The sequence below is a fragment of the Mustelus asterias genome, chromosome 6 (genome assembly GCF_964213995.1).
Source record: "Mustelus asterias chromosome 6, sMusAst1.hap1.1, whole genome shotgun sequence".
Lineage (NCBI taxonomy): Eukaryota > Metazoa > Chordata > Chondrichthyes > Carcharhiniformes > Triakidae > Mustelus > Mustelus asterias.
Window position 1 is genome coordinate 10,277,442 of NC_135806.1, and position 144,179 is coordinate 10,421,620.

The following is a 144,179-nucleotide window of genomic DNA, read 5'->3' on the forward strand; positions in this document are numbered from 1 at the left end:
ATTCAACTTTATTGTCATTGTATAGTGCATAAATACAAATACAACGAAAAGTGAGTTTGCAGGCTCCCAAGGTACAAAGAAGGAAGCAAGTGCAAGTAGTTATTATAAACTCGTGCAATAGTCATTAAGTGTATACATACATATTGCACAATACCCATCACCTGGGGATATGTTAAAGGATGGAGTTCAGCTGGGTAACAGCTCCGGGGAAGAAGCTGTTTCTGAGCCTGGTCGTACGGGCTCGAATGCATCTGTAGCACCTCCCAGATGGCAGGGGTTGTGGAGGGGGGGGGGGGGGGAAGGGGGGGCAAACAGTCTGTGGCTGGGATGGGTGGGATCTCTGGTGATGCTAAGAGATCTTTGCAGACAGTATTTGTGATAAATGTTCTGGATGGTTGGTAGCTGGGTGCCAATGATGTATTGGGCAGTTTTGAGTACCCGCTGCAGAGCTTTCCGGTCAGAAATGGAGCGACTGCCGTACTGCACCGTAACGCAGTTCGACAAGATGCTCTCTACTGTTTGAGAGAAGCTGGGGACAGATTGGCTCCTCTTTAGCCTCCTCAGGAAGTATAGGCGCTGCTGAACTTTCGTCACTCGGGAGGAGGAGCTGACGGACCATGAGAGGTCCTCCATGATGTAGACACCCAGGAATTTGAAGCTGCAGACCCTTCCCACCTCTACCCCTTTGATGTAAATGTGTCTGCTGCCTCTGGACCTCCTGAAGCCCACAATGAGTTCTTTGGTCTCCTTAGTGTTGAGGGCCTGGTTGTTTCCAGCACTCCACATCACCAGATGTTGGACCACTGGATGTTACATCTTTGGGCCTAGTCTGCAGGGAGCGGTCGGAGGGCGGAGCTGAGCGTAACTGTGAGTATAAAACTAACTTACCGGCGAAAGTGATTGGCGGTTGCAGGTCACATTTGCATAATTGCAGTCACTGTGACCTGAAGATGGTTTGTGGAGGAGCTGCTGTGAAGGGGCAGTTAAACCCCAAACACTACTTTAATGTTTCCCTCCCTCCCTCCTCCTCGAACCAAAAAACAAATGTTGGCAGGAGGACCACAAGCAAGGGAGAGGTGAGTTGCAATATATTTTATCCGTATAAGGGCAAAATGGCAGCTAGGGCAGTGGTATGCTTCTCTTGCCAGATGTGGGCAATTAGGGAGCAATCTAGTCTCCCTGACAACTTTGTCTGCAGGAAGTGTGTCCAGTTGCAGCTACTCACAGACCGCATTGTTCGGTTGGAGCAGCAGGTGGATACACTGCGGAGCATACAGGAGGCAGAGTGTGATAGACACTAGTTACAGGGAGGTTGTCACACCACAGGTTCAGACAGGTAGATGGGTGACCGCCAGGAGAGGCAGGCAGGTGGTGCAGGAGTCTCCTGCGGCTATTCCCCTTTCAAACAGGTATATCGTTTTGGATGCTGTTGAGGGGGATAGCCTGTCAGGGGGAGATACCAGCAGCAGCCAGGCCTGTGGCACCACAGCTGGTTCTGCTGTGGGAAAGGGTCGGGCAAAGAGCAAGCGAGCAGTAGTAATAGGGGACTCGCTAGTTAGAGGCACAGACAGGCGTTTCTGTGGCTGCAATCGAGACTCCAGGATGGTGTGTTGCCTCCCTGGTGCCAGGGTCAAGGACGTCTCTGAGCAATTGCAGGACATTCTTAAGGGGGAGGGTGAGCAGCCAGAGGTCGTTGTACATATTGGTACCAACGGCATAGGTGGGAAAAGGGATGAGGTCCTGAAATGTGAATATAGAGAGTTGGGCAGAAGGCTAACGTGCAGGACCTCGAAGGTAGTAATTTCAGGACTACTACCGGTATCACATGCTAGTGAGAGTATGAATAGGAGGATTAGGCAGATGAATGCCTGGTTTGAGAGCTGGTGCAGGGGGCAGGGATTTAGATTTTTGGATCATTGGGAACTTTTCTGGGGAAGGGCTGACCTGCTCAAGAGGGATGGGTTACATTTGAACTGGAGGGGGACTAACATCCTGGCCGGGAGATTTGCTCGAGCCACTTGGAAGGGTTTAAACTAGTTTGGCAGGGGGTGGGATCCAAAGCAGTCGGGAGACAGAAGAGAAGTTTGAGGACAGCACGGAAATTAAAGAGAGCACATTAGTTAGTAAAGGCAGTGTCAGTAATCCTAGTACCAGAGAGATCAGACAGAAGCAAGACAGAGTGCAAGGGAAGTCCAGATTAAACTGCATTTATTTCAATGCAAGAGGCCTGACGGGCAAGGCAGATGAACTCAGGGCATGGATGGATAGGTGGGACTGGGATATTATAGCAATTACTGAAACATGGCTAAGGGAGGGACAGGACTGGCAGCTTAATGTTCCAGGTACAGATGCTATAGGAAAGATAGAACAGGAGGTAAGAGAGGAGGGGGAGTTGCACTTTTGATTAGGGAAAGCATCATGGCCGTACTGAGAGGGGATATATCCGAGGGTTCGGCCACTGAGTCTATATGGGTAGAACTGAGAAATAAGAAGGGGGAAATCACTTTGATAGGGTTGTACTATAGGCCCCCAAATAGTCGGCGGGAAATTGAGTTGCAAATATGTGAGGAGATTACAGATAGCTCCAAGAAAAATAGGGTGGTAATAGTCGGAGATTTTAATTTTCCCAACATTGACTGGGACAGCCATAGTATTAGAGGGTTGGATGGAGAGAAATTTGTTGAGTGTATTCAGGAGGAATTTCTCATTCAGTATGTGGATGGCCCGACTAGAGAGGGGGCAAAACCTGACCTCCTCTCGGGAAATAAGGAAGGGCAGGTGACAGAAGTGTTAGTGAGGGATCACTTTGGGACCAGTGACCATAATTCTATTGGTTTTAAGATAGCTATGGAGAACGATAGGTCTGTCCCAAAAGTTAATATTCTAAATTGGGGCAAGGCCAATTTTGATGGTGTCAGGCAGGAATTTTCAAAAGTTAATTGGGGGAGTCTGTGGGAAGGCAAAGGGACGTCTGGTAAGTGGCATGCTTTCAAAAGTATGTTAATCTGTGTTCAGGGTAAACACATTCCTCTTAGAGTGAAGGGCAAGGCTGGTTGAAGTAGGGAACCCTGGATGTCTCGGGATATTGAGGCCCTGGTCAAGAAGAAGAAAGAGGCACATGATGTGCATAGGCAGCTGGGATCAAGTGGATCTCTTGAAGAGTATAGGGGGTATAATCATAGAAAGAAATCATAGGAACCCTACAGCACAGAAAGAGGCCATTCGGCCCATCGAGTCTGCACCGACCACAATCCCACCCAGGCCCCACCCCCATACATATTTTACCCACTAATCCCTCTAACCTACGCATCTCAGGACACTAAGGGCAATTTTAGCATGGCCAATCAACCTAACCCGCACATCTTTGGACTGTGGGAGGAAACTGGAGCACCCGGAGGAAACCCACACAGACACGGGGAGAATGTGCAAACTCCACACAGACAGTGACCCAAGCCGGGAATCGAACCCAGGTCCCTGGAGCTGTGAAGCAGCAGTGCTAACCACTGTGCTACCGTGCCGCCTGTGTAGGAGTAGAGTTAAGAGAGAAATCAGGAGGGCAAAAAGGGGACACAAAATTGTTTTGGCAGATAAGGCAAAGGAGAATCCAAAGAGCTTCTACAAATACATAAAGGGCAAAAGAGTAACAAGGGAGAGAGTAGGGCCTCTTAAGGATCAAAAAGCTCATCTATGTGCGGATCCACAAGAGATGGGTGAGATCCTAAATGAATATTTCTCATCGGTATTTACTATCGAGAAAAGCATGGATGTTAGGGAACTTGGGGAATTAAATATTGATGTCTTGAGGAGTGTACATATTACAGAGAAGGAGGTTTTGGAAGTCTTAAAGCGCATCAAGGTAGATAAATCTGCGGGACCTGATGAGGTATATCCCAGGACGTTGTGGGAGGCTAGGGAGGAAATTACGGGTCCCCTAGCCGAGATATTTGAATCATCGATAGTCACGGGTGAGGTGCCTGAAGATTGGAGAGTGGCAAATGTTGTGCCTTTGTTTAAAAGGGACTGCGGGGAAAAGCCTGGGAACTACAGGCCAGTGAGCCTCACATCTGTGGTGGGTAAATTGTTGCAAGGTATTTTGAGAGACAGGATCTACAGGCATTTAGAGACGCAAGGACTGATTAGGGACAGTCAGCATAGCTTTGTGAGTGGAAAATCATGTCTCACAAATTTGATTGAGTTTTTTGAAGGGGTAACCAAGAAGGTAGATGAGGGTTGTGCAGTTGATGTTGTCTACATGGACTTGAGCAAAGCCTTTGACAAGATACCGCATGGTAAGTTGTTGCATAAGGTTAAATTTCATGGGATCCAGGGTGAGGTATCTAAATGGATACAAAATTGTCTTCTTGACAGAAGCCAGAGGGTGGTTGTAGAGGGTTGTTTTTCAAACTCGAGGCCTGTGACCAGCAGTGTGCCTTAGGGATCAGTGCTGGGCCCACTGGTATTTGTCATTTATATTAATGATTTGGATGGGAATATAGGGGGCATGGTTAGTAAGTTTGCAGATGACACTAGGATTGGTGGCATGGTAGGCAGTGAGGAAGGTTATCTCCAATTGCAGTGGGATCTTGATCAATTGGGCCAGTGGGCTGACGAATGGCAGATGGAGTTTAATTTAGACAAATGCGAGGTAATGCATTTTGGTACACTGAACCAGGGCAGGACTTACTCAGTTAATGGTAGGGTGTTGGGGAGAGTTACAGAACAAAGAGATATAGGGGTACATGATCATAGCTCCTTGAAAGTGGAGTTACAGGTGGACAGAGTGGTGAAGAAGACATTCGGTATGCTTGGTTTCATCGGTCAGAACAATGAATACAGGAGTTGGGATGTCTTGTTGAAGTTGTACAAGACATTGGTAAGGCCACACTTGGAATACTGTATGCAATTCTGGTCACCCTATTATAGGAAGGATATTATTAAACTAGAAAGAGTGCAGAAAAGATTTACTCGGATGCTACCTAGGGACTTGATGTGTTGAGTTATAAGGAGAGGCTGAATAGACTGGGACTTTTTTCTCTGGAGCGTTGGAGACTGAGGGGTGACCTTATAGAGGTCTATAAAATAATGAGGGGCATAGACAAGGTAGATAGTCAATATCTTTTCCCAAAGGTAGGAGAGTCTAAAACTGGAGGGCATAGGTTTAAGGTGAGAGGGGAGAGATACAAAAGTGTCCAGAGGAGCAATTTTTTCACACAGAGGGTGGTGAGTGTCTGGAACAAGCTGCCAGAGGGAGTAGTAGAGGCGGGAACAATTTTATCTTTTAAAAAGCATTTAGATAGTTACATGGGTATGATGGGTATAGAGGGATATGGGCCAAATGTGGGCAATTGGGATTAGTTTAGGGGTTTTAAAAAAAAGGGCGGCATGGACAAGTTGGGCCGAAGGGCCTATTTCCTCTATGACTCTATGACTCTATGACCATCCAACTACCCACACTGACCCCCTCTTCCACCCAACTCCAGCAACTTCCTGACTACCCAATTACCCTTCGGCCCAACTACTAGTTCCCAGCCAGACCTAATCACCCTCAATCACCTAACCCCCTCCCCATCCCTTCGACCTGACCTGACCCAGCCAAACTCCATCCTAACCCAATCCCATATCAGCCATAGTGGAATGGTGGAGTGGACTCAATGGGCCGAATGGTCTAATTCTATATCCTACATCTTATGAACTTATGAACACCCCATCCACCACTTTAAACGTTCACTCCCTCTGCCACAATAACCGCCGTGTGTATTATACATAGATGCACTGCAGCAATTCTCCAAGGCTTCTCTGTCAACACCTTCCAAACCGCGACCTCAACCACCTAGAAGGACAGGGGTAGCGGAAACCTGGGAACACAGCCACTTGCAAAGTACTCCTCCCAACCAGACCTGACTACCCCTCCTGACCACCTGGCTTGATCTGACTACACAATGAGCCACCTACCCACCTACCTATCTCACCCACCTCTCCTCCCCTACAACCTACCAACATACCTATCTCACCCACATTCCCACCTCAAACACCTACCAACCTCACCCATCTCATCAACCTATCCACCTCACCTACCCTACAAACCTACCCACCTCATCCACTCATTCACCCACCAACCTCCCCAGTAAGTGGGCTACTCACTTGCTTATCTGCACCTCTTCACCCACCTACTCTACCTACCCACCCCCTACTCACTCACCTACCCAGTTGCTCACTCACCCATTCATTCACTCAACAATTAATTTGCATTAAGCCTGGACTTTCAAACGTACCATACAACAACTAGTGCTGTGTTGACTTGAATCTACTCTGCTCTGACAAAGTTCCCCAAGGGACAGTATGCTGTGCATCTCTGTAAAAGCCTGGATCAGAATACCCCAGAGGAAATGCACAGGAGGGTCAACTTGGGGGAATTTTCAAGCATAAGGCACAAGTCAGGAGTGTGTTGGAATATTCTCCCTTTGCCTGGATGAGTGCAGCTCCTACAACACTCAAGAAGCTCAACACCATCCATGAAAAAGCAACCTCGCTTGATTAGCTACCCCAAAGTATGGTGGATGTTGGGACAGTGAGTAAATTTAAGGAGGAGTTAGACAGATTGTTAATTGGTAATGGGTCTAATGGTTTTGGGAAGAAGGGAGGAAAATGGGGATGAGGAGCGTATCAGCCATAATGGAATGGCGGAGCGTACTCGATGGGCCGAATGGTCCAATTCTATATCCTATACTTTATGAACACCCCATTCACCACTTTAAACATTCATTCCCTCTGCCACAGCAATGGCCATATGTACCATATACAGATGCACTGCAGCAACTCTCCAAGGCTTCTCTGACACCATCTTCCGGACCCGCGACCTCTCCCACCTAGAAGGACAGGGGTAGCGGACACATGGGAACACAGCCACCTGCAAAGTTCCCCTCCAGGTTAGTCACCATCCTGATTTGGAAATACATTGCCGTTCCATCACCGTCGTTGGGTCAAAATCGTGGAGCACCCCTCCCTAACAGCACTGTGCGTGTACCTATACCACATGGACTGCAGCGGTTCAAGGCGGCGGCTTGCCATCACCTTCTCAAGGGGCGATTAGGATGGCAATAAATGCTGGCCTAGCCAGCGATGCCCACATCCCCTGGAATATTAATGCTACAAAATGGAATGTAGCTGTGTGCTGAGCCTAGGGACAATACACAGTCATCACAATACAACACCAGCTGCTTTGGCCTTTTTTGAGGACCAATAGTAATTGTTTATGCAACATGCTAACTGCAGGATACCCAGATAATGTTCCAGGTTGATGGATATACGGAAAGTAATCCTCAATGGCATAAGCAGTATAGCTGGAAGGGTTAAAGTGGTAGAAGGTCAAAAGTAAAATATATGGTTGGTCATTACAAGGCTTACCATTTGTTAGAAAATAACAGTATAGCAGTCAGCAAAGGTCATTCTTTAGTAGTAGTGAGCAACCCCTGCAGCCTGTCATATTTTCCAGGTGACATTTTGTTTCCAACTCAATTTTTTCCCAACAATTTAACACAAGTTACTGTGAAGCAGAAGGTCGTGCACATCCTGCAGAGAAAAGTTTAAATGCATCCATCGGAGAGATGTCTCCAGTCCTCTCTGAGGATGACTACAGGCCCATTCCTCTGCTCTGCACCATGGTCAAATGCATTGGGCATTGCAGAAGGTCCCGCCAACCGTGATACCTGAGAATCTTCCACTGAGGGAAAAGGAAGACATCTCAGAAGCGCTGGTGTGGAAGGTTGCATTGTCAGAAAAGTCCGGGATGGCGAAACCTGGAGAATGGAAAGGGGCGGCACGGTAGCTAGCACTGTTGCCTCACAGCGCCAGGGACCCAGATTCAATTCCAGCCTCGGGTCACCGTCTGTGTGGAGTTTGCACGTTCTTCCCGTGTCTGCGTGGGTTTCCTCCGGGTGCTCCGGTTTCCTCCCACAGTCCAAAGATGTGTAGGTTAGGTGCATTGGCCATGCTACATTGACCCTCGGGAACAGGGCCTGGGTGGGATTGTGGTCAGGGCAGACTCAGTGGGCCGAATGGCCTCCTTCTGCACTGTAGGGATTCTGCGATTCTGTGAAAGGAGTCCTTTCAGAAAACAGAGCAAGAGGAAGTGCAGCCTCGGTAGCAATGGATGTCCGTGGGTCTGTAGTGAATGTTAGTTGAGAGCCTATCCCCAGAAATGGAGACAGGGAAGTCCAGAAAGGGAAAACTAAGACTGAGTGAAGGTGAAAGAATAGGGTGGAAATTGGAATTTGGAACGACATGTAGCCTTTAAACAGTGTTGCTGATGTTTCCTCATTTACTGTCAGTACTGAACATGGTGAGTCAAGTGCTGGGGAAGCGCAATTTCAAAAGAGCCTCCAACAAAATATTTCAATACTCTGATGCCTACAATCAACCCCAATCTAATGTGCTGGAGTGCACTTCTGTCGTGGGACCCACATGCCTGCCCGCCATTTTGAATAATTCGTTGCCAAATAGCATCCAGACTTCGAGCCATTTCTTTTAAATCAAAGTTTATTTAGTGTCACTCGTAGGCTTACATTAACACTGCAATGAAGTTACTGTGAAAATCCCCTAGTTGCCACACTCCAGCACCTGTTCGGGTACACTGAGGGTTAATTTAGCAAGGCCAATCCACTTAACCCGCACATCTTTGGACTGTAGGAGGAAACCAGAGCACCCGGAGGAAACCCACACAGACATGGGGAGAACGTGCAGACACGGGGAGAACGTGTGGACTCCGCACAGACAGTGACCCAAGCTGGGAATCGAACCCGGGTCCCTGGCGCTGTGAGGCAGCAGTGCTAACCACTGTGCCACCAAGAAGGCCCTGAGCGATGATCAGAGAATGTGCAAATGCCTTAGGAAAGCAACTTTTCTGCTCATTTTACATGCCGGCTGTTTCGAGTCTTCTCCGTGACCTGGAATTGCTCTCTTTCAAGCGGTTAAATTGGTTACTTTTGTTTTGTGCTGCCGAGCTTGACTTACCTCAGGCGGGCACAATCATGTTTGCAATTTTGGCAGAGAAAACACCATAATTGCATTGGTGGCGTTCAGCCTCAGCATAATGGGGAGTGTCGGAGCATTTGATCGATTGTGGGCCTTGACAACAAAAATAAATAAAGCAACTGTGAATGCCTGTTCCCGATGTCGGGACGTTGGCGACAAGGTGGCACATGCACGCCTGTCACACGTTGTAGTGAAGTTTCCGTTTGAGGTGGGATTCCCAAACTCATCACGGAGATCACAAGGAAACAAGTACTGACTGAACAAGACCTGAGCTGAAAGAAAGTTCTCAGTTTCATGCGGAAAAAGGAGAACATGGCAGAACCATACCTTGACCAAGTTAAACTAAGACATTTTTATTGATTTACCGACAGGTTCTTCAAGCACGTTTGATTTGATTTGATTTATTATTGTCACATGTATTAGCATACAGTGAAAAGTATTGTTTCTTGCAGGCTATACAGACAAAGCATACCGTTCATAGAGAAGGAAAGAAGAGAGTGCAGAATGTAGTGTTACAGTCATAGCTCGGGTGTAGAGAAAGATCAACGTAACACAAGGTAAGTCCATTCAATAGTCTGATGGCAGCAGGGAGGAAGCATAGAAGTCATAGAATTCCTACAGTGCAGAAGGAGGCCATTCGGCCCATCGAGTCAGCACCAAGCACAATCCCACCCAGGCCCAATTCCTGTAACCCCATGTATTTACTCTGCTAATCACCTGACACTAGGGTCAATTTAGCATGGCCAATCAACCTAACCTGCACATCTTTGGACTGTGGGAGGAAACCGGAGCACCCAGAGGAAACCCACGCAGACATGTGGAGAACGTGCAAAATCCACGCAGACAGTGACCCGAGGCCAGAATTGAACCCGGGTCCCTGGTGCTGTAAGGTAGCAGTGCAAACCACCATGCCGCCACTTAAGCAGTTCTTGAGTTGATTGATATGGGACCTCAGACTTTTGTATCTTTTTCCCAATGGAAGAAGGTGGAAGAGAGAATGCCCGGAGTGCGTGGGATCCTTAATTTTGCTGGTCGCTTTGCCGAGGCAGCGGGAAGTTTAGACAGAATCAATGGATGGGAGGTTGGTTTGTGTGATGGATTGGGCTACATTCACGACCTTTTCTAGTTCCTTGCGGTCTTGGGCAGAGCAGGAGCCATACCAAGCTGTGATACAGCCAGAAAGAATGCCTTCTGTGGTGCATCTGTAAAAGTTGGTGAGAGTCAATGCATGGCCAGCTCCATGATGTGCAAGAAAACACATTAAAGTTTCCAAAATCTGGTCCAGTTACAACGTGCAAATCTCTGCTGAGAAATTGTTCATCCATTCAAAATTCAGGTGCCATCAAAGATGTTGAAGAACCTAAAAGACAATGAAGGGCCATTGTTGAGAGAAATTGCTGGATAAAAGTGGGAACTATTGGGGCACAGATATTACGGCCAATGGACACAAAGCGAAATTCAGGACCAGAATTTTCCGGCCATTCACGCCCCGCTTCCGCTGTAAGCGAGGGAGGAGAATTTGGCGCTCAGTCAAATCTCCGTTTGCTACAGCTGGACCAGATAATCTGGCCGATGTGAACAACTAGAAAATTCCACCCCAGATTAGACACTGGAGCAGGAGTTTCAGTCTTTTCAGAAACTAAACTCTGAAGCCAGATTTTCTCCAGCCAACAAACATACGTCCATGGTCCAGGACATATTCAGCTGAAGGTCAAGGCATAGTTGACTGCTGAACTCAAATACAAAGGAAGATAAATCACAGAAACTTTTGATCCCTGACTAAATGTTCACTGTTAAGTTGAATTGCTTGCACAGATCTCCAACTCAGCTACAAAGTTGATGAATTAGGAAGCCGAGAAAAGTCACAGAATTCAGTGTAGAATTGCCCGAATAGGTCAGAGGTCTGGCGAAGCTGAAACAGCTGATCGGCTATCAAGTCACATTGGGACCAGATGTAAAACCATTGTGCTAATTCCACACCCACCTTGCCACAATGTGAAGTAAGAAACTGAGTCAATGCTGCATCAGGGCTGCACCCAGCTGACCTGGTGCCAAACCCACAAGTTGATGTTCAGATATGGTTCCAGTATTGAAGCTAAATGGCTCTGTGCTGACCCTACCCAGTTAAGCAAAGCAATGGAAAAGGGAGATCCACCCAATGGCATCCATAGCCAAGAGTCTGGCAAAGATATCACAAAGTACCATTATTTCAAAGCTGGATGCAAACACTAGCTTCTGACAGATACTGATGAAAAGGATAAAATGGGAACTATTGGGGCACAGACATTATGGTCAATGGACACAAAACATGATGAGGACTCCGAACTACTGATCGTGAATGTAGCCCAATCCATCACACAAACCAGCCTCCCATTCCATTGTCTCCGTCTACATTTCCTGCTGCCTCAGAAAAGCAGCATAATCAAGGACCCCACGCACTTCGGATATATTCTCTTCTACCTTCTTCCGTCGGGAAAAAGATACAAAAGTCTGAGATCACATACTAACCAACGCAAGAACAGCATCTTTCCTGCTGCTGTCAGATTTTTGAATCGACCTACTTTATATTAAGCTGGTCTTTCTCTACACCCTAGCTCGGACTGTAACACTGCATTCTGCACCTTCTCCTTTCTTTCTCTATGAATGGTATGTTTTGTCTGCATAGCTCGCAAGAAACAATACTTTTCACTGTATCCCATTACATCCATCACACCCTTTGGGAGATCCTGCTTAAATTGCCTACTCTGGGGAATCACACCAGCTCCCGCTATTTTTTAAGAGGACAATGACATGCATTTTGGAGGGATTAGGAGGAGGTCACCTGCCACGTGGATGGTATCCTGCTCCAGGGCCCCACCTCACTGGAATGCCGTACAAGAGTGAGAGCCGTGTTGCCCTACTTGGAAGAAGCAGGACTTAGGTCCAACAATAAGTGTGAGTTCTCGCAGCCAACTCTTATTTCTTTTGTGGGGGCATTGTTCACACACCAGGCATCACGGCTGTTCCCATAAAGACAAGGCAATCAATGATTTTCCAATGGTGTGGACCTTCAATGCTTCATGGAGATGGTCAATCAAGTGGGAAAGTTCCTACCTTATCTGATACATGTGAATGAGCCACAATGATAATTGCTCAGGCAAGACCAAGCATGGCGTTGGTGAGAAAATCCACAAACGTCTTTGCAAATAGATGTTTATTTCACCGGACACGTCAGCACACCATGTCCTGAACCTGCCCATATTAGTTGCTGTGGAGACTTCAACGACCAGGCCAGGAGTTTTCAAATCCAGAATGATGGAATTTTTAGCCTATTATCATAGAATCATAGAATCCCTACAGTGCAGAAGGAGGCCATTCAGCCCAGCGAGCCTGCACTGACTCTCTGACAGAGCATCGTATCCCGGTCCTCTCCTCCCTATGCCCACACCCTGCACATTTACCCTGCTACTCCCCCTAACCTACACATCTTGGGACACTAAAGGGCAATTTAGTACGGTCAATCCACTTAATCTGCACATCTTCGAACTGTGGAAGGAAGCCGGTGAATCCGGAGGAAACCCATGCAGACACGGGGAGTGTATCTTCAGAACGAACTCTTCAAAATGCAGCTAATGAAAATACAACAAAACTTACTCCAACTTATAAATCAAAGAAAGTGTTTAATAAAGAAACTTCATTACTCCAAACTTGGGGCCTCATCCTGGGCTACTCCAAGCTCCCCACAATTCTACATAGTTCCTTATTTATAGTGAATCAGCTGGTCAGCTGACTATTACATCACTCTAATTGGTTCCATGTTTTACTGGGTCAGCTGACCCTAACATCTTGTTCACATTGGTCACATTACATCCAATCAAAGTTGTCACCAGTTACATTCTAACAGGAAGAACGTGCAAACTCCACACAGACTGTCACCCAAGCCTGGAATTGAACCCAGGTTCCTGATGCTATGAGGCAGCAGTGCTAACCACTGTGCCGCCATTATACTATGCAAAATGATATAAAAGCAAAATACTGCAGATGCTGGAATCTGAAACAGAAACGGAAAATGCTGGAAAATCTCAGCAGCGTCTGTGGGGAGGGAATAGAGTAAGAGTTTTAACAACACCAGGTTAAAGTCCAACAGGTTTATTTGGTAGCAAATACCATTAGCCTTCGGAGCACTGCTCCTTCGTCAGATGGAGTGGAAATGTTTCCACTCCATCTGACGAAGGAGCAGCGCTCCGAAAGCTAATGGTATTTGCTACCAAATAAACCTGTTGGACTTTAACCTGGTGTTGTTAAAACTCTTACTGTGTTTACCCCAGTCCAACGCCGGCATCTCCACATCAGGGAGGGGATAGAGCCAACGTTTCAAGTCTAAATGATACTTTGTCAGAGCTATGCATCATGGTTATTGACTGAAATGGAATAAAGATATGCTGCAATTGATAAAGAGGCACTGGGAGCCACATGGGCCTATGAGAAATCAGCCGACTATATCTGAGATCTGTTCACCATTGAGATGGAGCAGGAGCCTTGGTCACCATTTTAAATAGCAAATGACTCACAAAGATGCCACCTAAAGTCCAGAGCTTTTGACTGAGACTCACGAAACTCAATGCCAGAACCATTCAAAAGGTATAAACTTTAATGAAAAAGGTAACTCAAGGGCCATGTGAATTCACTTGAATGGACTATCTGTGCATGTATCTTTTTAAAGTTCTGTGAATAGATAAACAGCACAAAGTCTGTGAGTTGTGTTGTCGAAATCTTTGGTTCTTTTCATTCATCTGGGAATTGATCATTTTGTCTCTGGACATGTGCTTGAGTAAAGAACTGGATTGCGGTTCTGATGCTTGGAGGTGATACAATCAATCTAGAACTCATTTAAAACAACATCCACAGCACTGGCTGTAACATTGATCACCTCCAAGCATGCTGGTTTTTGAACTCTTGGTCGTCAATGTTATTGCTTGGCTGTGTTAAGAAAACAATTACCCTCCAGGCAAGACTTGAACCGTTCAACATGTATACCTCGCTCATGTTGGCATATCCTCCACAGGTTGTTCCACTCTATGGCCAGAAACTTACCACCGTTTGCGTCGGCAGGATTTTCCCATCCCGCTGCAGTGAACGGAGATTTGGTTGGTCGCTAGATTCTCCGACTTCGCTGCAGCGGGAGTGTGGCATGAACGGCAGGTAAGAACATGCCTTTCAAATAGATCGTGGTTGATCTAAATCTTGTGCCTGACTACCTGGCATGGGTCTGTAACTCTTACATTCCTTGTCCAACAAACTCATCAATGACACAGCGCCAGGAACCCGGGTTCAATTCCAGCCTAGGGTGACTGTCTGTGTGGAGTTTGTGCATTCTCCTCGTGTCTGCGTGGGTTTCCTCCGGGTGCCCCAGTTTTCTCCCACAGTCCAAAGATGTGCAGGTTAGGTGGATTGGCCGTGTTAAATTGACCCTTAGTGTCCCAAGATGTGTAGGTTAGTGGGATTAGTGGGGTAAATGTGCAGGATTATGGGCATAGGACGAACAGATTCTCCCCTGCTGCCATCAGACTTTTAAATGGACCTACCTTGCACGAAGTTGATCTTTCTCTACACACCAGCTGTGACTGTAACATCATAGCTTGGTATGCGTCTGCTCTATCCAGGACCACAAGAAACTACAAAGGGCCATGAGTGAAGGCCAACCCATCACTCAAAACAGCCGCCCATTCATTGACATTGCCTACACTTCCTGCTGCCTCGGACATACTCTCTTCCACCTTCTTCCATCGAGAAAAAGATACAAAAGTCTGAGGTTGCACCAACCGACTCAAAAACTGCTTCTTCCCTGCTGCCATCAGACTTTTGAATGGACCTACCTTGCATTAAGTTGATTTTTCTCTACACCCTAGCTATGACTGTAACACGACATTGTGCACTCTCTTGTTTCCATCTCTATGAATGGTATGCTTTGTCTGTATCGCGTGCAAGAAACAATACTTTTCACTGTATACTAATACATGTGAAAATAATAAATCAAATCAAATCATCTGTTAACTTTTTTCATGTGCAGCTCTTTCTGATAGGACTGAGAACCTCCCTTATTTTCCTTCATTATTAAGGGTCCGTTGAGAAAAGGCCCTTATGGCTGAAACCCCTTCCTGTTTGAGTTGGGTGGAGGGAGGTGCAGAGGGCTTCATCTGTGGGTGGGATTCAACACCAGGGCGGAGCCATAAAACACAGTGAGCCATTCAAAACGCCATTGGCTTCAGCAGGAATGGAATATCCCGTGGGCAGGAGGGGCCGTAACCCCCATCCTGCATTTCCTAACCGGGACTGAGGGACTGCTGCATTGTTGGAAGTGTTACCTTTCAGATGAAATGCTGAACTGAGGCCCCATCCACCTACTTGGGTGGATGCAAAAGATCCCATGACACTATTTCAAAGGAGAGCAGGTGAGTTATCCCCAATGTCTTGACCAATGTTTATCCCTCAGTCAACATCACAAAAACAACAGATTATGGGTCACATTGTTGCGTGTGGGAGTTCCCAATTCCAATTCTCTGCCTGCACCTCATGGGGCACTAAGGCAGCCTTCCATCTCTTTCCATAGCCTGTAATTCCCAGAACAGGCCACTAGTCTGTCGCCAGTGGCTTATAGCTTGAGGGCCATCACTCCATACCAAACATGGCTAACCAGGAATCTCTCCCACTCTTACCACCGCCATTGGTGTGTTTGGAAGGATTTGCAGGTTGACACCTAACCAGTTTGGCCATGTTATGAATGCACCTTTCTTGACCATCAAGTCCTGGGCCGGAATTCTCCCCAAAAAATTCGAAGTGTCGAATTTGCGTGAAAACTGGAGTAATTCACGCTGTTTTTTTCAGTGGGAGTTCAGAGAAGAATCTCTCACTCTCTGTGCACTGCAGAGGCCACCAGCGCGAATGTCATTAAAAACTAGGGGGGGGGGCCTATCGTGCTGGAGAGGCCGGCAGCATAGCGCTGAGTGGGCCACTACGCATGCGCCAATCTGTCAGCGCTGAGATCGGCGCATGCACAGTGGCCCCACACTGATGGCCTCCTGACTGCTGGCCAGCTTGTTCGCTGGCCAGCCCCATGACCCCCACAATGCTGGCCCTCCACCCCCTATAGCCAGATCGTTTGGCCCCCCCTTGACCATTCCTGGGCCCCGCCCCGCCCCGAGCCCTCCACTCCTGGCCTGCCCCGATCTCCAGGTGCATCCCCGAATTCTCCACCCCCACAGCCCTGAGCCCCCCCCCCCCCCGCCTTCTCAGTGTCGACCCCCTCCACCCAGGCTAATCCTCCCTCCCCAGTCTGGCTAACCCCCTCCCCCCCCCGCCCACCCCATCTCCAGGTCTCCCCTCCCAATTCTCCACTCTCACAGTCCTGACCTTCCCCTCGCAGTGTCAACCCCCCACCCCGGCTAACCCCACTCTCCCAGCCCGCCCCGATCGCTGCCCCCCCTCTTTCCCTCACCAATCCCTATGCAGAGTGGCAGCGAGAACCCCAACCCCACTGATCGCCCCCTAGGGCCCAGCCCCATATGCCCCACCCCCTTGGCACTGGTCCATGCCTGATGGGTAGTGCACCCTGGGCATTGGCACTTTACCCCTTGGGCAGTGCCAGAGGGCACAGGCTGGCACTGCCAGGGTGCCATCCCAGGGGGCACCCCCCTGCCGCCCAACAGTCTGGAGGGCCCCGATTGCCCCCCCTTCACTCAAGTGGAGTCTGGCCGCTAGTCCCCCATTAGTGGGGAGGTACTCTAAATCCCATTGGAGTGAACCACTCTGGCGGGGTGGGACATGTTAGCCGGCTGAGAGAATTCAGTCCCGGGCCTGCTAATCACATTTAAATTCTATTCAAATGACCATTTGCGGCGTTTGCCGATTTCCGGTGCGGATCTGATGCCGCTGGAAATCAGGCGCTGGGAGACGCTAGTGGTGCGCAACTGTGCGCACGAACCCTGCGAATCGGCTGACTTGAGAACCTCCCGACGGGAGAATCGCGGTCCTGGTGTGGAACTCGCACCCGGAGCATGATGCGCGACAATCAAGCACGAGGTACAAGGCTTCAGCGATTGAAGGCTTTTATTGACAAACAATGGAACTATCTAACACGAGTACACCAATCCAGACTGGAGGGGTCCCGCCTGAGCAGAGAGTCTTATACCTCTCCCCAGGAGGCGGGGCCCGACCGGGATGTGCCATAACAACATCCACCACAGGTATATTAATCCCACAGTGTAAACACCCTAACCCAACAACATTATGACAATCCCCACAGTGGCAACACCCTAACCCAACAGTAACATTGGAATAACCCCACAGTGGTAACCAACGATGGTTTACCACATTCACCCCTCCTTTAAAAACAAAGGCCGGAGGGGTGCGAAAACAGATCACATATATACAAAATTCACAAGTCCAGACGGTCTGGAGGACCGCACCGTCGCTGTGATCTCCTCAACACCGGTTGCGACACCGGAGCAGGTGCTTGCGGTGGCGTTCTCTCCAAAACAGCGTCCGGCTGTCCCCTCGAGGACTCCCGGGCCGGTTGACCCTGGTGAGGCGGTGGTGCAGGGGATCCTGGAACCTTCTGTGGTGGCGCCGATCTCCGAGTCTCAGGCAAGCTGTACATGGGAGTATAACTGTTATGCACTGGTCCCGGTGCTGACCGCGCCACGTCTGGGGAAGAAAGAAGTGAAAGGGGGTTCGTGACAGGGGGTATAGGAGCGACAGGAGTTGCTACGTCACCTGCGGGCGCCAGGTCTCGAATCGAGACCGTGTCCTCTCGCCCGTCAGGATATGCCACATAGGCATACCGAGGGTTGGCGTGGAGGAGTTGGACCGGTTCGACCAAGGGGTCGGACTTGCGGGCCCTCACATGTCGCCGCAGAAGGACGGGTCCTGGGTACGTCAACGAGGCTGGTAAGGAGATCCCCGAGGATGACTTCCAAGGGAATGAGAACATCCTCTCGTGGGGAGTAGCATTGGTTGCCGTACACAGGAGGGAGCGAATGGAATGAAGCGCATTTGGAAGGACCTCCTGCCAACGGGAGACTGGAAGGCCCCTGGACTTCAGCGCCAATAGGACAGCCTTCCAGACTGTAGCATTCTCCCTCTCCACCTGTCCGTTACCCCTAGGGTTGTAGCTCGTGGTTCTACTAGAGGCAATCCCGTATGAGAGCAGGAATTGCCTCAAGTCGTTACTCATGAACGACGAGCCCCTGTCGCTATGAATGTAGCAGGGGTACCCGAACAGGGTAAAAAGCTCACTGAATGCCTTGATGACGGTGGCAGTCGACGTGTCCGCACAGGGGACAACAAACGGGAACTGGGAGTATTCATCTATGATATTGAGAAAGTACACGTTCCGGTCCGTTGAGGGAAGGGGGCCCTTAAAATCCACACTCAGCCTCTCGAAGGGGCGAGTGGCCTTGACCAATTGTGCCCGGTCCGGTCGATAAGAGTGCGGTTTGCATTCCGCGCAAATCCGACAGCTTCTCGTTACTGACCTGACATCCTCCACCGAGTAGGGCAGGTTGCGGGCTTTTATGAAGTGGTAGAGTCGAGTGACTCCAGGATGGCACAGGTCATTGTGGAGGGCCTTCAAGCGGTCCTCCTGCATGATAGCGCATGTTCCGCGCGAGAGGGCATCCGAGGGCTCATTGAACTTCCCTGGACGATACATAATATCGTAATTATAGGTGGAGAGCTCAATTCTTCACCGCAAGATCTTATCATTCTTGATCTTGCCCCTCTGCGTATTACTGAACATAAACGCCACGGATCGTTGATCCGTGATCAGGGTGAACCGCTTCCCCGCCAGGTAATGGCGCCAGTGTCTGATGGCCTCCACAATGGCCTGAGCCTCCTTCTCCACCGCTGAATGCCGAATTTCGGGACCTTGAAGGGTGCGGGAAAAAAACGCGACGGGCCTGCCTGCCTGGTTTAGTGTGGCGGCCAGGGCGAAATCCGATGCATCACTTTCCACCTGAAAAGGGATGGATTCATCCACCGCGTGCATCGTGGCTTTCGCAATGTCGCTTTTCAAAGCCTTGAAGGCCAATTGGGCCTCCGGCGTGAGTGGGAAGGTCGTGGACTTGATGAGCGGACGGGCTTTGTCCGCGTAGTTGGGGACCCACTGCGCATAATAAGAAAAGAAGCCGAGGCATCTCCTCAGTGCTTTTGCGCTAGCGGGCAAGGGAAGTTCAGTAAGGGGGCGCATACGGTCTGGATCAGGGCCGATGACCCCGTTTTCCACCACGTATCCAAGGATAGCTAACCTGCGCGTACGGAATACACACTTCTCCCTGTTATAGGTCAGATTCAGGCGAGATGCAGTGCGCAGAAAGTTTTGGAGATTCGTGTCATGGTCCTGCTGGTCATGGCCGCAGATGGTGACGTTATCCAGGTACGGGAAGGTAGCCCGCAACCCGTTCTGGTCCACCATTCGGTCCATAGCACGCTGGAAGACCGAGACCCCATTGGTGACACCAAATGGAACCCTAAGAAACTGATATAGACGACCATCCGCCTCAAAAGCCGTGTATTGTCGGTCCTCTGGGTGGATGGGGAGTTGGTGGTAGGCAGACTTAAGGTCTATGGTGGAGATCACCCGGTACTGCGCAATCTGATTGACCATATCAGATATGCGTGGGAGAGGATACGCATCCAGCTGCGTATAACGGTTAATGGTCTGACTGTAGTCGATGACCATCCGGGGTTTGTTCCCGCTTTTAACCACCACGACCTGCGCTCTCCACGGACTAGCACTGTGCTGGGTGTATGATCCCTTCTTTGAGGAGCCGTTGAACCTCAGATCTGATAAAGATCCGGTCTTCAGCGCTGTAACGCCTACTTTTAGTAGCGATGGGCTTGCAGCCTGGTACCAGATTCTTAAATAAAGAAGGTGTGGTGATCTTTAGTGTGGAAAGATTGCATGCGGGGCGCTTTGGGCAATTTGGAGGCTGCGGCTGATTCCCTACTGCCAGTGAAGGGAGTGGCCCACCGTACTGTAGGATCATACTCTTCATGTGGACCATAAAGTTTAGTCCGAGGAGAATTGGCGCGCAAAGGTGCGGCAACACAAGGAGCCTGTATCGCTCGTAAATTGTGCCCTGCACCTCTAGGGTTACCATACAACGTCCTTGGATCGGTACAGACCGGGACCGTGATGCCATAGAAATTGTCTGTTTGGCAGGTAGAACCCGGAGTCTACACCTTTTTGCAGTGTCAGGGTGAATAAAACTCTCGGTGCTCCCACTGTCAAACAGACAATACACAGTACGACCATTTACCTTGATGTTCATCATTGAACAGTCAAGCCTGTGATGCTTTGTCTGGTCCAGAGAGATCGACGCCACCGTTGGCCCTAGGGCGTCACTGCATGCAGCCGAGGTTGATACTGAGGACCCCTGCTGGTCGCTCCTGGTTGTCGTCGACCATGATGGCCGCCCCCATGAATCGCACGTGGGTGAGGGCGCCAAGCGTAGCGACTCCTGGTGGTCATCCTCCTCCTCCGTCAGCCACGATGGCGCCGTCCTGGATTCGCACGTGGTCGGGCCTCGCGGGTACTGCGACGCCGAAGGAGATTGTCTCCGCTCTGGAGGGTCACAGGCTGCACTGCCATTCTTGGGCTTCGACCTGCAGACTTTAGCATAGTGCCCCTTTTTGCCGCACTGACTGCAGATCGCCGTTTTTGCTGGACACTGTTGCCGTGGATGCTTGGCTCCTCCGCAAAAATAGCATCGCTGGCCGCCTGGAGCTGCCGCCGTCGTCGGGTCGATATGGGAGCGCGAGCCCGTGGGGCGAGGAGGGATTTGTGCTTGCTCCTGCCACGTTGTCTCCACGTGGTCTTCGGGGTACAGAGCCAAGCTTTTCGACGCTGCCTCCAGCATCTCAGCCATCTCCATCGCTTGGGTCAAGTTGAGGTTCCCTTTCTCCAATAGCTTAAGCCGGATGTACGAGGACCCTACCCCTGCTACGAACGCATCTCGGTCGAGGTCGTACATATACTGCTCAGCCGACACAGCTTTGCAGTCGCAGCCCCTGGCAAGCTGCAAGAGCTCATTGGCGTAGTCCTCCATGGTTTCGCCCGACTGCCGACGTCGTGTAGCGAGGAGGTAACGAGCGTGAATCTCGTTGGGTGGTCTCGTGTATCGTTTCTTCAAGAGCTCGATGGCCCTCGGGTAAGTGGTGGCCGCACGAATCGCGAGATAGACCGTGTCGCTTACCCTCGCGTGGAGGACCTGGAGTTTGTCGTCGTCCGTAGTAACTGCTGCAGAGGCCGCCAGGTAGTCCTCGAAACACTTCAGTCAGTGGTCGAAGGTGTTAGAGGCACCGACCGCACGTGGGTCCAGCGTCAGACGCTCTGGTTTCAGCATTTGCTCCATACTCTCTTTACTGTCGAGAGTTTTGTGTTTGTCAATAAAATTGATGCGCGACAATCAAGCACGAGGTACAAGGCTTCAGCGATTGAAGGCTTTTATTGACAAACAATGGAACTATCTAACACGAGTACACCAATCCAGACTGGAGGGGTCCCGCCTGAGCAGAGGGTCTTATACCTCTCCCAGGAGGCGGGGCCCGACCGGGATGTGCCATAACAACATCCACCACAGGTATATTAATCCCACAGTGTAAACACCCTAACCCAACAACAACATTATAACAACCCCCCAGTGGCAACACCCTAACCCAACAGTAACATTGGAATAACCCCACAGTGGTAACCAACGATGGTTCACCACAGAGCATCTGGTTCAGAGAGAGGGACACAACCCACTGCAGTATAAGACCTATGTGGGAGCCTGCTGTGTGCAAACTGGCTGCCACTATTCCAACCTTAGAGCAGTGATTACCATTCAAAAGTACTTCATGGAATAGAAAGCGTTCTGGGGCATCTGGTAAAGAACCATTGTATAATTGCAAGGTTATCTTTTTCCTTTAACCTTGCTGTTTTAACTACGTCAGGTAAAGTGGGTGTTTGATCTTAGAAATCTGACCTACTGCAATTCGGATAGAATTTCACAGGGTTTTGTGACAATTAAAGTCCTACAGAATATTCTTTGCTTCCCAGTAGGGCGGCACGGTAGCACAGTGGTTAGCACTGCTCCCTCACAGCGCCAGAGACTTGGGTTCGATTCCTGGCTTGGGTCACTCTCTGTGTGGAGTCTGCACATTCTCCTCGTGTCTGCGTGGGTTTCCTCCGGGTGCTCTGGTTTCCTCCCACAGTCTGAAAGACGTGCTGGTTAGGTGCATTGACCAGAACAGGCGCTGGACTGTGGCGACTAGGGGAATTTCACAGTAACTCCATTGTAATGTTAATGTAAGCCTTACTTGTGACTAATAAATAAACTTTGAACTTTAGATTGATCTTTGCAGAAACCTCAATCAAATAAATGCAGAATGCACAAATCTATACGGATACCAACGGTAATGACATTGGTGGCACAGTGGTTAGTATTGCTGCCTCACAGCACCAGGGACCCAGGTTCAATTCCCAGCCACGGGTCACTGTCTGTGTGGAGTTTGCACATTCTCCCCGTGTCTGCGTGGGTTTCCTCCGGGTGCTCCGGTTTCCTCCCACACTCCAAAGATGTGCGGGTTAGGTTGATTGACCATGTTAAATTGCCCCTTAGTGGCAGGAGGATTAGCAGGGTAAATGTATGGGATTACGGGAATAGGGCCTGGGTGGGATAGTCGTCGGTACTGACTCGATGGGCTGAACGGCCTCCTTTTGTACTGTGGGGATTCTATGATTCTATGAAAAAAGGCAGAATGTACAAACCTATACAGATACTAACAATCACATTTTTCACAGAATGCTTTATGAATACTTGCCCCATCAGGAGATTTGCTGCTGCCTCATCGTCTGTGGGTTGATTTAAGAGCAAGTTGGATTACCCACCCTCCTTCAGAGAAATAAAAGGATAAAAATGAGTTTGAAGAAAAGGTCCTTAAGGATTACAAAACTGAGATATTCACTCTGTGGGTAAATGGACTCAATGAGATAGAGGTTTAAACTGAAATCAAATACAAGAATACATCGACAATGTAATTACCTGAAGCATGTCATTTATCCGACAGATTGCAGTCAACAATTCACTTAATTGCTTTCTTTCACACAAATATTTTAATTAACAATTTGGATCTCATAAATAGTGTAGGAAGAAGAGTATGAGGGAAGGTCTGTGATAGAGAGGGAGAGCAGGAAATTTATTTTGTTATTTAATCCCCCCTTCCCTTCATTCTATCACAGACCTTCCTTTTTGTTCTTCATCCCAAAACGTATTCCGTAGAACCAGAGGAAAACTACGCAAGAGATAGAGGCCATTCAGCCCATTATGTCTGCGCTGGCCATAAATGGAAAAAAAAACAACTTCCCATTCTAATAATATCTTCTGGCACCCAGTTCATGTCTTTTCAGATTCCTGCACTTTGGGCGCAGGTCCAGGTACAACTGAAACGAGTTGGTGTTTCTGCCTCCACTACCAAACAAGGCTTTTGATTTGATTTTGATTTGATTTATTATTGTCACATGTATTAGTATACAGTGAAAAGTATTATTTCTTGTGCAGTCAAAGCATACCGTTCATAGAGATGGAAATGAGAGAGTGCAGAATATAGTGTTACAGTCATAGCTAGGGTGTAGAGAAAGATCAACTGAATGCGAGGTAGGTCCATTCAAAAGTCTGATGGCAGCACAGGGAAGAAGCTGTTCTTGATTCGGTTGGTATGTGACCTCAGACTTCTGTGTCTTCTTTCCGACGGAAGAGAGAATGTCCGGGGTGCGTGGGGTTCTTAATTACGCTGGCTGCTTTGCAGAGGCAGCGGGAAGTGTAGATAGAGTCAATGGATGGGAGGCTGGTTTGCTTGATGGATTGGGCAACATTCACGACCTTTAGTAGTTTCTTGCGGTCTTGGGCAGAACACCCCCGGAAGGTAGTAGGGGCAACATTTTAGCATCAGGTATTCTAGGTCTGGGGAGCAGAAACTCATCAGTGTTGCTACGTCCAGGTACCACGAGGTGTTGATTAGGGAGCAGACTTCACCTCCCCTAGCCTTGCCTGAGGCCGCTATACAGTCCATTCGATAGATTGAGAAGCCTTCTGGTTGTAGGGCACAGTCTGGTGAAGCAAGAATGAGCCATGTCTCCGTGAAACAGAACACACAGCAGTCCCTCAGTTCTCTTTAGAAAGTGAGTTTGGCTTTAAATTCGTCATTCCTAATGCCTACCACCCTTCTGGGTGAAGGTGTTTTTCCTCCTGTCCCCTCTAATCATTCTACATTTCTAATGTTTCTCAGTTCTAATGAAAGGTCATTGTTCTGAAACATTAACTCTTGTTTCTCTCTTCATAGATGCTGCCTGACCTTCTGAGTATGTCAGATTAGGTGGATTGGCCATGCAAATTGCCCTTGGTGTCCAAAAGTGTGTAGGTTAGGTGGATCGGTCATGATAAACGCACAGGGTTACGGGGATAGAGTGGAGGGGAGGGCCTGGGTGGAATGCTCTTACGGGGAGTCGGTGCATGTTAGAATCTAACCAATGATAACATTGGATCTGTTGTAATGTACCAATAATAACAAGTTGTAAGAGTCAGCTGACCCAGTAAACTATGTAACCAATGACAAAACGTTGTGGTGATCAGCTGACTCAGTATAAATAAGAACCTGTTGAGAATTGTTGGGGGAGCTTGGAATGGCCCAGGGTGCGGCCTCAAATGTTGGAGTAATGAAGTTTCTTGCTTCAAACTTTTTCTTTGATTTATCTGTTGGAGTAAGTTTTGTTTCATTTTATTGTCTGTAACTGCTGATGAATAGTGCAGGCTCAATGGGCTGAATGGCCTCTTTCTGCACTGTAGGGATTCTACGGTTCGATGTTCAGTGGCTTCTGTTTTAATTTCTGATTTCCTGCATCTGCGGTATTTTGCTATTGGGAACTATTTTAAACGCCTGTCTTTTGATTCCTGTCCAATAACTAGCGGGCGGGAATCATTTTATTTATAGAATTATAGAATCCCTACAGTCCAGAAGGAGGCCATTCAGGCCATTGAATCTGCATCGACCACAATCCCACTCAGGACCTATCCCCTTAACCCCATGCATTTACCCTAGCTAGTCCCCCTGACACTAAGGGGCAGTTTAGCATGGCCAATCCACCTAACCTGCACATCTTTGGACATCAGGGGCAATTTAGCATGGCCTATCAACCTAACTCGCACATCTTTGGACCGTGGGAGGAAATTGGAGTACCCAGGGGAGAATGCGCAAACTCCACACAGACCTGAAGCTGGAATTGGACCCGGGTCCCTGGCGCTGTGAGCCAGAAGTGCTAACCAATGTGCCACTTATGTTACGAATCGGAAAATATAATGGGCTTGATTTTTGTTCCTTCTGTAACAATGACGTAATATGCTTCTGCGATGTGTTTGCACCAAATCCAACATTCACCCCCACTTCGTTTGCCATGCATGTGTCTGCATATTCGGCAAGCATATGTAAAGAACATTTGCAGTTTCTGCTGGGAATGTTGCAGTTACATCTGTTGACACATTCAACCCTAGCCAAGTGTGATCAGCAGAGGGCAAAATCATTCAACATTGAATTAGATCTCGGTGTCAGCGATATTTCAAGATGCGCAACATGCCCGAGCGGGAAACCTCTCCAGGTCATTCTCTCCCCTCGATAACAGCATGCTATACTTCTTAATCAAACAAAGAGACCACAATAGGTCAGCTTTTGATGAAGTGCAATCTGGCTCGTTCGCACGCACACCTGGAGGTGTTTGCAGTATTAGTGAAACACATCTCAGAGGAAGATGCATAAAAATGAGATTGAAACGATATTAAAGAAGGTACAAAAGTGAACTGTGCCGCCATAGCTCGAGGGGAAATGCACAGCAGTGGAGGACTTGAAGTCTAACACAAAGTGACAGGCAACAAAAATACAGTTTCATGGATCACTGCGAGGCTACTTAAGGCAGATAAAGCCAATATCTGCAAGAAATTACTGTTTGGGGACTAGTTATTATCTCCTGTGGGTGTAAAGTGAGCCTTATAGGAGACACTGAAAAAAGTCAAAGCTCCCTTCCAGGTCACATAGGATGAGGAAGGGTGTACGACATGCTCTCGGCACCGTCATCAGTAGACCGGGGCAAAATGATCATTGCCAATGTTCTGAAACTGGCTAAGGAAATTAGAAGATGAGCAAGGAAATGCCTACCTTGCATTTCATTTGTTTACCAGTGGCATGGTGGCACAATAGTGAGCACTGCTGCCTCACCACGCCAGGGACCTGGGTTCAATTCCCGGCTTGGGTCACTGTCTGTGCGGAGTTTGCACATTCTCCCTGTGTCAGCGTGGGTTTCCTCCCACGCTCCAAAGATGCGCGGGTTAGGTTGATTGGCCGTGCTAAATTGCCCTTTAGTGTGAGGGGGACTAGCGAGAGTAAATATGTGGGGCTACGGGTAGAAGGCCTGATGGAATTATTGTCGGTGCAGGCTCGATGGGCTGAATGGCCTCCTCCTGGACTGTAGGGATTCCATAATTCTATGAGTCATTAGCAGGCTGGAGACCCAATTCAATGGGAGCACGGTGGCACAGTGGTTAGCACTGCTGCCTCACAGTGCCAGGAACCCAGGTTCGATTCTGGCCTCGGGTCACTGCCTGTGCGGAGTTTGCACATACTCCCTGTGTCTGCGTGGATTTCCCCCCGGGGCTCCGGTTTCCTCCCACAGTCACAAGGATGTGCAGGTTAGTTGGACTGGCCACGCTAAATTACCCCTTAAGTGTCCAAAGATGTGTAGGTTGGTTGGATTAGCCATGGCAAATGTGTTGGGTTACGGGTATGGGACGGGGTGGATGGCCTGAGTAAGATACTCTGTCAGAGAGTCAGTGCAGACTTGATGGGCTGAATGGCCTTCTTCTGTACTGTAGGGATTCTATAATTCTTTCAAAAAGTTCTATAATGCCCTCCTGCCATTCACCTGCCTCCCCAGTAGGAATGGACTTTGGTGCTAGTTATGACCAGCGTGAATCTGGCACATTGGACCCCCAATGGGGTCAAAGAGGTGAGTGCAGTGCCCATGTGCCACCCTGACACTGCCAAGCTTCTGATGGAGGGTCCCCCAACGGTCTTGGGTATTTTGGTGGGCTCAGGTTGGGGACAAGGGGTTGACGTTGGCAACTCTCCCATGGGATGGGGGTCTAGTGGCAAGACTGCCCCTTCTAGTCTTGGGAAACTTGAACACCACTCTTGGCATGGTCATTTCAGGCATCTCTCTGATCAATCTGGTCTGTGGGTTGTGAAAACTTTGAAGTGGCCTGGTCACTTTAATCTCCCCTCACATCTGGCAGGCTCCCAAGTCCTAGCAGTAGTCCATTCTGAAGAAGGGATTCCTCTTTCTCTCTGTCAGGAGCTGGAGGTGTGGGAAGACCTCTTTCAAGTCCTCTGACTGACAGGAGAAATCATTTTCACTGCTGGGGGAAGGTCCCTTCTCCAAGCTGCTCACTCGGCCCCATCTCAGAACCTTTCTAGAAAGCACAAATGGTTGGAAATCCTTTCAATCTCTTTGCTTTTCTTTGAAAACCTTTGTTTTCATTCAACTTCATAGACATTGATTTATAGGTTTATGGTTTTTGCACATCATGCAGTGTTTATCTTTTCCTTCATGGTTGAATTACCTCCCTTTATTCCTCAGCATAATGTTTACACACAAGAGGAATTGAGAGCACTTAGCTGCTTTTGAAGTTGCCTGCAGCTGTGAACCAGAACCTTGGGCTTACAGCTGCATGGAGATTAAGATGACTAGTCCATTTCATGGGCACTGCACTTACCTCTTTGATTCCTCCCCCACCCCGTGCGCCGCACCCCCCCCCCCCCCCCCCCCACAACCCCCTCCCCTGGAGTACAGGTGCCAGGCCAGGGTGTCACTGCCAGGGTACCAGAGGCCTGTGAAATGCCAGCACGTGGAGTCCTGAAGGGAGTCATGAAGGGGCTCCTGAAGGGGGGGTCCATCTCGGAGTGTCTCCCCTTGTGGGGGGTGCCATTGAGGCCTCTGGCTGGTCATCCTCATGCCTGCATGGTGTTAGATTCATAGAGTCATAGAGGTTTACAGCACGGAAAAAGGCCCTTAGACCCAACTTATCCATACTGCCCAGTTTTTACCATTAAGCTAGCCCCAGTTGCCTGCGTTTGGCCCAAATCCATCTGTACCAATCTTATCCATGAAACTGTCTAAATGCTTTTTAAAAGAAAAAGTTGTACCTGCCTCTCCTACTACCTCTGGCAGCTTGTTCCAGACACTCAGCGCCCTCTGTGTGAAGAAATTTCCCCTCTGGACCCTTTTGTATCTCTCCCCTCTCACTTTAAACTTATGCCCTCTAGTTTTAGACTCCCCTACATTTGGGAAAAGATGCTGACTATCTACCTTATCTATGTCCCTCATTATTTTACAGACCACTATAAGATCACCCCTAAGTCTCGTACATTCCAGGGGAAAAAAAGTCCCAGTCCATCCAACCTCTCCTTATAACTCAAACCATCAAGTCCCATCAAGTGTTGGGAGGGAGGAAGGGACGGCGGGAGTGGGGGTGGACAGGGGGACGGGGGGGAGAATGCTCCTCTGTGATGAGGGGAGAGGGGGCAGCCTGGCAACCAGTGTGGAGATTGGAGTGCCTTTTAAATAGGGCGCCCTGATGTCTGATCACCCGGGCTGGCGGGGATGTTTCACATTCAGCGTAAATTGAAATGGTTAAAAGTTGGTGAATCCTACCTCCGAATCGCTGTTAACACCAGTGGGAAACACTCCCATTTTCCTTCAGGGGTGGACACTTGGATTCAAAACAGGTGAATCACAGCCTTAACCAATGAGCTTGAAGAATTGTAAATGAACAAGAGAGACTCTGTGCCAGGGAATGTTGGATGAAATAATTAACTCAATATAAAATCAGGCACACAAAGTGAAATAAAAGGAAGGAATTAAAGATAAAAATTAAGAGAGACTGAGAGAGAGAGAGAGGGATACTTCGGTACAAGAGATTTAACAAGATTTTTAAAAAGTACACTTAATTTTAAAAAACTCTCAGTTGAAAATTAAAATTTGAGACTCCATATTTCTTAAAATTAATTTTCAGTGCCAGAGAGGAAGCTTGGCAGTAATTAAAACCTATCACCGTGTTAACAGTAGAAAGGTCAAGAGCTTCAAGTTTTTAGGTGTCTAGATCACCAACAACCAGTCCTGATCCCCCCATGCTCACACCATAGTTAAGAAAGCCCACCAACGCCTCTACTTTCTCAGACGACTAAGGAAATTTGGCATGTCAGCTACGACTCTCACCAACCTCTACAGATGCACCATAGAAAGCATTCTTTCTCGTTTTATCACAGCTTGGTATGGCTGCTGCTCTGCCCAAGACCGCAAGGAACTACAAAAGGTCGTGAATGCAGCCCAATCCAACACGCAAGCCAGTCTCTCATTCATTGACTCTGTCTACACTTCCCACTGCCTCAGCAAAGCAGCCAGCATAATTAAGGACCCCACGCACCCCGGACATTCTCTCTTCCACCTTCTTCCGTCGAGAAAAGGTTACAAAAGTCTGAGGTCACGTACCAACCGACTCAAGAACAGCTTCTTCCCTGCTGCTGTCAGACTTTTGAATGGATTTACCTTGCATTGAGTTGATCTTTCTCTATACCCTAGCTACGACTGTAACACTACATCCTGCACTCTCTCATTTCCTTCTCTATGAACGGTATGCTTTGTCTGTATAGCGCGCAAGAAACAATACTTTTCACTGTATGTTAATATATGTGACAATAATAAATCAAATCGAATCAAATCAAATCAAAAACAAGGAACTTACACTGGAATGGACAAGTCGTACCTTTCGCTGCTGAGTCTACTATGGAGCTATCAGGTAAATATAGCAACATGAAGCTGCTCCCTGTATTTCAAAGATGGATCTGTCAGTCAGATATCATCACTCTTCATCTTCTGAAAGAACAACCTCCTGATTTTGCCTTTCATCTCTAGTCCCTTGACGTTGCTGTCTGAATGTCACTTTAATGATGATGAGTATGTTAGCTCCACCATTAACTCTACTGCAAATTATCACCCCATTGCCAGCTGACGTACATTGACATGTCAATTTTAAAGTTCTCATGCTTGTTTCGAGATCCTTCCGTGGCTGCTTTCCCTATCCCTGTGACATTTTCCAGCCCTACAGGCTTGCAGGATCTCTGCGTCCCCCAATTCTGCCATCTTGCACACCCCCAATTTTAATCCCCCCCTCTCCTGTTATATTATTTTGTGGGGAATTGTTATCACAATAGCTTTACTGTATGTTCGGGGAATTTTCTGGGGGGGCTTTCCTCTGGGGGGTCCTGCATTGAGCCGAATTCAGCTGATACAAAACTTGCGAGAGACAGTATACAGTTTAAGATGTTCTTTATTTGACCAAAACGCATTGGGGGAGAGATGCTGGATAGATTCCAACTTCTCTCTAAGATTACATCACATGAAATTACATCGGCGCGGTGGCACAGTGGTTAGCACTGCTGCCTCACAGCGCCAGGGACCCGGATTCGATTCCCTGCTTGGGTCACTGTATGTGTGGAGTCTGCACATTCTCCCCATGTCTGCGTGGGTTTCCTCCGGGTATTCTGGTTTCCTCCCACATTCTGAAAGATGTGCTGGTTAGGTGCATTGACCCGAAAAGGCGCCAGACTGTGGTGACTAGGGGATTTTCACAGTAACTTCATTGCAGTGTTAATGTAAGCCTTACTTGTGACTAATAAATAAACTTTACTTTACATGAACACATCTGATATGCTATTTTCTGAGATTTCCCACCCAATCTGTCACACAAACTGGATGGTCCAATTACATTAATACACACTATTTACCTTGGCCAATAGCCTTCTACCCCTTAGCATAATTAGGAACTCATTGGTTAACTGGACTTGGACATCTTTCTCCCGCTGCTTAGCAACATTACCTACGCATGTCCGACAGGTTCAAGATTCACTCTCGCCACCTGCATACTATGAGAACTAAAAGGGAGTCATTGTGTCAACAAGCTATAAGTTATCAGGCCGAGAGTGAGGAGCAGAATGCTCCTATTCATTTTAATTAGCAATTGAAATCTTCTGTTTATCCCATAATCTTAGTACCTTACAGCTACAAGGTCTTCCAAAGCCTTTCACTGAATAAGTTTTATACTTCATTGTTCCAGATGCGGCCTGTCTGATTCTGCTTTTTCCCAATATACCTTTAGGGCAAACTGCCCTTAGCCAAAATTTACAAGACATTTAAAACTACATTTTAAAATTACAATTTTTGTTAAAAATTCACTACTATCGGGGCAACATGGTGGCACAGTAAATGGCACTGCTGCCTCACAGCACCAGACACCTGGGTTCGATTCCCGGCTTGGGTCACTGTCTGTGCGGAGTTTGCACGTTCTCCTTGTGTCTGCATGGGTTTCCTCCGGGTGCTCTGGTTTCCTCCTACAGTCCAAAGACATGCTGGTTAGGTGCATTGGCCATGCTAAATTCTCCCTCAGTGTCCCTGAACAGACACCGGAGTGTGGCAACTCGGGGATTTTCACAGTACTTTCATTGCAGTGTGAATGTAAGCCAACTTGTGACTAATAAATAAACTTTACTTTGCTTTACTTATATTATGTTTAATAGGCAATATCTTTGTATAATATATGTAGGAAGCACATGATGATCCCTTTGGTGTATATATAAGGCACATTATGGTATTTATTTTGGACTAGTCTACTTTGTTTTAAAAGCCCCTCAATAAGCAAGGTTTTAACAGCCCCTGCTACATCATATGATTAGTGCCTAACTGCTGTACTAAGACACAGCAAGTAGTAGATAGAATACCTGGTGCATTGTTCAGCTGGCTCGGAATGAAAAAAGCTATTTGCTGCACATCTACAATTATACTGAGAAAGACTGGGACAGAAGACAGAGGGTGAAACAGAAAACAATGAGGTAATGAAGCTTTGCTGTGCTATAGTTACACAGGCCATCTGGGATAGCGGAGTCTGAGACACTGACTGAAATATATTGGCAGTTTTACTCCATCCAGTTTTTAGATTGAGCAACAGTGGAGCACTATTTAAAACACTGAGTCCAACTGGGGTGGGAATTCCAGGGGAATTCCAGGGGATCCGACATTGTTCTCCACTGATTTCAACGGGTGTAAAATTAATTGGCTGATAAAATAGCATTTTATGCAATCACATTAAGTTCCCAACAAGCAGGCTCAGTTCAAAGTCCCCCAGCGGTCTTCCTTTGGATTTACGCATGCAAGAAGCACAAATCCCAAGTTAGATACAGATGTGGAAGGCAACTCATGCTACCGTGGTTCACCCATTTACAAAGGAGCCATTACCTCTTCACTAGTCTGTTTTGCCAGTTTGTTGCTTTATTTAATTTTTGAATTACCAGACAGCAATGCAGGGAAACGTTAGTTTCTAAAGACTGCAACAGATTTATTTACAGTGTTTTTAAATATCCCTACATGCTTGCGCTCGCATTTATCCCAGCTCAGCTTTCAGGTCTTTCTGGTCACATTAGCTCTGAATCAATGCCCAGACATAACAAATCAAGCACAGTGAGCATAGATTAGTTACCTGACTAACATAATTGAACTCAGAGCAATCAAACGATTCGCCACAAAACTCACCGCATATTCATTTTTTTTTTCAAATGATTACTGACCTATTTACCAACCAAAATCCTCTGCCAACATGTTCCTGTCTTTATCAATGGTGACCAAAGTAAAAATAGTCAAGAGCTTCAAGTTCTTGGGTGTCTAGATCACCAACAACCTGTCCTGGTCCCCCCATGCCGACACTATAGTTAAGAAAGCCCACTAATGCCTCTACTTTCTCAGAAGACTAAGGAAATTTGGCATGTCCACTACAACTCTCACCCACTTTTACAGATGCACCATAGAAAACATTCTTTCTGGTTGTGTCACAGCTTGGTATGGCTCCTGCTCTGCCCAAGACCGCAAGAAACCACAAAGGGTTGTGAATGTAGCCCAATCCATCACTCATACCACCCTCCCATCCATTGACTCTGTCTACGCTTCCCGTTGTCTGGGAAAAGCAGCCAGCATAATCAAGGACCCCATGGACCCCAGACATACTCTCTTCTACCTTCTTCCATCGGGAAAAAGATACAAAATTCTAAGGTCACATAGCAACCGACTCAAGAACAGTTTCTTCCCTGTTGCCATCAGACTTTTGAATGGATCTGCCTCACACTAAGCTGATCTTTCTCTACACCCTAGCTATGACTATAATACTACATTCTGCACCTTCTCCATGAACAGTATGCTTTGTCTGTATAGCATGCACGAAACAATGCTTTTCACTGTATGCTAATGCATGTGATAATAAATCAAATCAATCCTTGATAACATGCACGAAGTTCATTCTGATATCAGTCCAAAACATTTTTTGCGGCTGGGCTTCCTTATCTAGATCACGGTTTCATCTGAAATTTTAGCCTGACCTTTTCTGTCCCACTGACTATTTCATAAACCTTTACTGAGTTTTATGTTAAGGCTGTAAAGGCTAATTTACTCAAGTATTCCTGTCATGTTGGTGACCTGGGTCAGTTCTCTCTGAACTGTATCCAGAGCTCGGATCCTGGTGAGCAGGGAGAGTGCTCAAATTCTTGTGTGATCACAGCACTAAATCATTTGAATGTGAATTTTCATAACTGTGGAAAACATCCCACTTGAGTCTACATTCACACAAACACTTCCCATCAGCGTCATGCTGTTGCCCCTTTCCAGCATCCGGGTGTTTAAATTAATTTAATTTGATTTGATTTATTATTGTCACATGTATTGGAATATAGTGAAAAGTATTGCTTCTTGCACACTATACAGACAAAGGATACTGTTCATAGAGTACATAGGGGAGAAGGAAAGAAGAGGGTGCAGAATAAAATGTTGCAGTTACTGATAGGGTGTAGAGAAAGATCAGCTTAATATATGATATTTGATTTGATTTATTATTGTCTCATGTATTAACATACAGTGTATTATACCCCACCCAGAGTGGGGTATAATACCCCACCCAGAGTGGGGTATAAAGGTGATGGTCCTTCCTCCTTGCCTCAGTTCAGACCAGGTCAGCTACAAGGGTGTGCTCCTGTTCTCAGTGAATAAAAGCCTATTAGTTTTCCCTCACTCTCAGAAGTCTCAGCGTTGTAATTGATAGTGCATCACCGGGGTGTGTGGGGTCCTTAATGTGCGGGTTAGGTTGATTGGCCATGCTAAATTACCCATAGTGTCAGGGGGATTGGGAGGGTAAAACTGTGGGGTTGCGTGGGATTGTTGTCGGTGCAGGCCCGATGGGCCAGATGGCCTCCTTCTGAACTGTTGATTCTCTCATCTATGATCTATGAATCTTTTGGCTGAGCGTCAAATTCTCCACTCTCATTGGCAGCAGGGGAGAGGGGAACGAGGTTGGAGAATCCTGCCCTTAATATTTAAGAGGGAGTTTAGAAGATGTTCATTGAATCTTAGAAACTGTGGTTTCAATAGCCCCATGACGGATATGCCAGTCATAAATCTTCAACGAGAGCTGTAATGCCACCTATCCGCTCTTTCCCTGTTCCCTTCTGCATTCTTACTTTTTAAATATTTTAAAGCAGGACGTAACCGATTTTCAGCGCTTAATCTTTGAAGTTTGGACAAGCTTTGTCAATAATCCAGAAATAACGTGAAGATCATCGTTTTAACTATGGACAATTTTTAATGCAAAGGGAATAATGTATATCTCTTGTGAAACATCGCTTGCCCTAATGGGAGAATTGGTTTTGCAAATCAGAATATTGAACTCACATTTCCTTTCAACACAACAGTGCAATTGGCCATCTGGGTTTTGTGATCTATTTCTCTTCTGCACTAGATAAGCTTTTGCACACAGTTAAAGCTTAACGAGAGACAAATACAAAAATGTGTGGTGAAAATTTAATTGCAATCATTAATGTCGACTCAGTTGGGTCGATCCTGACAGTCAACATGAATAATAATGGCTCAGATAGGCGAAAAGATGCTCATGGGGGATCTCTCAGAGTGGATGTCAGTGATAATGATAAAGACTGGGCTTAAAGAGGATGGAACAGGGAAGGCCACCAGATAGATGACCTTGAAAAGAGACCTGTAATTTTTCAAACCATGCTGCAGACTGTTGAACAAATATTAGTCAATTTCCCATGGTATTGCAGACATAGTAGGGCAGAGAGTATGGTTTCTTTCTATCAGCGTTGGAATAAGTAACACACCGGTTTGGAGACATTCATTCATAGAATCATAGATTCTTACAGTGCAAAAGGAGGCCATTTGGCCCATCGAGACTGCACCAACAACAATCCCACCCAGGCCTTATCCCCTCTTCTATCCCCCACATATTTACCCTGCTAATCCCCCTGACACTAAGGGGCAACTTTAGCATGGCCAATCCACCTAATCCGCACGTAATCATAGAATCCCTACAGTGCAGAAGGAGGCCATTGGGCCCATTGAGTCTGCACCAAGCACAAACCCACCCAGGCCCTATCCCCATAACCCCACGTCTTTGGGGTGTGGGAGGAAACCTGAGCACCCGGAGGAAACACACGCCAACACAAGGTTCAAGCCCTCCCCCCCTTTCAAAGAATTGAACCTATGGTCTAGGCTGACACTTCATGACAATGCTGAGGGGGTGATGCACTCTTGTAGATGCTGACGTTCCCACCATCAAGGTCTTCCGGGGCCGCCACCAGTGCCTCCCCACCACCTCCCCACCCCCCCCTGCCCCCCCCCACCCCCTCCCCCCACTCCTGCCACCCCACTTCCTGCCTCTGCCGCGAGTTCCCCAGTGGCAGAGGGCGAAAACAATAAGAAAACCTATTGACTGTGGCAGGACTGGAGGATCCTTCAGTTGGTGAATTGTGGGTCACCTCTGCTGCCTGAAAACACGCCATGAGGGGTTGAAAATCCTGCTGTTCTCTTTTGGATGAGACCTTAGAATCCCACCTTTCCCTCTGAATTGGATGGTAAAGATCCCATGGCATGATTTGTTCTTAAAGTTAATATTTATCCTCCCTACCAAAATCACTGAAATACTGATACCACATCACAGTGTGCGGAATCTTGCTGTGCACAGATTGGCTACCATGTTTCCTACATTACAATGGGAGCTACAATTCTAAAATAATCCATTGCCTCTGAAGTGCTTTGAGATGTCCTACAGTTTTGAAAGGCTCTATATAAATGCAAGTTCTTTCTCTTCCTTCCCTCTGATGTCAGTGGAATGCTATTCCTCTCCACCTCTCCTCCACTGTTTCTGTTGTGATGACACAGTGCCTTTAAGAAATGTATTTGTGTCATGTCCCTTGCAAAGGGGTTTTGTTTAGAAGTTTGTTCTATTTACCCAGTGCTGCTTTGTCTTCAACCGGCAGCCTACATGCTGAACATGCATAATTGATCCTAATCTTTGGGTGTTTGTTTTAATCTGGACTAATGCAGTTTTGTTGTTTTAGTGTTTTCCTCTGGGGTTTTCAGAGTAGGGTTTGATTAGGTTAACTAACAGGAAAATCATGTGACTGCACGAAGCTAGGCTTACAGAGAGAAACAAGCAGCCACTTGCTGTTTTGAATCTTTATAGATCAGTAGCTTTCTCTCTCTCTCTCTCTGGAGATTAGAGTCTGGGACCTGCCAGTAAATAGATCTCTCTCTGATGATCCGCTGTTTGAAGATAGATCTTTCTCTGGAGGCTGTTGTCTGGAAGTCAGAGGACAGGTATTTTTCTGTATCTCTGTTCAGAGGCTGGAAGCCTAACACCCCACGAAAGCCAGTGTGTTTTTGTTAACTGATTCTGAAGAGGAGTTTACGTCTGTGGGGATATTGCTTAAATTGGAACTATAGAGATAGCTAGCATTTGAGAGTTGTACCTTGTCATGTTTAAATATTTCAATTGGAAAAGGTAGGCTAATTTCTTTTGTTACATTTTAATTGTGTTGTTAAAGAAAGAAAGTTCCATGATAAAATTAGTGCGAATGTTCCTTTCTTCTGTTGAAGCTAATGGCAAATGTAATTGTCTAATTGTATGAGTACCAATATTATAACAATTACTTCCATACATTGGCTGTGAAGTGTTTTGGAGGCTTCCAGCCTTCGAACAGAGATGCAGAGAAAAGATCTGTCATCTGACTTCCAGTCAGCAGCCTCCAGAGAAAGATCTATCTTCAAATGGCAGACCATCAGGGAAAGAGATCTATTTACTGGCGGGTCCCAGACTCCAATCTCCCGAGAGAGAGAGAGAAAGAGCTGTTGTTTAAGATAAAAGCTTCCTCATTGGTCAATGGAATCACATCTGGAGCAAAACATCTTATGCTTGCACTAATGCCAGAATCAAAATAGGTTGGGGTCTCGGCTAACTTCATAATATACCTTGGAGTTTCTGATCTGGTCCGTAACATGTTCTCAAGCTCAGTTTCACAATGAGAAAGTGTGATCAGTGAATTTCCCCTCATGTATCGGTCATTCATTGTGAGAAGAATTTCTCTGGTCACTGTAAAGTCACAACCCCATGGGCAGCAGTGTGGGACATGGATTATAGAATCAGCACTATCTGCAATGCTTTCAACATGGTTCCTCAGTCACAGCCTTATCTACTTTAACATCAGCAATCAGAGTTGCTTTTTGTTTTGATAACTAAATGAAATTAAATTAAATTTGCAAGTCATTGCTCAGTGGGTGGCACTCATATCTCTGGATCTGCAGTTTTGAGTCCCACTCGAGGTGTACAGAAATCAAGACAGGCACTCTAGTGAGGGAGTGCTGCACTATCAGAGATGCCGTCTTTTGGATGAGACGCTGCTTCAAGCCTGCTCGGGCCGATGTAAAAGATTCCATGGCATTATTTCAAAGAAGAGCAGGAAAGGTATCCTCAGTTCCACTGGCCACTGTTCACCCCTTGATCAACATTATAATAAAACAGGTTCTCTGATCATTAGCACATTGCAGTTTGAGAAGCGTTTGCTGTATGCATGTGGCTGCTGCATTTCCTACCTCACTGGCTGTAGGGTCTTTTGGAATAGCTGATGCTAGAGAAAAGCGCTATATAAATGCAGACCTTTCTTTTTTATCAGTGACATGATTCTTAATGTCAGGATGGTCACTTGTATTTGCAGCTGCGACTTTGAGGGTGGCACGGTGGCACAGTGGTTAGCACTGTTGCCTCACAGCACCTCACAGGGTTCGATTCCGGCTTTGGATGACTGTCGGTGTGGAGTTTGCCCATTTTCCCAGTGTCTGGTTTCCTCCGGGTGTTTCAGTTTCCCCCCACACTCCAAAGGTGCGTCGGTTAGGTCATGTTAAATTGCCCCTTAGTGTCCCAGGAATTGTAGATTGGGGGATTAGCAGGGTAAATACGTGGGGTTACTGGAATCAGTTTTGGGTAAGATGCTCTATCGGAGAGTTGGCACAGACTTGATGGGCTGAATGGCCTACTTCTGTACTGTGGGGGTTCTTCTATGATTCTGTCTGAGCAGGAGAGAAATTGGCAAGATTATATGGAGAGCAGGAGGTGTGAGACTATTTGGATAGCTCTTTCAGAGGCAAACGCACAATGGGCTGAATGGCCTCCATCTGAGTCATTCTCGGCTCTACCCCAGTGAGAAAGGAAAGATGATTTATCCTGGAACACGCTGGGAGGCTGACACATATGTTAGAATGCTGAGAGTAGTTTAAAAAGCTTGTGGCTGGTATACATGAGCCTAGTCATCTCTAAGTGACAGGATGATGACTGTTTTGAAAGCCCTGGGGCACTTGGATATGTGTTGGCGCTTGTGGCAGGTGCAGTGTGTGACGTGATGTGTTTTGTAGTCCTCTGCTCCAGGCTGCTGTCAGCTGATTGCATCTCATGTTGGGTCTACACCATTCAGCATTCCCAGAACTCTCCTACTGTGCTTAGTCAATCACAGCAGACTGAATCTATTCGCTGCAGGAAGATGAGTCCCCAAAACACTCTCAACATTCAGCTGCCAAGTCCAAATCTCCTTGTGCAGCTACCTTCCTCTGCTCCAACGTCCTCTTGCCCCATCTGTCCTGCAGACATTGGTTCATGGCATCCGGTACTTCATTACACTGGGCATTTCTCCCGTGCCAGCCTAACTGTGAGTGTTGGCAGATTATTAGACTATTTCCTTACTCATCCACCTACAGAAACTTCTAGCTATGCCATTGGAGACACTCAGAGAAGCAATGCTATTGACTTTGCTTGTTTTCCAGTTTGGCAACACCAGGTCCAGTTACATTTCATTTTTGGTACCAAGCTCTCTCAAAGAACAGAGAAGGTGTTAATGCATTACATGCCCTACTTAGCTCTGTACCAAAACTCAGAGGGGTCTGTCACTTCTGTGGTGTGAGAGATGATGTGGAGATGCCGGCGTTGGACTGGGGTAAACACAGTAAGAAGTTTAACAACACCAGGTTAAAGTCCAACAGGTTTATTTGGTAGCAAAAGCCACACTTTTGCTACCAAATAAACCTGTTGGACTTTAACCTGGTGTTGTTAAACTTCTTACTGTGTGAGAGATTGCCACTCCTCTTATAGAATAGCACAGTTCACCCCTTGATAGGTACCACAGTGGTTAGCACTGCTGCTTCACAGCTCCAGGGACCTGGGTTCGATTCCCGGCTTGGTTCACTGTCTGTGTGGAGTTTGCACATTCTCCTCGTGTCTGCGTGGGTTTCCTCCGGGTGTTCCGGTTTCCTCTCACAGTCCAAAGATGTGCGGGTTAGGTTGATTGGCCATGCTAAGGCACGGTAGTGCAGTGGTTAGCACTGCTACTTCACAGCTCCAGGGTCCCGGGTTCGATTCCCGGCTCGGATCACTGTCTGTGTGGAGTTTGCACATTCTCCTCGTGTCTGCGTGGGTTTCCTCCCGGTGCTCCAGTTTCCTCCCACAGTCCAAAGATGTGCGGGTTAGGTTGATTGGCCAGGTTAAAAATTGCCCCTTAGAATCCTGAGATGCATAGGTTAGAGGGCTTAGCGGGTAAATATGTGGGGGTAGGGCCTGGGTGGGATTGTGGTCGGTACAGACTCGATGGGCCGAATGGCCTCCTTCTGCACTGTAGGGTTTCTATGATTTCTTAAAAATTGCCCTTAGTGTCCTGAGATGCATAGGTTAGAGGGATTAGTGGGTAAATATGTACGGATATGGGAATAGGGCCATGGGATTGTGGTCGGTGCAGACTCGATGGGCTGAATGGCCTCTTTCTGTACTGTAGGATTTCTATTGTTCTATGGTTAATAGAATCATAGAATCCCTACAGTACAGAAGGAGGCCATTCGATTCATTGAGCTTGCACCGACAACAATCCCACCCTATCCCTGTAACCCCACATATTTGCCCTGCTAATCCCCCCCCAAAACTAGAGTCAACATCACTAGGGACCTAGGTTCAATTCCGGCCTTGGGCGACTGTTTTGTGTGGAGTTTGCACATTCTCCCTCTGTCTGCGTGGTTTTCCTCCGGGTGCTCCGGTTTCCTCCCACAGTCTAGAGATGTGTGGGTTAGGTTGATTGGCCATGCTAAATTTCCCCCTAATGTCAAGGGGATTAGGAGGGTAAATATGTGGCGTTACGGGGATAGGACAGGACCTGGGTGGGATTGTGGTCAGTCCAGGCTCGATGGGCCATACGGCCTCCTTCTATGAACTATTGGTGCAGGACAGTTGGAAACATCTGGAGTTTGCAATTTAAATTGGAGTCTCAGATAGTTTCTACTGCAAGGCAACTTCCAACAGGAGTTCCAACTTCCTGCACCATCCTTCCCTGGGGACCTCCATGAGAGGTTGGGGGGAGTGGGGGGGATTTCTCCATGCATTTTTGTGGTACCTCTACTTATGATGCCCTATATTGGAAGTTAGAGTCATAGAGTCACAGAGGTTTATAGCATGGAACCAGCCCTTCAGCCCAACTTGTCCATGCTGCCATTTGTATTTTAAACCCCTAAACTAGTCCCAATTGCCCGCATTTGGCTGATATCCCTCTATACCCATCGTACCCATGTAACTGTCTAAGTGCTTTTCAAAAGCCAAAATTGTATTCGCCTCTACTACTACCTCTGGCAGCTTGTTCCAGACACTCACCACCCTCTGTGTGAAAAAAATTACCCATCTGGACCCTTTTGTATCTCTCCCCTCTCACCTTAAACCTATGCCCTCGGGTTTTAGACTCCCCTACCTTTGGGAAAAGATATTGACTATCTAGCTGATCTATGCCCCTCATTATTTTATAGACCTCTAAGGTCACCCCTCAGCCTCCTACGCTCCAGAGAAAAAAGTCCCAGTCTATCCAGCCTCTCCTTGTAACTCAAACCGTCAAGTCCCGGTAGCATCCTAGTAAATCTTTTCTGCACTCTTTCTAGTTTAATAATATCTTTTCTATAATAGGGTGACCAGAACTGTCGACAGTATTCCAAGTGTGGCCTTACCAATGTCTTGTACAACTTCAACAAGACGTCCCAACTCCTGTATTCAATGTTCTGACCAATGAAACCAAGCATACCGAATGGTTTCTTCACAACTCTGTCCACCTGTGATCACGGGTGCTCAGTTTGGGTTCCGTCAGGCTTACTCAGCTCCAGACCTCTTTCCAACCTTGGTTGAAACATGGACAAAAGAACTGAACATTAAAGATGAAGCAACAGTGACTGCCCTTGACATCAAGGCAGCATTTGAGTGAGTGTGGCATCAAGGAGCCCTCGCAAAACTGGAGTCAATGTCAATCAGAGGAAAGATCTCCGCTGGTTGGAGTCAGACTGGGCACATAGGAAAGTGGTTGTGATGGATGAAGGTAAATGTTCTCAGCTCCAGGACAGCAACGCAGGAGTTCCTCAGGATAGCTGCTCCATCAATGCTCCATCCTCCTTCAGCTGCTCCATCAATGGGCGTTCTTCCATCATAACGTCAGAAATGGGGATGTTTACTGATGACTGCGCAATATTCAGCACCATTCCTGACTCAGATATTGAAGCATTCCATGTCCAAATGCATCAAGACTTGGACAATATCCAGGCTTGGGCTGACAAGTGCCAGGCAATGACCATGTCCAACAAGAGAGGATCTAACCATCGCCCCTTGACATTCAGTGGCATTACCTTCACTGAATACCCCACTGTCAACATCCTGGGGTTACCATAGGCCAGAAACTGAACTGAACAAACAATACAAATACTGTGGCTACCAGAGCAGGTAAATGGCTAGGAATCCTGCGGTGAGTAAATCACCTCCTTAATCTCTGAAGCCTGTCCACTATCTACAAGGTGCAAGTCAAAAGTTTAATGGAATAGTGTCCACTTGTCTGGATAGGTGCAACTTCAACAACACTCAAGAAGCTCAAAACCATCCAGGAAAAACCAGCCCGCTTGATTGCGACCCCTTCTACAAACATTCAATCCCTCCATCACTGATGCACAGTGACAGCACTGTGTACCATCTCCAAGTAGCATTGCAGGATCTCACTAAGGTTTCTTAGACAGCACCTTCCAAACTCATGAGTGTTACCATATAGTAGGACAAGGGCAGTAGATACCTGGGATCTGCACCACCTAGAGGTACCCCTCCAAGTCACTCACCATCCTGACTTGGAAATATATTGCCGTTCCTTCACTGTCACTGGGTCAAAATCCTGGAATTCCCTCCCTAACAACACTGTGGGTGCACCTATACCTCAAGGAGTGAAGCGATTCAAGAAGGCAGCTCACCACCACTTTCACAAGAGCAACTAAGGATGGGCAATAAATGATGGCCTCACCAGCGACACCCGCATCATGTAAATTAATTTTTTAAAAATGCATTCATCGAATCGACAGTGCAGAAAGAAGCTATTCGGCCCATCGAGCCAGCATCGACAACAATCTCACCCAGGCCCTATCTCTGTAACCCCACATATTTACCTTCCTAGTCCCCCTGACACTAAGGGGCAATTTATCAGGGGCAATCAACTTAACCCACACATCTTTGGACTGTGGGAGGAAACCAGAGCACTTGGAGGAAACCCACACAGACATGGGGAGAACATGCAAACTCCACACAGACAGTGACCCAAGGCCGGAATTGAACCCGGGTCCCTCGCACTGTGAGGCAGCAGTACTAACCGCTGAGCCAGCATGCCGCACGATTCCTCGTCATTTACCTGCTCTGGAAGCCACAGTATTTGTATTGTTAGTCCAGTCCAGTTCTGGTTTATGGTAACCCCAGGATGTGAAGGTATATTCAGTGAAGGTAATGCCACTGAATGTCAAAGGGTGATGGTTAGATCCCCTCTTGTTGGAGATGGTCATTGGAGAAAGATTCAACAGTGGCTTTCAAAAGAGAAAATAATTACAGGTCCATTGGTTAAAGGTGGGGTTGTGGGATTAGTTAAACTGTTCTTACATTCAGATAACACTGCCAAATGGCCTCCTCCTGGCCAAATCCATTCTATGATTCCCCTTTGAAGTATCCTATTAATAATCTGACTGTGTCAATTACTGCCGATGAACCCCTTTGTTGTTGAAAATTTACTATTACTGGCGTGCAGTCTCATTCGTTCAAGACTTAATTGTTGTTGGAGACTTTAAAAAGGAACAATATTTTTTAACCTTTTCTTTCTATCTCTTTGTTCTTTCCTCTTAGTAAAATCTTTCTCTCTTTAATTCTTATAGTATTTCACAATTTTTCAATCTAATTGGTGAAGGAGACGGGGGAATTTTTCCATCCTGCCCACCACAGGAACTGTAGTGGGCGGGGTGGCCACATAGGTCTGTTGTCCTTGGGTGGGATTTTCCGGTTTTTGGGATGAGTGCGGTTGGAAAATCGCGCCCCGCTTTGGGCACAGTGGTTAGCACTGCTGCCCAAAGTTATTTTTTTCAGTCCTTCAAGGGATCTGAGCATTGCTAGCAAGGCCAGCATTTATTGCCCATCCTCCATTGCCTTTGAGAAAGTGGTGGTGAGTCACCTTCTTGAACCGCTGCAGTCCATGTGGGGCAGCTACAGCTACAGTGCTGCTCCAGAGGGAGTTCCCGGAGTTGACCCACTGACAGTGAAGGAGAGATAATATATTTCCAAGTACGGTCGATGTGTGGCTTGGAGGAGAACTTGCAGGTGGTGGTGTTCCATTTGCTGTGCTTGTCCTTCTAGATGATGAAGGTTGCGAGTTTGGGAGGTGTTGTCGAAGGAGCCTTGATGAGTTTACAGTGAATTCTGTTCACGGTACAGCCTGGCGACATAATGCACCAGTGATGAAGGGAGTGAATAACTAAAGAAGTGGATGGCCAATTAAACTTTATGTCAGATTGTGTTGAGTTTCATGAGCCTTGTTAGAGCTGCACTAAACCAGGCAAGTGGAGAGGATTCCATCACATTCCTGACTTGTGTCTTGTAGATCGTGAACAGGTTCTGCGGGGTCAGGAAGAAAATTACTCGCCATAGAATTCCCAGTCTTTGACCTGCTCTTGTAGCCACAGTATGAAGTGGCTGATCCAGTTAAGTTTTTGATCACAAGTAGGTTTACATTAACACTGCAATGAAGTTACTGTGAAAATCCCCTAGTCGCCACACTCCGGCGTCTGTTCAGGTATAGTAAGGGAGAATTTAGCATGGCCAATGCACCTAACCAGCACGTCTTTTGGACTGTGGGAGGAAACCGGAGCACCCGGAGGAAACCCATGCAGAGAACGTGCAGACTCCGCACAGACAGTGATCCAAGCCGGGAATTGAACATGGATCCCTGACGCTGTGAGGCAGCAGTACTAACCACTGTACCACCATTCAGTGATGGGAATGCTGTTGAATATCATGAGGAGGTGATTTCACTCTCTCTTGCCAGGTGTTTGCTCAGGTATTTGGCTGTTCATTTAGGTTTCCAGGCTCTGTTGCCCTCTTTGAGTGGACCAACCTTATGTTAAGCTGATCTTTCTCTACACCCAATAACACCACATTCTGCACCCTTTCCTTTCCTTCTCCCCTATGTACTCTATGTATGGTATGCTTTGTCTGTGTACCGCGCAAGAAATGATACTTTTCACTGTATCCAACACATGTGACAATAATAAATCAAATCAAAAACACTGCCCTGCTATCAACTCATGGTGGCACAGTGGTTAGCACTGCTGCTTCGCAGCGCCAGGGTCCCACGTTCAATTCCAGCTTCGGGTCACTGTCTGTGTGGAGTTTGCACTTTCTCCCCGTGTCTGCATGGGTTTCCTCTGGGTGCTCCGGTTTCCTCCCACAGTCCAAAGATGTGCAGATTAGGTTGATTGGCTATGCTAAATTGACCTTAGTGTCAGGGGGATTAGCAAGGTAAACGTGTGGGGTTACGGGAATAGGGCCTGGGCGGGGTTGTGGTCAGTACAGACTTGATGGGCCGAATGGCCTCCTTCTGTATATAGAACATAGAACATAGAACAGTACAGCACAGAACAGGCCCTTCAGCCCACGATGTTGTGCCGAGCTTTATCTGAAACCAAGATCAAGCTATCCCACTCCCTATCATCCTGGTGTGCTCCATGTGCCTATCCAATAACCGCTTAAATGTTTCTAAAGTGTCTGACTCCACTATCACTGCAGGCAGTCCATTCCACACCCCAACCACTCTCTGCGTAAAGAACCTACCTCTGATATCCGTCCTGTATCTCCCACCACGAACCCTATAGTTATGCCCCCTTGTAATAGCTCCATCCACCCGAGGAAATAGTCTTTGAACGTTCACTCTATCTATCCCCTTCATCATTTTATACACCTCTATTAAGTCTCCCCTCAGCCTCCTCCGCTCCAGAGAGAACAGCCCTAGCTCCCTCAACCTTTCCTCATATGACCTACCCTCCAAACCAGGCAGCATCCTGGTAAATCTCCTCTGCACTCTTTCCAGCGCTTCCACATCCTTCTTATAGTGAGGTGACCAGAACTGCACACAATATTCCAAATGTGGTCTCACCAAGGTCCTGTACAGTTGCAGCATAACCCCACGGCTCTTAAACTCCAACCCCCTGTTAATAAAAGCTAACACACTATAGGCCTTCTTCACAGCTCTATCCACTTGACTGGCAACCTTTAGAGATCTGTGGATATGGACCCCAAGATCTCTCTGTTCCTCCACAGTCTTCAGAACCCTACCTTTGACCCTGTAATCCACATTTAAATTAGTCCTACCAAAATGAATCACCTCACATTTATCAGGGTTAAACTCCATTTGCCATTTTTCAGCCCAGCTTTGCATCCTATCTATGTCTCTTTGCAGCCTACAACAGCCCTCCACCTCATCCACTACTCCACCAATCTTGGTGTCATCAGCAAATTTACTGATCCACCCTTCAGCCCCCTCCTCTAAGTCATTAATAAAAATCACAAAGAGCAGAGGACCAAGCACTGATCCCTGCGGCACACCGCTAGCAACCTGCCTCCAATCCGAAAATTTTCCATCGACCACCACCCTCTGTCTTCGGTCAGACAGCCAGTTACCTATCCAATCGGCCAACTTTCCCTCTATCCCACACCTCCTCACTTTCATCATAAGCCGACCATGGGGGACCTTATCAAACGCCTTACTAAAATCCATGTATATGACATCAACTGCCCTACCTTCATCAACACACTTAGTTACCTCCTCAAAAAATTCTATCAAATTTGTGAGGCACGACTTGCCCTTCACGAATCCGTGCTGACTATCTCGGATTGATCCGCATCTTTCTAAATGGTCGTAAATCCCATCCCTAAGGACCCTTTCCATCAATTTACCAACCACCGAAGTAAGACTAACCGGTCTATAATTACCAGGGTCATTTCTATTCCCTTTCTTAAACAGAGGAACAACATTCGCCATTCTCCAGTCCTCTGGCACCATCCCCGTGGACAGCGAGGACCCAAAGATCAACACCAAAGGCTCTGCAATCTCATCCCTTGCCTCCCACAGAATCCTAGGATACATTTCATCAGGCCCAGGGGACTTATCGACCTTCAGTTTATTCAAAACTGCCAAGACATCCTCCTTCCGAACATCTATTTCCTCCAGCCTATTAGCCTGTAACACCTTCTCTTCCTCAAAAACATGGCCCCTCTCCTTGGTGAACACTAAAGAAAAGTATTCATTCATCACCTCGCCTATCTCTACTGATTCCATACACAAGTTCCCACCACTGTCCTTGACCGGCCCTAACCTCACCCTGGTCATTCTTTTATTCCTCACATAAGAGTAAAAAGCCTTGGGGTTTTCCTTGATCCGACCCGCCAAGGACTTCTCATGTCCCCTCCTAGCTCTCCTAAGCCCCTTTTTCAGCTCATTCCTTGCTAACTTGTAACCCTCAATCGAGCCATCTGAACCTTGTTTCCTCATCCCTACATAAGCTTCCCTCTTCCTTTTCACAAGACATTCCACCTCTTTTGTGAACCATGGTTCCCTCACTCGGCCATTTCCTCCCTGCCTGACAGGAACATACCTATCAAGGACATCCAGTATTTGTTCCTTGAAAAAGTTCCACTTTTCATTAGTTCCTTTCTCTGACAGTTTCTGTTCCCAATTTATGCCCCCTAATTCTTGCCTAATCGCATCATAATTACCCCTCCCCCAATTGTAAACCTTGCCCTGCCGTACGGCCCTATCCCTCTCCATTGCAATAACAAAAGACACCGAATTGTGGTCACTATCTCCAAATTGCTCTCCCACAACCAAATCTAACACTTGGCCCGGTTCATTTCCCAGTACCAAATCCAATGTGGCCTCACCTCTAGTCGGCCCATCCACATATTGTGTCAGGAAACCCTCCCGCACACACTGCACAAAAACTGCCCCATCCAAACTATTTGACCTACAAAGGTTCCAATCAATATTTGGAAAGTTAAAGTCCCCCATGACAACTACCCTGTGACCCCCACACATATCCATAATCTGCTTAGCAATTTCTTCCTCCACATCTCTATTACTATTTGGGGGCCTATAGTAAACTCCTAGCAACGTGACCGCTCCTTTCCTATTTCTAACTTCAGCCCATATTACCTCAGTGTGCAGATCCCCCACAAAGTGCCTTTCCGCAGCCGTTAAACTATCCTTGATTAACAATGCCACTCCTCCACCTCTTTTACCAGCTTCCCTACACTTAGTGAAACATCTATACCCCGGAACGTCCAACAACCATTCCTGTCCTTGTTCCACCCACGTCTCCGTAATGGCCACAACATCGTAGTCCCAAGTACCAATCCACGCCCCAAGTTCATCTACCTTGTTCCGGATGCTCCTTGCATTGAAGTAGACACACTTCAACCCACCTTCCTGTCTACCAGTACCCACCCTTGACCCTGATACCTTCCCCAATACCTCACCACCCTCACTGACTTCTGGACTACAACTCCCTTTCCCAATCCCCTGACAAATTAGTTTAAACCCCCCTGAAGAGCCATAACAAATTTCCCTCCGAGGATATTGGTGCCCCTCTGGTTCAGGTGCACCCCGTCCTGTTTGTACAGGTCCCACCTTCCCCAGAACGTGTTCCAATTATCCACGTATCTGAAACCCTCCCTCCTACACCATCCCTGCAACCACATATTTAACTGCACTCTCTCCCTGTTCCTCAACTCGCTATCACGTGGTACCGGCAACGTACCAGAGATGACCACATGTTTCGTCTTGGCTCTCAGCTTCCAGCCCAGCTCCAGAAATTCCTGCTTTAAATCCCCGTCCCTTCTCTTACCTATGTCATTGGTACCAATGTGCACCACGACTTGTGACTGTTTCCCCTCCCCCTTCAGAATCTGGAAAACACGGTCTGAGACATCACGGACCTTGGCATCCGGTAGGCAACATACCATCCGTGAGTCTCTTTTGCTGCCACAGAACCTCCTATCTATCCCTCTAACTAACGAGTCCCCAATAACTATCGCCCTCCCGCTCTCCCCCTTTCCCTCCCGAGCCACAGAGACGGACACAGTGCTGGAGATCCTCTCACTGCGGCTCCCCACTGGTATGTCATCCCCCTCAACCGTATCCAAAGTGGAATACTTGTTGCTAAGGGGAACGACCACCGGGGATCCCTGCACGGACTGCTTCCTCCCAGCCCCTCTCACCGTCACCCATCTGTTTTCAATCCTCGGAGTAACTGTATTCCTAAAGCTTGTGTCTATGGCCATCTCTGCATCCCTGATGATCCTAAGTTCATCCAACTCCAGCTCCAGTTCCCTAACACGGTTTTGGAGGAGCTGCAGATGGGTGCACTTCCCACAGGTGTAATCAGTAAGGACACTGTCGTCGTCCCTCACCTCAAACATAGTGCAAGAGGAACATTGCACTGCCTGCACACCCATCCCCTCTAGATACCTTGCCAGTACCAGGTAGAAAGTGCAAAAATGAATTCAACTCACCCCTACTCGCCCTTTCAGCCTAAGCCCTGTGAGCCAAAGTCTTATAGCTCACACTCTGCTTCCCACACACTCTACTGCCCGCTCCCGACGCTGCCCGCTGTATACTGCAGCCTACCTTTTATACTTCACGCGCTTAAAAAACCCTTCCCAGACTCCTTTGCTGCCCACTTCTAGTTTTCACTTTAAACTTGAAAAACTGCTGTTAAAGTAAAGGCCAAAAGAATACACACACTAGCTGACTAATTAAATAAAAAAACAATTCAATTAATCCAATTAATCTCTCAGCAGCACTGCTGCCTTCAATCACCCCTCTCAGCTTGCTCCAGTGGATCAATGAGGGGGAACCTCCCAGGTAACTGACTTTTAAAGTTAAAATAAAAACCCTTCCCAGACTCCTTTGCTGCCCACTTCTAGTTTTCACTTTAAACTTGAAAAACTGCTGTTAAAGTAAAGGCCAAAAACATACACACACTAGCTGACTAATTAAATAAATAAACAATTCAATTAATCCAATTAATCTCTCACCAGCACTGCTGCCTTCAATCACCCCTCTCAGCTTGCTCCAGTGGATCAATGAGGGGGAACCTCCCAGGTAACTGACTTTTGAAGTTAAAATAAAAACCCTTCCCAGACTCCTTTGCTGCCCACTTCTGGTTTTCACTTGAAACTTGAAAACCTGCTGTTAAAGTAAAGGCCAAAAAAATACACACACTAGCTGACGAATTAAATAAATAAACAATTCAATTAATCCAATTAATCTCTCACCAGCACTGCTGCCTTCAATCACCCCTCTCAGCTTGCTCCAGTGGATCAATGAGGGGGAACCTCATTGAACCCTAATGTACTGTAGGGATTCTATGATTCTAACTTCAGCAATTTGACAAGCAAAGAAAATCATAAGAAGTCAAATGTGCAAACCTGACTCGGGTTGGATGCTTTATCGCTGCAAACTAAGGCCCATTTATTGTTCTCAGGCTCCTGGGCAGCCAGCTTTGGCACGCTACCAATTGCTCGACTGTGTGCCCCCTGATTGGAGGCTGGACATCTCCTACTTAGCCCCGATTGTTGCCTCCTGGGAGATCCCGTGTGGGGCCCGCTGGATCCTCGATTCCACTCCAATTGCTTCCCCATTAATAATAATTTAATTTCGCAATTGTCCATTTAATCGTCATTTCAAACTTTACAATACATCAATATTCATTGAATACATTGAAATATATATATACATATTTTCAATTATCCTTTCTTAAATATGCATCAAATTTTACATTCCAATTAATCTTAAAAGTGACAATTCCAACTCTCTTGCTTGGTTACATTCCAGGATTGATCATTGCTTGACTTCCTGTGTAACGTTTCATAAATCATAATTTCCAAATTTTACTCAGCGAACACGATTAATTATTACTTTAATATCTCACCGAGTTAGGTTCAGTAAATCATCGTGTCAATTTCTGTATTTCTTCATCACTGCGGGTCGTATTTTTCATTATTTTCTGTCATTTTCTAATTATGGCTGGGCTGACACTCGGGAATGCAAGGCAACAGAAGAATATTGTGTTCAAAATTTGCCAGAAAATGTCTATGTGTTTGTGTGTGTGTGAGCGAGAGAGAGCATCCTCCTGCATTTAATATTGCATCAATTTTCAGAGCAAGAGCTCCAGTTGACTTTTGAAGTTAACTAATTACCTCCACTTGTTACTTGTTTACTATTGGAGTAGGTTAATTACCCACACCCACGAGAAAACAAATCCAATTTCTAATACCAACATGATAGATAAAGAGCAAGAGAGGAAACCAAAAAGAGAGAGAGGGAGAGAGAGCGGCATAAATAAAAGCAAATTACTGCGGATGCTGGAATCTGAAACCAAAAGAGAAAACGCTGGAAAATCTCAGCAGGTCTGGCAGCATCTGCAGGGAGAGAAAAGAGCTGACGTTTCGATTCCAGATGACCCTTTGTCAAAGCTTTGACAAAGGATCACCTGGACTCGAAACGTCAGCTCTTTTCTCTCCTTACAGATGTGCCAGACCTTCTGAGATTTTCCAGCGTTTTCTCTTTTGGAGAGAGATCAACACTCGGGTGGGATTTGATTTGAATTGATTTGATTTATTGTCACATGTACTGGTATACAGTGAAAAGTATTGTTTTTTTTTATTGGTGGGACATGGGCATCGCTGGCTGGCCAGCATTTATTGCCCATCCCTAGTTGCCCTTGTTCAGAGGGCAGTTGAGAATCAACCACATTGCTGTGGCTCTGGAGCCACATGTAGGCCAGACAAGGTAAGGACAGGAGATTTCCTTCCCTAAAGGACATTAGTGAACCAGGAGGATTTTTTCGACAATCGACAATGATTTCGTGGCCATCGGTACATTCTTAATTTCAGATATTTCTTATTAAATTCAAAATCCACCATCTGCCGTACTGGTATTTGAACCCGGGTCCCAGAACATTAGCTGAGTTTCCGGATTAATAATCTGGTGATAATACCATTAGGCCATCGCCTCCCTCACTTGCACGCTATACAGACAAAGCATACTGTTCATAGAGAAGGAAAGGAGAGTGCAGAATGTAGTGTTACAGTTGTAGCTAGGGTGTAGAGAAAGATCAGCTTAGACTGATCAACAAGATCAACAAGATTTCCTGACCTTCCTGCTGGCAGAATCTTCCAGTTCTGTCAAAGTTGGCCGTCTCGCAGTGGGGCTGGTGAGCCATGCAAAACCCCTTGGACTTGGGTGGGACTGGAAGATCACATACCGGCTCGCCATGTCTGCCGTGGGAGAGCCAGAAATTCCTGGTCTCAGGCACCTTCTTTACTCATTCTAATTTGATAGTTTTTTTTGAAACAAAAAATCACGTTTAATGTTGAAAGCCAGGGAACCCTCTTTGAGGAAATTCAACGTTAGGAATGAGAGGCGAGGAGAACATAGAACGTAGAACATAGAAAAGCTACAGCACCAACAGGCCCTTCGGCCCACAAGTTGCACCGAACATGTCTCTACCTACTAGGCTTACCTATAACCCTCTATCTTACTAACTTCCATGAACTTATCCAAAAGTCTCTTAAAAGACCCTATCAAATCCGCCTCCACCACCACTACCGCCAGTCGATTCCACCACCCACCACCCTCTGAGTGAAAAACTTACCCCTAACATCTCCTCTGTACCTACTCTCCAGCACCCTAAACCTGTGACCTCTTGTGGCAACCATTTCAGCCCTGGGTAAAAGCCTCTGAGAATCCACTATATCAATACCTCTCAACATCTTATACCCCTCTATCAGGTCACCTCTCATCCTTCGCCTCTCCAAGGAGAAAAGACCGAGCTCTCGCAACCTATCCTCATAAGGCATGCCACCTAATCCAGGCAACATCCTTGTAAATCTCCTCTGCACCCTTTCTATGGCTTCCACATCCTTTCTGTAATGAGGCGACCAGAACTGGGCACAGTACTCCAGGTGGGCTGCAGCATTATCATAGAAGATCATAGATCATAGAATCATTGAAACCCTACAGTACAGAAAGAGGCCATTCGGCCCATCGAGTCTGCACCGACCACAATCCCACCCAGGCCCTAGCCCCATATCCCCACATATTTACCCACTAATCCCTCTAACCTACACATCCCAGGACACTAAGGGCAATTTTTAGCATGGCCAATCAACCTAACCGGCACATCTTTGGACTGTGGGAGGAAACCGGAGCACCCGGAGGAAACCCACGCAGACACGAGGAGAATGTGCAAACTCCACACAGACAGTGACCCAAGCCGGGAATTGAACCCAGGTCCCTGGAGCTGTGAAGCAGCAGTGCTAACCACTGTGCTACCGTGCCGCCGTATCTCCCGATTTCTAAACTCAATTCCTCTATTGATGAAGGCCAGTATTCCATACGCCTTCTTAACCACAGCCTCTACCTGCGATGCTGTTTTGAGTGTCCTTTGAATCCGGACCCCAAGATCCTTCTGATCTTCCACACTGCCAAGCGTCTTACCCTTAATATTATATTCTTTCATCCTATTCGACCTGCCAAAATGAACCACCACACACTTATCTGGGTTGAAGTCCATCTGCCACTTCTCCGCCCAGTCTTGCATCTTATCTATGTCTCGTTGCAACTGCTGACATCCCTCTACACTATCCACAACACCACCAACCTTTGTGTCATCAGCAAACTTGCCAACCCATCCTTCCACTTCCTCATCCAGGTCATTTATAAAAATCACAAAGAGCAAGGGTTCCAGAACAGAAGCTGGGTCATAGAATGATGACAGCACGCAAGGAAGTCACATGGCCTGATATCTCTGTGCCAGTTCTCTGTCAGACCAGCTCACCCAGTCCCACTACTCTGTCTTTTCCCCAGAGCCCAGACAATTGGACAATCATCTAATTCCCTTCTGAAAGTCATGACTGAGTCCAACTGGAATACACTCTAAGGTCGTTCATTCTAGTTCTGAACTGGTCGCTGTATTTTTAAAAAACTCACATCGCTTCTAGTTTTTCTCTCAGTCACATCAACTGGGTGAAAGCTGAGGAAGCTCCTGGCTGGTGGATACAGATTGTTGGCTTGGGGTAGTTGGGTGGGGTGGGGAGGGGTGGGGGGGGAGGCAGGGCAGGGGGGCTGCTGGAATATAGCAGGGCAGGTAAAAGGCTATTGGTAGAGTAGGGGACAGAAGAGCAAGAAAGTTGCAGGGATTCAATGGGCCGTTCAAACAGGGAGAGGTAGCAATAGAGGGAGGAGTGAGAGGATGGTAGAGAGTGGAATGGGTAGTGGAACAGGTAATGGGGTAAAGAATGTACCATTGGTCTTCCATCTTATTATCATAATGTATAGAATCCCTACAGTGCAGGAAGAGGCCACTCGGTCCATCAAACCTGCACTGACAACAATCCCACCCAGGCCCTATCCCCATAACCCCATGTACTTACCCTGCTAATCGCCTTGACATTAAGAGACAATTTATCATGGCCAATCCACCTAACTCACACATCTTTGGAGTGTGGGAGGAAATCGGAGCATCCAAAGGAAACCCACGCAGACACGGAGAGAACGTGCAAACTCCACACAGACAGCTACCCAAGCTGGGAATCGAACCTGGGTCCCTGGCGCTGTGAGGCAGCAGTGCTAACCACTGTGCCACCGTGCCACCCATTCCGGCAAGGTGATGTTGCTGATTGGGTAATGTAACGCAGATTCAAATTTGACCATCTCAGATACCAGGCAATTGAGGAATATAGGGGGGTGCTGGGTAAGTGTTAAGATGGGAGAGAGGTATCTGGTGCGGGCACAAGTAATGCTGCTCTTCCTGGTTCCAAATTAGTAATAAAAATACTTGCAACTTTCCTCTGGACCTCTCTCAGCTCCTTGGCAAAGAAAGAGCCTGAAAATATAGGCTGAACTTGCATCAAGTTCCAATGAATAGTGCAATGTCTTGAGACAAGGGTCTCGATTGAAAGAGGCTCAATTCAAAAATTGAAAAGAGGCCTGTGCTCCTCCAGGCAGCTGTCTTGGCCGCCTAAAAGTGGTCCTGCTGGACTAAGCAGGAGGCACTTTGGCAATTGATTTGATTTGATTTGATTTATTATTGTCACATGTATTAACATACAGTGAAAAGTATTGTTTCCTGCGCGCTATACAGACAAAGCATACTGTTCATTGAGAAGGAAATGAGAGGGTGCAGAATGTAGTGTTACAGTCATAGCTAGGGTGCAGAGAAAGATCAACTTAATGCAAGGTATCAAAAGTCTGACAGCAGCAGAGAAGAAGCTGTTCTTATGTCGGTTGGTACGTGGCCTCAGACTTTTGTATCTTTTTCCCGACGGAAGAAGGAAGAGAGAATATCCGAGGTGCGTGGGGTCCTTAATTATGCTGGCTGCTTCGTCGAGGCAGTGGGAAGAGTCAATGGATGGGAGGCTGGTTTGCGTGATGGATTGGGCAGCCTATCCATTAGGTCAATGAGTGTAATTACAACATTGTTAACCGATGCATGTTTTTCCTATCTGCAAAATCTCACCGTGTGTCACATTTCCATCGTACATTTCTGTCAGCATTTGCCATGTTAGAATCCCTAAAGTGCAGAAAGAGGCCATTGGCCCAATGAGCCTTTATTGACAGAACAATCCCACCCCCAGGACCCTCCACACTGTACCCCCCCCTCCCCTCCACCCCCCCCCTCCCCTCCTCCCCCCTCCCCTCCCTCCCCCCCTCCCCTCCCCTCCCCCCCTCCCCTCCCCTCCCCTCCCCCCTCCCCTCCCCCCCCTCCCCCCCCTCCCTCCCTCCCCTCCCTCCCCTCCCCTCCCCTCCCCTCCCCCCTCCCCTCCCCCTCCCCCCCCCTCCCCTCCCCTCCCCCCTCCCCTCCCTCCTCCCCTCCCTCTCCCCTCCCCTCCCCCTCCCCTCCCCCCCCACCCCTCCCCCCCCTCCCCTCCCCCCTCCCCTCCCCCCCTCCCCCCCTCCCCCCTCCCCCCCCTCCCCCCTCCCCCCCCTCCCCCCCATCCCCCCCTCCCCCCCCCTCCCCTCCCCTCCCTCCCTCCCCTCCCCTCCCCCCCTCCCCTCCCCTCCCCCCCCCTCCCCTCCCCTCCCCCCTCCCCTCCCCCTCCCTCCCCTCCCCCTCCCTCCCCTCCCCCTCCCCTCCCCCTCCCCCCCTCCCACCCCTCCCCTCCCCCCCCTCCCCCTCCCCTCCCCTCCCCTCCCCCCCTCCCCCCCTCCCCCCCTCCCCCCCCTCCCCCCTCCCCCCCTCCCCCCCATCCCCTCCCCCCCTCCCCTCCTCCCCCCCTCCCCCCTCCCCCCTCTCCCCCCCCTCCCCCCCTCCCCCCCCTCCCCCCCTCCCCCCCCTCCCCCCCCTCCCCCCCCTCCCCCCTCCCCTCCCCTCCCCTCCCCCCCCCCCCCCCCCCCCGGCGCTATGAGGCAGCAATGCTGACCACTGTGCCACCGTGCTGCCCATGTTAAATTCCTATTTTCAGTGGTGGTGTGGTCTCGTGTCTCTGTGTTGTGTTTCACAGTTTCTCTGTTTGTGCCATAACATAGGAATGGAGTGAGTCAATCAGCCTCACGAGTCTGTTCCGCGATTCAATTTGATCATGGCATATCTTTCAATGTAATTCCCATGTTGGTTCCATATCCCTTTGTCGGCAATTACACTGCTTGATTGGCTTAGGTAGACACAATAAAGACACCTAAATTTAGTACAACTCCAGCTTATTCAAATAGGCTAGCTTAATCACGATTTCTGAGAATATAGTACAGAGATGACTCAGACTCACTAATGAGATCTCGGTATTACCCTCACTGGTGAGGAAGCTGGACAGGTTTCAGTCACTTGATACAGATATCTCCTTCTTCTCAGCTCTGAGCTGAGTCCTGCTTTTGTAACGGCGGTTCCTGAGAGTATTTTTTGCGTGGGGAGCCGATGGCCTAGTGGTATTATCGCTAGACAGTTAATCCAGAAACTCAGCTAATGTTCTGGGGACCCGGGTTCAAATCCCACCACAGCACATGGTGGAATTTGAATTCAATAAAATAAATCTGGAATTATGAATGTACTGATGACCATGAAACCATTGTCGATTGTCAGGAAAACCCATCTGGTTCACTGACCCTTTAGGGAAGGAAATCTGCTGTCCTTACCTGGTCTGGCCTACATATGACTCCAGAGCCACAACAATGAGGTTGACTCTCAACTGCCCTCCAAGGGCAACTAGGGATAGGCAATAAATGCTAGCCAGTGATGCCCATGTTTAATTAACGATTTATGTTTTAAAAGATGCTCCGAGAGCCCTTCTCTTATACAGAGTCAGTGAAGTGATCAACCACAACATGCCCCGACATGCCTCGATGAGGTTTCTGCTCTGGGCTCACAAGATGTCCTTAGTTGGCACTTTCCTGCTAAACTCACACGTCCAGTTGTCATACCTACAAATGCCAGCTCAACAAATATCCATCAATCTCATGTTCCGACATCTTCAATTTGACCCCAGGTGCCAACTTCCCATTAATACTTTGGCTGGAATTTTACTGCCCCGTCCGCCACGGGAATCGGAGCGGGCGAGGGGTGGACCATGGAAATGTGCGTTGTCCTCGGGTGGGATTTTACGGTATCGGGACGAGTGAGGCAGTAAAATCCCACTCTTTGTGTGTGAAGTGCTTCCTGACAACACCCTTGAAGGACCTAGCTCTCATTTTATGGTTCTGCCCCCTTGTCCAAATTTCCCCAGTTTGTTTCCCATATTCTGATCAGTAGGTTGATGCAGTCTATAATGTTTGCCTTGTCCTCCTTTTCCCTTTGTTCATGTTACATAATATCTACAACACAGGAACAGGCCATTTGGCAAAGCAGGTCACTCCTGTTGTTAAAGCTCCACACAAGCCTCATAGAAACCCTACAGTGCAGAAGGAGGCCATTTGACCCATCGAGTCTGCACTGACAACAATATGACTCCCAGGCCCTATCCCTGTAACCCCACATATCTACCCCACTAATCCCTCTAACCTATGCATCCTGGGACACTAAGGGTCAATTTAACATGGCCAATGCACCTAACCCGCACATCTTTGGAGTGTAGGAGGAAACCGGAGCACCCGGAGGAAACCCACACAGACATGGAGTGGACGTGCAAACTCCACACAGACAGTGACCCAGGCCAGGAATCAAACCCAGGTCCCTGGAGCTGTGAAGCAGCAGGGCTAACCACTGTGCCACCGTGCCTCCCCCACTTTCTTATCTAACCCCATCAACAGAGTGTTTTCCTCTTTATTTCGGTCTTTTTCTTGTTCGCAAATCGTCAACTTGATTCTTCTACACGGCTCCCTCTGTTCGTGGAAGAAACCTCAGAGAATTCCCTCTCTAAACTTTGCAAGTGATCAAGCAAGGTAAATGAGACCACCACCTTTCAATCCATGTATCTTTACAAGGAATATATGGCACAGAGACAGGCCATTCAGCCCATCAGCTCTGTGCCGATGTTTGCGCTCCACATGACCCTCTTCACATTTTGCTTCATCAAACCCTCTGCACACCAACTTCCCTTTTTCCCTCATGATTTCCTACAGATTTTTCATCAATGCATTGATGTGGTCTCAGCTATTCCCTGCAGCTGAGAGTTCCACATTCTAACCACTTTCTGGGGAAAAATGTTTCTCCTGAATTCCTGATTGGATTAATTGATTTCTAGCTTTTAGCTGTGGTCCCTCCATCACTTGCGTCTCTTCCACACGGGGAACCATCTTCTCTATGTCGACCGGACAAATGTGAGGTAATGCATTTTGGAAGATCTAATACAGATAGAAAATATACGGTAAATGGCAGAACCCTTAAGAGTATTGATAGGCAGAGGGATCTGGGTGTACAGGTACACAGGTCACTGAAAGTGGCAATGCAGGTGGAGAAGGTAGTCAAGAAGGCATGCGTGCCTTCATCGGCTGGGGTATTGAGTTTAAAAACTGGCAAGTCATGTTGCAGCTTTATAGAACCTTAGTTAGGCCGCACTTGGAACATAGTGCTCAATTCTGGATGCCACATTACCAGAAGGATGTGGAGGCTTTGGAAAGGGTTCAGAAAAGATTTATCAGGATGTTGCCTGGTATGGAGGGCATTAGCTATGAGAGGAGGTTGGAGAAACTTGGTTTGTCCTCACTGGAACGACAGAAGTTGAGGGGCGACCTGATAGAAGTCTACAAGATTATGAGGACAGAGTGGATAGTCAGAAGTTTTTTCCCAGGGTGGAAGAGTCAATTACTAGGGGACATAGGTTTAAGATGCGAGGGGCAAGTTTTAAAAGAGATGTACGAGGCAGATTTTTTACACAGAGAGTAGTGGGTGCCTGGAACGCGTTGCCGGGGGAGGTAGTGGAAGCGGATACGATAGTGAGTTTTAAGGAGCCTCTGGACAAATACATGAATAGGATGGGAATAGAGGGATACGGTCCCCGGAAGGGTAGGGGTTTTTAGTTAAGTCAGGCAGCATGGTCGGTGCAGGCTTGGAGGGCCGAAGGGCCTGTTCCTGTGCTGTAATTTTCTTTGTTCTTTGACCGCGTCAAATCCGATCATAATAATCTGGAAGCCCTACATCCCGTTACCCGCAGCTTCCTCATTTTCCGAGAGGAAACAGCCTCAAGGTGTTCAACCTTTCCTGTTATAGTTATAACCCCTGTCATCTTTGCCAATCTTTAATTTGCCTCTCTTCCAGTGCCTCACCAACAACGTTACCTCAAAGGCACACAGCCATGCAACAATGGGGAAGTTTCCACATAGACCAAAGACAAGCCTATCACTTTAAGATACTGCGCATGCATGGCTGTGCCAAAACAATAATTAAAGAGCCCACATGATTAAATTGCATGCAACAACAGTAAGTGTGCAGGTACAGCACGCAGTAAAGAAGGCAAATGGTATGTTGGCCTTCAAAACAAGAGGATTTGAGTATAGGGATAGGGATGTTTCACTGCAATTGTACAGGGCGTTGGTGAGGCCACACCTGGAGTATTGTGTGCAGTTTTGGTGTCCTTATTTGAGGAAGGATGTCCTTGCTACAGAGGGAGTGCAACGAACGTTTACCGAGCTAATTCCTGGGATGGCAGGTCTGCCATATGAGGAGAGATTAAGTCAGTTAGGATTATATTCATTGGAGTTTAGAAAAGTGAGAGGGGATCTCATAGAAACTTATAAAATTCCAACAGGATTAGACAGGGTAGATTCAGAAAGAATGTTCCCGATGGTGGGGGAATCCAGAACTAGGGGTCATAGTTTGAGGATAAGGGGCAAACCTTTTAGGACTGAGGTGAGGAGCAATTTCTTTATCCAGAGAGTGGTGAATGTGTGGAGTAGTTGAGGAAGTAGTTGAGGCCAAAACATTGTGTGATTTCACAAGGAAATTAGGTATAGCTCTAGGGGCTAAAGGAATCAAGGGATATGGACGGGAAGGTGGGATCAAGGATATTGAATTTGATGATCAGCCATGATCTAAATGAATGCCGGAGCAGGCTCGAAGGGCCGAATAGCCTAATCCTGCTCCTAGTTTCTATGTTTCTAGTGTCCAGAATCCAGAATCCAGAATCGTGCACAGTACTCCAAGCGTGATCTAATCAAGGTTCTGTGCAAGTTTATCATAACCTCCCTACTTTTCAATTTTATCCACCTGGGAATGAATCTATCACTGGAGATGTCTACAACTCACAGTGCCAATCTAACTGTGTGCAGCGAAGCTACACCTACCGCCCACACTGTCACTGAGCTCCGCAGGTGAAGGATGCTCACCAGAGAGAAAGAAATTACAAAGAATAATGCTGTGGGTGATGCAGCAGTTCTTTAGAATAAAAAAAAGTATAGCCTAAATAATTTAATGGTAATATTTTATTAAGCATGTTATGTCTTTTTATGTACCAGATACATAATATATATATCCAATTATACTTTGTTTGAAGGAAGTGTACAAATTGATCAATTGTACCATTGTGTCAGAATAATGATAAAACGCACTGGTCCACGTTGACAATGGATGGTTGCACCAAATGTGATAGAGATTGTCGTAGATTCAAAAACATAATTTTCCATTGTGTGAATCTAACCGTAATAACCTGGATGAATCTGAAAGGACGTGTTTTATTGATTGTTCCCTCTACCTTCTCTATTGCCCTCATCTTCTGACATGAATCAATTAGATGTTTTTAAGAGTTTGAACGCAGCTGGAAGACTGTGCGACTGACTGCAAAACGGGCCTGCTCATTTCCGCATCTGACATACTGACACGCACACATCGTGCTGTAATCAGCCAGAATCCGTCGCCGGTTCCCAATTACCCTTGTCAAGGTGGTGGTGTGCTGCCACTGTCTGTAGTGCATCTATAGTACTAATAGAAAGGGGGTTTCAAGGATGACAATGTGTTTCCAGGTCAGGTTTCTTGCGGCCCAAGACTGCAAGAAACTACAGTAAATGGCAGAACCCTTAAGAGTATTGATAGGCAGAGGGATCTGTGTATGCAGGTACACAGGTCACTGAAAGTGGCAACGCAGGTGGAGAAGGCAGTCAAGAAGGCATGTAGAATGCTTGCCTTCATCAGCTGGGGCATTGAGTTTAAAAATTGGGAAGTCATGTTGCAGCTTTATGGAACCCTAGTCAGTGTTCAATTCTGGTCGCCACATTACCAGAAGGATGTTGAGGCTTTGGAGAGGGTACAGAAAAGATTTACCAGGATGTTGCCTGGTATGGAGGGCATTAACTGTAAGGAGAGGTTGGAGAAACCTGGCTTGTTCTCACCGGAATGACGGAGGTTGAGGGGAGACCTGATAGAAGTCTATGAGGTTATGAGGGGCATGGACAGAGTGGATAGTCAGAAGCTTTTTCCCAGGGTGGAAGAGTAATTAGTAGGGGCCATAGGTTTAAGGTGCGAGTTGCAAGGTTTAAAGGAGATGCACGAGGCAAGTTTTTTACACAGAGGATGGTGATGCCTGGAACCTGCTGCTGGGGGAAGTAGTGGAAGCGGATACGATAGTGACTTTTAAGGGGCGTCTTGACAAGTACATGAATAGGATGGGAATAGAGGGATATGGCCCCCGGAACGGTAGGAGGTTTTAGTTCAGTCGGGCGGCATGGTCAGTGAAGGCTTGGAGGGCTGAAGGGCCTGTTCCTGTGCTGTAAATTTCTTTGTTCTTTGATTTTTGCTCTTTGTCATGAATGTAGCCCAATCCATCACGCAAACCAGCCTCCCACCCATTGACTCTGTCTACACTTCCCGCTGCCTCAGCAAAGCAGCCAGCATAATTAAGGATCCCACGCATCCCAGACATTCTCTCTTCCACCTTCCTCCATCGGGGAAAAGATACAAAAGTCTGAGGTCACATAGCAACATAGCAAGCTTCTTCCCTGTTGCCATCAGACTTTTGAATGGATCTACCTTGCATTAAGTTGATCTTTCTCGACACCCGAGCTATGACTGTAACACTACGTTCTGCACTGTCTCCTTTCCTTCTCTATGAACAGTATGCTTTGTCTGTATAGCGTGCAAGAAACAATATTTTTCACTGTATATTAATACATGTGACAATAATAAATCAAATCAAATCAAGGATGGTGTATCACTAGGAGGGGGAAATTGGACGTGATGGAGTTCATATGTCTTTCCCAGTGGTAGATAGTGTGAGTTTAGGAGATGTTAAAGAGGAGCTTTGGCAAATAGCTGCAATGTGGTACACACTGTAGCCACATTTTGTTCGTGATTGACAGAGTGACTGCACAAGGTGGTGGATGGAATCAAGTGGACTGCTTTGTCCTTGATGGTGCCGACCATCTTGAGTGTTGTTGGAGCTGCCCTCATCGAAGCAAGAGACAATTCCATCACACTCCTCCTCTTCCTCCTTCTGCCCCAAGAGGGCGCTGGCAACCATGGACTTCCAGTGGATTGGTCCATGATTATGCTGAGGAAAGCACTGCATTGGGTTGCCGTTGCCTTCTGCAGCATGGCAGACCAGGATACTCTCTCGCTCCTACTGCCTGCCATCAGTTGATTTGAAAATATTTACAGGCTGATAATTAACCTGTTTGTCCATGTTATGAGTGCATGGACACCAAGTCCTATTTATTTACTGATTAATGTCACAAGTCGTCTTACATTAACACTGCAGTGAAGTTACTGTGAAAATCCCCTAGTTGCCACAGTCCGGCGCCTGTTCGGGCACACTGAGGGAGAATTTAGCACCTAAGCAGCACGTCTTTTGGACTGTGGGTGGAAACCGGAGCACCCGGAGGAAACCCACGCAGACACGAGGAGAACGGGCAGACTCCGTACGGACAGTGACCCAATCTAGAAATCAAACCCAGGTCCCTGGTGCTGTGAGGCAGCAGTGCTAACCACTATGTCACTGTGCCATCCTGAAGTGGGACTTGAACCCGCAGCCTCTGGCCTAGATGTAGTGATGTTATCACTGTGACATGACAATTTGTGTTCCAGTTTCCTGTAATGTGGATCAAGGTTTGATTTTTTTTTTGCACTGTCCTCTGATGACTCTTCTGCTTGTCATGAGCTACCTTATCCTAAAAACACAAATGTTCTAAATATGTCGGAAACTTCAAGAGCACATATTGTGAGACTAAACTCGCGGTGGGTGGCACAGTGGCACAGTGGTTAGCACTGCTGCCTCACAGCGTCAGGGAACCCGGGTTCAATTCCAACCTTGGATTACTGTCTGTGTGGAGTCTGCACATTCTCCCCGTGTCTGCGTGGGTTTCCTCCGGGTGCTCCGGTTTCCTCCCACAGTCCAAAGATGTGTGGGTGGGATTGATTGGCCATGCTAAGTGTCCCAAGTGTCAGGGGGTTTGGCAGGGTAAATATGTGGGGTTACGGGAATAGGGGCTGGGTGGGATTGTGGTCGGTGCAGACTCGATGTGTCGAATGGCCTCCTTCTGCACTGTAGGGATTCCATGATAAACTCTTTTAACCCCTGTCTAGCATTTATTTGAATAAATTAGCACGCTTGCCTTTATTGGTGTGAAGATGATGAAAAGAGTGCTAACAGGAGATTACAATTGGAATGGGGATCTGGTTGGATTGCAGCTATGGATGGAATGCCATCAATGAACTGTAAGGTTATTTGGATGCTGAGCATGGGCAGCAACAAATGTGGAACATTTTCTGCCAAATATTCTTGGAGCATGTACCTGGTGCAGGGAACTATTTTGGGATTGTACCTTGGCAACTCTCTTCCATTTTCCTATTTGTTTCCCACTTCTCCTGGCTACTGGAGGCAGCACTAACTCCATCAGTGACCTCCTGCCAGATTCTCTGAACCGCTGCCATTCAGATTGTGCCTGGAGCATCAAACAGGCCAGGCCTCTCCTCATTAACTTTCCCCAGGAGCACCGCGATGTCAGCACGTTCCACATCCTTCACTTCAAATGGCTGTTGCGGCTGGCTAAATAAAAGTGCCAGTTTTGTGATATTCCTCTTTGTTGGTTGTGAGCTCCGATAAGCATGCCAGGGCCTGCGACATCAAGAGCTTGCCTGCCATCCTTAATTGGATGCCCAATGCAGAGACAGCCTGAATAAGGAAGCGCCTCAAAGCCGACAGGAAAATCCAGCCACGGCATCCCGCTGAGTGAAAGATCGGAGAACTGGCCAAGGTTACCATCATTAGAAATGGCAGAATAAGGCCATCACCATCCCACTCCATCCCCATCTTTACAAATCGGCTTTGAAATTTTCAACTGACCCTCAGCCTCAACAGACCTTTGGGGGAAAGAGTCCCAGAATTCATTATCTTTTGTGTAAAATTGTACTTTCATTCCTGAAAACCTGAGCTCAAATTTTAAGATAATCCCCCCTTGTTCTGGAGCACCTCAACTCTCTATCAGAGAATCATAGAACCCCTACAGTGCAGAAGGAGGCTATTCGGCCCATTGAGTCTGCACCGTCCACAATCCCACCCAGGCCCTATTCCCACAACCCCACATATTTACCCTGCTAACCCCCCTGACATGAGGGTCAATTTTAGCATGGCCAATCAACCTAACCCGCTCACCTTTGGAGTGTGGGAGGAAACCGGAGCACCCGGAGGAGACCCACGCAGGCAAAGGGAGAACGTGCAAACTCCACACAGACAGTGACCCGAGGCCGGAATTGAACCCGGGTCCCTGATGCTGTGAGGCAGCAGTGCTGACAACTGTGCCCCCCTGTCACCAATTGATTTCACTTATTCATCTTATGACTTACTGCCACAACTACATTGCCTCTTTGTCTTCTATATTCAAGGGAGCACCAAACTTGTCTAAGAGACCTGTCCTTATAATTTAAACTGCTGTAATGGATGCCTGAAACAAAGTGACACAGTCCCTTTCCATCTCTGAATCAGCAAGTAGAGAGTTCAAGCCCCATTCATGAGATTTTGGAGGGAATCCCAGGACTTTGACCCAGCGACAGCAAAGGAATGTTGATATGTTTCCAAGTCAGGATGGTGAGTGACTTGCAGGGGAACTTGCAGGTGTTCCCATGTATCTGCTGCCCTTGTCCTTCTAGACGGAAGTGGTCACGGGTTTGCAAGGGTGTAAGGATCTTTGGTGATCTGAATTGACTGTATAGTACTTTGAGATAACACAAGGTCATAAAAGGCACTTTAAAAATGCAAATTATTCCCTGCTTTCTGCGAGATAAGATTCCTTAACATGCCATTTAGCCTCAATCTGAATGACAAGGGAAGGTTTACCAAAACAATGTCGAGACAAAATGTATTTCCAGTCATGCGATAATTGTGCAGAAAGCCGAAAGACCAATCAATTCGTAACAAATAAGACAATTCAAACTTGTTACAAGAAAAATGTATGTCTGCTGTGGGATCCTCAGTGTGGTTTGCCTCAGTTAAAAAGCTTCATTCTAAGGTATTTCTGCCGAATGTAACTAATCATGCTTTAAAGCGAACTTAAGCTAATTTTGCCACATTTTAAAACTCAGCTTGGAATTCTGGGTCCAGCTTAGATATTGGCTACATCCTTTGAAAATACAATGTTAAGCAGAAATGGTTCTTCCCATAAACAGGCTTTCTCAGGAGGTAAACAGCAGTGTTTCATGATCACGGATGTCGATTGTTTATGCAGTGAGACACAGTTTGTACCCAGCTCTTTAAAAACACAGGTAACCGAACTCATATATTGTTAATAACAACTATCTGTTCAGTTCAGTTCTGTTCAGTTGTGTTGAAGCCTGTACAAACTTTTGGATCGAGTCTGTGATGCGCGTCAATAAGCACATGGAATCAAGGCTTCGGTATTGAAGGCTTTAATAAAGTAACAAGGGAACTACTAACACGAATACACCAGTTCAGACTGAAGGGGTCCTGCCGGAGCAGGGGGTCTTATACCCTGCCACCGGAGGTGGGACCCCACTGGAATGTGCCACGATAACTCTCATAACAGGTAAACACCCGAACCCAACAACATAGTACAACCCCTACAGTAATAACACCCTAGCCCAACAGTAACATGGTAACAAACCCCAGTGGTGAACCAACGATGGTTCACCACATTCACCCCTCCTTTAAGAACAAAAGGTGGTGGGGTGGACGAAAAACAGGTCATATAAACAGACAATAACAGAAAAGTTACAGGATTCACAAGTCCACACGGTCTGGAGGACCGCACCGACGCTGCGATCTCCTCAACACCGGTTGCGAAACCGGAGCAGGTGCCGATCTCTTCAACACCGGTTGCGAAAACGGAGCAGGTGCTTGTGGTGGCGCTCTTAAAGTAACGTCTGGCTGTCCCCTCAAGGACTCCCGGGCCGGCCGGCCCTGGTGAGGTGATGGTGCAGGGGATCCTGGAACGTTTGGTGGTAGTGGTGGTGGTGATGATGATGGTGGCGCTGATCTCCGAGTCTCAGGCAAGCTGTACATGGGAGTAAAAGTGTTATGCACTGGTCCCGGTGCTGACCGCGCCACGTCTGGGGAAGTAATGAGGAGTAGTGGATTTGTGACTGGGGGAATAGGAGCGACAGGGGTTGCTACGTCCCCTGCGGGCGCCAGGTCTCTAATGGAGACAGTGTCCTCTCGCCCGTCAGGATATGCCACATAGGCATACTGAGGGTTGGCGTGGAGGAGTTGGACCGGTTCGACCAAGGGGTCGGACTTGCGATCCCTCACATGGCGCCGCAGAAGGACGGGTCCTGGGTACGTCAACCAGGCTGGCAATGAGGTCCCCGAGGACGACTTCCGAGGGAATGAGAACATCCTCTCGTGGGGAGTAGCATTGGTTGCCGTACACAGGAGGGAGCGGATAGCATGGAGCGCATTTGGAAGCACCTCCTGCCAACGGGAGACTGGAAGGCCCCTGGATTTCAGTGCCAGTAGGACAGCCTTCCAGACTGTAGCATTCTCCCTTTCCACCTGTCCGTTACCCCTAGGGTTGTAGCTCGTGGTTCTACTAGAGGCAATCCCGAATGAGAGCAGGAATTGCCTCAAGTCGTTGCTCATGAACGACGAGCCCCTGTCGCTATGAATGTAGCAGGGGTACCCGAACAGGGTAAAAAGTTCACTGAAAACCTTGATGACGGTGGCAGTTGACGTGTCCGCACAGGGGAAAACAAACGGAAACCGGGAATACTCGTCTATTATATTGAGAAAATAGACATTCCGGTCCGTTGAGGGAAGGGGGCCCTTAAAATCCACACTCAGCCTCTCAAAAGGGCGAGTGGCCTTGACCAATTGTGCCCGGTCTGGTCGATAAAAGTGTGGTTTGCATTCTGCGCAAATCCGACAGCTTCTAGTCACTGACCTGACATCCTCCACCGAGTAGGGCAGGTTGCGGGCTTTGATGAAGTGGTAGAGTCTGGTGACTCCAGGATGACACAGATCATTGTGGAGAGCCTTCAAGCGGTCCTCCTGCATGATGGCGCATGTTCCGCGCGAGAGGGCATCCGAGGGCTCATTGAGCTTCCCTGGACGATACATAATATCGTAATTATAGGTGGAGAGCTCAATTCTCCACCGCAAGATCTTATCGTTCTTGATCTTGCCCCTCTGCGTGTTACTGAACATAAACGCCACGGATCGTTGATCCGTGATCAGGGTGAACCGCTTACCTGCCAGGTAATGGCGCCAGTGTCTGATTGCCTCCACAATGGCCTGAGCCTCCTTTTCCACCGCTGAGTGCCGAATTTCTGGGCCTTGAAGGGTGCGGGAAAAGAACGCGACGGGCCTGCCTGCCTGGTTTAGTGTGGCGGCTAGGGCGAAGTCAGATGCATCACTCTCCACCTGGAAAGGGATGGATTCATCCACCGCGTGCATCGTGGCTTTCGAGATGTCGCTCTTCAAAACCTTGAAGGCCAATTGGGCCTCCGGCGTAAGTGGGAAGGTCGTGGACTTAATGAGCGGACGAGCTTTGTCCGCGTAGTTGGGGACCCACTGTGCATAATATGAAAGAAACCCGAGGCATCTCCTCAGTGCTTTCGTGCTAGCCGGCAAGGGAAGTTCAGTGAGTGGGCGCATACGGTCTGGATCAGGGCCAATGACCCCGTTTTCCACCACGTATCCGAGGATGGCTAACCTACGCGTACGGAATACGCACTTCTCCCTGTTATAGGTCAGATTCAGGCGAGATGCAGTGCGCAGAAAGTGTTGGAGATTCGTGTCGTGGTCCTGCTGGTCATGGCCGCAGATGGTGACGTTATCCAGGTACGGGAAGGTAGCCCGCAACCCGTTCTGGTCCACCATTCGGTCCATAGCACGCTGGAAGACCGAGACCCCATTGGTGACACCAAATGGAACCCTGAGGAATTGGTATAGACGACCATCCGCCTCAAAAGCCGTATATTGTCGGTCCTCTGGGCGGATGGGGAGTTGATGGTAGGCGGACTTAAGGTCTATGGTAGAAAACACTCGGTACTGCGCAATCTGATTGACCATATCAGAAATACGCGGGAGAGGATACGCATCCAGCTGCGTGTATCTATTAATGGTCTGACTATAGTCGATGACCATCCGAGGTTTGTTCCCGCTTTTGACTACCACGACCTGCGCTCTCCACGGACTAGCACTGGCCTGTATGATCCCTTCCTTGAGGAGCCGCTGAACCTCAGATCTAATAAAGATCCGGTCCTCAGCGCTGTAACGCCTACTTTTAGTAGCGATGGGCTTGCAGCCAGGTACCAGATTTTTAAAAAGGGATGGTGTCGTGATCTTCAGGGTGGATAAATTGCACGCGGGGCGCTTTGGGCAATTTGGAGGCTGCGGCTGATTCCCTACTGCCAGTGAAGGGAGTGGCCCACCGTACTGTAGGATCACACTCTTCATGTGGACCATAAAATTTAGTCCGAGGAGAATTGGCGCGCAAAGGTGAGGTAGCACAAGGAGCCTGTATTGCTCGTAAACTGTGCCCTGTACCTCAAGAGTTACCATACATCGTCCTTGGATCGGTACAGACCGGGACTGTGATGCCATGGAAATTGTCTGTTTGGCAGGGAGAACCCGGAGTCCACACCTTTTAGCAGTTTCAGGGTGTATGAAACTTTCGGTGCTCCCACTGTCAAACAGACAATTCACAGTTCTGCCACTAACCTTTACCTCCATCATAGAATGTTCCAGTCTGTAATGCCTGGTCTGATCCAGAGAGATCGACGCCACCGTTGGCCCCTGGGCGTCACTGCATGCTGCCGATGTGGATGCTGAGGACCCCTGCTGGTCGCTCCTAGTCGTCGTGGACCATGATGGCCGCCCCCATGAATCGCACGTGGGCGAGGGCGCCAAGCGCAGCGACTCCTGGTGGTCTTCCTCCTCCTCTGTCTGCCACGATGGCGCCGTCCTGAGATCGCACGTGGTCGGACCTCGTGGGTACTGCGACGCCGAAAGAGATGGTCTCCGTTCTGGAGGGTTACAAGCTGCACTGCCGTTTTTAGGTTTGGAGCTGCAGACTTTGCCGTAGTGGCCTTTTTTACCGCACTGGCTGCAGATTGCCGTTCTTGCCGGACACTGTTGCCGTGGATGCTTGGCCCCTCCACAAAAATAGCATCGCTGGCCACCTGGAGCTGCCGCCGTCGTCGAATCGGTCTGGGAGCGCGGGTTCGCGGGGCGAGGAGGGAGCAGAGCTTGCTCCAACCACGTTGACTGCACGTGGTCCTCGGGGTACAGCGCCAAGCTCTTCGACGCCGCCTCCAACCTCACGGCCATCCCCATTGCCTGGGTCAAGTTGAGTTTCCCCTTTTCTAGCAATTTAAGCCTGATGTACGAGGACCCTACCCCTGCTACGAACGCGTCTCGGGCGAGGTCGTACATATACCGCTCGACGGAGACGTCCTTACAGTCGCAACCCCTGGCAAGCTGCAGGAGCTCATTGGCATAATCCTCTATGGTTTCGCCCGACTGCCGACGTCGTGTAGCGAGGAGGTAACGAGCATGTATCTCGTTGGGTGGCATAATGTACCTATTCTTTAGGAGCTCGACGGCACCCTGGTAAGTGGGAGCTGCACGAATGGCTAGGTAAATCGTGTCGCTTACCCTCGCGTGGAGGACCTGGAGTCTATCACTGTCCGTAGTGATAGCTACCGAGGCTGCCAGGTAGTCCTCAAAGCACTTCCACCAATGGTCGAATGTGTTAGCTGCACCGACCGCACGTGGGTCCAGTGTCAGACGATCCGGTTTTAGGATCTGTTCCATACTCTCTGTTTTTTTTTCTTCTTGTTGCACAGTTGTGAGTTTTCTGTTTACTTTATTAAATTGATGCGCGTCAATAAGCACATGGAATCAAGGCTTCGGTATTGAAGGCTTTAATAAAGTAACAAGGGAACTACTAACACGAATACACCAGTTCAGACTGAAGGGGTCCTGCCGGAGCAGGGGGTCTTATACCCTGCCACCGGAGGCGGGACCCCACTGGAATGTGCCACGATAACTCTCATAACAGGTAAACACCCTAACCCAACAACATAGTACAACCCCTACAGTAATAACACCCTAGCCCAACAGTAACACGGTAACAAACCCCAGTGGTGAACCAACGATGGTTCACCACAGTCTGTATTGCCTTTCTTTCTCTCTCTCTCTTACCAGTAAATTAATATCCTTCGCTTTCTGTCAATGCTAATTTTAAATGATGCTCATTAAATGAAGTTTTATTTCTGACTAGTTGTGTCTGCGTCTATTCTAAGAGAACTATCCCTGCACTGTTATTGTGGCATGATTAATTCCGTGATACAAAATTGGTACTTTGGAGCAAATTGTTCAGGAATTACCCGAAAACAACTTACAACCAAGTGCGTAACTCTGTAAAAAAATATATATTTTTGGAGAATCCAGCACAAAGCTGAATGACTACAACAGGGACACGCACATATCACAAAACTGCAGCAATCCGACAATAACTTGACCATCAATTTCTGATCCATGTGTTGAGATAACTATCTTTCGTATAAATATAGAAGAATAATGGGTAAAAGCAAATCCATTTGAAGCTGGATGATTGAACTTTGATGACTAGGTATGGAATATAAAAGCTGTCACGAGATGCAAGCGTACTCGGTGTAAGAGTGCATCCTTCAGCTATGTATCTGTGCACTTCCGATAATTTACATACACAGTGGTATTAATTTGTAATGAACATCTGCTGGGGTTGCTCGCTCGCTAAAATGCGGTGGCTTTGGGGCAGCAAAATATTAAGATTTCAAGATGTTGAGCATTTCAATATTGAAGAGGAGGATTTCAGACCTAAATCTCTCAGAAATGAAAATGTACAGTTTCCCCGGGGGGCATTTCTGCAGCTCAGAACCCCGCTACCAACCAAGGAATGCCAGTGAATTATATATTAAATGGAACATGCAAACAAAAACAGTCCACACCAGGGATAAGAAGCCAATTAGAGAGCCATTGTTGCTGACTGTTTGTGTGTAACGGGGTTTGAATAGAATTGAAGATAAAAACCTTTTATTTGACAAAGTCACCCTCTCTGTCTTAATTCCGATAGCACATTTTCTAACTTACCAATGATGCAGACCATAGTCAAGAACCTACCAGATAAATGACATAATTACCACAACTTTTTGTTTAAAGGATATTATGGTGTGGCTGCATTTATATTCAAATTTTAATTGCTCAGGGAAGTTGACGATGATTTACTGTAAGAGTAGTGTTAATTTGACTGACTTGAACAGTGCCAATGATTTTTATTTATTAAGTTCTAATTTATTTATTATTGTCACTAGTCAGCTTACATTAACACACACTCTGGCACCTGTTCGGGTACACTGAGGGAGAATTTAGCATGGCCAATGCTCCTAACCAGCACGTCTTTTGGACTATGGGAGGAAACCAGAGCACCCGGAGGAAACCCACGCAGACACGGGGAGAACGTGCAAACTCCATACAGACAGTGACCCAAGCTGGGAATCGAACCCGGGTCCCTGGCACTGTGAGGCAGCAGTGCTAATCACTGTGCCACTCTGCCGCCCCAGTGGCAATAATGGTATGTTATGGAGAGAAGTTTGATCTAATTCTAATTCGTGGCCGCTGATGTTTTTGAACTGAAGGTGGCCCCTCTGGCACAGTAGGTTTTAATAAGACATAACCATCTGCTTAATGAGAGAAGTTGGCCAATTTGCTCTGGCTTTAACGTTCCAAGAGCTGTAAGCAGGGATATGGGTGCAAAGATAAAGAATAGTCCCGCAATAGAAAAATACTTGACTAAATACTATAGGGTAGAAATTAATATAGGTCCATTTTTGATCCTCAACTCATCTGTCTAGAGGCAGCACATATTTGAGGCAAGATGTGTAAGGAGTGATGGAAATTGATTCTAGAGTTTCACCTGCATGATTGGAACAACCTATCCCTAAACTTGGCCATGTATCCATATTGATAAGTTTGTCAGTGGGGTTGTTTAATAGGAAATAGGTCCCTAAGTTACATTCTGGGCCTTACTCCTGCAGCAAAGTTGACTTTGTGAAGTTGGAATTTGATGTTGGTAAAGGTGTAAAAAATTGTAAAAATGCTAGAGGGAAGGAAATGTTGCGTGGTCTGTTTAAAAGCTAGTGTCCTGTTTCAGGGCTTGGAGGTTTAAAATGCAAAGTACGTACAGAGTCCAAGCTGAAGCATTTGTATCAAAAAGTCAAGCAGTAGTCTTGACAAGACAACCTGTTATTTTTAATTTTGCCCAATCAATTTAAAGCAGGCGCTCAGCTACCAAGAACCTATAAGATTTGAATTTGATGATGTTGACATCAGACCAATCCCATTGTAGGAAAATTGATAAGTCATCACAGGTATAAAAGAGAGTGCAGGGGGGGAAAACAAGGGAGCAACAGACAAACTGCCACTTCTCAAGCCTCAAGAGGGAGACAGCAGCTCTCAACTCTGCCAGCTTCAGATATCTCGTAAGAGAACGCAGCATCTAACAAGCAAAAGTTACCAAATCGGAAAGAACTTCCAGACAGAGGAATCAACAGAAGAACTCCAAAAGTTTCCGAAAGCCACAAAACCTGGTTGTATTTTTTTGAGAGTGATTGAATTCTATTATTATATTTTTTGGTTAATGAATGAGTATTGTGTTTATTCGAACAGCATTCCAGTAGACTCTTATTTTATTCAGTATGTTACTTGCTCAGTTAAAGTCCCTGGTTAGTTAAATAAATAAATTCTTAAGTGTTAATTTTAAAGTGAGTATTTCTGTTAGTTAACTAGTAAACCCCACTGAAGAATTGCTCACACCTCCCCAAACACTTTTAACAGATTACCGAGGCAAGGTATTCCTCTTTGGGGGATATGACTTTACTTCCCAAAAGGGGGTCCACCTCCGCATTGTAACATTCTGAATTAAGGTGCCTGGGATGCTAAAAAAAGTACCCCACAAATTTTTCATTGGACCAATGCCATCACAGGCCACTGCACAAATGGGTGCAGTGCATTGTCCAATCCTGCCGTTTTGTTTAGGATTGGGGTTTCTGTTGACTGTCGAAGTCAAGTTGATGCTGAAAGCCACAGAATCAAAGGTAGACTTCCAATTGGTAGCTTCACATGGTGGAATGGCAATTGGATGTAACGCAAGAGAGAATTGTAACTTAATGAATTTCGAAAGTTATATTGATCTGGTTCGCCCAATAGAAAAAGAGTTAATTTGTATGGAACTTAGCTCATTAATATTCAAAATTGACCTTGTGGCTAAAATAGGCCGAATTAAATTCTCTTAATTGAGATTTGTGTTCCTGAGAAAAGGGAAAACGAGCAGTTTACTGTTTTCTCCAAAATTAATAGACACATTGTAAAATTACCCTCTGTTTAGAGATGTAGAACTATCCAGCCATTGCCCCTTGACATTCAATGGCATTAGCATCACTGAATCCCCCACTATCAACATCCAGGGACACAAAGTTTAATTGGACTAGCCAAATAAATACTGTGGCTACAAGAGTATATCAGAGGCTAGAACTCCTGCGGTGAGAAACTGATATAAAAACATAGAAAAACTACAGCACAAAACAGGCCCTTCGGCCCCACAAGTTGTGCCGAACATATCCCTACCTTTTAGGCCTACCTATAACCTCCATCCTATTAAGTCTCATGTACTCATCCAGGAGTCTCTTAAAAGACCCTATTGAGTTTGCCTCCACCACTGACGGCAGCCGATTCCACTCGCCCACCACCCTCTGAGTGAAAAACTTCCCCCTAACATCTCCCCTGTACCTACCCCCCAGCACCTTAAACCTGTGTCCTCTTGTAGCAGCCATTTCCACCCTGGGAAAAAGCCTCTGAGAGTCCACCCGATCTATGCACACCACCAGAAAACCTGCAGTGGGGGTGCAGCATCAACGGGACCAGAAGATCCTGCAGACGTGAACAGCGGAAGGTTCCAGCCATTGACATTTTAATATCCTGGAAGGTGTATAATAATGACAGATTAATACACAACAGTAATTATTTTCACAACAGGCTTAGTTAACAGATGGTCCCTTTCAGCAACTCTTTATAACTAATTACTTGGTCATACTTTTAACAGTGAACTGAAAGCGGATTGGCTGAAAGTGCCATGGTAAACATCAAAATTTACCACACATATGGTTGACAGATTTTTGACTGCTGACGTATCAAGATTTTAGCCCATTGTATACATGTCTTCCATGAAACTACATTTTAAAGCTGGGGGTGATGCAGGATTTCTTAAAAGAAGAATAATGATTCTGTTGATATTTGAAAAAAGATCAAAGTTCCTGATATCAATAACATAACAATAGAATTGTTACAGGTGGGGAAGAAATATGGCGAAGAGCATGTACCTGAAGATGAGGTTAAAAAAAACAATTTTAATACCAATTTTCAAAAAAGGAAGCAAGAGTGAATGCAGCAATTGCAAATGAATCAGCTTTCTGGGGTACACTGTTATGACCAGCTGAGAAGGGGTGAACTGGCTCCTCTTTATTCAACCTCATCCTGTTCACAGCAAAGTTTTAGGTTTATTTTTCATGAGAATATGTCATTTTCCAAATCAGAATGTGTTTAACTATTTGAGCTGTGAGCAATTAGGAGCCAAACAAGCAACGATTTCTTGAGTCAAAGAGTGAGCAAATTTGTTAATCCTTAAACCCAAGAAACATAATAAATTGTGATGTCAAGCATATGGCCTTCATGCAGTCATTAGGGCCACACACAGGTGACCTAAATAAGGGGAGCCCAATAAAGAAAGGTAGAAGAATATACAGTTTAGTGTCCTTTGATTGTCCTTGTCCTCAAAGAATTTAAATGATGCAGCCGATTTAAGTTGGCTGGTTTCTTGGATACGGTCAGATGGAGAAGATGATGCTATTATAGAATCATACAGTGCAGAAGAGGCCCTACAGCCCATTGAGTCTACACACGAGAAACACTTGACCTCCCACCTAATCCAATTTACCAGCACTTGGCCCATGAATGTTATGGCTTGCCAAGTGCTCATCCAGGGACTTTTTAAAGGATGTGAGGCAACCCGCCTCTACCACCCTCCCAGGCAGTGCATTCCAGACTGTCACCACCCTCCGAGTAAAAATGTTTTTCCTCACATCCCCCCTAAACTTTTTTCGAGGAAGTGACGAAGATGATTGATGAGGGTAGGGCAGTGGATGTTGTCTACATGGACTTCAGTAAGGCCTTTGACAAAGTCCCTCATGGCAGACTGGTGCAGAAGGTGAAGTCGCATGGGATCAGAGGTGAGGTGGATACAAAACTGACTCGGTCAAAGAAGACAGAGGCTAGCAGTGGAAGGATGCGTTTCTGAATGGAGGGCTGTGACAAGTGGTGTTCCTCAGGGATCAATGCTGGGACCTTTGCTGTTTGTAATATATATAAATGATTTGGAGGAAAATGTAATTGGATTGATTAGTAAGTTTGCGGACGACACAAAGGTTGGTGGATTTGGGATAGCGATGAGGACTATCAGAGGATACAGCAGGATATAGATCAATAGGAGACTTGGGCGGAGAGATGGCAGATGGAGTTTAATCTGGACAAATGTGAGGTAATGCATTTTGGAAGTCTAATACAGATAGGAAATATACAGTAAATGGCAGAACCCTGAAGAGTATTGATAGGCAAAGGGATCTGGGTGTACAGGTACACAAGTCAATGAAAGTGGCAATGCAGGTGGAGAAGGTAGTCAAGAAGGCATACGGCATGCTTGCCTTCATCGTCCGGGGTATTGAGTTTAAAAATTGGCAAGTCATGTTGCAGCTTTATAGAACCTTAGTTAGGCCGCACTTGGAATATAGTGTTCAATTCTGGTTGCCACACTGCCAGAGGATGTGGAGGCTTTGGAGAGGGTACAGAAAAGATTTACCAGGATGTTGCCTGGTATGGAGGGCATTAGCTATGAGGAGAGGTTGGAGAAACTTGGTTTGTTTTCATTGGAGCGACAGAGGTTGAGGGGAGACCTGATAGAAGTCTACAAGATTATGAGGGGCATGGACAGAGTGGATAGTCAGAAGCTTTTTCCCAGGATGGAAGAGTCAATTACTAGGGGGCATAGGTTTAAGGTGCGAGGGGCAAGGTTTAAAGGAGATGTACGAGGCAGATTTTTTACACAGAGAGTAGTGGGTGCCTGGAACACGTTGCCGGCGGAGGTAGTGGAAGCGGATACGGTAGTGACTTTTAAGGGGTGTCTTGACAAGTACATGAATAGGATGGGAATGGAGGGATATGGTCCCTGGAAGGATAGGGGGTTTTAGTTAAGTCGGGCAGCATGGTCGGTGCAGACTTGGAGGGCCGAAGGGCCTGTTCCTGTGCCGTAATTTTCTTTGTTCTTTGTTCTTTGTTCTTTATGCCTCTCAACGTCTTATATACCTCTATTAGGTCTCCTCTCATCCTACGTCTCTCCAAGGAGAAAAGACCAAGCTCCCTCAGCCTATCCTCATAAGGCATGCCACTCAATCCAGGCAGCATCCTTGTAAATCTCCTCTGCACCCTTTCAATCTTTTCCACATCCTTCCTGTAATGAGGTGACCAGAACTGAGCACAGTACTCCAAGTGGGGTCTGACGAGGGTCTTGTATAGCTGCATCATTGTCCCCGGACTCCTAAACTCAATCCCTCGATTGATAAAGGCCAGCACACCATACGCCTTCTTAACCACCTCCTCCACCTGCGGGGCTGATTTTAGAGTCCTATGGACTCGGACCCCAAGGTCCTTCTGATCCTCTACAGTACTAATAATATCCCAAAGCCTGTCTTCAATCTACACGATTCAAGTCAGGAATGTGATGGAATACTCTCCACTTGCCTGGGTGAGTGCAGCTCCAACAACACCTTGAGCGGATTTTCCTGTCCCACCCACCACGGGAATCGCTGTGGGTGAGACATGGACCATGCAAAGGTCCGTTGACCTCGGGTGGGATTTTCTGGCACTGGGGTGAGCGCAGCTGGAAAGTCCCACTCAAGAAGCTTGACACCATCAAGGTCAGAACAGTCATCCACAACCACTCACTCCCTCCACCACCCACAGTGACAGCACTACAGGAACTCGCCAAGACTCATTAGACAGCTCCTTCCAAACCCATGATCATGACTGCAGAATAATAGCATCCCAAATTAATTATGACGCAGAAGGAGTCCATTCGGTCCATTGTGTCTGCACCAGCTCTCCAAATGAGAATTATGACTTTGTGTCATTCATCTGCCTTTTCCCCGTACTCTTGAAGGTTGGGCAGAATTTGACCATAACGTGTCAGGCTCTGACTGAAAGTCGACGTGTATCTCTCCAGATACACAGCTGAATTTTCAGACCAGAGTTTCTGGCACTTAGAACAAAAGAATCTGGGGCGGTGGTTTATGCTGTCACTCTGGCAGGGACGGGGCCTGATAGAGCTGGCAAGGCAGTCCCCACATAGATCTGGGCGCCTTCTTGAAAGGGAGCCTGATCAGTGCTGGAATTAGATTCCCTCATTATCTCCCTATAGACATGTAGTACCCTCCAACCCCTGACACAAGCATCAGGGGCGCCCTTCACCCACCATGAGGTAGCAGTGGCTGTCTTGCCCCTCCTCCCATAATCATGGAAGTATTGGGGTCCCTCTTTTCCCCATTCCACCACCGTGGCAGTATTGCAAGCATTCTCGACCTAACAGCCATCCTCCCCTCTGCTCACAGTCATCACCCCCTCCCCCCCTTATAGCCATTTCCATCCTTACGGCCATTGCACCCGCCATTACAACCAAGTTCCCCTCCGCCCCACTTCACAAGCATTGGCCAGCCCCCCACAGCAGATATAAGGGGAGCCCTCTCACAATGGAACTCCCCAGAGGGCCCACCTGGTACTGGCCGCTAGTACAGGCTGGCACTGTTAACCTGTGCTGGGGCAGTGCCAATCTGTGCTGGAGTACCAGGGCAGTGCAGGGGACAGTGCCAGAGTGATGCCAGGGGGCAGTGCCAGGGCAGTGCCAGGGGGCAGTGTAAGGGGGCAGTGCCAGGGGGAGGTGCCATTGGACAGTGCCAGGGGCCAGTGCCAGGGAGCAGTGCCAGGGGGCACTGCTGGGGGAGATGTCATTGGGCAGTGCCAGGCCAGTGCCCGGGGCAGTGCAAGGGTGGGGCAGTGCCGGGGGAAGTGCCAGAGTGGTGTCAGATTGGTGCTAGGGGGCAGTACAAGGGGGATGTGCCAGAGGACAGTGCCAGGGGCAGTGCCAGGGGACAGTGCCAGTGTGGTACCAGGGGGCAGTGTCAGAGGCAGTGCCAGGGAGCAATGCTGGGGGCAGTGCCAGGGGAAGTGCCGGGGCAGTGCCAGGAGCAGTGCCAATGGGCAGTGCCAGGCCGGTGCCAGGGGGCAGTGCCAGTGGGCAGTGCCCGGGCATGTACCTTTCCTTCCGGGAGCTGCAATTACCTTGGCTCCCCCAGCAGTTTCCCCTTGTCAGAATCCTGTTCTTATAAAGCTGTTGTAAACATTGCCAACTTTGGCGAGTTAAGAATATTCAGTGTGAGGGGATCATCGGCAAGATGTTGGAAAAAATTATAAGGGATAGGATTTATAGTTATTTGGAGAGTAATGAATTGATAGGTGATAGTCAGCATGGTTTTGTGGCAGGTAGGTCGTGCCTTACTAACCTTATTGAGTTTTTTGAGAAAGTGACCAAGGAGGTGGATGGGGGCAAGGCAGTGGACGTGGTATATATGGATTTTAGTAAGGCGTTTGATAAGGTTCACCATGGTAGGCTTCTGCAGAAAATGCAGATGTATGGGATTGGGGGTGATCTAGGAAATTGGATCAGGAATTGGCTAGCGGATAGGAAACAGAGGGTGGTGGTTGATAGTAAATATTCATCATGGAGTGCGGTTACAAGTGGTGTACCTCAGGGATCTGTTTTGGGGCCACTGCTGTTTGTAATATTTATTAATGATCTGGATGAGGGTATAGTTGGGTGGATTAGCAAATTTGCTGATGACACCAAAGTCGGTGGTGTGGTAGACAGTGAGGAAGGGTGTCGTAGTTTGCAGGAAGACTTAGACAGGTTGCAAAGTTGGGCCGAGAGGTGGCGGATGGAGTTTAATGCGGAGAAGTGTGAGGTAATTCACTTTGGTAGGAATAACAGATGTGTTGAGTATAGGGCTAACGGGAGGACTTTGAATAGTGTGGAGGAGCAGAGGGATCTAGGTGTATGTGTGCATAGATCCCTGAAAGTTGGGAATCAAGTAGATAAGGTTGTTAAGAAGGCATATGGTGTCTTGGCGTTTATTGGTAGGGGGATTGAATTTAGGAGTCGTAGCGTTATGTTGCAACTGTACACAACTCTGGTGCGGCCGCACTTGGAGTACTGTGTGCAGTTCTGGTCCCCACATTACAGGAAGGATGTGGAGGCTTTGGAGAGGGTGCAGAGGAGGTTTACCAGGATGTTGCCTGGTATGGAGGGGAGATCCTATGAGGAGAGGCTGAGGGATTTGGGATTGTTTTCGCTGGAAAGGCGGCGGCTAAGAGGGGATCTTATTGAAACATATAAGATGATTAGAGGTTTAGATAGGGTGGATAGTGATAGCCTTTTTCCTCTGATGGAGAAATCCAGCACGAGGGGGCATGGCTTTAAATTGAGGGGGGGTAGTTATAGAATCGATGTCAGGGGTAGGTTCTTTACCCAGAGGGTGGTGAGGGATTGGAATGCCCTGCCAGCATCAGTAGTAAATGCGCCTAGTTTGGGGGCGTTTAAGAGATCCGTAGATAGGTTCATGGACGAAAAGAAATTGGTTTAGGTTGGAGGGTCACAGTTTTTTTTTAACTGGTCGGTGCAACATCGTGGGCCGAAGGGCCTGTTCTGCGCTGTAATGTTCTATGTTCTATGTTCTATGTGGTGTGGAGGCCTGTTAATAATATTAAAATATATTCAAATGAGGTTTCTTCTGCCCTCTCTCCAATGTGTTCACATCCTTGCTATATGCGGTGCCCAGAACTGTACACAGTATTCTAGTTGATATCCAACCAGTGTCTTGTATAGGTTCAGCATAATCTCCTTGATCTGTACTCTAAGCCCTTATTAATAAAGCCCAGAATATATATGCTTTATTAACTGCTCTTTCCACCTGTCCTGCTACCTTTAATGATCTATGCACAGACTGATGCGTGTCAATAAGCACATGGAACCAAGGCTTCGGTATTGAAGGCTTTAATAAAGTAACAAGGGAACTACTAACACGAATACACCAGTTCAGACTGAAGGGGTCCTGCCGGAGCAGGGGGTCTTATACCTCGCCACCGGAGGCGGGACCCCACTGGAATGTGCCATGATAACTCTTATAACAGGTAAACACCCTAACCCAACAACATAGTACAACCCCCACAGTAACAACACCCTAGCCCAACAGTAACATAGTAACAAACCCCAGTGGTGAACCAACGATGGTTCACCACATTCACCCCTCCTTTAAGAACAAAAGGTGGCGGGGTGGACGAAAAACAGGTCATATAAACAGACAATAACAGAAAAATCACAGGATTCACAAGTCCAGACGGTCTGGAGGACCGCACCGACGCTGCGATCTCCTCAACACCGGTTGCGAAACCGGAGCAGGTGCCGATCTCCTCAACACCGGTTGCGAAACCGGAGCAGGTGCTTGTGGTGGCGCTCTTTCCAAAACAACGTCTGGCTGTCCCCTCAAGGACTCCCGGGCCGGCCGGCCCTGGTGAGGCGATGGTGCAGGGGATCCTGGAACGTTTGGTGGTAGTGGTGGTGGTGATGATGATGGTGGCGCCGATCTCCGAGTCTCAGGCAAGCTGTACATGGGAGTAAAAGTGTTATGCACTGGTCCCGGTGCTGACCGCGCCACGTCTGGGGAAGTAATGAGGAGTAGTGGATTCGTGACTGGGGGAATAGGAGCGACAGGAGTTGCTACGTCCCCTGCGGGCGCCAGGTCTCTAATGGAGACAGTGTCCTCTCGCCCGTCAGGATATGCCACATAGGCATACTGAGGGTTGGCGTGGAGGAGTTGGACCGGTTCGACCAAGGGGTCGGACTTGCGAGCCCTCACATGGCGCCGCAGAAGGACGGGTCCTGGGTACGTCAACCAGGCTGGCAATGAGGTCCCCGAGGACGACTTCCGAGGGAATGAGAACATCCTCTCGTGGGGAGTAGCATTGGTTGCCGTACACAGGAGGGAGCGGATAGAATGGAGCGCATTTGGAAGGACCTCCTGCCAACGGGAGACTGGAAGGCCCCTGGATTTCAGTGCCAGTAGGACAGCCTTCCAGACTGTAGCATTCTCCCTTTCCACCTGTCCGTTACCCCTAGGGTTGTAGCTCGTGGTTCTACTAGAGGCAATCCCGAATGAGAGCAGGAATTGCCTCAAGTCGTTGCTCATGAACGACGAGCCCCTGTCGCTATGAATGTAGCAGGGGTACCCGAACAGGGTAAAAAGTTCACTGAAAACCTTAATGACGGTGGCAGTTGACGTGTCCGCACAGGGGAAAACAAACGGAAACCGGGAATACTCGTCTATTATATTGAGAAAATAGACATTCCGGTCCGTTGAGGGAAGGGGGCCCTTAAAATCCACACTCAGCCTCTCAAAAGGGCGAGTGGCCTTGACCAATTGTGCCCGGTCTGGTCGATAAAAGTGTGGTTTGCATTCTGCGCAAATCCGACAGCTTCTAGTCACTGACCTGACATCCTCCACCGAGTAGGGCAGGTTGCGGGCTTTGATGAAGTGGTAGAGTCTGGTGACTCCAGGATGACACAGATCATTGTGGAGAGCCTTCAAGCGGTCCTCCTGCATGATGGCGCATGTTCCGCGCGAGAGGGCATCCGAGGGCTCATTGAGCTTCCCTGGACGATACATAATATCGTAATTATAGGTGGAGAGCTCAATTTTCCACCGCAAGATCTTATCGTTCTTGATCTTGCCCCTCTGCGTGTTACTGAACATAAACGCCACGGATCGTTGATCCGTGATCAGGGTGAACCGCTTACCTGCCAGGTAATGGCGCCAGTGTCTGACTGCCTCCACAATGGCCTGAGCCTCCTTTTCCACCGCTGAGTGCCGAATTTCTGGGCCTTGAAGGGTGCGGGAAAAGAACGCGACGGGCCTGCCTGCCTGGTTTAGTGTGGCGGCTAGGGCGAAGTCAGATGCATCACTCTCCACCTGGAAAGGGATGGATTCATCCACCGCGTGCATCGTGGCTTTCGAGATGTCGCTCTTCAAAACCTTGAAGGCCAATTGGGCCTCCGGCGTAAGTGGGAAGGTCGTGGACTTAATGAGCGGACGAGCTTTGTCCGCGTAGTTGGGGACCCACTGTGCATAATATGAAAAAAACCCGAGGCATCTCCTCAGTGCCTTCGTGCTAGCGGGCAAGAGAAGTTCAGTGAGTGGGCGCATACGGTCTGGATCAGGGCCAATGACCCCGTTTTCCACCACGTATCCGAGGATGGCTAACCTACGCGTACGGAATACGCACTTCTCCCTGTTATAGGTCAGATTCAGGCGAGATGCAGTGCGCAGAAAGTGTTGGAGATTCGTGTCGTGGTCCTGCTGGTCATGGCCGCAGATGGTGACATTATCCAGGTACGGGAAGGTAGCCCGCAACCCGTTCTGGTCCACCATTCGGTCCATAGCACGCTGGAAGACCGAGACCCCATTGGTGACACCAAATGGAACCCTGAGGAATTGGTATAGACGACCATCCGCCTCAAAAGCCGTATATTGTCGGTCCTCTGGGCGGATGGGGAGTTGATGGTAGGCGGACTTAAGGTCTATGGTAGAAAACACTCGGTACTGCGCAATCTGATTGACCATATCAGAAATGCGCGGGAGAGGATACGCATCCAGCTGCGTGTATCTATTAATGGTCTGACTATAGTCGATGACCATCCGAGGTTTGTTCCCGCTTTTGACTACCACGACCTGCGCTCTCCACGGACTAGCACTGGCCTGTATGATCCCTTCCTTGAGGAGCCGCTGAACCTCAGATCTAATAAAGATCCGGTCCTCAGCGCTGTAACGCCTACTTTTAGTAGTGATGGGCTTGCAGCCAGGTACCAGATTTTTAAAAAGGGATGGTGTCGTGATCTTCAGGGTGGATAAATTGCACGCGGGGCGCTTTGGGCAATTTGGAGGCTGCGGCTGATTCCCTACTGCCAGTGAAGGGAGTGGCCCACCGTACTGTAGGATCACACTCTTCATGTGGACCATAAAGTTTAGTCCGAGGAGAATTGGCGCGCAAAGGTGAGGTAGCACAAGGAGCCTGTATTGCTCGTAAATTGTGCCCTGTACCTCAAGAGTTACCATACATCGTCCTTGGATCGGTACAGACCGGGACCGTGATGCCATGGAAATTGTCTGTTTGGCAGGGAGAATCCGGAGTCCACACCTTTTAGCAGTTTCAGGGTGTATGAAACTTTCGGTGCTTCCACTGTCAAACAGACAATTCACAGTTCTGCCACTAACCTTTACCTCCATCATAGAATGTTCCAGTCTGTAATGCCTGGTCTGATCCAGAGAGATCGACGCCACCGTTGGCCCCTGGGCGTCACTGCATGCTGCCGATGTGGATGCTGAGGACCCCTGCTGGTCGCTGCTGCATGCTGCCGATGTGGATGCTGAGGACCCCTGCTGGTCGCTCCTAGTCGTTGTGGACCATGATGGCCACCCCCATGAATCGCACGTGGGCGAGGGCGCCAAGCGCAGCGACTCCTGGTGGTCTTCCTCCTCCTCTGTCTGCCACGATGGCGCCGTCCTGAGATCGCACGTGGTCGGACCTCGTGGGTACTGCGACGCCGAAAGAGATGGTCTCCGTTCTGGAGGGTTACAAGCTGCACTGCCGTTTTTAGGTTTGGACCTGCAGACTTTGCCGTAGTGGCCTTTTTTACCGCACTGGCTGCAGATTGCCATTCTTGCCGGACACTGTTGCCGTGGATGCTTGGCCCCTCCACAAAAATAGCATCGCTGGCCACCTGGAGCTGCCGCCATTGTCGAATCGATCTGGGAGCGCGGGTTCGCGGGGCGAGGAGGGAGCAGAGCTTGCTCCAACCACGTTGACTGCACGTGGTCCTCGGGGTACAGCGCCAAGCTCTTCGACGCCGCCTCCAACCTCACGGCCATCCCCATTGCCTGGGTCAAGTTGAGTTTCCCCTTTTCTAGCAATTTAAGCCTGATGTACGAGGACCCTACCCCTGCTACGAACGCGTCTCGGGCGAGGTCGTACATATACTGTTCGGCGGAGACGTCCTTACAGTCGCAACCCCTGGCAAGCTGCAGGAGCTCATTGGCATAATCCTCCATGGTTTCGCCCGACTGCCGACGTCGTGTAGCGAGGAGGTAACGAGCATGTATCTCGTTGGGTGGCATAGTGTATCTTTTCTTTAGGAGCTCGACGGCACCCTGGTAAGTGGGAGCTGCACGAATGGCTAGGTAAATCGTGTCGCTTACCCTTGCGTGGAGGACCTGGAGTTTATCACTGTCTGTAGTGATAGCTACCGAGGCTGCCAGGTAGTCCTCAAAGCACTTCCACCAATGGTCGAATGTGTTAGCTGCACCGACCGCACGTGGGTCCAGTGTCAGACGATCCGGTTTTAGAATCTGTTCCATACTCTCTGTTTTTTCTTCTTGTTGCACAGTTGTGAGTTTTCTGTTTACTTTATTAAATTGATGCGCGTCAATAAGCACATGGAACCAAGGCTTCGGTATTGAAGGCTTTAATAAAGTAACAAGGGAACTACTAACACGAATACACCAGTTCAGACTGAAGGGGTCCTGCCGGAGCAGGGGGTCTTATACCTCGCCACCGGAGGCGGGACCCCACTGGAATGTGCCATGATAACTCTTATAACAGGTAAACACCCTAACCCAACAACATAGTACAACCCCCACAGTAACAACACCCTAGCCCAACAGTAACATAGTAACAAACCCCAGTGGTGAACCAACGATGGTTCACCACACAGACACACTCATATCCCTCTGCTCCTACACTCTCTCAAGGATTGTAACCTTTATTTTATATTATCTTTCCATATTCTTCTTACCAAAACGCATCACCAAATAGAAGGACACCATGTAGATCATGGCCTCACAGCGCCAGGGACCCGAGTTCAATTCCGGCCTCGGGTCACTGTGGAGTTTGCATGTTCTCCCCATGTCTGCATGGGTTTTCTCTGGGTACTCCAGTTTCCTTCCAGTCCAAAGATGTGTGGCTTAGGTTGATTGGCCATGTTAAATTAACCCTCCTGTCATGGGGATTAGCAGGGTACATGTGTGGAGTTACGGGAATAGGGCCAGGGTGGGAATGTAGGGTGGGTAGGTACAGACTTGATGGACTGAATGGCCTCCTTCTGTACTGTGGGGACTGTATGATCACGACAAGGCAGCAGGTACATGGGAACACCGTCACTTGAAGTTCCCCTCCAAGTTGCACATTATCCTGACTTGGAAATATATCACCACTCCTTCACTGTCATAATCCTAGAACTCCCTTGCTCACACTGCTGTGGGCGAGCCTACACCATGGTGAATGCGGCCTTTCCAGAAGGCAGCTCATCAGCATCTTCTCAGCAGCAATTCGAGATGGGCATGTCCCATGACTGAATAAAGAAAATCAGTGGCACGCACATGATCACACACACACACACAAACACACACACACACACAGACACACACACACACACAGACACACAGACACACACACACAGACACACAGACACATGCACACACACACCAATAAGAAGCATAAAGAAATGTTGGCGCTGCGAAAGGTGGTCCGCGCCAAGCACAGACCATTTGGTTGTCCCATTACCCTTTGAGCTACAGTGGGAATTGAGGTTAAAAATGACGCAGGAACCGTTCATGCTGGCGTGTTGTAAAAGTTCAGTAACAGAGAAATTGATGGTGAAAGACAAAATAAGAACAGAAAGTAAATTGCCTCAGACAGCGGCATCCAATCCAAAGCCTTTTGGGAATTTTGTAATATTAGTTTTGAAGGACTACCTGAAATTTTATTCCACTCATACCTTGACCCAGTGCTATTTCAACAGGAATGTACTGCATAATGCAAGCAGCCATAATGAACCGTGCTACTCATGTACAACATTCCCAATTGTATTATTAGAAAGCAATGTGTTATAAAAACGCATACTAAATTTATTGATCCAGCATTTGCAGAGATTTTGACTGTGAGCTGACAGTGCATTGCCATCATTATCCCATTGAATCTGATACAATTTGAGAACTTTCTGCCAGTGCAGATTAACAGGAAATCCCGCAGTTCGAGTCTGTTATTCACTGCTCAGCTACAATCTCATAGAAACCTTTCAGTGCAGGAGGAGGCCATTCGGCCCATCGAGGCTGCACCGACCACAATCCCAGCCAAGCCCAACCCCCGTAACCCCATGTATTTATCCTGCTAATTCCCAGACACTAAGAGGCAATTTAGCCTGGTCAATCTACCTAACCTGCACATCCTTGGCATGTGGGAAGAAAGCGGAGCACCCGGAGGAAACCCACGCAGAGACGGGGAGAACATACGAATTCCGCACAGTCACCCGAGACTGTAATTGAACCATGGGTCCCTGGCACTGTGAGGCAGCAGTACTAACCACTGTGCCACTGTATCGCCCTGTGCTACGGATCCCTCCCCAGAGGCAGCATCAGCGCAATCAATAGCCTGGAATATGTATTTTCCAACCCTGGTCATCTTGTAATCGTGACCCTGTAATGGAGATTAGATATAACCCAATTATCTCTATTCGTATCACTAGTGATCTGGTAAGCACTTTCCCTTTGTTGCTGCCGTAAGACTGTTAGAAACACAATGAGACGTGAAGTCTAATTCAATTACCATATCAGGGCAACACAGTGGCACAGTGGTTAGTACTGCTGCCCCACAGCGCCAGGGACCCGGGTTCGATTCCGGCCTTGGATCACTGTCTGTGTGGAGTTTGCACACTCTCCCTATGTTTGCAAGGCTGTTGGGAGGAGTCCCAAAGCTTTCAGATGGACCAGCCTGCCTTGCGTGGTTTCCAGGCTAACACTGCAAGGGTGGCGTCCGCGGTGGAAAGCCTGTGGTATGAAATTCTCACCATGACTGGCAGGCCCCAAGCAATGGCCAAGTCACAGCGGAGTCCCAGAGGGCCGTGGCCGAGTCACAGATGGCCACGGCGGAGTCTCAGAGGGCCAAAGCCCAGTCACAGAGGGCCACAGCTGAAGGCCTCAACAGACTTCTCAAGTTTCTGTGGCCCATGGCTGAGAGGCTCGAGAGCTTGCAGGAGACCCAGTGGGACAGCACCAAGACAAAGCGGGCTATGGCAGCAGCCCTTGAGAACGTGGCCCAGCCACAGAGGGTCATGGCTGAGGGGCTGCAGAGTGTGGGCCAGTCTCAGAGGGCACTTGTTGCTGCCATTGACAGGTGACCCTCTCTGAGAGGGTCCTTGCAGAGGGTTCAACCCACCATGGCAAGAACACAGGTGGTCCTCCAGGACTGGCAGGGCTAGGTGATGCCGGAGTTTCTGGAGCTCACCGCAGAAGCACCGCCATCCCATGGAGTGACCCAGGGGCCCACAGGAACCCCGAGGGAGAAGGAAGGGTTTGAGCCTGTGTCAAGGCCATCCACCCCAGGAGACTGCGATTATGGCTACACCTTCTGACTCCCCCCTTCCTGACACCAGGGTATCTCAGGAGCAGTGGGATGAAGAGGGTGTCATGGATACGTCGCTGACACCTGGAAGCTGTGATGTGGAGATGCCGGCGTTGGACTGGGGTGAACACAGTAAGAGTTTTAACAACACCAGGTTAAAGTCCAACAAGTTTATTTGGTAGCAAATGCTAATGGCATTTGCTACCAAATAAACCTGTTGGACTTTAACCTGGTACCTGGAAGCTGGCCAGGGCACTCAAAGTCCAGTCCCTCCAGAGGATGGTCGCCAAGGGCATCACAGGCCATGAAGCACGGTAGGCAGATAGCCACCTCCACCTCGGATGTACACCAAGACGTCGTGGCAGGCCACATCAGGTTAAGAAGTAGCGACACTAAGATGGCACGGGTGAAGGGCAACATTAGGAAGATAGAATATTTAGACACTTTAAAGTCTCACGTTCACATGTTTTAATATTATCATTTATTTTGAAAGCACTATTATAGTCACAATAAATATTATTTCACCCCACACTTGTCTCTAATTAGCCTCTAACAGCAATGTACTTACACCGACTCTCGCTCACCCTCTCTGCTCAAGTGCCTGAATGTGACTTTTATACATGAGCTGTTTTCCTGATTGGTCTGGTTGCAGTGAACAAGGTGGTTAAGGTGGGTGAGCTGGGACGATTGGGAGTGAAACTCACTAATTACATTGTGATGAATTTTTAAGAAGTGCAAATTGATGTTTCACCCGTTTTGGGAGGGCTCCCGATTGTGCTGATCTTTTTTTCATGGTAAAATGGGAATGGGCATGAAAGTGGACGCCATTTCCACTCGTCACATCACACCCGATTTTTACGACATTTTTCCGCCGCTCACAAAATTCCGCCCATCATCTTTTTCCACCAGCAGAATAGCAAACCCCCATAGGACGATGTCTAGGATAGGCCTAATTTCCGCACTGGTGACTCAGGACTAGCTGAATTTGTCTAAGCTTATCACAAAATCCCTACAGGGCAGAAGGAGGCCATTCAGCCCATCGAGTCTGCACCAACTCCCGACAGAGTGTCTTACATGGGCCCTCTCTCCACCTTATCCGCGTAACCCTGCATATTCACCATGGTAAATCCATCTAACCTGCACATCTTGAAACACTAAGGCTAATAGTCTAGAACGGAAAGTTCTTGTCAATTCAGTGACTTATTTTTGATTGCAAACTGGGGGGATTTCAGGAGAAACATTGAGTCACTGACAGCAAATTCTGGACTTCCATATTTAACTGCTCACGTGTGGATTCCACAATTTCTGTCAGTTTCAGAGAAATGACAGCAAACACTGCCAGCTTTGCAGTCATTATTACTGTAAAATCTGATACATATTATAATCTTTCAACAGTGGTTTCCAAAGAGCAAATGGGAATTGTGAATATTGCCCTGCTGTCCTTTGGGAAGAAGCTATAGCTCTAAATTTAATCCTCATTCAACTGCCTGTTGACTTCTGTTGAGTCTTTTTCCCTGAATGAGGTTCCAATTCCTTCGAAAATATACCTAAAGCAGATTTATCCAGTCATATTAGTTCTAGAAAGCCAATCATAACGTCAGGGCAAACATCAGGGGCCCGATTTTACCAAACAAAACGGGCGCGAAATCGCGGTAAAGTCGGGCGTCGGGCCTATACCGCGATCTGCACCCGAATCCGAGCAGATCGCGGCTTTACCGACACCCGATTCGGGCGCGGGTCCCGTCCACGCCCGAATCGGGTGGCCCGATGATTTAAATGCATTAGCATGCATTTAAATCGACTTAATGAACCGCGCGCCCAACTCTACCGCCAAATCCCACTTTACCGTCTTCTGGCTCGTTCCGCATCCACGCTGTAAGCGACCTGCAGAATAGAAATCCGAAGCGGATTTCTATTCTGCAGGGGAACCTCCGAAGCCCATCCTCCTCGACCATCCTTCGCAGACCCCCCCCCCGCTAACCACCCCGGCAGACCCCCCCCCCCACTCCCGGGATCAGACCCTCCTGGGAGGCAGGCTCCCCTCGGCAGAGCACACCCCCAACCTACATTGATTGCTGGTCTCCCTCCACCATCCTTCCGACCTGCAGTCCTTCGAGAGCCTGCAGCACCTTCCTGGCCTTCCGCTGGCGTCTGCCGGAGGAGGGGGTGGGCTCAGATGGATCTCTGGTTGGGGGGGAGGCACAGGATGGACTTGGGAGAATCTTGCAAACTGAAAATAATGTAACATCTTCTTTGTGCTGCCTAATTATCTATGGGAAAGGTAATTAAACTACAGTGTCCTAGTGAGCAATTAGTGACCTGTATAATACATTTGTGATCTGTAACTGGATTGTTGATGTCCCTGTAGCCATGAGCCAGGTGCTCAAATGTTCAGAGTCATGTGGTGAACTTGGCAGAATTGTCCCCGTGGTGGAACTTGGTTGGAAATAAGATTCAAGGAGATTACTAAATCTGGGAAATCAACCATAGTGAAAAGAAGCTTGTATTGGCAACTCTTCTCTCACATTCCATGGCAGATGTGCCCCTGCTTATGACTGTGATTTGCACGGACAATGTTGGGTGCAGCTAATCTGCCTCTAGAGCAGCCTTGGATCCTTTGTCATCTTGTTTTCATCTGAATATTGAACAGAATTAGAGGAATCCCCTTTGGAAGATAATATCAAAGTTATAATCGCAGGAACTAAAAACCTGACAGTCAAAAATTTGGGAAAATATTTCAAAATATGGATGGGGGGATATATATTTTGAAATGTATTCCCAAATTTTTGACTGTCAAGTTTTTAGTTCCTGCGATTATAATTTTGACATTATCTTCCAAAGGGAATTCCTCTAATTCTGTTCAATATTCAGATGAAAACAAGATGACAAAGGATCCAAGGCTGCTCTAGAGGCAGATTAGCTGCACCCAACATTGCCCATGTAAATCACATTCATAAGCAGGGGCACATCTGCCATGGAATGTGAGAGAAGAGTTGCCAATACAAACTTCTTTTCACTATGGTTGATTTCCCAGATTTAGTAATCTCCTTGAATCTTATTTCCAACCAAGTTCCACCACGGGGACGATTCTTCCAGGTTCACCACAGGACTCTGAACATTTGAGCACCTGGCTCATGGCTACAGGGACATCAACAATCCAGTTACAGATCACAAATGTATTATACAGGTCACTAGTTGCTCACTCGGACACTGTAGTTTAATTACCTTTCCCATAGATAATTAGGCAACACAAAGAAGATGTCACATTATTTTCAGTTTACAAGATTCTCCCAAGTCCATCTTCCCCCCCCCCCCCCCCCCCCATCCTCCCCCCCCCCCCCCCTCTCTGCTCTCTCTGCTTTTTTCTTTCACGTCCGTGCGCGCTGCCTCAGATTTCTTTTCAAACTGCGCATGCGCAGTTCAGAGCTCCGATCGTTCCGGCAGCACTAAGCCCCACCCACTGCGCGGATCGAACTGGAGCTGGCAAAAAGCATATGGGCGCGCTGCAAAGAGGATTCCGGGCTCGGATCTGCATTACGCCCGGATCCGGCCCTTAGACTCTAAATGGTAAAATCGGGCCCCAGGTCATGCCCTGATCCAGACCGACTCCATAATCTCTATTTTCAATCTCTTTAAGGTTAATAGCTCCTGAAACTAATGAAGACTCTAACTCTAAAGAAATCATAATGTGAGCATCATTCTCTTTACTAATTCTAGTAAAGGAACAAATGCAACACTGGGGTTCAACAACGATTTTAATATATATTGCATTCCAACGAGACCCAATTTTGGAAACTAATTAAAAGGAATTATGATATCAGAAATAATAAGAGTTCCTCAGTGCACATCACCATAGTTGGAGATAGCAAGTTTCATATCTTAGTGTTCCTTCTGGTTTGTAACAACTGGAAACTCTGGGGAGTTTAAACAGTTTAATTTCATGGAACAACTGTTCTAGCCAAAACTAAAGTCCCTTAATCCTTGTGAGCTGGCTTTCCTCACATACTTCCAAATCCATATTTCCTTACTGTCCACCACTTGGGATTGTGGAGTGCCAGTGATTATCTCCCAATTAACCTGTCCGATTTATAGCATTGTTCCTTATCACCCAATCTCCAAAAAGCACATTGGAGGTCACATGCTATTATCAGTAAGACAATAATTATAATGCTTTGAGCTATCAAAAACCATAGGAGGCCAATCTTTTCCACCTGACTTTCATCAAGTCTCTTATTTTCTCACTGTCTTCTTCCATTCCATGCAGGTTGTGAGGGATGTCTCAGTATTTGGATTGCATTTAAAGGATTGTGGGGGGGCACGGTGGCACAGTGGTTCGCACTGTTGCCTCAGAGCGCCAGGGACCCGGATTCGATTCCCAGCTTGGGTCACTGTCTGTGTGGAGTCTGCACATTCTCTCCGTGCCTGCATGGGTTTCTTCCGGGTGCTCCGGTTTCCTCCCACAGTCCAAAAGAAGTGCTGGTTAGGTGCATTAACCATGCTAAATTCACCCTCAGTGTACCCAAACAGGCGCCGGAGTGTGGTGACTGGGGAGTTTTCACAGTAACTTCATTGCTGTGTTAATGTAAGCCTACTTGTGACATCAGTCAATCAATTCAGGTGCAGAACTTCTCGCAGAAGGAGCAGGCAGTAAGAGATTGGGTACATGGCGGGGAGGGCTGGGATGGGGTGGAGTTTGATTTGATTTATTATTGTCACATGTATTAGTATACAGTGAAAAGTATTGTTTCTTGCACGCTATACAGACAGAGCATACCATTCATAGAGAAGGAAAGGAGAGAGTGCAGAATGTAGTGTTGTAGTCATAGCTAGGGTGTAGGGAAAGATAAACTTAATGCAAGGTAAGTCCATTCAAAAGTCTGATGGCAGCAGGGAAGAAGCTGTACTTGAGTCGGTTGGTACGTGACCTCAGACTTTTGTATCTTTTCCCCGGCGGAAGAAAGTGGGAGAGAGGATGTCTGGGGTGTGTGGGGTGCTTAATTGGTTGCCAGTGATTTTTCTATCCATTCATCTCAATGGCTGGAAAATTAGCCAGACTGTGCTGACGTTTGAATTTATAACAGCCAACTTGTAACATAAACAGACACATGTTTACTTTTTACTGATTCCCCCATACTGAGGGCATGATTCATTAAAGCTTAAACAGGGCAGGCTAATTGTAAGGCTTAAAGGAATTTCCTCCTGTCCTTTGGAGAAATATGCTAAGCGCCTTGCCAATTAATTTTCACAAACGTAGATTTTTTTTCTTTTTGCAAAGACAGGAACAAACGAAAGGCCGGTTTTGGAGACAAGAAGAGAAGGCAGAACACCCAGAGGGCCAGTCAACTTCGGAAAATGAAATGCCTCAGATGTGCCCTTCATCGAAGAAAGTCTCATCATCGGTCCTCATGAAAGATACAGCGCAACACATTACATTGTGTGACTTCAATGAAGAAAAAGTTGGGTGAAGTGAGGAGGTGGACTTTAAGCTCTTATTCTAAAGGAGTTGAAAGGACCTTTTGATCCTCCAGACACTGATTAACCTGCTGAGTATTTATAGCACTTTGCCCAGCGATCTCCCAAGGGGAGACGATGGCCTCGTGATATTATCACTAGATTGTTAATCCAGAAATTCAGCTAATGTCCTGGGCACCCGGGTTTGAATCCCGCCACGGCAGAGAAGAATCATAGAATCCTCGAGTGCAGAAGGAGGTCATTTGGCCCATTGAGTCTGCACCGACCACAATCCCACCCAGGCCCTCTTCCCATAACCCCATGCATTTACCCTAGCTAGTCCCCCTGACACTAAGGGGCAATTTAGCGTGGCCAATCCACCTAACCAGCACGTCTTTCGGACTGTGGGAGGAAACCGGAGCACCCGGAGGAAACCCACGCAGACATGGGGAGAACGTGCAAACTCCACACAGACAGTGACCCAAGCGGGGAATTGAATCTGGGTCCCTGGCACTGTGAGGCAGCAGGGCTAATCACTGAGCCACACCGATTGTCGGAAAAGCCCATCTGGTTCACTAATGTTCTTTAGGGAAGGAAATCTGCCGTCCTTATCCGGTCTGGCCTCCATGTGACTCCAGAGTCACAGCAATGTGGTTGACTCCCAACTACAACTTGGGATGGGCAACAAATGCTGGCCAGCCAGCAGCGCCCATGTCCCACGAATGAATAAAATAAATATTCTGATAAGGTTACAAATTCTGTCAACACAATTGAAAAAAGAGGATATGTTTCCCGTTAATATGAATTTTCCATCTAATCAATAACACACTCGCAGATATGTCTGACATATAAGTTAAATGGAAAGCTGTCACAGGGTACTTCGACCAGGGTAGTGGAAATTCTCTTGGCTTCGGTACATGTAAAGTCTGATCATCACAGAATGTTCCAGCTATTATCCAGAACCCTCAGGCACAATAATTCAAAATGTCAAATTGGACAGGAACTCATAAATGCTCCCGTTGTACAAAGTCAATCATTTATTGACAGTTAAAGGTGTTTATCTCTCCCTTAATGGGCTGACTTTAGGGTGTTTGATAGAAGCTTGTAACTGCATGACCTGTCTTCTTGTTTTCGATTTCAGTTTGCAGTCTCTGCCGTGGCGCAGTGGTTAGCACTGCTGCCTCACAGCACCAGGGACCCGGGTTCGATTCCCGGCCTGGGTCGCTGTCTGCGTGGAGTTTGCACGTTCTCTCCGTGTCTGCGTGGGCTTCCTCCAGGTGCTTCGGTTTCCTCTCATGCTCCAAAGATGTGTGGAATAGATTGATTGGCCGTACTAAATTGCCTCTCAGTGTGCCAGGATGCGTAGGTTAGAGGGATTGGCGGAGTAAATATGTGGGGTTACGGCGATAGGGCCTGCGTTGGATTGTTGTCGGTGCAGACTCGATGGGCCAAATGGCCCCCTTCTATACTGTATAGATTCTATGATTCTATGTAAATTGGATTTTTCAGATGCGTTTTGCTGAGTTTTTTTTATTGCGATGTCTATCTGTGTCTCCCGATGTTGTATAATTGCTAATGCCATTGATACATTGTAATATCCAGGACTTCTGTTTGTGAGGAACTTGCTTTTTCACTAATACTTCAGCATTTTTCATCCGTCACATTCCTCAGTGACATGTACACATACAGTAATGAAAATGTCAGGGTGAGTCAGCTTTAAGCAGACTCTGTCTTATGCAGCGTGTTATTTATATCAGGAATGTAGCAATCAAGTGATTACACATATTACTCACACTCTCGAGAAAATATGCCAAAAAGAAAAAAAATCCTTTACTAATTTGTGTTCAAAGAGTTCTTGGTGTGACTTTTTTCCAAGTTCACGTCTCCCATTATTGAACACTTTGGCATTCCCATCATCAAACAGGTCGGGGTGCTGAAAAATGAAAGTTTTGATGCATTGATATCAACAATTTGTATTTCTATAGCTATTTATCATTGTCAAATTACTGGTCTGCCAGGCTGGCATTGCCAGGGAGCCCAGTTGGCAGTGCCAGGGTGCCAGGCTGGCACTGCCAGGGTGTCAGGTTGGCACTGCCTGGCTGGCATTGCCCAAGAGCCTCCCCCCCCCCCCATCACTGACCTCCCGGGGGGCCTCACTGGCCTCTGGTCCCACCAGCGAGGCCATCACACCTGGTCCCCGTTGCTGGGGACCATGATCCTCGCTGCTTTGGACCTCCACTGACATGTTCGGAAACATTGGCAAGTCTGGACAATTGCATCCTGGGCTCACTAAAGATATGCAAACAAGTATTTCCATATTGTAATCAGCCTCACGCTGTTTGCTCTCGTGAGGCTCATTACATGGAAAAAAATTGCCCGGGAAGACCGCGACTGGCCGGACACCGGTCGCGATTCTTGTTTTTTGCCTCCTGCTGACATTTCCCAGCCTGCCGTGCACCGGGAAATTTGCGCCCCAGTTTGCAACAGGTTCACCTTGACATAAAAACCAGTCCTGGGGGTCTCCTGGGGGTGTAAAGGTAAGTATAGCCTGTGGAGGAGAGGGATATGGCACAGCAGTGTCCTGGCATTGCTCCCTAGCACAGCTTGGCACTGCCAGGTAAGATATAGTCCAGAGTAAGTTAGGAAAGCAATTCCAGAGCTAATTACCGAGGCAGCAGAAGTCACCGCCCGCAATAGTGGAGCACCTCCCATCCATTGACTCTGCCTACACTTCCCGCTGCCTCGGAAAAGCAGCCAGCATAATTAAGGACCCCCACACACCCCGGACATTCTCTCTTTCACCTTATTCCATTAGGAAAAAGTTACAAAAGTCTGAGGTCACGTACCAACCGACTCAAGAACAGCTTCTTTCCATCAGATGCCACCAGATCTTTGAATGGACCTAAGTTGATCTTTCTCTACACCCTAGCTATGACTGTAACACTACATTCTGCACTCTCCTATTTCCTTCTCTATGAACAGTATGCTCTGTCTGTATAGCGCGCAAGAAACAATACTTTTCACTGTATACTAATACACGTGACAATAATAAATCAAATCAAATCAAATCAGATTAGAATCTGGAATGTGTAACAATTGGGTAAATCCTACAGGCTTTTCACTCTGTTGGTAGTTCTGAATCTATTGTGCCGAGCTTACCACTGTGCGCAATTACAGCTGGAATTTGCATATTTTGAAACATAAAAATGAAAGACTTTCATTTTTATAGTGTCTATTCTGACCTTAGGATGTCTCAAAGCACATTGAAGCCATTGAAGTACTTTTCAAATCTAACCACTGCTGTAATAAAGGCAAAGTCGCGACTTGTTTTTGTAAAGAATCCTTCACACTCACTTCGCAAGCACTTTATAACCAATTGCAGTACTTTAATGTTAGTCACTGTTGAAATGTATCTTCCAATTTGGACACAGAAAGCTCTCACAAGTAGCAATGTGACAATGACCCAGATGATCTGTCAATTGAGGGATAATTATTGGCCAAGACATCGGGGATAAATCCTCTGTCCATCTTGAACATAATGCCATGGAATCTCTCACATCCAGCTGAAAGGGAAGGGAGGGATTCAGCTTAACATCTCCTTAGAAAGATGGCACCTCCAACAGTTTTTTAAAAAGTTTTAAAGTTTATTTATTCGTGTCACAAGTAGGCTGAATTAACACTGCAATGAAGTTACTGTGAAAATCCCCTAGTTGCCACACTCCAGCACCTGTTCGGGTACACTGAGGGAGAATTTAGCATGGCCAATGCATCGAACCAGCACGTCTTTCAGACTGTGGGAGGAAACTGGAGCACCCGGAGGAAACCCACGCAGACACGGGGAGAACGTGCGGACTCCGCACAGACAGTGACCCAAGCCAGGAATCGAACCCGGGTCCCTGGCGCTGTGAGGCAGCAGTGCCAACCACTGTGCCACCGTGTCGCAGCACCACACATTTGCTCCGTATTGGGATGTCCCGTCAGTATTAATCATCGTGCTCAAGACCTCAGGTGGGGTTGCCCGACCTCCCTTCCCCCCGCAGCACGTTTTGCGGCAATGGAGGAAAGCTGCCATTGGCTGCCGGCAGGATCTTCTGGTCCCTCTGAAGTCTCAATGCGGCTCGCCCATCCCGCCGCTTGGGAACCCATTGCATGGAAGGGGGACAGGGGGGCACCTTTGGGGGTGATCATAAGAATCCGTCTGCAGGAAGGGTTTGGAAATTCTGTCCCTGGAGTCCCATCCATTGACTCTGTCTACACTTCCCGCTGCCTCAGCAAAGCAGCCAACATAATTAAGGACCCCACGCACCCCAGACATTCTCTTTTCCACCTTCTTCCGTCGGGAAAAACATACATAAGCCTGAGGTCACATACCAACCGACTCAGGAACAGCTTATTCCCTGCTGCTGTCAGACTTTTGAATGGACCTACCTTGCATTAAGTTGATCTTTCTCTACACCCTAGCTATGACTGTAACACTACATTCTGTACTCTCTTGTTTCCTTCTCTATGAACGGTATGCTCTGTCTGTATAGCACGCAAGAAACAGTACTTTTCACCATATGCTAATACATAGAACATAGAACAGTAAAGCACAGTGCAGGCCCTTCGGCCCTCGATGTTGTGCTGAGCTTTGTCCGAAATCAAGATCAAGCTATCCCACTCCCTATCATTCTGGAGTGCTCCATGTGCCTATCCAATAACCGCTTCAAAGTTCCTGAAGTGTCTGACTCCACTATCACAGCAGGCAGTCCATTCCACACCCCAACCACTCTCTGAGTAAAGAACCTGCCTCGGACATCCCTCCTATATCTCCCACCATGAACCTTATGGTTATGCCCCCTAGTAACAGCTACATCCACCCGAGGAAATAGTCTTTGAACGTCCACTCTATCTATCCCCCTCATCATCTTATAAACCTCTATTAAGTCGCCTCTCAACCTCCTCCACTCTAAAGAGAAAAGCCCTGGCTCCCTCAACCTTTCCTCATAAGACCTACCCTCCAAACCAGGCAGCATCCTGGTAAATCTCCTTTGCACTCTTTCCAATGCTTCCACATCCTTCTTATAGTGAGGTGACCAGAACTGCACACAATATTCCAAATGTGGTCTCACCAAGGTCCTGTACAGTTGCAGCATAACCCCACGACTCTTAAACTCAAACCCCCTGTTAAATAAACGCTAACACACTATAGGCCTTCTTCACAGCGCTATCCACTTGAGTGGCAACCTTCAGAGATCTGTAGATATGAACCCCAAAATCTCTCTGTTCCTCCACATTCCTCAGAACCCTACCGTTGACCCTATAATCCGCATTCAAATTTGTCCTACCAAAATGAATCACCTCGCACTTATCAGGGTTAAACTCCATTTGCCATTTTTCGGCCCAGCTCTGCATCCTATCTATATCTCTTTGCAGCCTACAACAGCCCTCCACCTCATCTACTACTCCACCAATCTTGGTGTCATCAGCAAATTTACTGATCCACCCTTCAGCCCCCTCCTCCAAGTCATTGGTAAAAATCACAAATAGTAGAGGACCCAGCACTGAACCCTGTGATACACCACTGGTAACTGGTCTCCAGTCTGAAAATTTTCCATCCGCCACCACCCTCTGTCTTCTATGAGATAGCCAGTTACTTATCCAATCGGCCAACTTTCCCTCTATCCCACACCTCCTTACTTTCTTCATGAGCCGACCATGGGGGACCTTATCAAACGCCTCACTAAAATCCATGTATATGACAACAACTGCTCTACCTTCATCAACACACTTAGTTACCTCCTCAAAGAATTCAATCAAATTTGTGAGGCAAAACTCACCCTTCACGAATCCGTGTTGACTATCCCGGATTAAGCTGCATCTTTCTAAATGGTCATAAATCCTATCCCTCAGGACCTTTTCCATTAACTTACCGACCACCGAAGTAAGACAACTGGTCTATAATTACCAGGGTCATTCCTATTTCCTTTCTTGAACAGAGGAACAACATTCGCCACTCTCCAGTCCTCTGGCACTATCCCCGTGTAAGAAGTCTCACCCCAGTCCAACGCCGGCATCTCCACACTATCCCCGTGAACAGTGAGGACCCAACGATCAAAGCCAAAGGCTCTGCAATCTCATCCCTTGCCTCCCAAAGAATCCTAGGATATATCTCATCTGGCCCAGGGGACTTATCGACCCTCAGGTTTTCCAAAATCGCTAATACATCTTCCCTCAGAACATCTACCCCCTCCAGCCTATCAGCCTGTATCACACTCTCACCCTCTCCTTGGTGAACACTGAAGAAAAGTATTCATTCATCGCCTCTCCTATCTCTTCTGACTCCATGCACAAGTTCCCACTACTGTCCTTGACCGGCCCTAATCTCACCCAGGTCATTCTTTTATTTCTCACATAATAGTAAAAAGCCTTGGGGTTTTCCTTGATCCGACCCGCCAAGGACTTCTCATGCCCCCCTCCTAGCTCTCCTAAGCCCTTTTTTTTAGCTCATTCCTTGCTAACTTGTAACCCTCAATCGGCCCAACTGAACCTTGTTTTCTCATCCTTACATACGCTTCCTTTTGCTTCTTGACAAGACTTTCAACCTTTTTTGTGAACCATGGTTCCCTCACTCGGCCATATCCATGTGACAATAATAAATCAAATCAAATCAAATCAAACCTAAACCCACAATCTCGGAAATGAGTATGCCATCAACCAAGTCATTGCTGGCAAAGTTCTAGGTGCTGTTTGAGAGAAAGATAGTGACCAAGATGCATTTAGGAAAATCAAGAAGGTAACGTTAAGACTTTGCTGTTACTTTTAACCCTTATATCGAAATAAACTGAATGCAGTTTTTAAATTCACTTGTAGGATGTGAACATCACTGGCAAGGCAGATGTACACAATATAGATAGATAGATAGATAGATAGATAGATAGATAGATAGATAGATAGATAGGTAGATAGATGGACAAAATTAGAGTGGTTCTATAAATATTCTGTTAAAATATTCTGTCTTAAAATCACATCGAGACATACATGACAAACCTGAATGCAAAATGGAATAGATGTAACACTAACATTGTCTAGAGTTTAACATGAACAGAATTTATATACTGTGTGTGCATTCAAATATTATCTCGCTTCAACATTTGTAAAGCATGATTATCACAGAATGTTCCAGCTACTATCTTGGACCCTTAGGCACAACAATTCAAAATGCCAGATCAGATAGGAACTCATAAATGTTCCCCATTGTGTAAAAGCATTCACTGATTGACAGCTGAAGGTGTTTATTTTTGCCTTTGACGTTATGGTGCATGATTGAAGTTCACAGCTCCACGTCTGTCTTTGTGTCCTCTCTTTCAAATTGTGGCCCTCGCGGTGCTGAATGGGATTTTTCATTATGCCATGTTTTTGATTTCACTTTGATTATTTCACGATTGCGATGTTAATCTGTGTCTCGACACTCCCAATTGCTAATGCTGTTGATACGTTGTAATATCCGAGAGCTGTGTTTGTGCGGAACTTAATTTGTTTCTTTTTCGCTAATGCTTCAATGTTTTTCATCTGACACGTTCCTCGGTGACTCATACATCGACAATAATGAAAATGTCAAAGTGAGTTGGCTTTAAGCAGGCGGTGTCTTAGGCAATGAGTTCAGGTGACTTTTGATATCAGGAATGTGGCAATCAAGTGATTTAGAAATGTTATTTATACCTTCAAGAGAACACATCAAAATCTTAAATTGTTTGTGGCTGACAATCTGCCAAGCTCATTTCTTACATAATGATTGCTGTCACATATTTCTAGCTGTCATGTCTGCTCGAACCTAATGCTGAATAAATACCAGCCCTGGAATATTAATAAGAAAAGCACCAACTTGCACTTATATACTGCCTTTAGTGTAACAAAACTTTGGACACCAAAAAGGGTTGCCAGCTGAGATTAAGTGTATTCCTGGAGGTCTCAAGGAACAAAACAGCACAGGAACAAGCCCTTCGGCCCACCAACTCTGCGCCAATTTCTAATCCTTACTTAGTCACGCTACCTATTGCCGATACACAGTTTCTATCCCTCTGTACACCTCCCGTTCATGTGTCTATCCAGATACGCCCAACGTGCCTGCTTCCACCACCTCCACTGGCAGTGCGTTCCAGGCACCCGTTATCTTCTGTAAGCAAAACTTCTCCCGGACATCTCCCCTAAACTTCCCCCCTCTCACCTTGAGTCTTTGCCCTCTTGTAGTCGATCCTTCCACCCAGGAAAAAGCCTCTGACTGTCCACCCTGTCTATGCCTCTCATAATGTTGTAGTTCTCTATCAGGTCAACCCTCAGCCTCCATCTTTCCAGTGAAAACAATCCAAGTTTATTCAATCTCTTCTCATACCTAAAACCCTCCAGACCAGGCAACATCCTGGTAAATCTTCTTTTCACTCTCTCCAAAGCATCCACGAACTTCTAGTTGTGTGGCAAGCAGAACTGCACACGATATTCCAAACGTGACCTAAATGAAGTTTGAAACAGCTGTAACATAACTTGCCAACTTTTATACTTGATGTCACGGTCAAAGAAGGCAAGCATGCTGTATGCTTCTTGACCACATTATCCACCCATGTTGCCACTCTCAGATTTACTAGGATGCTACCAGGACTTGATGGTTTGAGTTATAAGGAGAGGCTGGATAGACTGGGACTTTTTTCCCTGGAGCATGAGAGATTTAGGAGTGATCTTACAGAGGTCCATTAAATAATGAGGGGCATAAATCAGTGAGAGAGTCAACGTCTTTTCCAAAGGTAGGGGAGTCTAAAACTAGACTGCATAGGTTTAAGGTGAGAGGGGAGGGATACAAAAGGATCCAGAAGGGCAATTTTTTCACACAGAGGGTGGTGAGTGTCTGGAACAAGTTGCCAGAGGTAGTAGAGAGGCGGGTACAATTTTGTCTTCTGGAAAGCATTTAGTCAGTTACATGGGTAAGATTGGTATGGAGAGATATGGGCCAATTGGGACTAGCTCAGTGGTGAAAAAAAAGGGCGGCATGGACAATTTCAGCTGTCGGGCCTGTTTCCGTGCTGTAAACCTCTATGGCTCTATGGGCCCTATTTTACCATTTTGATGCTAAGTGCTGGGCGGACTTGAAACTGGGAGTGTTTCAGATCCAACTTTTAGACCCGTTCTCAGGTCTGAAAAAATATCAGTGAATCCAAATCACGCTGCACAAGCCTGTGGACGGGACTTAACGCATCTGAAATCCTGCAGCTCCGATTAGCACTTCTAACTGCGCATGCGCAGAAAAAAAATGATAGAATGCGGCTCCCCAGCCACATCGCTTCCGGGCCGGTTAATGCCTCCCCCTGGCTCCCATAGACAATGCCCCACCCCCACAACATTACTGACCACCTTATCCTCCCACCTCCTCCGCCACCCAGACCGACCGTGTGCCCCTCCCCCCCCCCAACCCCATTGATGTTAGGCAAAGTGGCAGCGGACACCCCTTCCCCCCGACTGATCACCGGCAGAGTGGCAGCGGACCCATCTTCCCCTCCTCTGATCTCGGGCATAGTGGCAGTGGACCCCTCCTCTCCCCCCCCCCTCCCCCCCTACAACGATTTCAGGCAGAGTGGCAGCGGACCCACCTTCCTCCCATTGATCTCAGGCAGAGCAGCAGCAGACCCCCCCTTGCCCCCTCACTGATCTCAAGCAGAGTGGCAGCGGACCCACCTCCCCCGCCCCCCTACACCAATCTCAAGCAGAGAGCTGTCGGACGCTTTGCACTTACCATCTCACTAACCCTCACTGATGGAGCGCCCGAATTGGACTTGAATGGACCATGTCTGTTTTGCGCCGATTCCGGATGGGCGAATGCAGTGGTAAAGGGGGACATGCGGTAAAGTTGGCGTGCAGCACATTAAGTCAATTTAAATGCATGCATTTCGGGTGCGGTCCCGATCGCGGCCATTTTCGGGCGTTGGTAAAGGGGGAACCGGCGCAGAGGCGGGCGGGGATCTGCTATTCGCCACATGCCCGACTTTACCAAGTTTTTGCACCCAAAAACGGGCGCAATGCAATGGTACAATCGGGCCCTCTGACTCGATGATGTGGACCTGTATGCCCAGATCCCTCTGTATGTCAACGTGCCTAAGTGTGCCACCATTTTCTGTAAAATTCGCACCTGAATTTGATCTTCCAAAATGCATCATCTCATCACATGGCCACGCTCCAGCCATTATCGGCCAACACATCCAACCTTGTGAGGTACTGCAAAGCAAAATGAATCATTGTCCAATTGGATGATGCTTGACTGTCAGACAACCTGCCTATTTTTCCTCCATTTTCAATATTTTTACATCCAGTAAAGAGAAATGTTAAAAAAATGACAAAAATGTCTTTTTTAATGTGCTTATGATTTTGTTAATCATAGAACTGTACAACTATAGACTCTCCACAGGGTGGAAAGAGGCCAGTCAGCCCATCGGGTCTGCACAAACTCTCTGAAAGAGCATCTTACCAAAGCACACCCCCGGCCCCCACCCCCGGCCCTATGCACATAACCCCGTGCATAATCTCCCGAACCTACAAATCTTTGGACACAAAGGGGTAATTTAGCATGGCCAATCCCCTAATCAACATGCCCTTGTTTCAAGGTTGTACACAGTGGCTGAACTTCAATTCCTGGAGACTCCAGATTGCAATCCTGGAGGGTTGAAAAGCCTTGCAACGGATCACAACCGGCAATATTAGGAGAGATGACCAAAAGCTTGGTCAAAGAGGTCTTTTTGTAATGTTCTACCTCTGTGAGTGGGTTGGGGGTTTTAACAAAAAAGAAAAGATGTGGTTTTCACATGTAGGGTGGGATTTTCCAGCCGTGTTTGCCCCAAAACCGGAAAAGCCCAAGGTCAATGGACATTTACATGATCTGCCTCCCCACCCACTCCAATTCCCATGGCGGGTGGGACGGGAAACTCCCCCCCATAGATTCAAACTGACAGATTTATTGAAGAGCTGTTCTCTGCACTGCACAGAGCACAAAGTGAAAGTAAAACATTAATTTCTGCAACACATCGCCATCACCATTAAATCATGTGATCAGCTCTTAAAGCAACCTGCAAACACTTCAATATAAAACAGCTTTTAAGGAGCATCTTAAAGGAGGAGGTAGAGGAAGGTAGAGAGGTGGAGAGGCAGAGCCCAGCCATCTGAAGTCACGCCAGCCAATGTTGAAACAACACAAGTAAGAGAGATGCAACAATATGGAAAACTCTGCAGGCATTTTACACATTTGGGAGTCCTGATACCATAGCATGATCAAACAGATAGGTTTTAATTAAACACCAACAGCCCAAATTTATTCCTTGCAAAATAAAGGAAAGAAAGACCTGGAATTATATTGTACCTTTCACAAGGGTATCCTAAAGCCCAATGCAACCCAATGCAATGGGGGGGCACAGTGGAACAGTGGTTAGCACAATGCCAGGGCCCCAGGTTCAATTCTGGCCTCGGGTCACTGTCCTGGGTAAGATGCCCTTTCAGGGAGTCTGTGCAGACCCGATGGGCTGACTGGCCTCTTCCTGTCCTGAGTTTCACTTTCTCCCCATGGTCTGCGTAGGTTTCCTCCAGGTGCTCTGTTTCCCCCCCCCCCCACAGTCCAAAGATGTGCGGGTTAGGTGGATTGGCCATGCTAAATTGACTATAGTATCAGGGGGATTAGTAGGGTAAATGTGTGGGGTTACGGGATAGGGTCTGGGTGGGATTGTGGTTAGTACAGACTTGATGGGCGGAATGGCCTCCTTCTGTACTGTAGCGATTCTATGGATTCTATGAACCTGTAATGTAATGTAGGAAACACAACAACCACGATGCACGTAACAAACTCTCACAAACTGTGATGGAATAACTGGCCAGATCATTTGTTTGAGTCCAAATTGTTATATTTACTATAAATTGAATGCAAATTACACATAAAGTAATTAATATCAGCAGACAAAAGGGATGAACAAGGTTTACGAGATTAACAACCAACAAATCCTTGCACCTGATGGTCTGTATCCTAGGGTTTTAAAGTAAGTATCTGCAGAGATAGTGAATGCACTGGTTGTGATTTTCCGACATTTCCCAGATTGTAGAACAATCCCAGTGGGTTGAATGTTAATAATTATTAACACTGCCATTCAAGAAAGGAGGGAGAGAGAGAATGAATCATGTGCCAGTTATCCTGACATCAGGCACTGGGAAAATGCTGGATTTGTTTTTACTTGTTCATCGGATGTGGGGAGGCAATGGCCTGGTGACATTATCGCTAGACTATTAATCCAGAACTCAGTTAATGGTCTGGGGACCCGGGTTCGAATCCCGCCATGGCAGATGGTGGAATTTAAATTCAATAAAAAATATCTGGAATTAAGAATCTACTGAGGACCATGAAACCATTGTCAATTGTTGGAAAAATCCATCTGGTTCACTCATGTCCTTTAGGGAAGGAAATCTGTCGTTCTTACCTGCTTTGGCCGATATGTGACTCCAGTGCCACAGCAATGTGGTTGACTCTCAACGGCCCTCCAAGGGCAATTAGGGATGGGCAATAATTTCTGGCCAGCCAGCAAAGTCCATGTCTCATGAATGAATAAAAAACATTGCTGTCAAGGCCATTAAAATCGGTGCCCATCATTGAGAAGGTGGTGAGTGACCATGATGGATCATATACAGAGGGACACCACTTCACATCAAGCATAGGTAAGGCAAGGCCTTTATGACCTACAAGTACAAGCATTTGGCTTGCTTTTGGCATCAATCAACATTTGAGCCATCAGACCTAACTCGACCCCCAGGGCCTGATTTTACCATCAGGTTGCGCCCGTTTCGGGCGTGAAAACTTGGTAAAGCCAAGCATGAGGTGAGTGGTGCAATCTGTGCCCGCCTCCGTTCCCTTTCCCCCTTTAGCAAGGCCTGGAAATGGCCGCAATTGGGACCGAAATGGGCGTGACAGCCATTTAAATGTATTTGCATGCATTTAAATTGACTTAATGGGCTGCACGCCCAACCTTCCCGGCACTTCCCCTTTACCACCCGTTCGCCCATCCTGAATCGGGGCGAAACAGACATGCTCCACAAAAGTCCGATTTGGGAGCTCCAGTTAGCGAGGAGGTAAGTGCCGAGTGTCCGACGGCTCTCTGCCTGAGATCAGTGACGGGGAAGGGGGGGTCCGCTGCCACTCTGCCTGAGATCAGTGGGGGGAAGAGGGGAGGGGCCCATGATCAGTCTGGGTGGCGGGGTGGTGGGGGGATTAGGGGGTCAGTAATGTTGTGGGGGTGGGGCAATGTCTGTGGGGTTCAGGGGGGGGGGCATTATCCGGCTCGGGAGCGATGTGGCAGGGGAGCCGCATTCTATCTTTTTTTTCTGTGCATGCGCAGTTGGAGGTGCCGATTGGAGCTACAGGGTTTCAGGCGCGTTAAGCTCCGCCCATAGGCTTCTGCAGTGCAATTCCGAATCACCGATATTTTTGCAGGCAGGGTATGTATGGGGGCGGCTGAGAATGGGTCTAAAAGTCAGATCTGAAACACTCCCAGTTTCAAGTCCGCCCAGCGCTTAAAATCAAAATGGTAAAATAGGGCCCCCAGTGTCTGTCACATGACATAGAAGGCTTCTTTTCTTCAGCTATGACTCGGTTGATACCACTCTTGCCTCTTACTTAGACAGTTATAAGGTTGAATCGCACCATAGAGACCTAAGCAGAAAATTCTAAGCCTGACGCTCCGTGTAGGACTGAGGGAGTGCTGCACTGTTGGAGATGCCATCTTTCAGCAGGGACATTAACTCGAGTCTCCATCTACACTCCAAGGGTGTAAAAGATCCTGTGACAGTGAGCCAAAAAGGAGCAGGGGAGTTGTCCCAAGTGTTCTGACCAATATTTTCACTCCACCAGCTTAACTATAAAGCAGTATGATTCTCTAATGGCGACCTTCTGTTTGTGGGAGTTCATTGCGCACAGATTGGCCGTTGTGCTTTCTACTTTAGATCATTCGCTACATTTCAAAAAAGCTTGTCAGGTGTTGAGAAGGGCCCTCCCCATCCGATCTTTCATGCATGCCTGAATTCTCAGTGCATGCTGCCCTCGAAGCGGCTGTGAGAGTGACGAGACGGTCACTCACCTGCTTGTGGAATGTGCCTTTGTAAAAAAGGCCTGGAGTGAGATGCAGTGGTTTTTGTTGAGGTTCATCCCAAACTGTTCCGTGATGCAGGACTCTACACTCCAGGGGCTCTTCCCAGGGGAGCACGCTGAGACAAATCAACTGCTGCCTGAGGGTCATCAACTCGGTGAAAGACGCTCTTTGGTCTGCCCGAAACTATTGATCTTCCAGTGCAAAGAATTGTCCTCCACCGAGTGTTGTAGACTGGCACATTCCAAGGTCCAGGACTTTGTGCTGTGGGATGCGCTCAAGCTTGGAGCAGCCGCTGCCAAGGCACAATGGGGAAAGGCCACCATGTAAGGCCTTTCAGTCAATATAGACTGAGAGACTAGTAACCAGAAAAGCCCCCGGACTGTCTGTAATCTCTGACCGTACTAATGCATCACAAAGTGCAATTTGACCAATGTACATAGTTTCATCAAGAACTTTGGACTTATATTGAAATATATGTAATGTTCTTAGACTGAATATAGTGTAAATTTTGATCTCGGGGGAAATGCAAATATGATCACACATTATTGTTGCAACGATCGGAAATGATTCTGTAATGTGTTTCAGATTTTATATGAATAAAATATATTTTTGAAATAAAAAAAGCTACATTTCAAGAAGTACTTCACTGACTGTGATGTGCTTTGAGACATCCTAGTAAGAAGTCTCGCAACACCAGGATAAAGTCCAACAGGTTTATGTGGAATCACGAGCTTTCGGAGCGCTTCTCCATCATCAGGTGAGTGGAGCAATAGGTGAACAATCAAATACAGTGAACATCAAACGTACGCAGACTCACATTAGTTTAAGCCTATTTATTAGTGTCACAAGTAGGCTTACGTTAACACTGCAATGAAGTTACTGTGAAAATCCCTTAGTTGCCACACTCCGACACCTGTTCGGGTACACTGAGGGAGAATTTAGTATGGCCAATGCACCAAACCAGCATGTCTTTCAGACTGTGGGAGGAAACCTGAGCACCCAGAGGAAACTCACGCAGACACTGGGAGAATGTGCTGACTCTGCACAGACAGTCATCCAGGGCACGGGTCCCTGGCACTATGAGGCAACAGTGCTAACCACTGTGCCACTGTATTGCTTCAGCGTAGACCCTCATCTCATACAGGCACACAATCACTTCTCTCCGTGAGTTACACCTTCCCAGTTGAGTTCTCGATACATCATCTCCCAAATGTACAGCGACTGGATACTGTGTATGACTGCCACCCCAAATCAATCCAATATTTTCTACACAATATACCAGCAGTGATTCAGTCTCACCTTTCATGACATGTAGATACAGAATTAAACCAATGATGGTCTATTTAGTAGTTTCGCATTTGACCTGGACACAATAAGGCAGAACCAATCCCCTGAGTTGGCAGGCTGTGATGCTATTTTTATACTCTGACAGGGAATTTAAATGTTCATTAGTGAGCCAGGAGGGGTCATTGCCCTTATGTATCTGTCTTATATTCTCTTGGGCATGTTCCACAGTCAGGACTTGTATGTAACACATGCACCATTCCGATTGCTTCCATCAAAACATTACTGTGTTCCCTGATTAATTCATTGACTGTTGTTGCATGATTCCTGTAATTGAATGCCCTGATTGTTGTTCTCTTCTCAAAGAATATTTTTCAGTTGTATTTTAAGAGTTCTAGTTGCGCCATTTAATGTGGCAAGATCTAATTTACCACTGAAGATCTGGCATCAAAGGAAACTGAGTCCATTAAGTCAGTTAAATTGTATGATCGTAAGCTTGCTATCTGGCCCTTCTGCTTATGTTTTACTGGGGGAAATCACCAAGAGTTCTTTCCCATCTCCCCTCCGCAAGGAGTGATTGCAAAGGTGTACTACAACATTGTGGGCCTACTTCCAATCCAACATCAATACTCCGACCCCTGAGCCTGACTATATGATTAATATACACAGCCAATGAGTTTGTGATAGTCCCACCTCAATCTCCAGAGGAACCAGCAATGTTCCCATTTAACCATCCCCAGCAAAACCCTCTCAGGAGTAAAGAGCCCAGCTTCATTAAACAGAGCCTCACAATAAGTAACGATGTGAGATGGTCCCATGTCCAAAATAAATAATTTCCTCCTCATCCCTCGACCTTGATAGACACACGAGGTCGCCTGTGAAAACCATACTAGAGTGGACACCAAGGGGCGAATTTTCCTGTTCCACCCGCCACTGGAATCGGAGCGGGCGAGGGGCGGACCATGGGAAGGTCCGTTGATCTTGGGTGGGATTTTCTGGTTTTGGGATTAGCGAGGCTGGAAAATTCTGCCCAAAATATCGGGTTCGGAATGGTCCTGTCATTGGTGAATGGGAAGGCAGTGGAGCTGGGAAGGGAAGTAAGGCGGCCCTCCGTGACGGTTTAGAGCGAGTGGGGCCCTGTACAGAATTCCCAGGACTCCCTAATACTAATCTCTTATTATCAGTAACAAGTATTGGTTTACTGAGGGAGAAATGTCTCTACACTGTTATCAGACACCTTACACAGTAAATCTCATACAGTCCCGTGAATTATTTTCCTTTATTTTAGAAAGGTCATTTGGATATGAAGCTTCTGATTTTGTATTACTTTGAAAAGTCTGGCAAACTAAAGAACTGTTCGAAACGCAAATTTTATATTACTCGACAAATCTTTTCCACTGAACCTGTGCTGAACAAATTCACTTTATAGCAAATGGGAATACTTTTGCCCAACTTCACGATTGATTTGGATTATATGAAGTAAATATTGAAACGGATGACTTGATGTGGTGGAATTTTCAGTTCGGAGCTATTTTGCGTTGTTTAATTTTAAATCCATCAATTTCAGTTTGCTAACTTTTGCACATGTTGTCGGTGGCAGTAAACATGTCTGGAATATTTTACAGATGATTAATACGTATTTACAGTTTGAATTGCGAAACCTGTACATAATCTCGAAATTAATGTGCACCTGCAGCAGTTTGCTTCCATTTTGACCTCTGTGCCTCCTGAACAGAAACAGCAAATAGGACCTAAAATATTAATCTGGTTATTTAGACAGAAGTAATTAGAAGCGGACAGCAATCACTATTAGAACAGAATACTTGGAGTTTGAAATGTAAGGTAACTCACTGGGTACAGAATTCTATAAGAAGTCTCACAACACCAGGTTAAAGTCCAACAGGTTTATTTGGTAGCAAATACCATAAGCTTTCGGAGCGCTGCTCCTTCGTCAGATGGAGTGGAAATGTGCTCTCAAACAGGGCATAGACACAAAATCAAGTTACAGAATACTGATTAGAATGCGAATCACTAATCACATTCTAATCAGTATTCTGTAACTTGATTTTGTGTCTGTTTGCACTGTTTGAGAGCACATTTCCACTCTATCTGACGAAGGAGCAGCGCTCCGAAAGCTTATGGTATTTGCTACCAAATAAACCTGTTGGACTTTAACCTGGTGTTGTGAGACTTCTCACTGTGTTCACCCCAGTCCAACGCCGGCATCTCCACATACAGAATTCTAGTCAGAGCATCATCTACTCATGACTGAGCCAACGCAGATGTTCCTATCACTGGTATTTATCAGCAGAAATGCTGTCAAAATTATATATTAATTTGGAATAGTGAAGTAAATTTATTATCTCCAAATTTGCAAATTATACGAAGTTGAATGGGAGGGTGTGATGACTTCAGCCAGGCGAATGAGGTTGGCTTGCTAGAGTACGAATGACCTGATGAGTCTTGCCCGGGGAGAACCCCTCCTCCGCCGATCCTGGGGGTGGGATCGGGGGGGGAGTTAGGACTAGTTGGCGGCTCCGTGCCACCCGCCGTACGCCCTGTGGCGGGGGACTTGGAGTTGACGGGCGACGGCCCCGAGGAGGTAAGCTGCTCGGTGGTGGGCACGAGGATTGTTTCAGGGTCCACCTGGAGCGAGGCGGGGGACTCCCTTGTGCCCCTCACCGAGTCACCCCTCATCCCCTCTGGGGAACTCAGGGCCTTTATAGAAGATCATTCTGGCCGTCCTGACAGCATCCGGCTAGCCCTCGACCGTTGGTCGGACTTGGCGCTGCTCGTCCGGTCCACGCAGGCCTGCTCCCAGGCCGCGTCGGACCTGACTGAAAGAGAGCGGCGTCGGGTACGGGAGTTCCTCGATGGGCTCATGGGGAAGTGGACTGGCGCGTCTTGCGCCAGCGCTCCCCCACGCACTTAGATAAGTGGTGACAGTGGCACAATGCGACTGACATGAAGGTGACTGTAGCCAGCCTCAATGTCAACGGCAGCAGTGAGCCACTCCGCAGGTTCCAGAACTTCCAGGTCCTCCGCGACGGGAAGTATGCGGTGTGTTTCCTGCAAGAAACCCGCATCATTCCGGGAGACGAAGCCCAATGGCTCCTGGAGTGGCGAGGGGGGGTCTACATGAGCCACCTCACGCTCGCTTCTAGCGGGGTGGCTATTTTGTTCGGCCCGCATTTTCAGCCGGAGATCTTGGGGGTCAAGGAGCCAGTGCCAGGCCGGTTGGTGCACTTGATTGTCCTTGAGGGGGGCGTGGTCATTCACTTGCTGAACGTCTACGCCCCGAGCGCCGGACCGCAGCAAACGACTTTTTACGAGAAAGTGTCCGCTCATCTCGATACCATCGCGGGGGGCGAATGCATTATCCTCGGGGGGATTTCAACTGCACCCTCGAGGCACGGGACCGCACCGGCCCCTGGCTGTGCACCCCGGCAGTGGTGAAGTTGCGGGACCTGCTCGGGACCCGCGACTTGGTGGACGTCTGGAGACATCTCCATCCTGGCTCCAGAGCTTTCACTTACGTGAGGCCTCGAGGCGGAGCGTCCAGAATCGACCGCCTTTACATTTCGAGGGTGCACGTGTCCGGCGTGCCGTCGGCCTCCATACGGCAGGTGCCGTGCACGGACCACCACCTGGTGTGGGCGGAGTTTGCTCCGTCTCGCGTCCGGGGGGGTCCGCGTACTGGCACTTTAACAACACGCTGCTGGAGGGCGAGCGCTTCCTGGACTCGTTCCATCGATTTTGTGCCGGCTGGAGAAGGAAGCGGGGAGGCTTCCCCTCCTTGAGGCTCTGGTGGGATGTGGGCAAGACTCACGTCCGGACCTTCTGTCAGGAGTACGCAAGGGGGTCAACAAAGAGGCGGAAATCCAGGCTCGAGGAGTTGGAGAAGGAGGTGTTCGACCTGGAGGCACGCCTCAGTCAGCCCGACGCGGACCCGGCCTGCGGCTAGAGTACAGGGAGAAGAAGGGCGCGCTGCAGGACCTGCAACTGGTCGGGTCCCGTGGCACGTACGTGAGGTCGCAGGTCCAGTTCCGCGGCTCCCCCTTCTTCTACTCGCTGGAAAAAGGGTGGGCTAACCGTCAGCAGCTCCTTACGCTGCTGGCCAACGACGGTTCCCCCGTCTCGGATCCGGAGGGCATCTGGGCCATTGCCCGAGATTATTACACCTCCCTCTTCTCTCCAGATCCGTCCAGTGAGGATGCCCGCAGACTTCTGTGGGAGGATCTTCCGCAGCTCAGCCCGGAGGGCGTCGGCAGGCTCGAGGCTCCCATCACCATGGCCGAGCTGACCGGCGCCCTCAATGGCCTCCAATGGGGCAAGGCCCCAGGGCTGAATGGGCTGACCGTGGAGTTCTTCAGGACACTCTGGGATGTCGTGGGGAACGGCTATGTGGGGGTCATGGGGGAGAGCAACGCCACCGGGGAGATGCCCCTTTCGTGGCGCAGGGCCGTCATTGCCCTGCTGCCAAAGAAGGGGGATCTCCGGTGCCTTAAAAACTGGCGGCCGGTCTCCCTCCTCAGCACGGATTATAAAATCTTTGCCAGGGCATTGGCTTCACGCCTTGGATCCGTGCTGGACCACATGATCCACCCTGACCAGTCCTACACGGTCCCGGGCCGATCAATCCATGATAATCTCCATCTGGTCCGGGACCTAATCCATCATTCCCAGAGGGCTGGTCTGTCGAGCGCCTTCTTGTCATCAGATCAGGAGAAGACGTTCGACAGCGTAGAGCACAAGTATTTACTCGGGACTCTGCGGGCATTCGGGTTTGGGACGCAGTTTGTCGCCCGGATCCGATTACTGTACTCTGCCGCAGAGTGTCTGATTAAGGTTAACGGGTCCCTGACGGCGCCCCTTCGCTTTGGGAAGGAGTACGGCAGGGCTGCCTCTTGTCCGGCCAACTGTATTCTATATGCGTGGAGCCATTCCTGCGCCTCTTGCGGAGGAGGTTTTCGGGTTTGACTCTGTGCGGCCCGGACGTAGGGGTGGTCCTGTCGGCTTACGCTGATGGCGTGCTCCTCATGTTCACGGACCCGGCTGACCTGCAGAGGATGCGAGAATGCCAGGCGGTGTACTCCGCCGTGTCCTCCGCCAGGATCAACTGGGCCAAGTGCTCCAGACTCCAGGTCGGTCCGTGGGAGACGGACCCCCTTCCGGAGGAGCTCAGGCCTTTCACCTGGAGCAGGACCAACCTCCTCTACCTGGGGGTCCATCTCTGCCCAGCTGAGGAATCCTGGCCGGCGAACTGGCGGGAGCTGGAGGCCAAAGTCTCTGCCCGCCTGGGTCGCTGGACAGGACTGCTCCGAGTGCTGTCCTACAGGGCATGAGTTCTCGTCATAAACCAGCTGGTTGCCTCCATGCTGTGGTACTGGCTGGTCACTTTGACCCCTCCCCCGGCTTTGTCACCGATATGCAGAAAGCCCTCGTGCGGTTCTTCTGGGACAGCCGACTGCACTGGGTCTCTGCCGAGGTTCTGCATCTCCCGCTTGAGGAGGGCGGACAAGGTCTGGTGTGTCTTCGCACTCAGATAGCGACCTTCCACCTCCAGACCCTGCAGAGATACCTTTACGTTGAGCCTCCTCCACGATGATGTGCCCTGGCGACGTATTTCTTCCGCCAGTGGTACGGCCTCAATTACACCGATTGAAGCTGCAGGATTTTGGGTGTGTTAAGCCCCGCCCACAGGCTTGTGCAGCACGATTCGGAATTGCCGATATTTTAGCAGGCACCTCGGAACGGGTCTAAAAGTCGGATCTAAAATACTCCCAGATTCAAGCCCGCCCAGCACTTAGAATCAAAATGGAAAAATTGAGTCAGTGCAGATTCGATGGGCTGAATGGCTTCTTTCTGCACTGTAGGGATTCTATGGTTGTATGCATCATCATTGATGATTCACTCTCATTTTCAAAAATAAAAAAATTGGATCTAAAAATCTTGATTTTATTGGTAGTTTAAAGAACAGTTTCCGTAAGTCAGAAGACCCTAAGACATAGGGGTGGAAGTAGGCCATTCGGCCCATCAGGTCTGCTCCACCATTCACTGAGATCATGGCTGATTGATATAATTCTAAACTTCAATTTCCTGCCTTATCCCCATGACCTTGGTTCCCATACCGATTAAAAATCTGTCCATCTCTGTCTTGAATATTCCTAATAGAGGTGGCACAGTTTATAACACTGCTGCCTCACAGCACCAGGAACCTGGGTTCAATTCCGGTCTTGGGTCACTGTCTGTGTGGCGTTTGCACATTCTTCCCGTGTCTGCGTGGGTTTCCTCCGGGTGCTCTGGTTTCCTCCCACAGTTCAAAGATGTGTGGGTTAGGATGATTGGCCATGCTAAATTGACCCTAAGTGTCAGGGATACTAGCAGGATAAACTAAGTTGAGAGGGTTGGCTTATGAGGAGAGACTGAGTAGACTGGGGCTATACTCATTGGAATTCAGAAGAATGAGGAGATCTTATAGAGACATAAGATTATGAAGGGAATAGTTAAGATAGAAGCAGGGAAGTTGTTTCCATTGGCAGGTGAAACTAGAACTAGGGGCCATGGCCTCAAAATAAGGGGAAGCAGATTTAGGACTGAGTTGAGGAGGAACTTCTTCACACAAAGGTTATGAATCTGTGGAACTCCCTGCCCAGTGGAGCAGTTGAGGCTACCTCATTGAATGTTTTTAAGGCAAGGATAGATAAATTTTTGAACAGTAAAGGAATTAAGGGTTATGGTGAGCGGGCGGGTAAGTGGAGCTGTGTCCACAAAGATCATCCATGATCTTATTGAATGGCAGAGCAAGCTCCAGGAGCCCAAATGGCCTCCTCCTGCTCCTAGTTCTTATGTTCTTGTGCAAATATGTGGGATTACAGGGATAGAGCTTGGATGGGATTGTTGCCTGTGCAGACTTGATGGGCTAAATGGCCTCCTTCTGTTCTGTAGAGATTCTGGAAGAGAAACATATAAATGAAACCCTGAATAATTTTTGCAAATCGAGTACAGATCAAAATGAATTTAGCAAACAGGCTTATCAAATTCATATTTGGCCTTCATGCGACAACACACTGTGAAAATTGAAAGGGTTTATTTAATTTGTCAAAATTGCTTTTAACACACATTATGGACTGTTTTATTTTCAGTTAAATAAGTAATTATTTTTTTCATTTCTATTGATAGTAGTGACATGTTTAAAGGAACTTGCATCCCATTAACAGATTCTTTAAATGTGTGACAAAATTGTACATCAGACTTTGATGTAACACGGAATCCAACTCAAATAGTGAGACAATTAGTTTAATTTCTCCCCTGCACTTCTTGTACGGACAGAACAGAATGCAATTGAAACTCTTGGGGTGCAGTTTTGTATTTTTAATACAGGGTGTTGCAGTGGGTGGGAAAAGTGATACTGAAGCCAATGGCTTTCTCCACTGTACTGTGGAAAAACTTGCGAGAATATAATTCCACAACACCACCCTGACAGGGCGGGCTCTGAATGAAATTGGGGTGCTGTTACTAAATGTTGCCCTGATACACAAAAAAAGTAAAGACAGCATACCCACCTCACACAACCCCCATGGAACCCCTCCCCCAATGCACCTCACCCACGCAACACTTCCCATACACCCTTAGAATCGCTACAGTGCAGGAGAAGGCCGTTCGGCCCATCGGGTCTGCACCGACCACAATCCCACCTCGGCTCTATCCCTGTAGCCCCATGTATTTGCCCTAGCTAGTCCCCCCAACACTAAGGGGCAATTGAATATGGCCAATCCACCTAACCCGCACATCTTTGGAGCGTGGGAGGAAACTGGAGCACCCGGAGAAAACCCACGCAGACACTGGGAGAGCGTGCAAACTCCACACAGACAGTGACCCGAGGCCGGAATTGAACCCGGGTCCCTGGCTCTGAGGCAGTAGTGTTAACCACTGTGCCACTGTGTCGCCCTACACAATCCCTCCTCCCCATCCCCAACCACCACCCCCCACAAACTGTACCCTTTCACGTGACAATCTTCTGGTACTGCCCCCTGGCATTGCCTGACTTGACCCTCACTCCCCTGATTGGTGCATTCACCTGAGCTAGAAGTAAGCAGTCATAATTCACGTCGACATGAATGGATAACATAACGGGTGGGGGGGTTTGTGTGGGGTGGGGGTGTTGCAGATTATTACGAGTAGAATCCTGATAATTAGATTTCAATTTACTCTCGTTGGTTCCCAATCCTGAACGTTGAGAAACACATTACATCACTCGTCGGGGGGGTAGGGCCAATTGTGACGGAACTTCCCGCGACATATGACGCATAACATTGAAACACAGAAGATAGGAGCCGGAGGAGGCTCTTCGAGCCTGCTCCGCCATTCATCACGATCATCATCCAACTCCATAGCCTAATCCTGCTTTCTCCCCATAATCTTTGATCCCATTTGCCCAAGTGCTATATCCAGCCGCCTCTTGAATACATTCAATGTTTTGGCATCAACTACTTCCTGTGGTAAATGAATTCCACAGGCTCACCATTCTTTGGGGGAAGAAATGTCTCCTCACCTCCGTCCTAAATGGTCTACCCTGAATCCTCAGACTGTGACCCCTGGTTCTGGACACCCCCCACCATCGGGAATATCCTCCCTGCATCTACCCTGTCTAGTCCTGTTAGAATTTTATAAGTCTCTATGAGATCCCCCCTCATTCGTCTGATTGTAAGCCTCTCAAGATTTTGCACTCTGTCACTATTCACGCCCGATATAAACGGGAGTGCAAAATCCCGGCCTTGGTAAACCGGGCCTGGTAGTAGTTGAGAACCATCCATGTTGGAATAGACTGTGTCACCGTCTGGGGTGTGAGTCCATTCTCACAGTCTAGAACCCCAGTCAAAGCTGGAGTTAGTGTTGACTGAACCCCCCTCACATATTTTTACAGAGACATTTTCAATGAAGTGAAATTGCTGTGTATCCGCTCTGTCACACAGTGACTTTGAACAGTTTACTCAGCTTTAGAGTGTTGGACAAGGGCTGTTAATATTGCAAAGTTAAATATTAAATCAAGGGCAATCAATGTTTCTTTAACTAATATAATTATAGATATAATTAATATCAATTGCATTCTTGAGAAATGAGGAAATTAAAAGATCCCTCAGCTCTTGGGGATCTGCTGTACGAGTATTGCTGATGAATTAATTGTCATTCTTTTTGGAACTATGACCTTTTAAATTCAAATTAGGTTTTCCAAGGCACACATGGGGCAGCTTGGTGGCACAGTGGTTGGCACTGCTGCATCACAGCGCCAGGGACCCGGGTTCGATTCCCAGCTTGGGTCAGTGTCTGTGTGGAGTTTGCACGTTCTCCCCGTGTCTGTGTGGGTTTCCTCCGGGTGCTCCAATTTCCTCCCGCGTCCAAAGATGTGTAGGTTAGGTGCATTGGCCATGTTAAATTCTCTGTGTGTGCTGAACAGGCGCTGGAGTGTGGCGACTAGGGGATTTTCACGGTAACTTCATTACAGTGTGAATGTAAGCCTACTTGTGACTAATAAATAAACTTTACTTTACTTTACTTTTATTTATATGTCTGTTACATATGTGATCATGGATATTCATCAGCCTTGTTCCAAATCTTTTACACAGGATCATATTGTATTTAATGAGATGTTAGATCCAGTTTCTCATTCTCGTTTCATAAGCACTACGATTGCTTTGGATAACGCTTTTGTGCTCATTTGTATTTTGCACCTTGGCTACTAGATCACAGAAAAAATTGACTCTGTCTTTTTTGATTTGATTTATTATTGTCACATGTATTAGTATACAGCAAAAAGTATTGTTTCTTGCGCACTATACAGACAAAGCATACTGTTCATGGAGGAGAGAAGGAGAGGAGAATGTAGTGCACAGTCACAGCTAGGGTAGAGAGAAAAATCAACTTGATATATGGTAGGTCTGATGGCAGCAGGGAAGAAGCTGGTCTTGAATCATTTGGTATGTGATCTCAGGCTTTTGTATCTTTTTTCCCAACGGAAGAAGGTGGAAGAGAGAATGTCCGGGGTGCGTGGGGTCCTTAATTATGCCGGCTGCTTTGCCAAGACAGCGGGAAGTGTAGACAGAATCAATGGATGGGAGGCTGGTTTGCATGCTGGACTGGACTATGTTCACAACCCATTGTAGTTTCTTGCAGTTTTGGTCAGAGCAGGAGACATGCCAAGCTGTGATACTTCTGGAAAGGATGCTTTCTATGATGCAACTGTGAAAATTGGTCTTGCAAATATTGAATAAATGGTGGGTTATATTCTAATTGTAGTAACTATTATTCAGGCACTGATTCATTGGGTATTGAAAACAAATCGTTGGAATTTAAGTTTGTACTTTTTTTTATTGAATCCCTCTAGTACAGAAGGAGACCATTCGGCCCATTGAGTCTGTACCAACCACAATCCCACCCAGGCCCTATTCCTGTCACCCCACACATTTATCCTGCTAATCCCCCTGACAATAGGGTCAATTTAGCATGGCCAATCAACCTAACGCGCACATATTTGGACTGTGGGAGGAAACTGGAGCACCCGAAGAAAACCCAGGCAGACACGGGGAGAACATTTAGACTCTGCACAGTCACCCAAGGCTGGAATTGAAGCTGGGTCCCTGGCGCTGTGAGGCAGCAATATTAACCACTGTGCCACCGTGCCTATTTCTGTATGGTCTAGTGTGCACTCCATCTGTCCGGTGTTCAGTTTTGGACCCCCTGTTGTTTGGGGTCCCATTGCCACTGCATGGTATCTTTCAACACAAGTCTGTCACTGTCTTTCCCACTCACATTGCAATCAGCCCCTTCCTTTTCTCTAATGCTGCCTCAATGTCAGGGACCCGGATTCAACTCCAGCCTCTGGTGACGCTCTGTGTGCAGTTTGCACATTCTCCCCGTGTCTGCATGGGTTTCCTCCGGGTGCTCCGGTTTCCTCCCACACTCCAAAGATGTGTAGGTTAGGTGGTTTGGCCATGTTAAATTGTCTCTTAGTGTCCCAAGATGTATAGTTAGATGGATTAGCCATGGTAAATGTCTGGGATTACAGGGATAGGGCAGGTGGAGGGCTGTGTAAAATATTCTGTCAGAGTTGATGCATTGCCAATGGACTGTATGGCCTCCTTCTGCACTGCAGGGATTCTATGATAACTTTATTCAAAAGGGAAATCACTTCATGTATATCAGAAGGAAAGAAGAAAGACAGAATTTTTTTTTAAAGTACAGACAGTAACCTCAAATTATTATGTTCCATGGCACCTCCCATACTGGTAAAAATTTCCCCTTTTGTACAGGCATTACCAGGTCTCCAAGTAACCTTACATAAGTGGGTGGACTCCTCAACCAGTCACTCTAATGTCCTCTGGCGAAGGGTCATTCTGACTCGAAACATTAGCTCTATTCTCTCTACACAGAGGCTGTCAGAGATTATCATGGCCTGCACATCTTTGGACTGTGGAGGGGAAACTGGAGCACCCGGAGGAAACCCATGCAGACACGGGGAGAATGTGCAAACTGCACACAGAGCCACCAGAGGCTGGAGTTGAATCCGGGTCCCTGACGTTGAGGCAGCATTAGAGAAAAGGAAGGGGCTGATTGCAATGTGAGTGGGAAAGACAGTGACGGATTTGTGTTGAATTCCTGCCCGAGGTCAACAGAGATTTCCTTTGTCGGACCATTGCCCACACCGATTCCGTGGTAGAGTCTGGAGAACACGGTGGCACAGTGGTTAGCACTGCTGCTTCACAACTCCAGTAACCTGGGTTCGAAACCCGGCTTGGGTCACTGTCTGTGTGGAGTTTGCACATTCTCCCTGTGTCTGCGTGGGTTTCCTCCGGGTGCTCCGGTTTCCTCCCACAGTCCAAAGCTGTGTAGATTAGGTTGATTGGCCTTGCTAAATTGCCCCTTAGTGTTCCGGGATGTGTAGGTTAGAGGCATTAGCGGGTAAATGTATGGGGTCACGGGGATAGGGCGTGGATGGGATTGTTGGTGCAAACTTGAGGGGCTGAATGGCCTCTTTCTGCACTGTAGGGTTTCTATGTTCCTAACACATGTCCTTATTAAATTTTCTTGCAAGGCTGTCAGGCTTTGCAGCCTTCACGATCCAATTTGTTTCGGTATCTCTTGATGGTGTCTTCCCATCTGCCATTAATCAGGTGATACTTCCATCAATCAAACTCCATCTCCTGATTCCACACCATGGTTGGCCACCCGCACATAAGTTGTCCTGTTTTGTAGATCGGGGTCATTGGGGTCAATACAGTAACAGTACCTCTTTGTAAAATGGTATAAAAATTATTTTTTTTAGTGGAGTGTCTAGAAAAACAATGTTTAGTCAAAGCAACGGCTGCAAATCTGATGCTGAAGAAAAAATCCTTGGGGGAAAAAATCCAAGTCTACAGTTCGCAATATGACTGATTATATAATTGGTCAGTAATCAAAACACAATCACATTTGGGTTTAAGTCAATGTTTATAATTCAATAATGATTCACTTAAAAATCAAATGTGCAGCAAAAATAAAATTACAAAAAATTGTGATTGTGGCTTTATGCCGAGACACTCGTCAACCTTCAGTCCCGTTTATTGCTCCAGTACAACCTTCCTACGAATACAAATTTCCTTCAATTCCTCGTTCTCTCAACCTTGTCCCTTGAATATCTAATTCTGAGAAATTTCTTGAATGTTCCACAGTGAAGACGGACACAAAGTAATCAAATTCCCCCATGAACAGTTTGAGAATTTGAATGCCCTGCTTTAAATAAAAAGAAATGTAAATAAAATTAGCTGTACAAGTTGTTATAATGTAACCAATGGTAAAATGCTGTGAGGGTCAGCTGACCCGGTGGACAATGTGACCAATGGCAAAATGATGTGATGGTCAGCTGACCAGCTCACCCGGCACGGTGGCACAGTGGTTAGCACTGTTGCTTCACAGCTCCAGGGACCTGGGCTCAATTCTCGGCTTGGGTCACTGTGTGGAGTTTGCAGATTCTCCCCGTGCGTGGGTTTCCTCCGGGTGCTCCCACAGTCCAAAGATGTGCAGGTTAGGTTGATTGGCCATGCTAAATTGCCGCTTAGTGTCCCGGGATGCGTAGCTTAGAGGGAGTAACGAGTAAACATGTGTGGTTACGGGCATAGGGCCTGGGTGGGATTGTGGTCGGTACAGACTCGATTGGCTAAATGACCTTCTGCACTGAAGGGATTCTATGATTTAGCATCCCTGCCATTGCCCCATTCCCCGTTATAAATTCTCCTGACCTTGCCTGTAATGGACCCACATTTGCCTTTGCCAAATGTTTCTTGCCTACAAACCTATAGAAGTTTTTTGCGAATTTACACTCATATTCTATTCTGCCTTACTTTATCAGCTCCTTGGCTAGCTGCTAGCTGTTCTGTCTGGAGACAATGCACATCTCTTTAACCTGTGTTGAATGCTCCCTCCACCCACATTGTCTGTACCTTTAAGACCTGGCTGGCTGTAGAGATTCGCATTCTAATTAGTATTCTGTAACTTGATTTCTGTGTCTGTGCACTGTTTGAGAGCAGATATCCACTCCATCTGACGAAGGAGCAGTGCTCCGAAAGTTTATGGTATTTGCTACCAAATAAACCTGTTGGACTTTAACCTGGTGTTGTGAGACTTCTTACTGTGCCCACCCCAGTCCAACGCCGGCATCTCCACAACATTCTAAATCCTCCTCAGGTTTACTGCTATTTCTGGCCACTTTATAGGTCTTTTCTTTTAATCTTAACTTCCTTCGTTAGCCATGGTTTCACTGACTTTTCTTTTTGGGTTTCTGTGCCTTAAAAGAATATATAATTGCTGTGAACTATGTAATGGTTCTTTAAAGAAAATCCATTGCCTGTCTACCATCATACCTTGGAGTGTATTTTCCCAGTCCACCTCAGCTAATTTGTCTCTCATCATCATTTCCTTTGTTCAAATTTAACTGGCTTCAGACTGAACTACTTCACCCTCCGGTATGGGCGTTTTTTTTCCCGTCCCACCAGCCACGGGAATCGTGGCGGGCAGGGGTGGACCATGCAAAGGTCTGTTGACATTGGGTAGAATTTTCTGGCCTTGCGGCGAGTGAAACCGGAAAATCCTGACAATGATGTAAAATTCTGTCAAGCTGCTGAAGGTGCTTGGGCCTAGGACACTACCCTGAGGAACTCCTGCAGAGATGTCCTCGAACTGAGATGACTGACCCTCCACAACCACAACCATCTTCCTATGTGTCAGGTGTGACTCTAACCAGCGGAGAGTTTTCCCCCTGATACCCTTTGATTCCAGTTTCACCAGGTCTCCTTGATGCCACACCTGACATCAAGGTAATGCGACCTTGATGTCAAGGGCTGTCACTCTCACCTCACCTCTGGAATTCAGCTGTTTTGTCCATGTTTGAACCAAGGCTGTAATGAGGTCAGGAGCTGAGTGACCCTGGCGAAACCCAAACTGGGCGTCATTGAGCAGGTTATTGCTGAGCAGGTGTTGCTTGATAGCTCTGTTGATGACCCCTTCCATCACTTTACTGATGACTGAGAGTAGACTGATTGGGTGGTAATTGGCCGGGTTGGATTCGTCCTCCTTTTTGTGTACAGGACATACCTGGGCAATTTTCCACATTGTCGGGTAGATGCCAGTGTTGTAACTGTACTGGAAAAGCTTGACTCGGGGAGCGGCAAGTTATGGAGCATAAGTCTTCAATACTATTGCCGGAATGTTATTGGTTTTTCCAACAATCTAATAGCTTGATGACCACTATTGTTGAGAGAGTGGATTCCCTTGAACTTCCTGTCCAGTAATCAATCCCCTCTGGGATTGAAGGTTTTAGGTTGCTGTGCCTCATGGGACAGGGTAGCTTTCCATTACTGAGACCCATACGCTTGCAGCCTGGCTTCTTCCAAAGCAGGACCCCAGGGCCTCACAGTCTTACCCCTCTGTTGTGGCCACCTCCCACCCAGTTAGGAGCTCCAACAAGGAAGAACACCCACCCGGCTACTGTTTGGACTGCACCCAGCATGGAGGAACTGGGAGGGAGCGATGCCTTCTTGGCAGCCAGCACAGCCCCTTGGAACAAGGAGCGAACTGATATGAAGGGAAGATAATGCCAATGAGTTACCAACCCACACCCCACAACACTGACAAGCCCCCCCCCCCCATTGCCTCACCTCCGATGGCAGCAGTGACCCTCAGCCCCGGCTCCGAGCTGCACTTCTGTGTGTCCCCAGCATTCCCCCTGGTGTTGCTTGCGTGTTGACCCGGAAAGTAATGGCCGCCTGAGTGCTTGCTTCCGATAGGTCCCTTGGAGGTGACAGCGCCAGGTTTGCACTTATGAGGCGCTGTTGCAAATGGCGGCAATGTGATGTCACGTCGGCACCAGCTAAATATTCAGTGCGGTCTCAATATCTGGAGTGGGTGCTCGCTAATGATATGCAGATACATTCAAATTAGTTTTAGGTTCTTCCCTGGTGGCTTCCACAGCACTCCACCGGTGAGGTTAGTTCAAAACCGGCAAAAGCAGTCTTGCTGGAGAAGATTTTTGAACTCTCCACATTTTGAGCCCACACCACCATTCCTGCTGACCTAGAGAGTGGGCTCGAGGGGTAGCAGGTGGCACAGTGGTTAGCACGGCTGCCTCACAGCGCCAGGGACCCAGGTTTGATTCCCGGCTTGGGTCACTGTCTGTGCGGGGTCTGCACATTCTTCCTGTATCTGCTCCGGTTTTCACCCACAGTCCAAAGATGTGCGGGTTAGGTGGATTGGCCATGCAAAATTACCCCTCAGTGTCAGTGGGATTAGATAGGGTAAATACGTGGCATTGCAGGGCTAGGGCCTGGGTAGGATTGTTGTCAGTGTGGGCCAAAAGGCCTCCTTCTGCACTGTAGGGAAAAAAAAAGATCCCGCCGTGGTGAGTGAAGGTTGACTGAGTGAAGGAAGTAATGCGAGTGAGTCAGGGAGGGTTCATAGAAACCCTACAGTACAGAAAGAGGCCATTCGGCCCATCAAGTCTGCACCAACCACAATCCCACCCAGGCCCTACCCCCATATCCCTACATATTTTACCCGCTAATCCCTCTAATCTACACATCCCAGGACACTAAGGGGCAATTTTTTTTTTTAGCATGGCCAATCAACCTAACCCGCACATCTTTGGACTGTGGGAGGAAACCGGAGCACCCGGAGGAAACCCACGCAGACACGAGGAGAATGTGCAAACTCCACACAGACAGTGACCCAAGCCAGGAATCGAACCTAGGTCCCTGGAGCTGTGAAGCAGCAGTGCGAGCCACTGTGGTACCGTGCCGCCCAGTTGGTTGAGTGAGTGAGGGAGGGTGGTGATGTGAGTGAGGGTGAAGATGTGAGTGGCTTTGACTGTTCTGTTGTTGTAACTCAACCAAAACATTCGCAGATCCCCACAGGAAGGGTTTGGAACTGTTTTTAGGCATCGGGGCAGGCTGATAATCAAAAACAATAAAACAGCAATATTGATATTCTGATTTAATAATGATAATAAGAACAATACTAACAAAGCAGTCATAATGGAACTCATAACTCTATCAATCAATCCCAAATTTATCCCCTTTCAAACAATCAGATATGTTGACTGTGAAACAACCTCATCAGCAAATCAATGTGAAAGAATCATCGCTTGCAGCCCCACTGAAGCACAGAAGATGCCGGCAAATGACTTCAATTCCTCATTAAACGCCTATTATTTGGAGCAGTCACACAACCCGTGCTCACAAATTCAATATGTCACTGTGCTCTCCTCCAAGAAGCGCATAAACAAAATGGTTCACAAGATGACAAACCTAAAAATCAATGGGAATAAAACAAGAACAAAGAAGCTGTCAGTTCCTAATTGGAATAACAAGAGTGGAATGCTGAAAGACTTCAAGCAACATTCAGGAATAAGTGATGGCTACAAACTTAAAATGTGTCTCTGGAAGATGTCCTTTCCACCCCAGTGCTGCCAGTCACTCCAGGAGGGGGACATCAAGGTCGGAATTCTCCGCCCTCGCCTGCGGCTGGGATTCTCCAGTCGCTCTACAGTCAATAGAGTTTTGGCTGAGTGCTAAATTCTCCATTCTCACCGGCAACGGTCGCGAGGTGAGCGAGACCGGAGAATTCTGGCCAAAATCTCTCACGATAGAGAGAACAGTTTCAGCATCCGTTCAAACCGTAGCATGGACCTGGGAATTGTGACGGTGGATTTGAGCGCGATCTTATGACCTCGTCCCACCCGACTTTTGGCTGTGCACTGGAAGATCAGGGAGCCTGCGCAATGGCGCCCCTGGAGTTCAGCGGCCAGCTTCACAGGTGAGCTAAAACTCCACCACCTGCCGCCTCTGCCCCCACCTCCCCCTGCAACTGGCGGGAATCACATTCTGGCATTTTTTTGCACAAAGTGACATAAGATTGTATTTTCAAACCCACCCAAAAAACAAATCTCAAACTCTCCCCTTTTCTCGCTCATTCGACACTTAGAATATTTTGTAAAATTCCGCCTGCTTGTGCAGATTTCTTTCTCTAAAGGACATTTTTTAAAAAGAACAATCAACAATGGTTTCATGGTCACTGCGGCACAGTGGGTTAGCACTGCTGCCTTATGACTCCAGGGACCTGGGTTCAATTCCTGGCTTGGGTCACTTGTGTGGAGTTTGCACTTTCTCCCTGTGTCTGCGTGGGTTTCCTCCGGGTGCTCCAGTTTCCTCCCACACTCCAAAGATGTGTGGGTTAGGTGCTTTGGCCATGCTAAATTGTCCCTTAGTGTCCCGGGATGTGTAGGTTAGAGGGATTAGCGGAGTAAATATGTAGGGTTATGGGGATAGGGCCTAGGTGAGGTTGTTGGCGGTGCAGACTTGATGGGCCGAAGGGCCTCCTTCTGCACTGTAGGGTTTCTATGATTCAATCCAGATTTATATTGAATTTCACCATCTGCTGTGATGGGATTCGAATCCAGGTCCCCAGAGCATTACCTTGAGTTGCTGAATTACAAGTCTAGTGAGAACAGCTCTGCGCTACCGTCTTCCCGGTTCAGTGTGTGGTTCATCAGCCTCTCTGTAGTAAACCAGGAAACATAGCTGACTTCTCTAGATCGGGAACAAAGGCTCATACTGATATTTCACTCAGTTCTGTATGTTGGAGTTTTACTTGTCACCGAATAAAGTTATCAACTTGAATGAGCAACATTCAACTGAAAGCTCGAGACTGCTGATGCCTGAGCCTTAACCGACAAAAAGGCCCATTCCCCTATCACTCTTCTGATCATTGATCTCCGTTAGCTCCCAGTCAAACAATGCCTCGATTATAACATTTTCATCCTTGTTTACAGATCCATCTATGGTCTTTCCCCTCCCTACCTTTGAAATCTCCTCCAACCCCGTGAGCTGCTGCACTCATTAAATCTGGCATTCCCAAATTTATTATTTATCAGTGCCACAAGTAGGCTTACATTAACACTGCAATGAAGTTACTGTGAAAATCCCCTCGTCGCCACACTCTGGCACCTGAGGGACAATTTAGCATGGCCAACATCCCTAACTGTCTTTCGGATTGTGGGAGAAACTGGAGCACCCAGAGAAAACCCACGCAGACACGGGGAGAATGTGCAGACTCCGCACAGACAGTGACCCAAGCCAGGAATTGAACCGGGGTCCCTGGCACAGTGAGGCAGCAGTGCTAACCACTTTGCCATTGTATCACCCCACATTGCTGCCTGGACTCTAAGCTGTGGAAATCCCTCCCTACATCTTTCCGCCGTCTCTCTACCTCGCTTTCTTCCTTTCGGACACTCCTTAAAACCTACCTCTTCGACCAAGCTTTTTTATCATCTGATCTACTGGGTGGAGCTTTATGGTCTCGCTCATCCCAAAACCGTGAAAACCCGCCCAAGGTCAACGAACCTTTCCATGGTCCGTCCCTTTCCTGCTCCGATTGTTGTGGTGGGAGGAACGGTAAAATTATGGCCAATATCTCCTCATGTGACTTAGTGTCATGCCTTGTTTTATAAAGCTCGTGAGGAACCTTGATGTTTCACTACATTAGAAGTGCAATATAAATATAAGTTGTTGTTGGATGAGAAACTCCCTCGCCAACTTAGTACTGAACCTCACAGCCATCACATTATCAGTTTAGTTTCGACCCCTGCTGGTTACATTGAATGAAAAGTCCATCTAACCATAGGATGCCAACTACTGCAATATTCTCAATGGCTCCCCATTATCTCAAAGCTAATGTGTTATGGAAAAGCAGATTAACATTCAGAACCACCCATTGTTCAGTGTCAATAGGTTTCTAATGTGTAAAAAAAACTTGCATTTATACGGCATCCATCATGAACACAAAACATCCCAAAGCACTTTACAGCCAATGATATACTGCGGCTGGCGTTTTCCTGTCCCGCCTGCCACGGGAATTGTACGGAGCGGGGGGGAGGGGTGCAGACCATGCAAAGGTCATAGAATCATAGAATCCCTACAGTGCAGAAGGAGGTCGTCAGGCCTGCACTGACAACAATCCCATCCAGGCCCTACCCCTGTAACCCCACATATTTAACCTGCTAATCCCCCGAACCTACACATCTTGGAACACTAAGGGGCAATTTAGCATGGCCAATCCACCTAACCCGCACATCTTTGGACTGTGGGAGGAAACCAGAGCACCCGGAGGAAACCCACGCAGACACGGGATGGGGATGTGCAAACTCCACACAGACAGTCACCCGAGACCAGAATTGAACCCGGGTCCCTGGCATCGTGAGGCAGCAGTGCTAACCACTGTGCCACCATGCCGCCCCCAATCGATCTCAGATGGGATTTCCTGGTTTTGGGGCGAGTGCGGCCGGACACCTCCGCCCTTTGAAGTGTCTTCACCACTTTTAACATAGGAAACAGTCAATTCACCCATAGTAAACTCTCTCAAACAGCAATATGATAATTACCAGATAATCTGTTTTTGTGATATCGCTCGAGGGATTAATATTGGTTCCTGCACAAGCAACATCTTGACTTTTTAAATTCTCAATCTTGTTTTCAAGTCTTTCCGTGGCCTCTGTATTTAAAGTGGTTGTATTTCTGCTGGTATAAAATCACATGATCTTATCAATTTAGCATGGCCAATCCACCTAACCCGCACATCTTTGGACTGTGGGAGGAAACCAGAGCACCCGGAGGAAACCCACGCAGACACGGGGTGGGGATGTGCAAACTCCACACAGACAGTCACCCGAGACCAGAATTGAACCCGGGTCCCTGGCAACGTGAGGCAGCAGTGCTAACCACTGTGCCACCATGCCGCCCCCACATGATAAGTCGAGGGATTTGCAGCATTTTGAGGCTCTTGTTTTGAGGCTCGGGGACTATGGCTGAATGGTATTAGCGCTAGACTATTAATCCAGAGGGCCCGATTTTCCCATCGCATTGCGCCCGTTTTCGGGCACGAAAACTTGGTAAAGTGGTGCGTGGGGCGAATAGCATGATCCGTGCCCACCTCCGCACCAGTTCCCCCTTTACCAAGGTCCAAAAATGGCCCCGATCGGGATCATGCCCGAAACAGCATTTAAATTGACTGAAAGGGCTACACATCCAACTTTACCGGCACTTCCCCCTTTACCACCACGTTCACCCATCCGGAATCCGTGTGAAACCGGCATAGAACAAAGAACAAAGAACAATACAGCACAGGAACAGGCCCTTCGGCCCTTCAAGCCCGCGCCGCTTCCTGGTCCAAACTAGACCATTCTTTTGTATCCCTCCATTCCCACTCCGTTCATATAGCTGTCTAGATAAGTCTTAAACGTTCCCAGTGTGCCCGCCTCCACCACCTTGCCTGGCAGCGCATTCCAGGCCCCCACCACCCTCTGTGTAAAATATGTCCTTCTGATATCTGTGTTAAACCTCCCCCCCCTTCACCTTGAACCTATGACCCCTCGTGAACGTCACCACCGACCTGGGGAAAAGCTTCCCACCGTTCACCCTATATATGCCTTTCATAATTTTATACACCTCTATTAAGTCTCCCCTCGTCCTCCGTCTTTCCAGGGAGAACAACCCCAGTTTACCCAATCTCTCCTCATAATTAAGCCCCTCCATACCAGGCAACATCCTGGTAAACCTCCTCTGTACTCTCTCCAAAGCCTCCACGTCCTTCTGGTAGTGTGGCGACCAGAACTGGATGCAGTATTCCAAATGCGGCCGAACCAACGTTCCATACATCTGCAACATCAGACCCCAACTTCTATACTCTATGCCCCATCCTATAAAGGCAAGCATGCCATATGCTCCATATGGCAAGCATGCTCCATATAAGTCCGATTCGGGCACTCCATCAGTGATTGTTAGTGAAGAGGTATGTGCGGAGCGTCTGACGGCTCTCTGCTTGAGATCGGTGGAGGGGAGACAGTAGGTTCACAGCCACTCTGCCTGAGATCAGTGGGGGGGTGGGGGGGGGGAAGGGGGGGGTCTGCTGCCACTCTGCTTGAGATCAATGGGGGGCAAGGGGGGGGGGTCTGCTGCCACTCTGCCTGTGATTAGTGGGGGGGAAGGGGGGGTTGGGCCTGCGATCGGTCTGGGTGGTTGGGGGGCTGGGGGATGAGGGGATCAGTAATGTTGTGGGGGTGGGGCAATGTCTGTGGGGACCAGGGGGAGGCATTATCCGGCCCAGGAGGGATGTGGCAGGGGAGCAGCATTCTATCATTTCTTTCCTGCGCATGCGCAGTTGGAGGCGCCGATCGGAGCTACAGGATTTCGGGTGCGTTAAGCCCCGCCCACAGGCTTGTGCAGCGCGATTCGGAATCGCTGATATTTTTTCAGGCAGAGTGCGTATGGGGGCACCCGAGAATGGGTCTAAAAGTCGGATCTGAAACACTCCCAGATTCAAGTCCACCCAGCACTTAGAATCAAAATGGTAAAATAGGGCCCAGAAACTCAGCTAATGTTCTGGGGACCCGGGTTCAAACCCTGCCACGGCAGATGGTGGAATTTGAATTAGATTTTAAAAATAGAGTTAAGAATTTATTGATGCCCATGAAACCGTTGTCGATTGTTGGAAAAACCTATCTGGTTCACTAATGCCCTTCAGGGAAGGAAATCTGCTGTCCTTACCTGGTCTGGCCCACATGCGACTCCAGAGCCACAGGAATCATAGAATCCCTACAGTGCAGAAGGGGGCCATTTGGCCCATCAAGTGTGCACTGACAACAATCCCACCCAGGCCCTATCCCCATAACCCCACATATTTACCCCGTTGATCCCTCTAACCTACGCATCCCGGGACACGAAGAGGCAATTTAGCATGGCCAATCAACCTAACCCGCACATCTTTGGAGTGTGGGAGGAAATTGGAGCACCCGGAGGAAACCCACGCAGACACGGGGAGAAGGTAAAAACTCCACACAGATAGTGACCCAAGCCGGGAATTGAACCCAGGTCCCTGGCGCTGTGAGGCAGCAGTGCTAACCACTGTGCCACCGTGCTGCACCGTGCTGCCCCTATTTCAATAGGAAGGCTTGGCTGTTGTATTAATGAGTATGCCTTTCATTCTTTTCCTTAAATTATGTCAGCAATATAGCTACTAACAAATATTCATTTTGTGAATGACATTTGCATTCTGAGTGGCTTGTTGCGTATATTATTATGGATAAATTTCCCATGTTATAATTAGATTACATACATAAAGCTGATGATGTTTATAGACATATCCTGAAATTAGCTATTAGCAAGTCTGACAGGTTCCTCCTTCCTCCAGAGCTAAGGAACTATTAGCAGGTAAAGTCATTAGGAAAAAAATACATTTGAACAGCTGCATCATTTTATCTCAATATTAAAGATATCCCTTCAGAGTTAACCCAAAGACTGACAACAGGTCTGAGAAAAACTCTGTCTCCCAAAGCTGACTGGCTTGGTTGCTAATGATTGCTGATGATCTCTGATGGTGATTACTGTAATAAATTTGATTAAACACCAAGAGTACTTTTTTGTTTTAAGATGCCACTTTTGTAGAAATAACAGCAATGAATTATTCTTTCTGAATCTATGGAATAATCTGCCGCCCAAGGATGGAAGTGGCTTTGATATAGCACTCAGACGGGACATAAAAGGTCCTGTGGCACCATTCAAAGAAATTCAGGGAGCTTTTCTGTGGAGAGTTAATGTTTCAGTTTGTTCTGGGTTCTGCCAGAGGATCAGAGGGAGGCACGGTGCCACACTGGTTAGTACTGCATCCTCACAGTGCCAGGGACCCCGGTTCGATTCCAACCTCAGGTGACTGTCAGTGCGGAGTTTGCATGCTCTCCCCGTGTCTGCGTGGATTTCCTCTGAGTGCTCCGGTTTCCTCCCACACTCCAAAGATGATCGGGTTGGGTTGATTGGCCGTGCTAAATTGCTCCGTAGTGTCAGGGGGATTAGCAGGATAAATGCGTGAGGTTATGGGGATAAGGTGGGTTTATTGTCAGTGTCGGCTCAATGGGCCAAATGGCCTCCTCTGCACTGCAGGGCTTCTATGATCATCGATCTGAAACGTTACCATGGTTTCCTTTTCCATGCATTTTGTCAGACCAATGTCATGTTGTTTTAATGATGTAAGCACGAATCAATCATAAGGGATTGTGAAAACATGTGGGTTAATTTATTAAAACTCGGCACATAAGAACAGTTATAAATGGATAGAAATCTTAAAGATATCAGCAGCAGAGCTGTGTGGGTGCATTCTGTTCTAAAGCAAAATTGAAACTGAGACTGGATTATCTGACACATTTCCTTGCTGATGATGTCATGCTGCAATTCCTTAAAGGCATATTGCAACAACCCAGTTGACAATTTCTGGCATTTTCTGTTTTGATCTCAGATTTTCAGCATCCCAGCAGCGAGTGTGAGGAAGAGAGAAGAACTCTTCCTTCACAGTTTTTTCCCAAAGCACACACTAAGTTCAAACTGAAATGTTCAGAGATAACCTCTCCCAAGCCGGGTGTTTTTAGCCAAAAGCAGAAGCCCAAGGCCTGGAAACAGCATTTTTAAAAATGTTAACTCAGGAATAGCCTCAGGAATAGAAAAGTCTACAAGATTATGAGGGGCACGGACAGAGTGCACAGTCAGAAGCTTTTTCCCAGGGTGGAAGAGTCAATTAATAGGGGGCATAAATTTAAGGTGCGAGGGACAAGTTTTAAAGGAGATGTACGAGGCAAGTTTTTTACACAGAGGGTGGTGACTGCTTGCAATCGCTACTGGGGGAGGTAGTGGAAGCAGGTACAATAGTGACTTTTAAGGGGCGTTTGGACAAATACATGAATAGGATGGGAATGGAGAGGTATGGTCCCCGGAAGGGTAGGGGGTTTTAGTTAAGTTAGGCAGCATATTCGGTGCAGGTTTGGAGGACCAAAGGGCCTGTTCCTGTGCTGTAATTTTCTTTGTTCTTTGAATTTAGGTAAGGACAAGGATGACCTATCATGGAATGTACTTGACAATGCTTTATGGCCATAGCCATACAAGATGGATGTGACGAAGGGTCACCCAGACTCGAAACGTTGGCTCTGTTCTCTCTCCACAGATGCTGTCAGACCTGCTGAGATTTTCCAACATTTTCTGTTTGTGTTCGTTGATGAATTGCTACTGACCCAAGTAAAACCAGATCCTAAAAGTCTCAATACATTCAGGAGATGAGAGAACAATATAGGAAGAAAATGGTGGAAGGGAATATATACACAGTTAAATCCAGAAGACTTGATAGTGTTGTGTTGCGCTTCACTCAGGGAGACTGAGTTGCTATGGCGACAAGCATCTTTACATGCATGTTGCCGTGTGGACCCAGAAAGAAAAAAACAGTAAAACAGGGAAATAAGGATACTGGTCTGAACTGTTTTACCTTCTTGGGAGCTATAGACAGTGATGATCGAAGCTCGAATATTCTTTATATATCATAACTGACCAATCTCTCCCACTCTTACCAACTGCCATTGATGTGTATTAGATGAATTTGCAGGTTGATACTTAACATGCTATGAATGCATATTCCTTGACCTCTGGGATGGCACAGTGGTTAGCACTGCTGCTTCACAGCGCCAGGGACCCGGATTCAATTCTGGCCTCGGGTGACTGTGTGGAGTTTGCACATTCTCCCCCGTTTCTGCGTGGGTTTCCTCCTACACTTCAAAGATGTGCGGGTTAGGTTGATTGGCCGTGCTAAATTGCCTCTTAGTGTCAGGGGGACAAGCAGGGTAGATATGTGGGGTTACGGGGATAGGGTTTGGGTGGGATTGTGGTCGGTGCAGGCTTGATGGGCCAAGTGGCCTCCTTCTCCATTCTAGGGATTCTATGATCAACTCCTGGGGTGGAACCTGAACCTGGAACTTCTGGCACAATGGCACTCATGCTACCCACTGCATCAGAAAACCTAAAAAGGTTTATCTTTGTTCAGATACAGAGAACATTGTATGGTGAGCATCGTGACAGATACCTTTTTAAGGAAGGCTGACTAGAGCAGGGAATATTTATTATATTTTTATTTGTGTTTATGACACCGATAACATTGATAGCATGCTTTGATTTGAGATAAATCTCATTTTATATTTGTGATTTTGTGTAGTTCAGGGAAATCATTCCAAGCTGGCTTGTGGTTATCTGTGAAGCAGTATTTTCACTTTCTCTGCTAACTTTACTTGGCAGAGATCTTATCAATTTTCAACAATAACGCTGGCCTCATGTCCGACCAAGACAACAGATCAGATTGTGTTCAATAAAAATGTTTTTTTTAATCTCCTGTTTGGGTCAGAGATAGGGAAGCAGCTGAGCTGATCATAAGGGTGGCACAATGGTTAGCACTGCTGCCTCACAACGCCAGGGATCTGGGTTCGATTCCCGGCTTGGGTCGCTGTCTGTGTGGAGTTTGCACATTCTCCCCGTGTCTGCGTGGGTTTCCTCCAGGGGCTCCGGTTTCCTCCCACAGTCTAAAGATGTGCAGGTTAGGTGGATTGGCCATGCTAAATTGTCCGTTAGTGTCAGGGGGACTAAGGGGTTATGGGGATAGAGCCTGGGTGGGATTGTTGTCGGTGGCTGCTTGATGGGTCGAATGGCCTCCTTCTACACTGTAGGATTCTATGATCTCCACTTTCTCAGTCCATGGCCGGAGTTTTACCGTGCCACCCGCCACGGGAATGGGAGCGGACGAGGGGTGGACAATGGGAAGGTTTGTTGACCTCAGCAGGGATTCTATGGTTTCAGGACGAGTGAGGCCACCCTTTTGGCCCTATTTTACCAAACAATCGCATCCGTCTTCGGACGTGAAATCACGGTAAAGTCAGGCGTCGGGTCTTTAACGCGATCTGCACCTGAATCCGAGCAGATCGCGGCGTTACCGACTCCCGATTTGGCGCGGGTCCGGTCCGCGCCCGAATCGGGCGGCCCGACGATTTAAATGCATGAGCATGCATTTAAATTGACTGAATGAACCGCGCGCCCAACTCTACCGCCAAATCCCACTTTACCGTCTTCTGGCCCGTTCAGGATCCGTGCTGTGAGCGACCTGCAGAATAGAAATCCGAAGCGGATTTCTATTCTGCAGGGGAACCTCCGAAGCTCTCTCTGCCCTTGTGAAGTCACCACCCTCCTCGACCATCCTTCGCAGACCCCCCCCCCACCCCGGGATCAGACCCCCCTGGGAGGCAGGCCCCCTTTGGCAGACCTCCCCACCCCCCTGGATCGGACCCCCCTGGGAGGCAGGCCCCCCTCGGCAGAGCACATCCCCAACCTACCTCGATCGCTGGTTTCCCTCCACCATACTTCCGACCTGCAGTCCTTCGAGAGCCTGCAGCACCTTCCTGGCCTTCTGCTGGCATCCGCCGGAGGTGGGGTTGGGCTCAGATGGATCTCTGGTTGCGGGGGGAGGATGGACTTGGGAGAACCTTGCAAACTGAAAATAATGTAGCATTTTCCTTGTGCTGCCTAATTATCTATGGGAAAGGTAATTAAACTACAGTGTCCTCGTGAGCAATTGGTGACCTGTATAATACATTTGTAATCTGTAACTGGATTGTTGATGTCCCAGTAGCCATGAGCTGGGGGGATATATATTTTGAAATATTTTCCCAAATTTTTGACTGTCAGGTTTTTAGTTCCTGCGATTTATAATTTTGACATTATCTTCCAAAGGGAATTCCTCTAATTCTGTGCAATGTTCAGATGAAAACAAAATGAAGGAAAGGATCCAAGGCTGCTCCAGAGGCAGATTAGCTGCACCCAACATTGCCCATGTAAATCACATTCATAAGTAGGGGCACATCTGCCATGGAATGTGAGGGAAGAGTTGCCAATACAAGCTTCTTTTCACTATGGTTGGTTTCCCAGATTTAGTAATCTCCTTGAATCTTATTTCCAACCAAGTTCCACCAGGGGGACAATTCTCCCAAGTTCATCACATGACTCTGAACATTTGAGCACCTGGCTCATGGCTACAGGGACATCCAACAATCCAGTTACAGATCACCAATGTATTATACAGGTCACTAATTGCTCACTAGGACACTGTAGTTTAATTACCTTTCCCATAGATAATTAGGCAGCACAAAGAAGATGTTACATTATTTTCAGTTTGCAAGATTCTCCCAAGTCCATCCTCCCCCCCCCCCCTCTGCTCTCTCTGATGTTTTTTTTTCTTTCCCGCCCGGGCGCGCTGCTTCGGATTTTTTTTCGAACTGCGCATGCGCAGTTCAGAGCTCCGATCGTTCCGGCAGCACTAAGCCCCGCCCACTGCGTGGATCGGACTGGAGCCGGCAAAAAGCATATGGGCGCGCTGCAAAGAGGATTCCGGGCTCGGATCTGCATTTACGCCTGGATCCGGCCCTTAGACTCCAAATGGTAAAATTCCCCCCTGTGTGTTGGCCAAGTATGTCATGAAACCTTCATATCTCTCCAACTGAGAGTGAACTGTGCCTGCTGGCGACATCATCTATTCAGTCCTCATCTTCCTCTGGAAAGGTCCAAGGAAGATGAGTAAATCCTAATGTTGGAAGACCATCATTTATTCTCAGTTATAGGCACCGGCCCAGACACACCAACCTTCCTATCCGCATGGCAAGAATGTGCCTTGCAGCAAGTAAAGAACTGCCCTTAACTCCAAATAAAATGTTAGCTCAAAAAAAAAGAGCTCATGGCCTTCTGACTTTGAGAACAGTTGGGGTGCCAGATTAAAGTCTTCAGTGAGGATTTCCTTCCAATTCAATGCTCTCTCTCTCTCTCTGTGAAGTGAATGACATCTTGATTATGCTTGTTATAAATTCTGCTCAATCGCATTTGTTTTTAATTTCTTCTTTATCAGGCGTCGTTACTTCTTAACAGCCGCGTATAATTCTTAAACATTGAGAGCTTATCTCCTTGACGCAGTTGGTCACAATGCTGGCGGGTATTCCTTTATCCTGGGCTGAGTTCTTTGATTTGCTCCAGTTTTCCTTCATTCTGTGAAACTGGATTCTTTGAATATCTGAACATCAAACTTATGTGCTTTCTCTCACATTTTTGTTTCAGCCATCAATATTTTAGACAGATAGTCTCACATAGTAGTGAAGGCTTGGACCTATGCTAATTTTGACAGTCATTTTGAAGGTTCTCTAATACTTTCGCTACCATGAAAGGAGAGGGATAATCTTGGTTCAATGAGGAGCCTAGGGCAGTACATGCCAGGAACAGAACCCTACATGTCTAAAAAAGAGGTACCAACATAGATTAGCCACAAAACAGCACTGTATGCATGCTAAACAACAGATGCAGCAGAATACAAACAGAGCGAAGTGATCCCACAACCAATTGTGAATGGTGGTGGACAATTAAACAGCTGAGAGGGGAAGGAAGTTCCACAAATATCCCCCTCCCTCAATGATGGGGGAGGTCAGTGCAAAAGGCGAGACTGAAGCATTTGCCTTCAGCCGGACGTGGACGATCTATCTCGGCCTCCTCCCGGGTTCCCCAGCATCACCAATGCCAGCCATCGGCCAATTTGATTCACTCCGCCTGATATCAAGAAATGGCAAAAGGTACTGGAGACAGGAAAGGCTACGGGTTCTGAAAACACCCCAGCCATAACATTGAAGTCATGCCCCTAGCAAAGCTGCAACATTGACATCTACTCGACAAAGTGGAAAGTGACCCAGGGATGTCCTGTCCACAAAAAACAGGACAAACGGGTGGCACGGTGGCGCAGTGGTTAGCACTGCTGCCTCATAGCGCCAGTGACTCGGGTTTAATTGGGTCACTGTCTGTGCGGAGTCTGCACGTTCTCCCCGTGTCTGCGTGGGTTTCCTCCAGGTGCTCCGGTTTCCTCCCAAGTCTGAAAGACATGCTGGTTAGATGCATTGGCCATGATAAATTCCCCCTCAGTGTACCCGAACAGGCACCAGAGTGTGGCGAGTAGGGGATTTTCACAGTAACATCATTGCAGTGTTAATGTAAGTCTACTTGTGACATTAATAAATAACCTTAAAAAGCACGAAAAAGAAATCCAACTACCACCCCATCGGTCTACTCTGGATCATCTGCAAAGCAATGGGAGGGGTTGTTGCAATTAAACAGTACTTTCTCTATAATAACCTGCTCACAATTGCTGACTACGTTTTCTGCCAGGGCCACTCGACTTCTGACATCATTCGTCCAAACAAGAGCAAAAAGTTGAATTCCGGAAGGGAGCTGGGATATCAAGGCAACGTTTGACGGAATGTGGCCGAACAAAGCTGAAGTTAATGGGGATCAGGGGACATCTCTCCACTGATTGGAGTCATACTTAGCACAAAGGAAGATGGGTTATGGTTGTTGAGGCCAATCATCTCAGTCCCGGGATATCACTGCAGGAGTCCCTCAGGATATTGTCCGAGGTCCAGCCATCTTCAACTGCTTCAGCAATGACATTCCCTTCAGCATAAGCAGCATGGTGGCACTGTCGATAATTACCCAGGGATGTCCTGTCCACAAAAAGCAGGACAAATGGACAACATGGTGGCATGCTGGTTAGCACTGCTGCCTCACAGCGCCAGGGACACGGGTTCGATTCCCGGCTTGGGTCACTGTGTGTGCAGAATCTGCATGCTCTCCCCGTGTCTGTGTGCGTTTCCTTCAGGTGTTCCGGTTTCCTCCCACAATCCGAAAGATGTGCTGGTTAGGTGCATTGGCCGTGCTAAATTCTCCCTCAGTGTATCCAAACAGGCGGCAGAGTGTGGCGAGTAGGGGATTTTCACAGTAACTTCATTGCAATGTTAATGTAAGCCTACTTGTGACACTAATAAATTTTTATAAGTTAGAAATGAAGATGATTGCTGGATGTATTGCAGTGTTCAGTAACATTTACAAATTCTCAAATGTTGAAGCAGTCTGTAGCCAGATACAGAAGGAACCTGGGCAATATTCAGGTTTGGACTGATGTTGGCAAGTAACAATTGCACAACTCAAAGTAAAGTAAAAGTTTCCTTATTCGTCATGAATAAGGCTTACATTCACACTGCAATGAAGTTACTGTGAAATTCCCCTAGTCCCCACACTTCTGCGCCTGTTCGGGTCAATGCATCTAACCAGCACGTCTTTTGGACTGTGAGAGGAAACCAGAGAACTTGGAGGAAATCCACGCAGACACGGAGAGAATGTGCAAACTCCGCACAGACAGTGACCCAAGCCAGGAATCAAACCCGGGTCCCTGGTGCTGTGAGGTAGCAGTGCTAACCACTGTACCACTGTGTCATCCTAAGAAATCAATTCTGGCAGCGGTGGGATGCGAACCCACACCTCTGGAGAGACTGGAGCCTTAATCCAGCATCTTAGACCGCTCGGCCACACTAACACAAGTGCCAGGCAACGATCATCTCCAGCAAGAGAGAATCTAACCAGTGCCTCTTGGAAAAACTTGATTTGTTCTCACTGGAACGACGGAGGTTGAGGGGTGACCTGATAGAAGTCTACAAGATTATGGGAGGCATGGACAGAGTGGATAGTCAGAAGCTTTTTCCCAGGGTGGAAGAGTCAATTACTCAGGGGCATAGATTTAAGGTGCGAGGGGCAAGGTTTAAAGGAGATGTACGAGGCAAGTTTTTTGCACAGAGGGTGGTAAGTGCCAGGAACTCGCTTCCGGGGGAGGTAGTGGAAGCGGATATGGTAGTGGCTCTTAAGGGGCACCTTGACAAATACATGAATAGGATGGCGATAGAGGGATATGGTCCCCGGAAGGGTAGGGGGTTTAGTTAAGTCGGGCAGCACGGTAGGTGCAGGATTGGAGGGCCGAAGGGCCTGTTCCTGTGCTGTAATTTTCTTTGTTCTTTGACTTTCAATGCATTACTATTGCTGAATCCCACACCATCAAATTCCGAGTGGTTACTATTGTCCAGAAACTGAATTGGATCAGCTGTATAAATACTATGGTTGCAAGAACAGATCAGAGGCTGGGAATTCTGCAGTGAGTAACTTACCGCCTCATTCTCTATAGCTACCATCTACAAGACACAAGCAATGGAATACTCTCCAACTGTCTGGATAAGTCAGCTCCAATGACGCTCAAGAAAATTGACATCATCCAGGACAGAGCAACCGTTTGACCAACGCATCACCATAAACACTCATTTCCCCATGCTTGACTCACAGTGGTAGCAGTGTGTGCTCCCTACAAGATGCACTGCGGCAACTCACAAATGTCCCTTTGACAACAAATCCAAAACTGCAGCCTCTTCCACCTAGAAGAACAAGGCTAGCAGATGCAAGGGAACTTCCTTCCCCCAAGCCTCCTCCCGCTCCCCCATGCTCCAACATCCTCCCCACACCCCACTTGTTATGCACGTTCCGTTGAGTAGATCACCAGGCTGCACCTCACTGGTAAGCCCTCACTACCGTGTTGGCTGGGTTGTATTTCCATCCTGACATGGAACTTTCACTCGGTCAGAGCCTACTCGGGAACAGGCAATTCTGGATTTGGTGATGTGTAATGAGGCAGACTTGATTAGGGAACTTAAGGTGAAGGAACCCTATAGGAGCAGTGACCACAATATGAGAGAATTTACCCTGCAGTTTGAGAGGGAGAAGCTGGAATCAGATGTAACGGTGTTACAATTAAATAAAGGTAACTACAAAGACATGAGGGAGGAGCTGGCCAGAGTTGATTAGAAAGGGAGCATGGCAGGGAAGGCAGTGGAACAGCAATGGCAGGAGTTTTTGAGAGTTATTTGGGAGGCACAACAGAAATTCATCCCAAGGAGGAGGAAACATGCTAAGGGGAGGATGAGGCAACCATGGCTGGTGAGGGAAGTCAAGGACAGCATAAAAGCCAAAGAAAAAGCATACAAAGTGGCGAGGATTAGTAGGAAGCCAGAGGATTGGGAAGCCTTTATAAATGAAAAGAGGACAACTAAAAAAGCAATAAGGGGGAGAAGATGAAATATGAGTGTAAGTTAGCTGGTAATATAAAATAAGGTAGGAAGAGTTTTTTTCAATATATAATCGGTAAGAGAGAAGCAGAAATAACCATTGGAGCACAAGAAAATGAGACTGGAGAAGTAATAATAGGAAACAAAGCAACGGCAGAGAAACTGAATAGTTACTTTGCATCAGTCTTCACAGTGGAAGACACCAGTGGGATGCCAGAGCTCCAGGAGAGTCGGGGGCACAGGTGAGTGTAATGGCCATCACTAAGGAGAAGGTTCTGGGGAAACTGAAAGGACTGAAGGTGGATAAATCACCTGGACTGGATGGACTACACCCCAGGGTTCTAAAAGAGATAGCTGAGGAAATTGTGGAGGCATTGGTGGTGATCTTTTAGGAATCACTGGAGGCAGGGAGGGTACCAGAGGATTGGAAAGTAGTGAATGTAACATCGCTGTTTAAGAAGGGAAGGAGGGAGGCAGCAGATGGGAAATTATAGGCCGGTTAGCCTGACTTGTGTCATTGGCAAGATTTTAGAGTCCATTATTAAAGGTGAGATCGCAGAATACTTGGAAGTGCATGATAAAGTAGGACTGAGTCAGCACGGCTTTGTCAAGGGGAGGTCATGTCTGACAAATCTGTTAGAGTTCTTTGAGGAGGTAACAAGGAAGTTAGATAAAGGAGAACCAGTGGACATGATTGATTTAGATTTCCAGAAGGCCTTTGACAAGGTGCCACATAGCAGACTGTTAAATGCCCATGGTGTTCAGGGTAAGCTCCTGGCATTGGTAGAGGATTGGTTGACTGGCAGAAGACAGAGAGTGGGGATAAAGGGGTATTTTTCAGGATGGCAGCCGATGACTAGTGGTGTGCCTCAGGGGTCAGTGCTGGGACCACAACTTTTCACAATATACATTAACGATTTGGGGGAAGGAACTGAAGACACTGTTACTAAGTTTGCAGATGATACAAAGATATGCAGAGGGACAGGTAGCATTGAGGAAGCAGAGGGACTGCAGAAGGACTTGGACAGGTTAGGAGAGTGGGCAAAGAAGTGGCAGATGGAACACAATGTGGAAAAGTGTAAGGTTATGCATTTTTGGAAGGAGGAATGGAGGCATGGACTATTTTCTAAATGGGGAAATGCTTAGGAAAAATCAGAAACAAAGGGACTTGGGAGTCCATTTTCAAGATTCTCTTAAGGAAATCAGGAACACAAAGGGACTTGGGAGTCATTGTTCAAGATTCTCTTAAGGTTAACGTGCAGTTTCAGTCAGCAGTTAGGAAGGCAAATGCAAACTTGACATTCATGTCGAGAGGGCTAGAATACAAGAGTAAGGATGTACTTCTGAGGCTGTATAAGGCTCTGGTCAGACCCCCATTTGGAGTATTGTGAGCAGTTTTGGGTCCCGTGTCTCAGGAAGGATGTGCTGGCCTTGGAAAGGGTCCAGAGGAGGTTCACAAGAATGATCCCTGGAATGAAGAGCTTGTCGTATGGGGAACAGTTGAGGACTCTGTGTCTGTACTCGTTGGAGTTTAGAAAGATGAGGGGGGATCTTATTAAAACTTACAGGATACTGCGAGGCCTGGATCGAGTGGACATGGAGAGGATGTTTCCACTAGTAGGAAAAACTAGAACCAGAGGCCACAACCCTAGGCTAATGGGACGATCCTTTAGAACAGAGATGAGGAGGAATTTCTTCAGCCAGAGAGTGGTGAGTCTGTGGAACTCTTGGCCGCAGAAGGCTGGGAGGCCAGGTCACTGTGTGTCTTTAAGACAGAGATAGATAAGTTCTTGATTAATAAGGGGATCAGGAGTTATGGGGAAAAGGCAGGAAAATGGGGATGAGAAAACTATCAGCCATGATTGAATGGCGGAGCAGACTCGATGGGCCAAGTGGCCTAATTCTGCTCCTATGTCTTATGGTCTTATGGGTCAAAATGCTGGAACTCCTTCCTAACAGCACTGTGGGTGTACCTACCACACATGGACTGCAGTGGATCAAGAAGACAGCTCACCACCACCTTCTCGAGGGCAATTAGGGATGGGCAATAAATGTTGGGCCCAGCCAACAACAGCAGCAGCATCTGAAGAACGAATTTCTAAAAACCTAACACAAATCTCTATTGGCCACTGGGACCATTTATAAGATGCTTGTACACAAGGTACTTCTTTGTAAGGAATTACTTTTCACTATAGAGGGAAGTGAATCAGGGAAACCAATCTCTTTGTTCAGCTTTCTTGGGAGTCGCTTTGAATAATTAATTATCAACACACAATGACAAAGCCATACTGCACTTTTTTCTGGTCCTCATGACTTAACTTTCAGCCCCTTTCCCACAGCACCCCCCTCACGCTCGCCAAGATTTTCATCCGTCCAATTAACAAAACTCAAATTTCCAGAAGATGTAAATTTTTCTTCCTCATTTTGTTAGGTTTAGAATCATTGAATCCC